Source organism: Archocentrus centrarchus, chromosome 9 (assembly GCF_007364275.1).
Source record: "Archocentrus centrarchus isolate MPI-CPG fArcCen1 chromosome 9, fArcCen1, whole genome shotgun sequence".
NCBI lineage: Eukaryota > Metazoa > Chordata > Actinopteri > Cichliformes > Cichlidae > Archocentrus > Archocentrus centrarchus.
The window spans coordinates 2323677-2467855 of NC_044354.1; the positions used below are offsets into that span (position 1 = coordinate 2323677).

The window sequence follows — 144179 nt, forward strand, 5'->3', positions numbered from 1 at the left end:
TGCCAGGAGATTTCCAGATCTGGTACTTCAGTCTTCTGTTCCCAAAGCATCCGCTCTGTGGCCTCTGCTCATTCCCTTCTGTCACAGCAGTTTAGTGCATCTCACTTCTATGCACATACAGGCAAGACATTCAATTTCATCTTCAGAATTTAAACTCAATGATGGCTTTTAAATATTTGAATTGATCAACACCAATTTTCTGCAGGTAAACATTTGGCCCGACAACCGATTCAGAGCAGATTTGGGTCTAACTTAAGAAAATGTCTTTTTTTTTTATATCCATCATGCAGGTGTTTACTGAGCATGTGATCTCACTGATGTGAGCCCGGCTGCACCTCCAGCTGGGAAGAGCTTTTAAGAGCCTTTTGGGTGGCGGTTTTTAAATTCCTCCCTGAAAACCAAAAGAATGACCCTTTTTATATCTCAAATGCCTAATTTCCTTTAAAACCACAAATAACTGTCATCCAAATTACTCAATATCAGCTCAGCTGAATCATGTAGTGCCAATGATTCAACCAGTCATCAATGCGTGACAATACAGATGTGCTCACACCAAAGTCAACACGAATCTTATTTTGAAGAACTTTTATTAACTGAAGCAGCACAAAAAGAATTTTACTTCAAATTTTAGAAAATGTGTTTTTGTGTACCAAAGAAAATCCACCTAAGTGATATTAGCTAAATATAAAGTTTATTGTGCAAATAACAAAAAAAAAATAAAAAAAAGACATAGTGTTATTGACCTCAGGTTAAGAAATGCTGACCTATTATTTAAAAAAAAAAAACAAAAAAAAAACGAATGGCCACGCGTTCAGCATCTGCAGTGCTTTTGATAGTTTTGACACAAGAATCTGCAAATTTCTCCTCAAACCAAAACAAAAAATTTTGCATGAAAATTATTGTAACGATTGTTCTCAACACCGCCTTGCATTTCAAACTACACCCTTCCAGCTGAACAAAAATGAAATCAAAACAACTTCTGCTCAGACATGGTATTCAAATATAACACACTGGAAGACCAAGTTGTGTTTACAGCAATGCTAAAATGTTTGTGTTCTTCTGTATGCTGCACAACATTTTACTACACAATTCAACTTCAGACTATACATGCCTGTTACACACGCTCGTATCTGACGCTCTGCTTGTGAAACTAAAGTGTGGCTGTGTCTGTTCAGAGGTGTTTGTGCATTTGCAAGCCCCCTCCTAAGAATCTTGTGCACCCTGTCTTTATGCTGCAGGTAAGACAGGAGGCCTCACAGACACACTGAGAGCACACACCACAGAAAAGCGCTTGTGGTGTTTATGGCAAACTTGTAGTAGTTAATACTGCTGGAAACGCAGTTCTAATCTAGGCACAGAGTTAGTCTCCGTCTCTGCCGGCCCGCCACCCCCTCGCTGCTGGAACTGGAGCGAGGGGGGAACGCACTGATCCGGGATCATCCAGCACTGTCGGTGCTTCGGGAATCAGCTGGTGGCCGGTTCTTTCCTCTGGTGCTGGAGCATGTCTTTCACACTCACAATGTCCTCTTCAGGGACCTAGGAAAGAAAAGTTGAAATTAGTATTATTACGCTTCATCGCTCAGCAGCTTTAAAACCGCTTTATCGTATTATCGCCTCATAAAGGTGACATGGTCAAGCCTGTTCTTACGCACACTGACTGTGTGTAGTGTTTGCTGCTGAGCAGGTGGTGTGCAGTGGTTTTATCGCAGTTTATTCATGGAAAACAAGCCGACTACAGCTAGAAATTAATAATACCGAAGCACTGAGTTTACACAGTGAGTAACGTCCATGAATTCCTTTGATGCTTACTGGAATTCCCCCCATCAGTTTTAGTGGAAGATAAAATGATTAATTCACTGAAAGTTGGTGACCTCCCATCATCTCATATGCACATGCTCTTTCACACGCTCCAGTGACGTGCAGGGCTGTGAAAAAGTATTTGCCCCCTTCCTGATTTATTTATTTATTCAGGCATATTTATCACACTTGAATGTTTCAGATCAAACTTATTTTAATATCTGACAAAAATAACCCAAGTAAAAAGTAACTCCACCCCCTTTTTAAAAAAAATCTTAACTAACCATGATTAACCACATATTTTTAGAAAGCTGAGTTTAGTTTCACAGTCACACCCTGATTACTGCCAGAAAGTGCTGCATTATGATATCACTTAAGTAGAACCTGTCTGACAAAGTGAAGCAGGCTATAAATAAATACATAAATACATAAAACCCAAAAAAACGAAACAAAGCAACACATCATGACACGATCTATAGAAACTGAAGAGAAACAGAGTCACTGATGTCCATCAGCCTGGAAAGGGTTACGAGGCATTCCGACGAACCACAGTGGGAGCCGATATCCACGCATGGAGATAGCAGCCGTGAACCTTCCCGGCCAAAATGACTCCAAGAGCACATTCCCGACTCATCCAAGAGGTCGAGAAAAAAGCTCAAATGCATTTGGATCCTGCAGCAGGGCAATGATCTGAGAAGCACCAGCAGGTCCACCTCTGAATGGCTCCAAAAAATAAAAAATAAAATCAAGGTTTTGGAGTGACCCAGTCAAAGTCCAGACTTAAATCAAATGGAGATGGTTTGGCGTGACCTTGCAAAGTGGAGTGGGTCATATTCCTCCACAGCGATGGGAAAGACGCACTGCCAGCTATAGAAAAATGCTTGATTGCAGTTCTTAGTTTATGGGGCAATTACATTTTCACATGGGGCCGGGCTGGATTGGATAGCTTTCTTAGGTTAACAAAATTATTTAAAAACTGAATTTTGTATTTGTGCAGGTTATTTTTGTTTAATGTCAGAATTTGTTTGATGATTTGAAAAATATTCAAAAAAAAGAAAGAAAGAAGAAGAAATCAGGAAGGGGGCAAATACTTTTCCACGGCTCTGCAGCGTTCCTGCTTCCTTCGAGGAAAATGCCGCAGCCATTTGTGTTCCTGGGGCTGCTCTGTTCATCAAGATGCCTTCCAACCTTTTCACGCTGGTCTTTATAAAAATGAAGCTCTGACTAGTTTTCCCATTGAAAGAGCAGATTTCGCTCCAAATGAAGGGAACAAACAGATATTTACTACAACTGAGTGACACAGCTGAGAAAAACTTCGAGGATTGCATTTATTTATCAATGCAAAGGATTTCTCAGAAGTGTGCATGTCATCGTGATGACACAGCTACTTTATATTTTTCCTTAAGTTGGAGGAATGTGCTATTAACAGAACAGTGCGGTGGTGGTTTAGGGGTAAATATAGAATAGGATTACAATGACAGAATGGGAAGCAATAGTTTCTGTGAGTAATACTTATATACTCCCGTCCACGTTACACTGGAACATTGCACAAATACTTTACAACCCTGTTTCATAAAGAGATGGGACACTGTGTAAAATGTACAAACAGGCCCGCACCTGTTAGTAAAAGGACCCATGCAGTCCTTTTACTAACAGGTGCCATTATAATAAAGCGTGTGAAGTTTGATGGGTGTAGCTTGAACAGCATGCATCCACGGTGTGAAAGCGAACATCCTGGGTCACATCGTTCTCGATTTATAGCTTTCACAAGATTTTCAGAAAACCTGACCTCTGACCTTTATTCTCAGGTCAAGGTCAGCGAGATTCAAAGTCATCCGAGATTTTTAGCAGATGCATCTATGGTGCGAATTTGAACATCCTAGATCACATCGTTCTCAAATTTTGGCCAACATCAAAGTTTCGTGGAACAGATGCCACCGACATCAAGGCGGTGACGATATCTCGACTTTTCTTTGAAATAGCCGAGCTAAAAATAAGCAGGAAACGTTTTAGGTTGACCCTGTGCTGCTGTCAAATAAAAAGCTTTATCATTTTTTTTTTTTTTTTTTTTAATTCTACTTTACACAGGATCGCTACTTTTCCCTTCAAGATAGATCTGCAGATAAGAAGAACAGAAGTTTACCTCAGAGGATGTGACGGTTTACACAAACGCACAAGAATGCCTATAAACGATGTATTTGTTACTTGAATGTAATGGGGAAACTTGCCTTTGCTGATTCATTCTGATAAGTTTCTAAGAAATCAAGCTTTTCTTGGTAATTTTCAAGATAATACCGACGGCAGCATTTGCTCACCACATTGGCATACACACAATTTCAAGACAACTCAACCTCTCTTTCCTAAGTGCGATAACGCACATCAAAATGCGCATTTGATGTACCCTCGAACCACATGGCAACCACACAGTTCCAACAACACATACGTGGTCCACATGTGGTGGTGGGGGACCTGGGGCTGACAGCCAGGTGACAGACGGGGGAGGGATACTGGGGGGGGTTTAAGCACGCTGAGTAACGATCGCAGGAGTTGATGCGCCGAACGCTTGGTTTTTGTCTGTGCATCCACCCCATTAAGATGCAGATTCAAATCTGAAGTCTGTATTCGGGTCCTCATCCACACAACTTACCACAGAAGTGTTTTTAACTCAGGAGTGATGGGCATCTCCACTGATTTGCTGATTTGATATTTCTTCTAATAACATAAGTTAAAACCTCCAGGCTCAGTGAGCGCCGTCATAACACGTCACACTTTTCCTGAGTTTGTGTGGAGCATTTATTTATTTAAAGATGGGATCTGCACAAATTTTTCTGCATAACACACAACAGGCAAAATTAAGACGGTCTGTAGTTTAAGGCGATCAAAATGTTGAACTTACCAGAGCATGGTCAAAGCTGAAGGTGCTTATGTAATAGGCAGAGATGTCACTGTCAGCGAGCGGCTGCGATATCTGAGCAACTATCCCGCATTCATCTATAAAACATAAAGAGTGGAGGAGAATTAGTAACACAATCATAAACAGGTGAGATGAATCAAATAAAGATGGTTTCATTGTTTGGAAATTAAAATACCGTTTGTTGCCTCTCTGGGTTTAAATCAATAAGCATGTTATTGTAACTTTAACGGTTTCCTGTTTCCACATCAACTGACAAGATATCATTTACTATTTTATTATTTTCATCATTATTTATTATGAAGCAGGAAAATTAAATAAATTTAAAAAAAAAAACACATTTCAGATCACATTTGTGTCAACATTAAGATTAATGCTAATGTTAATAGATTTAGGGAAATCAAAGATAATAAATGCACATAAATGTGTGTTATTCTGCACGTTACAGTGTTTCCAAAGCTCGCCTGCTCGTTTCAGCCTCCAATCAGTAACAAATCAGGCCGAGGAATAAACTGGCTCCATCCATCAGATATGCTGACTGTGTTTAGATTTTGAGAATATTTGGGCTGAGCCGATCAGTTCTAATAATTAGGATGAACAAGTGCAGCACCTGTTTGGGGGAGACTGGAAGCTGTGTTATTTTTCCATAGGTACAATTTATAGATATGTAGCCATGCAGGCTGTAAGTAGCTGTGAAAGTGTAACAGAAAATAACTTTCAGCTTCCAAACATTCAAACTCGACACTGCACTTCGAGACACCACCGAGTCCCCAGTGATCCACCTGCCAGTATGAAGTGGATCAGCTCTGCAGCAGCTGTTGAGGAAGACAGATACATTTGAGGCATAAGTGAGATGCATTACCGAAACCCAGCGGCTGTCCTCCTATACGAACCATTCTCCACAGCTCTCCGGAGGAACTGGTGAAGAGAAGATCGGCCGGAAACCTGGAGCGCACAAATCAGGCACTGATTTATAACAGGTCACGTCAGAAATGGAGAAGGAAATAACAACTTTTGGCAATCAGCAGATAAAATACTGCAAAAGCAGTGAAGAACTGCAAAAGCAGTGAGTCAAGAAAACATCAAACAGCATCTGCTGCTTTACAATCAGTTCAGCCTGATATTTATTTGATATCTATTATTTCTCTGACTCAGTAAGGTTAGACTGTGCACATTCTGCAAAAAAAAAAAAAAAAAAGGGGCCTGCATTAAAACTGTTAACTGCAGCAGCTGTGCTGTACCTGAGAGCTAAAGCTAAGAAGACCAAAAACCTGCCATGAAATCTGCACTTATTCAGTCAAACTTCATATGCGACACCTTTTAATGTGCAGCTCAAAGTGCTTCAGAGCAACTTATAAGAGCTGCACTTTAAGAAAAGCAGGAAATATCAGATAAGCATGACAGATGTTTGATTACACAAACATTATGTAGCAGCAGCTGATGGATAATCGCTACTGATTTGTTGCTTCCTCTTTTATTTTGTTTGTTCACAAAAAATTTTTTCCTAATTTTATTTTTATTCCAGCTAGCTAAAATATTTCCCCACGCCTAGTTTTAGTTCTCGTTAATCATCTCGGCTCTCAGGCTGCTCCGGGCCAAAAGCACTGATAAGACTCCATCCTGAGGTCTGAGGGGTCTTTAATTACAACCAATTACACAGTTTATTTGTTTTTGTGCTCAACAGTATGGAGTCAAATGTGGGAGGAGTCAGTGTGAGAAACTTACTGTCTCTGAGCCTCAGTGTCCATCACCAGTGAGATGTATCCATCGATGAGGGAGAAGGAAAAGAATTTAATACAGTCCAGGTCCCGGCTTGGAGATGACTGGGGCTCCTCCTTCGGGCTAAAGAGAAAGAAACACATTCAACAAGGTGGCAAAATCTGTTTATTAATTATTGACACTATAATAACAAATGGTGTCAGTCGCACAATTATTACAATTGTCAAGCACAGGGCAAGAGGTCAGAGGTAACTGAAAGTGCTGGTTTTACTATAAATTAAACATGAAAACATGAAAATAAATAAAGAAATGACTTTTATTCCACATACATATTTTATTAATAGAAACAGTTTTGATTAAAACATCAGCAAAGAAAAAAAAGGAGTCTGACTGAGCCTCACTGTGAATCATGTCCTGCCCTCTTGTGCTCTAAACGGGTATTACAGTGTAGTAATAATTAAAGAGTCACCTGCTGGAATAAAAGAGGACGTCGATAAGCGTAGTGGCGATGGACGGCAGAGTATCAGGATCCAGAGACATGACACAAAACTGGTTCTTTGGGATCAGAACCGGGTGAACTGTAGGCTGGATCGCTGGAAGAACAAGCGCAGAATAAGCACTATAAACTGTGGAGGAACTATGGTTTATGGTCTATGCTTTGCAAAGAGGTTTTCCTAATTTTTCTAGTCAAATTATCTTTGAAGGAAATTCTAAAAATCACTTTACTCTTTACTAATCAGGCTGACACAAATGTCGAATTATGAGCTGATATAACGCTGACATCTTAGAAATGCAAAAATGAAAGATTTTCAAAAAATTAGTGAACGCACTTTACAGCATGCTCTGTAGTCTGTAATGATGTAAACGTCCTCTAAAGGACGCAGCAGTTTTAAACTCAGTGTGAACCCATCCTGTTGGTACTTTTGCATTACATAAAATATGTGTTAGTTCAAGTTTGTCAGCAGGTCTTCACTGCTAAAAATTCATTTTCAATGTACTTTATGTCTGTGTTATCTGTGTTAGTGTGCACACTAAGACAGATCAACCCAGTGGTTATCAGACTGTGGGGGGTGGGCCCCACTGGTGGGGCATGGAGCCCCTGGAGTGTGGTAATGGTTTTAAGTGCTCATATTCAGTCCAGTTAACACTTAACACTGGCCAATGAATCGTTCAAGCATTAAAAAAGGGCACCTAATATAAGGGATGAACCAGTGTTCTGTCTCCACATGACAGACAACTTAAAGAACCAGTTTTAAATAGTATCTTTAGGCACTTTGTTATTAGCAGGCTATCACAAAAACACATCACTTTGTTTATATTTCAGTATCTGAAAGTCATGTCCTCAAGAAACAGAAAAAAATCCAGTAAAACTGACTCAGGACCTGGGAGACCTGGGTTGGGGCTGCATTTCAGCCAGCGGTGTTGGAGATCTTGTCAGATTGATGAAATTGTGAATGCAGAAAAGTAGCGTCAGATTTTGATCAGTCATGCAATACCATCTGGAAAGCGTCTGATTGGCGATGGCTTTATTTTTTCAGCATGACAGTGATCCCAAACACACTGCCAACGTAGTAAAAACATACCTGGAAAAACACAGCGGAATAGTTTCAGTCGTGGATTGGCCTCCCAGAGCCTGGACCTCAACATTATTAAAGCAGTGAAAGAAAGACAGCCAAACCCCAAAGAAGAGCATTGAATGTTCTCTAAAACTATTCCTGAGGACTACGTAAATGACCAGAAGGCTGCCTTAGAGAGTTCAGGCTGTGCTGACGAATAAAGGTAGCCATGCCAAATATTGACTCTCAAGCTCATTAGAATGGTACAAACTCTTTTTTCCTTAGATGCTGTATTTCCATGTATGTTTGCACACAATCCAATAAAATCGCGGCAGCCATTTCTCATTTTCCTAGCAAACCATAAAGAAACGACAGGTGGCTCAGGACTTTTGCACAGTACTACATGTCCCACTTCAAAGATGACATCACTACTCTGCAGGATTTTCTCCCTCTTCAGAACAGCGCCACGGCAGCACTGCTGAGCTGTGAACCGCAGTGACGTCAGCGCCGACTCAGAGCCGTCAATAATTACTTTGCGTGGGCTAACGTGGCTGCCTTACATTCAAATCTGAGTTGTGTAATGTGTAATGTGCAAGAGCGCTGGTAACAGTCGCTTGCAGTGACACGTTTTAAAGAACTGCTTTTAAGTAGTTTTCAGTATCAGGATCGATGAATAAACCCATATTAAACCAGACCTGTACCTTCTCTGCCGTTCTTCTGGAGGCCGTTGGGAACATCCTGACAATGCACGGGGACAGACTCTCCTCCCACCTCCTTATAGATACTGAACTCCTCCTCAAGAGTGCTAATGACTACAGACAGGTCTTTCTCTTTCACCTACACAAGAAAAATGTTTAAAATAAATACCACTACTAAGACATTTTAGTGCAATGATAAATATATATACACACACACACACACACACACACACACACACACACACACACACACACACACACACACACACACACACACACACACACACACACACAACACCTCCTCCATCAATATTTTGTTTATCTCTATGATCAGATGTTGTCTGAGGACACAGCACTGCTCACTATAAGGCTCTAACAGCCTGTAAGTCATTAACAAACCTGCTGACACAAACATCTCTCAAGGTGTTGTGTATTTTTGCCCACTTAACATTTTTCACATGTAATACATCAACAATTTTTAGTGTCCTCAGCACTGTTGGGGATTAATTCCTTAACTGCTGAATTGGTAAGTGAATAAAATGCAAATTAGTCTTCTTTTATCTGGCAAAACTCCGCAGGTAAAAGGTTTCACTGCATGATTACAGGGTGGAGGTTTTTTTTTTATGCATTTCAAGAGCAATTTGAAAAATTGATCCAAATTATACAACAGTGAAAAGCTTCGAGTGGCTCACTTAACAAGATGTGTACGGGAGCTAATAGGAGCGGAGTGTAATCAAGTGGAGTATAAAAAAGGTAAGATGTACTTACCAGGATGAAGTCAGTCTGATAAGTGGAGAGCATGAAAACAGAGACATGCTGCTGGGCGAGGGGGGCGATGACCGACTTGGCAATCTTGGTCACGCCGACAGCCTGAGAGCTGCTGGAAGCATTGCCATTAGAGACCACGTTGAGCGGCAGCCAGATGGAGCTCTCTACTTGGAGGTGCTCGGAGGGCTGCAGCTCTGAGAGGCGCCGACGAGAGAAAAGATGATCAGTAACACATTCACGGAAAAAAGAAAAGGATGCATAGATACAAACCAGGTAATATTAACTGAAAAATTCAAGTTTTTCTTTACCCCAGGCCAGCACGACCCAACTACACATTATTACACAGCCATTTAGATGCTGCTGATGTGCTGCTGAGCCCCTGAAAATGCTAGTGTATAAGGGGCAGTCATGCAGCCAGCATTTCCATGGTAATTCCAATTCTGATTTAGTGACCTTCATATAAAAGCCCGCCTTCAATGAAGGGGTAATCTTAGCGCCTCATAAAAACATTGCTGCTGTTGATGTATCTCTATCTCTGTGAGGGTGCAAACATGAGGCAGTGTTAAAAACTACTTCCTGTTATTGCTGCTGCTCTGTATGCTGAACCCACACTTCCTCTCTCCCACCTGCTGTCTCTTCCTTTGCTACAGAGACCTAACAGCCCCCCCCCCACACACACACTAGTTACACTGCAAACGCCAGCAGTGAAAGAGGCAAACAGCTCCTACACAGCAGCAAATGCATGGTTGTAGAGTCGGACTTGGCATCGATGCATTTATGGGTCAAAGCAAACTTAGGTCTCTGGGTCAAAATGGAAGGGTGGCAGTCCTGAAATAAGACCTGAGTGAATGCCGACTGGGGAACGCGGGTGTCCATCCAAGATGGAAACTAGAGCAGCGCATCCATCTTTTATACGCAGTCTGGCTTTTTTCCAAATTCACTGTACCCCTGAAATTATCAGCCAGAGATAATGTCTTTACTACCAGTCCATACGATGACTGATTGTGCCTGTGTAATAACAACCTTAGTAACTGTCCAAAGACGTTGCAGCGAGCCAGCGGGCGCGCCTTACCCAGGCGGCACCCTCACATGAACTTACTTTGTGAGAAAGCAGCTGAACAGACGTCCCGACCCGACTGCCCGGAGTTCAAGTGCAAAAACGGCTCAGGGAGAGATACTGATGATACAATTTGGGAATTGTAACATTGTAACTTTTCATCTTTTATGCTAAGCCCTTCATAAACTATTCATGAATATTGTTTGAGATCTTGATTTGAAGTTATGGAATCTCTCTTTGGCTAGTGTTTGTTAAACCTAGCTAAAAACATTACTAAATGGGGTCTACCTCCTGCTTCTGTTTCTTTATACCCTTCAAAGAACCAGTGTTCTGGTTGCCATCATTTGTCACAGTCAGCCCCTTGCTGCTTCACTGCACCAGCTTTTACCTCTTAAAATAGGTTCTCGGTCAAGAGGAGAGCGAGGGAGGAGAGTGATGGAGCGCCCTGAGGCGGTATCTGCCTTTAACATCTACATTTGTGTTGAAGGACGAGACAGAAACGGCAGCAGAAGGACTGGATGGGACTGTAAAGCTGTTTTCACACACAAACTTCAACAATGTTGGGACAGTCAGATCCCAGCATTGTCTGAAGTCAGATTTTCTCACAACTAGAACACAATGGGAGATTGTGTTTTCACTACTTGAAATACTTCACTTGGTTCATCTGGGAGGTGGTGCCTAGGTAGTGCATGGAAGAGGCAGGACACATGACATCCGCTTACTTATGCTGAATTCTCTGGAAAACTGAGCTATTCACACGGCTCCTTCTGATATTACAGAGACTTTATATTAGGAAGACGGCCGGGGAAAGTCCGGACTGTTTTATTTGGGCAGGTGCTGTCACACACAGCACCTCAAGGTGATGTCTGGATGCGTTCAGTGCTGCGAATGTGTGAAAACAGCTCAACATGTAACCAGAAGTGTTATCAAATATTGAAGGGTGCATTCAAGAAGTATAAGAGCGTAACCAACAAATATTTTAAGAACAGTTGAATCCACCCATTTCTTTTCTTTTAATTGCTCTAATAATTTCTTCTACTTTTTACACAACAAATAAGTTGAACTGTTTTCCCCATAAAGTTGCATTAGATCCCTGCAGGTTAAGTGGTGTCTTAGTTGCCGTGTGTTTCGTCATCAGACGGTGAGTGTGGGGCTCTGTGCAGACTACTTGTCTGCAGCTGTCCGTGCATGCAACAGATATACTCCTCACCTCAGAGGAACTAAACAGCACAAAGACAATAGCCTTACATGGTGGTGTGGTTAGTACTGTCACCTTTCTGGTTTGAACCCTGGCCGAGGCTTTTCTCTGTGTGGAGTTCGTATGTTCTCCATTGTGGGTTTCCTCCAGGTCCTCCTGTTTCCTTCCACACTCCAAATGTAAGGTTAACTGGTAAACCTACACTGGCTGTGGTCGTCAGGTACATAAAGTGTGTAGAATAAAGTGCTATATGAATGATTGTTCAAACGTGGCGTGAAGCACTTTCATGACACTTTGTACTTTCATTCACTGCTATCAGAGCGAAACAATATCATCTCCCTCCAAACTGGATGAAGGGCAAAGAGCTGCATGAGCTCCGTTTATGGAAGGACACTTTTCTGCTCTAGTGTTACATCATTCGAGTTTACGAGACTTGTTTTAGTCTTATTCTGTGAAGGTGAACACAAAACACAAAACACACAAAATACACAAAATTTTGTGTATTTTGTGTGAATACACAAAATGTTATATTATTGGTAGCTTATTATTCTTCTTGCATCCTGGCTGATAATCACATAAGCTACAAAGGTTAGACACAGCGTACACTTATTGATGTCCGTGCGGGAATATAACCCCCAGGGTGAAGTGTAACTGAACAAACGCGTTATACCTTTGAATCCTTCCTCGTCAAGGACAACTGTGTAGTTCTCTGGAGTCTCAGTCAGACTGAAGAACTTACATCTGAAACGGGACAGGAGGTATAAAAGGGGGCGAGGATAGAAAATTAGAAAACACGAGGAGCAGGAGAAGAGGAGAGGGGAAAGAGAAATAGAACAAGGCCCGTGTTATTCATTTGTAACAAGCAAGAGGAGGGTCAGCATCTTCTTTTTAACAACAGATACCAGGATATAAGTAAACGGTGTTCTCCAATATGTACGCAGGGTTCAGGACTGGTTGTCCTTTAATTACCACGAGCCTAAAGCTCTGTATTATGCCTGCATCACTCCTTTGTCTACAGCAAATGGTGGTGAACATACAAACTGGGGCACTGCTTTCATTAACAACTGCTCCATTCAAAGAATGTCTGGGAAACACTGGAAGTTTATCACTGGATTGGTTCTATACAGGGCAGCACGGTGGCGCAGGGCAGCACGGTGGCGCAGTGGTTAGCGCTGTTGCCTCACAGATAGAATGCCATCTGGAAGGCCTGGGTTCGATTCCACCTTGGCCCAGGCCTCTCCCTCTCTCTGTGTGGAGTTTGCATGTTCTCCCCGTGCTTGCGTGGGTTTCCTCCGGGTACTCCGGTTTCCTCCCACATTCCAAAGACATGCACTTACTGGGGTTAGGTTCATTGGCTATTCTAAATTGCCCATAGGTGTGAATGTGAGTGTGAAAGGTTGTTCGTCTCTCTGTGTTGGCCCTGTGACAGGCTGGCGACCTGTTCAGGGTGTACCCTGCCTCTCGCCCTATGACAGCTGGGATAGGCTCCAGCCCCCCCGCGACCCTGACCAGGATAAGCGGAAGCGAATGGATGGATGGATGGTTCTATACATCTACAATGAAATCATTTTCATAACTTGATGAACCATTTGTAGCAACAATGTATATCTTTTATAGTCCTCTTTTAAGAAAAGTGTCAGTTTCAGTTTGAAAACAGTGCAGTTTTGCCTCCTGACAGCCTGACAGGGTGTTAGACAGAACACTGATTACAATTCATTGTAATGTCTTCACCAAGCTTTGGGCCATTTGTTGTAAAAAGGCATAATTTGGTCCAGCCAATATTCAGTCCTACTGAATGGAGCCTCTGTGAAACGTAGAAGGGGAGCAAGAGAGAAAAAAAGTATTTTAGAAATGCCACTGGCGTTTTTATGCTTAAGAGAAAAACAGCAACAACTCAGCAGTGAACACAGATTGGTTTTTTATTACCTGAGTTTGAGGGAAATATACTTAAAATGGAGCTTCTGATTAGGAGGAATTCCTCTTGTTCTATATCCAAAAGAAATCTTGAAAACATACCATAACAGGGAAATTAATTGTGAGGGACGTTGTAGGCAGAAAGAACTGATCTGTGTGTAACTCATGGACTTCCCCTTAAGTCTACAGTCTACCTATTAATACGAACATTAATATGAACAGGAAAAAGCAGGGTTTAATTTTATACCGGCCAGTCTAGACTTAAGATTTTCACTTAAAAACAAGCCACAGTTTGTGAGAGTTAACAAAAGTTGTCTTATATACTGTTATTTTGGAATTTCAATAACATAGAAATACTTGAAATCAAGCTGTAAAAAACAGCTTTGATGGGCTTCATGTATACAGCAAAATTTCCTTAAATGCATGTTTTTGCCTTCTTGTATGAGTTCGCTAAGGCGAGTATACCACCTTCATGCCTGCCCATCAAACAGGCACCTGGAGCTGGAAATGCAGGTAGCCTGGTTCAGTCCTTCAAAGATCACTAGCTGATGATGTGTATCTCACAGGATGTAATGTGTTAGTAAACATAACGCGTGTAGGGTTAATTTTTTAGGGCCTATAAAAATGCAAAAACGGGGTGCCTGGGTGGCTTAGTGGTGAAGCCGGAGACCACATACATATGCCATGTTGCGGTGTGGGGGGCACGGGTTCAAGTCCCGGCCTGTCGCCAATTTGCCCGCATGTCTTCCCCTGTATCTTTCCCCCATTTCCTGCCTCCCTCCACTGCCGATAAAAGCCGCTATGGCCAAAAATGCAAAAACAATGTCAATCAATTTATTTAGATTCTGTTCTGCATAAAATGAAAAACCCTCAAGACTGAAATCTTCATACTGAAGAGCCAAATTAGGTACACCCATGCTCATTAAAACAAATATCTAATTAGCCAATCACATGGCAGCAACTCAATGCATTTAGATATGCTGAAGTTCAAAGCAAGCATCAGAATGGGGAATTATGATGATATAACACGCAGCCATCTCCAAACAAAAGAGAGAGAAAATATCCAGTGAGTGGCACTTCTTTGGATAAAAACATTAGTCATGCCAGAGGCCAGAGAACAGCCAGACTGCTTCAAGCTGATAGGAAGGCAACAGTAACTCAAACATCCACTCATTACAACCAAGGTATGCAGAGAGCATCTCCGAATGCACAGCACATCGAACCGTCTATAGCAGCATAACTAAGGGATGGCTCAGGGTCACCTGATCCAGCCCTAACTATAAGCTTTGTCATAAAGTTTTAAGCCTAATCTTAAAAATAGAGAGGGTGTCTGTCTCCTGAATCCAAACTGGGAGCTGGTTCCACAGAAGAGGGGCCTGAAAGCTGAAGGCTCTGCCTCCCATTCTACTCTTAAGTATCCTAGGAACCACAAGTAAGCCAGCAGTCTGAGAGCGAAGTGCTCTGTTGGGGTGATATGGTACTATGAGGTCTTTGAGATAAGATGGGGCCTGATTATTCAAGACCTTGTATGTGAGAAAATCCAATTCTAGATTTAACAGGGAGCCAATGAAGAGAAGCCAATATGGGAGAAATCTGAATCTAGAAATAGTGCACAAATGCAAGAAAGCAGTCCATCATATTTGTTCAACACACCATAATGTGTAGTCACATTATGTCATTGTGATTCAAATTTTTTGTTATTGTATACATTTTGTTTGTAATTTTGTTAAATTATGGTTTACATTTTCTGATCTTTGAAAGATAAGCATAGTGCTATCTTATATTACACTACAAGGGGGCACCTTCTCCCTAGTTCGATGGCTTAGTGTGGGATCTGCTCCGTCTTCAGACTTGGCAGAGGCAAGAGAGGGAAACACACTGCTGTCATCCATCCATCATCATTTTCCTGTTTTTTTCAGGACCAAAATATAATCTGTTGGCAGCCCACTCACTAGGGACCTGCTACACATCGAAGGACATATCCTGGTCAAAAATGACTAAGATTCTTCACTGTTACTGGAGGCCAAAGTAATGCCATCCAGAATAAGTATATGGTTAGACACCCTGTTTCTAAGATTTTTAGGGACAAGTACAATAGCCTTATCGGAATTCAGAAGCAGGGAATTAGAGGTCATCCAGGTCTTTGTGTCTTTACATTCCTGCAGTTTAACTAATTGATTTGTGGAATCTGGATTCATGCATAGATAAAGCTGAGTATCATCTGCATAACAATTTAAATGCTTGCAATGATTTCTAATAATACTGCCTAATGGAAGCATGCATAATGTAAACAGAACTGGTCCTAGCACAGAGCCCTGTGGAACTCCATAATTAACCTCTGTGTGTGAAGAAGACTCCCCATTTACATGAACAAACTGGAGTCTATATGATTCAAACCACTGCAGCACAGTACTTTTAATACCTATGGCATGCTCTAATCTCTGTAATAAAATGTTATGATCAACAGTATCAAAGCTGCACTGAGGTCCAACAGGACAAGAACAGAGATGAGTCCACTGTCAGAGGCTCTAAGAAGATCATTTGTAACCTTCACTAATGCTGTTTCTGTACTGTGATGAATTCTGAAACCTGACTGAAAATCTTCAAATAAACCGTTCCTCTGCAGATGATCAGTTAGCTGTTTTACAACTACTCTTTCTCATGGTAGATGTGCAGCCAACAAATCTGCAACAACTGTGTGATGATATCATGTTAATATATGGACAGAAATCTCTGAGTAATGTTTCCAGCAGCTCTGAAGGCAAAAGGGATCCAACCCAGTGCTAGCAAGGTATACTTAATAAAGTGCCCGGTGAGTATACGAAGCAACAAAGGGGTTGATATTCCTGGAATTATATTGACACCAATGCTATTATTGATTCTGCTTCATAGGTCAGATATTTTGCATGCAATTTTTGATTCCTGTTCAATTTCCTGTGTTGAAAAAACAGCAGACCAACACAGCTGTTCTATTACCTCCGTACCCGAGCACAGAAGAAATCAGTAAAAATCAGAGTAGAAAAAAAAAAAAAAAAGGCTCACATGCAACACACGCGTGCAAAACTGATGAGTCAGATGTCATTATTTTGTGTCAAAAAAAGCACAGCAGCGCTGATGAAAGGAATTCATAAGCTTCAAAGCATATGATTCCAATGGATTGGACATTATGCAACCTGTTTTTAACTAGAACTGGAGGATTAAATAAAAATGACTACCTGTGTTATGGCACGAAGAAGCCAAAGAAATATAGAGGCCTCGTTACTGAGTTTGAGGGGTTTTATTTTTGGTGACGGAGAACCTAGATGCAATTTCTAAATTTATGACCTGTCCTTGTTTCATTAGTATCCCTAAAAAGAAAGTGCCATCTATTCCTGTTTTCTTAAAATATCTTGCTGAAGATATGCTCCTCTTCCTCTGCTTATCAGTCAGCTTAGGCCACTACAGCAGAAACCTGAGAGAGACAGTCTAACTCCTGAGTCAGCAAAAAGTAATCCCTGCCGTGACACGGGACAATCACACCACCGAGACAAAGAGAGAGACAGAGAGAATGCTGTTAACAGTAACTACCAGCTGTGCTAGCAAGCTCAGCTGCTCCATTGTGTTATAATACATCTCTCACTTCCTGTTGACCCTTCACCTTCCCCAGCATGCAGTTTCCTGCAGGTAGTGTATGACAAACAGCCTTCCTGCAAGTAAAAATGATCATGTTTGGAGCACAGCTGCCTGAGCTGTGTCTTTTGGAGCAGACAGTAAAGGCTCTGATATTGTACATGCAAGTAAGCACATCTCAACATTATTCTGACAGTTTGAGGGAACTCAGTGAGACAAGTGCACATATTTGGTTTCCTGTTTGCAAAATTCACGTAAGACAGCTGAGATGCTTCACCTATGGATCTAAGCATTAAAGTACTAACAAGAAAGCAGGAAAACCATTTGCACAGCATTGTTTTGACTGTCACTATTTATTTTGCGTCTCACTAAGACTGCATATTTACAGTCAGTACGCCCAAGGGCTTGTTATGAAGTCAAAAGGAAGGCACAATTTGATGTCTGCTGTTCCAGAAAAGTACATTTTCTTCTCGTTTCCTTCAAAGAATGAATCTGCTCAATAAAAGTGAGGTATTACCCTGCATCATTTAGTGGACTTCAGGAGCACAGGTGCATCTGCAGGCTTGCCACTGTTGGTTCAGCAACCTACCAAATATCTCTCAATAGCAAAGCCTCGAAGGTCAGATTATGCTAAAGCAAAACTACATGCTGTGTGATGCTGGAAACTCAGTGATCCACCTGATATTTAACTAGAAGACTTGGTTGCCATTTGGTTGGGTTTAGGCACAAACACCACCTGGTCAGGTTTAAATGAATAAAAACATCAGAAAGCTCCATTTTCTAGGTTAACGAAGTGCTGCCTTCTGCCCCAGTGACAACCCCAGAGCACATTTCACGTGCACTCACTCTCACGGGTCTCGAGAGGTCGCTTAACTTTAAAACATCTACAGGCTGCCAAAGCAGCCGGAGCAAACAACCTGTGCTGTATTTTGTGGGGAAGGAGAGTGCATTAAAATAAGTGTACAATATTGTGATAACTGGACATATTTTTAATATATATTTTGCAGACCCCGTGGCTCAAACAGGGTCTGCACAGCACTCTGTAACCGTGATAAGGGCAGGAAAAATGACTTCTTCTGCTGAAGTAGAAGGAACATGGAGAGAAGGAGATGAAAATAACCCAGAAGAGACGAGGAAGCAGTAGCGAGGGAGCGGCCGAGTGGGGAAGATGAAAACCGAGCACACGAGAGGCCGGACTTTGATCCAGAAGCACAAAACAACGGGTGGTAGCAGCAGTTAGGGAGCCAGGGCTGGTGGCGGCAGTGGGCCCGCAACTGATGCTGCAGCTGAGGAAACACGATAAGCACGCAGAAAAGTGATTTTGCAGGGTAAGGAATGAGCCTCGAGCGACTCAAGTCTTATCATCAGAGCACAACAAGTTGTCGACTACCTTTCCAACTTATGGAAAAACCGATTTATAGAATTCTCTCAGGCTCCTGTTTTTCTCAGAACAAAGGGAAATGTTTTTTTTCACGATGGGGTGTGGGAAGTCCTCTGTAAACAGGAGGAGCGGGGAGCCCCAACCTTGACGGATCAGTGAAGCAGACAAGTGGAAAACTCCCAGCCAGGTTTCTGGCTCAGCTGTGGCATTGTTCCAGCCCATGCTCTTGTTAGTTAGCCGCCAAAGAGAAGAAAGGAGGACTGTGTGGAGCCTGCGGGGCTCCATCCACAAAACACCAAGAACAATATATTGGGCTGATGTTGAGCTTCGAGCATTACTCCACCTACAGAGTGTAAACAACAGCTGAAGACAGCACCAGACTACTAATAAAACCGGAATGGCCTGGAAGCCCAAAGTGCATATTTTTACAGCCATTCTGCTTCTGCTTCTAACAACTGTCAAATAACTTTACTTAGATTTTTTTTTATTTATCAAAGTCTTTTTATTGTTTTGTTTTTTATAAGTAAACATAAAACAACAACAAAAATGCACATACACTACAAAAATACCTCCTACCCCACCCCTTCTATGTCGGATCTATTACATCAACGTGTTCATCTTGTGTTTGTAAAGTAACTAATATTAATCTCAGATTTGTGCATATATAATACAACCAGCAATTGATCACTACACAAGTTTGTCTGCCGAAATACCTTCAAAATAAGATAAAAATGGCTGCCAGATATCATAGAATTTTTTTAACAGAACCCTTTACTTAGATTTAATGACATTTTGTCTCAATTGCCCATAACTTACATCTACATATTAATACTGTAGCTAATAATAAACACGCTGTAATCCATCTGGACCACAGATGTATTAAGCTCCAGTGCTAACGGACGCTGCAGAAAAAGCCCAAACCCACTGTGCCATAAGTGAGTGAGTACCTCCTTATGATTCTGCTCATATCTGCTTTCAAATCCCTTTGCACAGGGAGTTGTTCTCAAATGAATAGCAGAGGCCTGAAAAAGGGAGATGGCTAAAAACCGTCCCGGGGCAATCAGGCTTTGTTTTTAGTTGCTTGATTTCAAACTTCTCCACCACTCCACCCATTCTGCATCACCTACAGTTCAGGCAAAAGGGGAAAAACAAACTCTTGCTTATTAGAAAAAGAAACAGGACAAACCAGGCAAAACACATGCATGCCCCACACTGTGGTGACATAACGCCACACAAAAACAAACTGCCAGTCTGAGGAAGGGAGGCCTGCTTGCCGTTTCTGGGTGATTCAGTGCTTCGCCTGCTTTTTGTTTAATCTACTGAATGCTTCACTGACTCTATTCAAAAAAGAAATAAATAAAAATAAAAGTGATTTTTTTTTTTTTTAAAGATAACTGTAAATCTAGTTACACGTTCTTATTAATCTGTTGCCCCGTGCCTTCTTTACACAAGTACCACACATCTATGATTATTCAGACTTGTTACTTCGTACAGTCCTGTAGTCTGTGAAGTTGGGAAAGTCATCATGACACACTGTGTCTAGTATGGACATGTCAAAACTTATTCTATAAAGTCAACTGAGTGCTAACAACCTAGCTCCTACAGAGATGAATTTGACACATGGATTTATGTTAGCTGTAACTTCTCTACAGGATCCATGAATGGACTCCTGCTGCCCATTAACCCAGATTATTAAGGAGCTCTTCTCTTTAATAGGAACCCACAAGAAGCATAAGATAAGCAAATTCTGGTGTGAAATACAGAGTTCAGAAACCACAACGGTGATGCGAGAAAAAAGCTTTTTCTACACAGTTGTTTACCAGCTCCTTGTATTCAGCATGAGAGCTGCAGCTGACCCGCTGCGTGGCCTGTATCACGGTGGTCTGGAGACAGATGTCGGGTTCTTCTTCTGGCCACGCATATGTGGGCCAACCAGAGGAATAAACAATTGCATAACAATGAAAGGATATCCAGGGATTAGCTGAAAACTGGTACTAATGCCCGCATGAGATCAGAGCAACTTGCACAGTGGATGTTAGTTTCGAGTGGAGGAAGTCGTGTATTGTTTGTGCCGGAGAGACGGGGCCCAACCGAAACACAAGGACGCTGAAGGCTTCTGAAGTAGTTTGATTAAAGCTGATCTTGTGCCCACAGGAAGAATCGAGCATTAAAATGTATGCAGGGCGCATAAAAAGTCAGTGTTTGCTTAAACGCTGCAGGTTTGTGCAAATCTAACAAGGAAATAGAATGACACTGAAAGAAAAGGAAAAAAAACTATTGCATTTCTGCTATATTCAGCTATATGCACTACAGTAAATCATTCATGGAGACAAAGCAAAGCATATACAGGAAAACAGCCCAGCAACAGCTCAGCAGCTCAGTGAATGAAGAGGCGCTGTAGGTTATCACATACATCCGTACTGGATTACCAAAGCGAGCAGTGAGCCTCCTTACCGTGTCCTGTTCCGGAGAAATATCAGCTTTATCAGGGGGTGCGTGAAATTCACCAGCCCATTCTTGGATATATTGGTGACCCGCAGCCTGTGGTCCAATATGTGCAAGTCCATATTCCTGGTTGCGAGCAGTGCCTCTTTACTGCTCGGTTTCTGCGTGCGGCGGAGAAAACGCCTTCCTGTCCTAGCTGAGTGCTATCATTCAAACGTTAAGGTCATGAGTATTTCTGACGCCTGAGAAGCCCACGTCCCACTGGTGCTCCTCTCACAAACACGAAAAACATACGACGTAATCGATCCCAGCCCCGATTAACTACTGTATATTCAAATAAAAGGGACAGCCCCACAGATGACACGCCCCCTCCTCTTAAAGAGACAGCTTTATGCGGTTCCATGTCTCGTTGCGTGGCACATGCATGCAGGGGAGTGTGTGAAATGAGATGTGACAACTTCCGATTCTGCTTTCAAAATAAAAGCATGTGTCGTGCCAAAAAGTAATTTCCGATGTTAATATGTGTTTTTATGTGCAGTATCTTTGCATTATATTGGTAGACAGTAGTAAACAGGATTTATTAAGGCGTTCTATATAAAATCAAGAAATGACCTGTTTGCAAGAATCTGTATGACGTTGTCATAAAGATCAATTTTCAATTTCCGCTGCCCTCTTTGCCAGGTATCTCTTGAAAAAAACATTTTTAATGTCAATGAGACTTTTTACCTGGACAAATAAAGAATATATAAACGTCAGTTTGCCCCAAACTGATTGCAGGAATGTTCTTTCTGGCTCAAAATGACTTGATATTGATTAGAGAGATGTTTGACAGATTGTAGGCCAACAAGTAATTTACAACAGTTTCAACATGGGCACATCACTTTTGGGCACATCACAGAGAAATATTTTCATAAGCCCGTTTATATTTAACCAACCTGAGTGCAGGACTGTCACAATTAATGTGGCAAAAAAAAAAGCTAAAAACGATAACGCTAGCAGTCAAATTAATCTATAACTTTGTGTCAGTGTCTTTGTGGCTTATTTAAATTCTATAGCAGGACAAAAATATTACAGTAATTATATTATTTCAACTATCTACATCATCATCATAAGGGGATTATTAAAACAAAACCCGATTAATTGTTTTGACATAGCTATTGAGACAGCCAATGCTTCAAAAAAAACAAAAAAAACAACAAAACACTGCAGTCAGACAATTATGATTAAAGACATTTTTATTCTACCCTACACCTAGTATTCCCTCACCCCAGATTGGGAAAAAGAACTCCTGGTTTAGACTAGTGTGGGTTTTACGTCATCATGGGCATGAATGGCATTGGTAATTTGGGCTTTTAATGATTTCTTTGAACTGTTCCTTTCCCAGGGGGGAATGATTGTACAGCATACGTGTTTAATGGCAAAACTGGGCGCACAAGGTTGAACTGGAAGATCCTTTGATAAATCAGTGAGGTAGGCTTTTATTTTCTTAATCAAACAGTTGTTTTACAGTCATTGTTGAAAAGCTTAGCATGAGCTCATTCACTAAGTCATCAACGTACATTCAAAAGTAGATTCATAAAGATCTAGGTGGAGCTCCCCCCAAAAAAACCCAAACATTACATCACATTAATTAAGAAAACAAACAGAGCAAACATACCTCCTTTCACTCCACTAAATCATAATGTAAATATTCCTCAATAGTACAGTACCACACACACATGTTTTTCTCCTGACATATTTGAACTAAACTCTCATAAATCTGAGTTTTTCCAGGCTCTGCATAATGAACATACACACAAACACACTGCACTTTCCTTCCGACTTTGGCAGCAGCGCAAACACAGAATCAGAAGTTTTGTACTAATACCTGAAGTAACACAGATCATACAGGTGCTAAGTACAGTTAGACCAAAGAGCATCAGATTTTAGCCACTGAATCATCATCTTCTCATTGTAATGGTGAACTCTTGGTTGGAATCATAATTCTTGATTCCATACTTCGCACCAAAGGCACTGAGGACAGAAAGGAAAACATGTTAATAACCCTTTGTTTAAAAAAAACAAACAACTAAATAAAAAATAAATAAAAATAAAATCCTTGCAGCTGGATATCAGTATTACTTCATAAATTTGACATAGGTCAGTACTTTTAGGCTATAATTCAGTCCATCTATTTAGATATTTTTGAAGTAAAAACAAAAGAGAAATTAAGTAACATTTTGACATGTGGAAATATAGATTTCAGACCCACTACATTAAACATTAAGACTACAAACACTTCAGCAGAAGCTTGTTGAATAACTGTATGATTAAATGAGTTTAGTGACATCAGTCTCAACTTCACAAACAGATTTATTGAATAAAAGGTTAAAGTAAAAATAATCAAGTATAAAGCAGCCATGACAAAGTTATTAATTATTAATTTTTGGTTTTTAGGCATTTGTATGGAGCATTTCTTGCTTACCTGTATAATACACATTTACATCCCATCCTTCTTTTCGCCAGGCAGCGTTTCTTGTCTCCTCTCTGGACTGGAGGCTTTCATAAGCTACGAAGAGAGAAAAAAAAAAAAAGACAAACAAAAAACCCCACACATTATATCACATTGTGTATGATTACATTTACAGTCACTGGCCACTTCATTAGGTACACCCTGCTAGTACCAGGCTGAACCCACTTTTAATTCTTCATGGCACTGATTCAACCAGGTGCTGGAAACATTCCTCAGATATTCATGTTGACATGATCGTATCACTCAGTTGCTGCAGATCCATGATGTGAATCTCCTGTTCCACCACATTCCAAAGGTGTGCGACTGGATTGAGATCCAGTGACTGTGGAGGCCATTTGAGTTGAGTACATGTCACTGTCATGGTCAAGAAACCAGTTTGAGATGATTCCAGCTTTGTGACACGATGTGTTATCCTGCTGGAAGCAGCCATCAGAATATGGGGACACGGGTCATAAAGGGACGGGCATGGTCAGCTTCTATACTCAGGTAGGTCGTGGCATTTAAAGGATGCTCAGGTGGTAGTATGGGGCCCAAAGTTATCTCCCACACATCACACCACTGCCACCACCTGAACTGTTGATGTAAGGCAGGATGGGTCCATGCTCTCATGGTGTTTACACCAAGATTTTCTCTCTTTCAGACCATTCCCAGTAAACTCGAGATGCTTATGTGTGAAAATCTCTGCAGAGCAGCAGTTTATGAAATACCAAGTTCAAAATCACAAATCATCTTGTCTACATACCGAAATGCACTGATTCACTGCCATGTGATTAGTAGATTATATTAAAACATATTAACATATTAAGACATATTAAAAACTGATGAGCTAACTCCCTCCTTTCCTACTTGTTACAATTATGTTAAATATGAAATATTTGCTTAAAATTGTAATCTCATTCATGCAGGTAAGACACAAAGCTCATGAGAGGATTCTCCTTCATATATGTTTGGGGGTTCCTCTTAAAACTAATTCTGACTGTCTTTCATGTACCATACACAGAGCAGACTGTTAATATTTAGACAGCTATTTGGGGTCTTTGGGATATGTACTTCAATGCACAATATTTGACATAATAGATACTACACTTTAGCTTTACAGCAGAAGCCAAAAACAATTGTTACAAGTCGTTTTAACACAATAACGAAAGAATTTTTCTTTATGGACTTAAAGTTTGGTGTCAAACTTTCATCAGGTAAGAACATGTAGTTTATGGGCCACATACAGCTCAGTGTGATCATAAGTGGGTCAGACCAGTAAACTCCTGAATAATAACTTAAAAACAAAAAAAAACATGTTTCAGTTAAAGGAAAGTATTTGTACATTCTGTCTATCAGCTAATAAAACAGCCTGAGAGCTCTTAAAACATGAGCGATTACAAAAATTTGTCTCCATTTTTCCACATCCATATCTCAAAGAACGAAGCTCTTTGGCTGAATGACTTCACTGAGAAAAGCCAGGCTGCAAATAATGTAAAACATAATAATTCAAGCCTCTGGGTCAGATGATATTAAAAATATGGACAGCCACCCTTAAACTGACCACGTTTGTGAGGACTTGCAGACATGTTTTTTTTTTTTTTTATGCAGAGTACATATTTACTCACCCCACAGGTGATGAACAACGTACAGTTGACCAATCTGCGTGAAGAACCCGCCCACTGCCTCACTGTTTTCTTGTCTGTGCTTGACTGCCCTCGCCCTGTTGCAAGACATCATCTTACTTAGTATAATGATCACTGAAACACTTCTAATATTTTACATTTATATTGGAAAAAGTTTAGATTAAACAATGTAATTTGAATTCTGTTACAATATAAAGCGCATTGAGGAGACTGATGATGTGATTTGGAGCTAAAATAAACAAGAGCACCGCTGAGCTCAGCTGTTTTGGATTGGGGGGGGGGGGGTGTCTAGCTTGAATAGCATGCATCTATGGCAGGGGTAGGGAACTCCAGGCCTCGAGAGCCGGTGTCCTGCAGGTTTTAGATGTGTCCCTGATCCAGCACACCTGACTCAAATGACTGAATTACCTCCTCAGTCTACAGTCAAGTTCTCCAGAGTCCTGCTAATGACTCCTATATGTGACTCAGGTGTGCTGGATCAGGGACACATCTAAAACCTGCAGGACACCGGCTCTCGAGGCCTGGAGTTCCCTACCCCTGATCTATGGTGTGAATTCGAACATCCAAGGTGAGATTGTTCGAGTTATTGCGATCACAAGATTTTCAGAAAACTTGATCTCTGACCTTTACCCTTAGGCCAAGGTCGCCAAGATTCAAACTTATTGGAGAGTTTTGGCAGATGCATCTATGTGTGATTTTGAATATTCTTGGTCACGTCGTTTGAGTTTTGGCCAATGTTAAAATTTATGTGGAACAGACGCTGATGCATCCCCGTGACGACGCCAAGGCTACATCAACAGCTCGTCTTTTTATTTGAAACAGCTGAGTTAATAAGTTAATTAATAATATTGAACTTTGAAGTAAATTCAGCACGTCTTACCAGCGATTACCCCATTCAATCATGGTTCCAGGCTGAAACAACAAGTAAAACATTAACATGGTTTAAAACAAGATTATGACACTACTAGTTACTATTTATGTATCCTTCATAGCTGGATTTTTTAAAAACTGACTCCGGGTGTCTCTAGTCGGCATGCAGGAAGAACCGGAGCACTGAGTAAACAGATTTTATCATAACTGTGTTTGAACTTATTTCCACTTGTGGCACTCTTCTATTCAGGAAGTCGAGCTTCGAGTACGCTGGAAATACACAGGAAGTTTTGGTGGGGCAAAAATTGTAGGACAAACAGAGGAAAATTACATACATTGTACAAGACTGAAAAATATGAAAACAAGAATATTTTGAGAAGAACTGTGGTAGTAATAATTATGTAGCAGTTCTATTATTAAAATTATATTTTTTACAGATTTCTCTGTAAGTGGAAACTCTCATGCACTTAAAAATGATGGATTATTTTTGTCATTTTGTCTCTAAACCACCACAGTGGAATTTAAATCAAATAATGCAGCTATATTTGAAGAGCAGACTTCAGATGGTCCGCCCAGCCTTTCCTGAAGCCGGGCTTCAGTTGGAGCTTGTTTCTGGGCTTCCCTGCCTTCAGTAACTAAAAAGCTCCATAGACTTTCATTGGCAGCCATGCACGCCCATGTGTAACATTGCCTCCACCATGTTTAACAGCGTGTGGAATGATTCGGATAGTGAGCTGCTCCTTTCCTTCTCTATGATTTTATCTTCCCATAACTCTGGAATAATGAGGGAACAGGCCTCATCTGGCCATGAAACTGCTTGTCAGTCAACTGTCCTATTACTTTTGAGCCTCTGAAAATGGAGGACTATGTATAAAAAAAAATGGGCGCAATTCCTAAATAATTAGTGTGATGGGTCACTAGTGTTTATTGATGATGTGACTGCTGATAGAAGCAGCATGATGGATTCTGAAGTGTACAGAGCTATACTCAGACAAATGCTACAAAAGTGACCCAGTGGTTCTTCACTGTGCAGATGGATAATGATCTAAAGCGTACTGCAGGATTCAACCAAAGACTTCCTGAAGTCAAAGAAATGAGATATTGTTAAACAGTCGAGTTAGTCGCCTGATCTCAGACCAGCAGCGCACAGATTTTAGTTACTGAAGAGAAAACTGAAGGCTGGTACACCCAGAAACAAGCAGGACCTGAACTGCCACACTGGTGTGTTTTAAGTTGTGCAGTATAAACGGATACCTTGAGGTAATAGGTGCGCATTTCATAGATGTTTGGTCCTTGTCTGGGTAGTGGTTCATTCCAGAAACTGAACTCCAGAAGCAGCTCATTTCGCCTTGAAAGCAACATTTTGGCCCTCTCATTCCGAAACTCTAAGTACTCCTAAAAAAGATAGACACAATCAAAAAAAAAAAAAAAAAAGTCTTCCCCCAACCCCTATAAAAAGTGAATATGCAAAGTCATACAATACCACTAAACTAATATTCAAAATTTCTCTTTTCTGTATTCTATGTAACAAAGACTGAAGTAAAAGATTATTAGAAAGGTTGCAGCACACCTTGTTAGCTCTCAGCTTCTGTAGACAGTCAGTCAGAGCTGGGTAGCCTCCTCTGTATCGCCACAGATGCACTGCAGAAAAGCAACAGCAGGTGTCACTGTAGCACTGCATAAGGTCTGATGCCACCCACACAACTAAGCTGCAGAACCCCCATCACCATGCAATCACTTTTTGCTGTTACTGACTGCTCTTAAGGTACACCATACACTTAAATGATTACATTATTATCATAAATGTAGAAGGTGAAGTGTTGGTTGTGAATCATCAGGTAGTGTTTGTGTGTGTCTGTGTTTCTGTGAAGCGCTGCTAAATAACAGCAACTCAAATGATGTGTTTTATGGGGATTGAGACAGAAAAAAAAAAAAAATATGTACAACCATCTGCACACAGCAGCAGTGATCAGGCACAGGTGACATTCTTCATCTCTTCTTGTATTTACTGCTGCTTACCAGCCTGATCCTGTTCTCCATACCAGGTATTCCAGCTTCCAACCACCTCACATGGGTAGTCCTGGTCCTCATGGAGCTTCTTCTGCACTTCGGCCCTAAAGTCAGCAGAAAGGAAACACAAACACAGAGAGTAAAGTGTAAGTGTGCTCCATTTGGACATACTGTCACTTCACCTTGATGACCAACTAGAGGGCACTCAGGGAGCATTAATGTTCAGTTAATGTTATGATTTTGAGAAAATGTAGCCACAGTGAAATAAAGTCATATCATGAAGGTTATCTGATTAGTTGGTACTTTGGTCAAACTGTATCTTCAACACATTATCTAGCACCACGCTGAAAGCAAAGGAAATGTTTCAAAAGCAGTAAAAACACTCACTCTAGACTGTTGTATGCTTCTAGGCATTCAGGTTTGATGTTATGAACTGAAAAAGAAAAAAAAAACATGCAGAGAGAAACTTATCAGAAATAGATGCTTTTTTTAATAAAAGCAACAGTCAAATTCTTCAACAAAGTAATTTCACACTCCGATTCAGCAAAGACTTGATATACAAAACTGATTCACTTGCAATAGGTTATAGGCAACGGCTGATAGAGTGTTCAAATTGAAATCCCTGCGCGGTGTGATGTACGCCACACAAAAGATCAAAGCCTGGGGAGAATGATGGATTTCTGTTCGTGAGACAGAAACGGTTACCTCAGGAGACGAAAAGAAAACCAGACAAATTGTTCTGATGTCACTAAAGTTTACAGTCGTATGGTTATAGAAAAACGTGTTGCTGTCAGTGTGATGTGCCTGTGTGAGCTGTTACGGTGGAGTCCGACTTTCATCTCTCACATTACTTTCAGTTTTCTCCGAGGTCATAAAAGGCCTTTAATTATATTTATTTTGCTTTTGAGACACATATGCAGAATCCATTTCATAACAATGTGATGTAAGTGCATCGCAGGCACTTGTCTTTGGCCTCCTGCAACCCAACACTTAAAGATAAACCTTTGCTTTTATGTAAGGGAAAAGGTGCAGGCCTACACTGGATCTTATACAAGTTGCTGGTCTCCTTCTTTGAAAGCAGGTTGGAGTGAGCATCTTTCCTGGCATCGACTTTGTGCACAAATAAGGATCGGAACCAGCCTTTGTCGCTGCTCTCTGAAAACCTCCTACACAGAAACAAGATGAAAGAAAGTTTCACAAAAGCTCGAAGCAAAAACATAAAAACCCAGAAGTTGTCAATATAAAAAAAAAAAAAAAAACTTAAAAAGGAACATGGAGATGTGCGTGACATATGGGCTAAAAGATAGTCATGCTAATATTCTTTGATATGAAAAATATGCATAGTGTATGAGTGAGTGGGCTGAATGCCACAGCTTGTGTCTTCAACCGTAAAACTTTATTTCACCCACTCTGGAGTGGATAAAGGGGGAATATTATTCACTTTAAGAAACACTGTAACGATCTAAGAGGCTCCAAATAGTATTTGAACATTAACCTACCAGTCAGAGTCACACAGAGAAGTAAGACTTTAACACAGGAGAGATTCAAGTGTTCCAAAGATGAGAAAAATAGAAAATAAGTATAATGGTGGCACAGGTAACATGAATTATTATATGAACAGAATGTAAAGGGCTCCCATACTCAGCTGTATTTCAAATTCAAGGACTTTTGTAATTATTTATAAACTCAATTTTAATATATTTCTGAAGCTGCTACAATGTCACATTGACCTCAAACCCTCACACTGTGATGCTGGTCTATCCCAACTAATGGATTAGGGAGCTATATCACACCAACAGTTAGTATTTTAAAGTCATCTGCTCAGTCTCTTGCTTTATTTTGTCATTCTAAAGTTTTAAAACTTTCAAGGTCAGTGGGATGTTTCTTTTAATAACCCCATGGGCCAATGGCTTTAATTGGGAGCTATAATTAAAAATGAATTTCCCATGGCACCCTATCAACAATAACAAAGCATATAATAAGCCAAAGACTTGTTTTTGAATAACATTTCAGTCAGACAGAACAAACACACACTGGATGGAAGCACAAACAATATGTTAACCAGTTGTCCCTCTTTTTTTTTTTTTTTAATTATCCCTTCTCCTCCTATCCCACATAGTGAGACACTATAACATTTTCATTGGCTCCAGTATTCTAAAAATTAATACTCTAAGAGATTTTTTTCTAGTCTGGCTTTTCCTGACAGGCTGTCATCATGGGTCATCTGCAGGGCTGCTGCCTAAGGTGGGAAAAGATTGTAACCACAAAGTCACGAGATGTCCAGATTTTTGTGAAATAGGTTTAAAATGACCACAAATAAAAGAAAATGCAGTTACAATAAAGAAATTTGTGGAATGTTGTGCAAACATTGTGGGACATGTCAGCAATGCTGGGAGATGGTCTGATAGGTTCATATCCAGCTTAAAAATAAAACGCAATCACCTGTGCAGGTTATTAGATTTGCATTTAGCATGCAGAAGCCAAATGCATGATATCTGAGTACAACCGTTCTGACTTCCTTCTAAGTAAATACAATAAGCGATGGAAGCTGAAACTTGTCCTTGTGGTTTCTTATGCTGCTGTAGGCTTTATGTACGCCTGTATTCTCATATTTCATTGTTACTTCAGCTGCTGTTCTGTCAGGTAATCGTCACTGAATTTCAGTAGTGATGTATCCATAGATTGTCTTATGTTTTTTTTTTGTAGCTTTATCTGACAATTTCAGGAATTTTATTTGAGCCATTTTTGACACACAAATACTGTCACTTCACACAATAGTTTCTCTTGTGCGAAACTGAAAAATTATTGTATCGAAAGAGACAAAACCTACTTCCCAGTATCAACTCCCACTTCGTTTTCTTTGTGGTGGTTTCCCTTGTATTCACCAAAATCTGCAAAGCTTGTGACTTACCGGTGCCTTTTCCCCCTGATGCATGCGGCATTAGACAAGTATTATAAAAAGTCGGCCTTGCTTTCCTCGCATGCGGGTAAGAACCAGGCTTTAGAAAAATGCAGCTGCTGCAGAGCCACTCTGAATGTGGGACGTTGTCCCAGTATGTGGGTCAGGGGGCCAAGAGATAATAGATAAATAAAAGCTGTGCAATCCAACATAAACAGGTACATCAGGTGACCCTGCTCTCAGATGAGTACGTGTCACACACGAACACGCTCTCTGTCCCACGTTCAGTTTGTTGGGACCCAGTCACCCTCGTGGTGGTTACATAACACTACAGAAACAAAAAGTTCACACGGGACAAAGTTCAGAGGTCCTGCAAGTGATCAGTGCATGTTTGGAAAACATGTTTTCTTAGACAAAAGGTATTATCGGACCATACTGTAACAATATATCCATCTGTAATATGCCTGAAAATATTTACATTTTAACAAAGCAAATTAAATATAGTGAATGGCAAAAAAAAAAAAAATGTAAACCCGTTAACGGTTCCTTCACTTAATGTTTCCTTTACCTGCACAAACAGGTTTACCTGGAGGTTCGGTGCAGATGGAGAGAAAAAGCCTACCTGTACAGCATACGTCCTTCAGCCTGCACGGACCTGACTATCGCCATGTTCCTCTTTCCAGCAAAAAGTTTCTTTGACGCCCAAACAGCCTCTGCTGGTTAATGTTTACCTCGCTATGGGTGCAGTGATGTGACCGCGGAACACCTGCTCGGTCAGCCCGCCGGAGATTTAAAAACGCACGTGAAAGAGCGAGGCATTCTTATCGATGTGCACAATCGATCAGACCTAATTAGTTAATCTTTCTCATACTTTTTAATGCAAAAGGTCAGCATTTTATCTAATGTCCAGCAGATCAGCAAATGTTATGCTTTATACCTCCCACAGAACAAGTCCGCCAGACCTTATCTTTACATTTTTACATGCTGTAGTGAAATATTTTTAAAAAATGACTACGCCCACAGGGGTTTAAATACCTGGGTCTCTCCACCATTTGGTTGAGAACTGAAGAAGCCTTTCGGATGAGAGGTGAAACGTCTTCAAGAAACAAAAAGAAGTCCAGTCGCCTTTTTCAAGCTCCAGAGACTACTATGACCTGGATGACTGAGAATCTACACAGACATTTTAAAAAAATATTTCAACTTGCTATACATCAATACAATCTCTATACCCCATATTATAATATGTATGAAAGAGGTCCATAGGAACTAAAGAAAGTATCTAAAAAGTGCAGTAACCCGCAAATAAATTGAAAATTGCTTTTTATTTTTGACATATTTTTCATATACAGAAATGCCATAGGTGTATCCCTCAACATTGTAAATGAGAAAAAGTTGCACGGAGGTCTTTCAAACCACAGAAAATTAATTTTGAGTGTGCTCATAACTTCCCTTTTAAGATACACTAATTTTTATAAACTGTAGGAAAAACAAAAAAATAAATAAAAATGCCTGTTGTGCAAAATTTGCAAAAATACGGCATGTTCATCAAAATAACCAGTTTCCAGTAGTGCAATCAAAACTCTAAGGGTCCCAGGAAGTTACACAGTCAAACATGCTGTGTTTTCTGCTGTGCCAGGCCTTGGAGAGAAGAACTATATACCATATACCAAGGGTTAAAGAAGAACTAAACTCCAGAGTCACCAGAACAGTAATGGAGCATAAAGTGTAACATTTTGTCTTCACGGCATCTATATCAAGTACCTTAATAATGGCATTTAAAAATGACTGAAACAATTATTTAGATACTGATTAATCTTTATATTTGATGATTATTAAAAATGAAACAGAAGTTCACTACACTGGCCACTTTGTTAAGTACACCATGCTATTGAGTTGGGCCCCAGAACTGCCTTTAATTCTTAATAGCATAGATTCAATAAGGTGCTGAAAACATTCCTCTGAGATTTCGGTCCACGTTGAGATGACATCATCACAAAGATGCCACAGATTTGTCAGCGACGTGACCCTCCTGTTCCAACACATCCCAAAGGTGCTTTATTGGATTGATGACTGGCAACTGGGGAGGTCTTTTGAGGACAGTGAACTCTTTGCTGACAAAGCTTATAGTTAGTGCTGGATCAGGTGAGACTGCTGGGGGCTTCCCATGATGCCTTGAGCACTTCTTTTTCACGCTCCACGTGTTTCTACACCACTCCTGCAATTAATCTAATCTAATTTAATTTAGTAATTAGTTTTGTCCTGCCTCCCTCTCCTCACCCACAACCACTCACAGCAGATGACTGCCCCTCCCTGAGCCTGGTTCTGCTGGAGGTTTCTTCCTGATAAAGAAGTTTTTCCTTCCCACTGTTGTCAAGTGCTTGCTCATAATGGGTCATCTGAATGTTGGAGTTTCTCTGTAATATTTGAGGGTCTTTACCCTACAATATAAAGCACCTTGATAGTACTTACTCACAACAGTTTGCATGTTCTTCCTGTATCTGCATGGGTTCTCTCCGGGTACTGAGTTGGCCCAAAGAGATCTCCCACATCATTACACCACTGCCACTAGGCCTGAAACACTGATGCAAGGCAGGATCAATCCATGCTTTCATGTTCCACATGCTAAATTCTGGCCCTACTATGTGAAGGTTTCTTCAATCTTCTATTGTTAAATTTTTAGCTGGCAGGAGAGGCACCCGGTGTGGTCATCTGCTGCTGTTGCCTATCTCTATCAAGGTTTGATGTGTTGTGCATTCAGAGATGCTCTTCTGCATACCTTGGTTTTAATGAGTTGTCATCTGAGTTGCTTTTGCTACCCTAGCAGCTCGAAGCAGTCTAGCTGTTCTCCTTGGACCTCTGGCATTAACTAGGCTTTTTTCCCCCAGAGAACTGCCACTCATTGTCTCTTTTTCTGACCATTCTCTAAAATCTCTAGAGATGGTTATGTGGAAAAATCCCAGTATATCAGCAGCTTGTGAAATATTCAGACCAGCCAGTCTGGCACCAACAACTATGCCGCATTCAAAGTAACTTAAATCACCTCTTTTCCTACCATTCTGCTTGGTTTGAACTTCACCAGATCATCCCAACCATGTCTACATACCTAACTACTGCCATGTAACTGGCAGATTAGATATGTGCACTGGGAGCAGTTGAAGAAGAAGAAGAAGAAGAAACAGCCTTTATTGTCCCACAGAGGGGAAATTTGGGTGTAACAGCAGCCGCAGTTATTATAAATATAAATAAAGATATAATAATTCACACTATTAAGAAAAGAATATATATAAAATCAACAAACAATATTAACCTTAATACTACTAATAATAACACTATATACAATGTACATGATGTGCCTGTGTGTTGAACCTTAACAGGCCGGACTATTTACAGTATATTATATATTATCCTACATTGTGTAGGTTATTGTGGTTTTTGTTGGGAGCAGTGATGGTTATAAAGTCTTACAGCTGCTGGGAGGAAGGATCTGCGGTAACGCTCCTTTGTGCATTTAGGATGCAGCAGTCTGTCACTGAAGGAGCTCTCCAGCTCAGCAACAGTTTCATGCATGGGGTGGGAGACTTTGTCCATCAGTGATGTTATTTTGGTCAGAGTCCTTCTGTCTCCCACCACCTGCACTGAGTCGAGAGGACATCCTAGGACAGAGCTGGCTTTCCTGATGAGCTTGTCTATCCTCTTCCTCTCAGCTGTAGACAAGCTGCTGCTCCAACATACTGCTGCATAGAAGATGGCTGATGCCACCACAGAGTCATAGAAGGTCTTCAGGAGTGTCCCCTGCACTCCAAAAGACCTCAGCCTTCTCAGCAGGTAGAGTCTGCTCTGACCCTTCCTGTAGAGCGCATCAGTGTTATGAGTCCAGTCCAGTTTATTGTTTAGGTGAACACCCAGGTACTTATAAGAGTCCACTATCTCAATGTCCACTCCCTGGATGTTCACCGGTGTCCGTGTGGTGGGTCTGCGCCTGCGGAAATCCACCACCAGCTCCTTGGTTTTAGCGGCGTTGATCAGGAGGTGGTTCCGCTGGCACCAGTCCACAAAGAATCAGAATCAGAATCAGAATCAGAAGGTTTTATTGCCATATGGGTGAACAGGTTCACAGCATTAGGAAATTGCTGCGGTACTTCGTGCTTACAGAAAAAAACAAATAAGTATAAAAACTATAAGACAATATACAAGTATACAAATTGCAAATATACAGAGATATTAGAGCTATAACTATAGCACAATATTACAAAATTACAAAATATACAGTGCAGAGACTAATTAAAAGATAAAAGAATGTAGACTATATTCCACTAATATGTACATCAGTGCAGTCAGACAGGTGCATAAACATAGGGTCATCAGCGTTTGTGGAGGGTGGTGGTAACAGTCTTAGGGTAATTGTTCATGAGTCCAACAGCAGAGGGGAAGAAACTGTTCTTATGGCGGGAGGTTCTGGTCCGTATGGACCGTAGCCTCCTGCCTGAGGGGAGAGGGTCAAAAAGTCTGTGCCCAGGGTGAGAGTGGTCGGCTGTGATCCGACCTGCACGCCCCAGTGTCCTGGAGGTGTACAGGTCCTGGAGAGATGGGAGGTTACAGCCAATCACCTTCTCAGCAGAGTGCACAACGCGCTATAGTCTCTGTTTGTCCCTAGTGGTGGCTCCAGCGTACCACACAGTGATGGAGGAGGTGAGGATGGACTCAATGATGGCAGTATAGAACTGCACCATGGTCCTTGCTGGCAAGTTGAATTTCTTCAACTGCCGCAGGAAGTACATCCTCTGCTGGGCCTTTTTGACAACAGAGGTGATGGTGGGCTCCCACTTGAGGTCCTGGGTGATGGTAGTTCCCAGGAAGCGAAAAGAGTCCACTGTGGTGATGGGGGTGTCAGTCAGGATGATGGAGGGTAGAGGGGCTGTGTGCTTCCTAAAGTCCACTATAATCTCCACTGTCTTCTGGGCGTTCAGTACCAGGTTATTGTGGCTGCACCAGGACACCAGACGTTTGACCTCCATCCTGTAGGCCGACTCGTCCCCATCTGAGATGAGTCCGATGAGAGTCATGTCGTCTGCAAACTTAATAAGCTTGACAGACTGGTGGTCAGAGGTGCAGCAGTTGGTATACAGGGAGAAGAGCAGAGGAGAGAGGACACAGCCCTGAGGAGTGCCGGTGCTGATGGTCCGGGAGTCCGAGACATTCTTCCCCAGCCTCACGTGCTGCTTCCTGTTCATCAGGAAGTCAATGATCCACCTGCAGATGGGATCTGGCACGTTCATCTGGGACAGCTTGTCTTGGAGGAGATCAGGGATGATGGTGTTGAAGGCAGAGCTGAAGTCCACAAACAGGATCCTGGCGTAGGTTCCCTGGGAGTCCAGATGCTGTAGGATGAAGTGCAGAGTCAGGTTGATGGCGTCGTCCACAGACCTGTTGGCTCTGTAGGCAAACTGCAGGGGGTCCAGAAGGGGGGCTGTGAGGGACTTGAGGTGGGACAGCACCAGACGCTCAAATGACTTCATGACCACAGAAGTCAGTCCTGAGTCCACTGTCTGTACTCTGAGTCATCCTCACCTGTGATGAGGCCAACTATGGCAGAGTCGTCAGAGAACTTCTGCAGATGGCAGCGTGGGGAGTTGATGGAGAAGTCTGCAGTGTAGAGGGTGAAGAGGAACGGTGCCAGCACAGTTCCCTGTGGGGCCCCCGTACTGCAGACCAGCCTGTCAGAGACACAGCCCTGTGTCCTCACGTACTGTGGGCGGTCAGTGAGGTAGTCCAGTATCCACTCGGAGATGTGGTGGTCCACTCCTGACAGTTCCAGCTTGTCTCTCAGAAGTCCTGGCTGGATGGTGTTAAAAGCACTGGAGAAATCAAAGAACATGATCCTCACAGTGCTTCCAGGCTTCTCCAGGTGGGTCAGAGCTCGGTGCAGGAGGTAGATGATGGCGTCATCCACCCCGATGCCAGGCCGGTAGGCGAACTGCAGCGGGTCCAACGAAGACGACACCATGAGGCGTAGATGGTTGAGGACCAGCCTCTCAAGGGTCTTCATTAGATGCGATGTCAGGGCTACCGGCCTGTAGCTGCTAAGATCCTTTGGATGTTTGGTCTTTGGTACCGGTACCACACAGGAGGTCAGGTGTACCTAACAAAGCGTAAAGAGGCTGAAAGTCCAGCAGCATTTGTGGTATGAAGAACGACGTTATTACTTGACCTGCGAACCACAGGTCAAAAATAAAGTCATTTTTCATACCACAAGCTTCAGCCTACACTGTGCAACCCCCCCCCCCCCCCCCCCCCCCCTATAATTTAATAGAATTTCTTCCATGAATTTTCCTGTTATTTTGAAATATGTGAAATATCAGTAAAATCACAAAAATAGACAGTGGATTAGCATGTCTAATGTAAAATAATGTGAAAAAAGACCTGTGAATAAACATGAATTTTTTACAGGAAATCCATTAGTTTTCCACACAAAAGGACCAAAAAAGTCCAAAACTTTAGTAATAAAATTAAAGGTTATCTTTTTAATGAAAAAATTCTGCAACTGTAGTCACAGGATAGCCTAAACACACACACACACACACACACACACACACACACACACACACACACACACACACACACACACACACACACACACACACACACACACACACAAATAAATATGTATAAATCCGTGCATTTTAAGATAATTAAAAAGCCTAAGTAAGCATATTTGATGTATAAAATGTATTCAAATGTATACATTACGTATTACATTCAGTGTTGTGGAATAAAATAAGCTGATTTTGTGGTGTGTGGGAGGGATATATGCATCCAAATGACAGCTCACTGTACGTATCTAACACAGTTTGAGTTGTGCTGCCTCAGTAAACAGGTCTCTTATCTAATAGTGGACTGTTCTTTCAAAGCTGCTTTTTCTATTAGACTAGTCATGCAGTACTTAAATCCTTTTTGTGCAACCCACTTTCACTTCTTTTCATACACAATGCAGTACTCTCTGATCCTCTCCATCATTCTACCCACTGACATTATATAACATCAAATCAGATCATATCTAAAAAGAATCGTACTCAATACCTGCATTTTATGCCCATTTTCAGTGACTTCATCAAAAATTCATCAAAAACACACACATGCTGTTTCTACTGGAAAACGAGCATTTGAATTGCCTTTATTTTCAATTGATTGGGTATTTAAGAAGTTTTATTTATTCAAAGTACATTTTATTCAGGAGGATATGCTCTCACGGCTCTTTAAAAAAAAAAGACATCTTTTTAAAAGTTATATTTTTGCAGGCATCCATCCTTTGGTTCATCTGTTGATGAACACGTCCATAGGGCTTTGACAAGATTTCTTCCATCTTTGCTGGCATAAAAGTACAGCAATTACAGTAACACTTTGCAAGCTTTTGCTTTGCTGAATGTGCCAATGCGGCCCCCATGATTTACTCTAAGCGCAGGGAATATTTCTTTCACTGCTGTATACAAGTCTTCAAAATCCTGGCTTACTGTGATGTCCTAGAGAGAGGGATACACAGAGGAGCTAGTGAATAAGAGAACACTTGCAAAAATTCTCAAGGACCTAAGACGTGCAACTTACTGAAAAGTCTACAGCCTCCAGGGCTGAATCCGGGTTGTCCCGTATAGATTTAAGGATCCCATAACATCCAGCATTCAGGATGGGGTTCCTACCAATCTGGCCACACACACAGTACACGTGAAAAAATAGCAATAAAATTATATATTCTGGTTAGGCAAGTGATGAAGTACTTTCCTATTATTGCTTTTTAAAAAAAGATTGATTTCCATCACCATCATATTTCCTCAGTGAAGCTCTGTTCAAAAGAATAGTTCATCATGTTGGGAGACAAATTTTCCCTTTTTGGTGGCTTTAAAACCACAAAATCAATACAATTCTCACATCTTTGAGCTCCTGTGAAGTTAGTCAATTAACGTAGCATGGTTCTATTCAGGAGCATTAAAATCCAACCAAGAGCCCTCATGAAATTCAATAATTTACTAGTTAAATGCATTTGGGGCTTTTTTTTTTGTAAAAATGATCATTTGCTGTTTATGTGGGGTTCTTGGCAGAAACCAGGAACTTCCTGGGCTCAGTAGCCTGCTGGTAGGCAGACTGTGTAACCACAGAGCCACAGTGTTCTGCTGTTCGTGCTCAGCTAACCTAACCAGCTAGCAGAGGAAGACATTTCTACATTTATGTCCCCAATGTCAACATATTCCTGGGATGCTGTTGGTTTATTATTATTATTGCAATTCAGAAATCGCACTCTATTTACAGGAGGAAAAATACAGTTGAAATAATAAAAGCAGATAGAAGTTAGATGCTGCACAAACATCAGAAAATTTTCACTTTACTGATATTCAAGGAGTGTTTGTTTGTGTGTGTGTGTTTTCAAACTTGCATATGCTATAAAAAAAAATTCCAACACAGGAGTGCACACGCAATCAATATCCAGCCTTCAGACTTTAACTCAGTTTAACTTTTCCAGTCAGCTGAGCTGAGCACCTGACAGTTTAGTTTGGGCATTAACATTAAAATGAAGTACGCTGATCCATTTATTTATCTTATTTTATCCACTGATGCCCCCCATTGCTCGTGAAGCTATATCCAATCTCTTTTCAGCAGCTTACATTCAGGGATTTGATTGTCTTGTTTACTCTGAGGCCCATGGCGAGGTGGATGGCTCCTTCAGGGGGTATTCGGTTGTTACTGTGGCGAGAAACAGAAGCAGAAAACAAAGGAGTGTGTGTTGGAGTGTGAGGGAAGCAATCATAAAGTGTTATTTTTTAAATGGCATCATTCATCCAAGTGAATTTGTGAAGCAAGCTTTGATTTACTAAAAACAAACAAAAGGCAGAAGAAAGCATATTACTTGAATTGTGTCTTTAAGAGAAAATGGTCACTTTTTAAGATTTATAAGAAATAATCTGGAAGAGCAGTTTGAACTCACCAGGAGGCTCATAAACAATGTAAGAAATAAAACATTTTAAATCTCCATCTGATTTATGAAAATGATCTAAAGGTTGGCGCTGTTAACCAAACTCCTGCTACCTAATCTGATCATCAGATACGGAGAAAGACACATACCTTATATTCAGCTCCTCCAAAACATTGTTCTCTTTAAGAGCCTGTCCTAAAGCACCGGCTCCGTCTTTCCCAAAGCCGTTATATGACAGATCCACCGCTCTAAGAAAAACATTTTCCTAAAACACAGAAAAGAAAGTGTGTAGAAAGTTCTCCAACAAGATTAACTGTGAGCCAAAGAAACATCTTAATTGAAGATTCTGAATTAATAAGCCTCCCAGGATGTGAATCAATCACACCTGCCAGTGATCAGGATCCGCTTGACCATGTTGGTCATTAAGACAGTGGAAGGAAAACTTCTTCTGTACTGCCTCTCTTGCTGTGAGATGCTTGATGAATACCTGCCCTGGGGGGGCCAGTTTCACAAAGCAGGATAAGGGAGTCGGCCAAGATATGAGCTGTCCTCTGCAATTACCAATTACCATATTATTCATCTTAATAAGGTTCGAGCTCACATTCAGCATGGCATCTTTATGATGTTTTAATAATTTGGGAGTTTCCACGAGGCCAAAATTTCAATAACTGTCGATTCAGACAGAAAACGTTGCTTTATGTACGATATATTCTCAGAGGTGCACGGTCAAAGGTGCAGTCCACAAACCCTTATTTTACAGGTCATCTCAAAGGGGGGCTTACATTAGAGTTTGTTCACTGGTCTTTTTGGGCACCTCTGCAGAAAGTTGTCTAAAAGTTTTTACAGCTTCAGGGAAGGTTGTGCAAGATCAGAAAAAAATGACTTGCAAATTATTGATGTATGTGGGGATGTGGAGCTAGAAAAGAGAGAGGTACGAGAAATATGAAGGTTTGGTTATCACACGAATAGTGACTGATTTATGCACGACATCAGTTTGTGATATTTTTAAGAGCTTCAATCTGATAGAGTAAATTATATAAAATTTACGTAATTATTTATTTGATGGCTTCATATGATATCAAGAGCTAATTAATGTGCTCTAGGCTTATTCTTCACCGTGACATAAGGCCTTATTTGTCTTGCATGAGTTCAGAAAGCAAACATTCATGTCCACGTGTATTACCCCAAGACCGTTGGCCAGCATCGCTGCTCCTCTTCCTCGGATGCAGTTCCAGGCCAGATTTATTGATCTCAGCCCTGTGTTCTCTGACAGAGCAACTCCCAGGTGTTCCCCTGGTGGAAACAGAAAAATGTGATAAAATAGTTTTATTATTGCAAAAGCAAGAACATGTCCTCATTCTGTTCTGAAATATTTACTTTCTTTATTGATTAATTATTAATAATTAATGAACAATATGTAGAAAAAAGTTTCAGAAATGTTTTTTCTCATAATCAGAAATACTTTTTAAAATCACTCTGTGGAAGAAAACTGTAGATTACCCTGAGACGCTACGGAGGAAGGACTATAGGGGCACCTATCCTGGACAAAAATATGTACCCCGCTTCACGTCACTGAGTTTTTCCACAAATACGCTCAGTCGTTCATAATCACTCAAGACAATGCGATCAGCTGAAAAAGCAATAATGCCATAGCATGAATGTCAGTGTGTTTGATTGGTATACTTTTGCTCAGGCACTTACTACGTGGAAGAGTGCTCACAAAACACAAAGATGCACTTTGATGTATGAGCAGCAGAGAAGAATACAGAGTAGAATCTGTGGGGATGAATCATAGTGCCACACACAGCAATAAGATATGTTGGTGTCCCCGTTCCCTCGTACAGATTCATTTTCCATAACCTGTGCTCAGTGTTCTGGTCTCCCATTCTTCCACAAAGTGCTTGTCACACAGCTCATCCACATGATAATTGAAAGAGGTTTTAATGAAGGCGAAACGTGTTTGACCTTTGAATGCCACAGTCTGCTGCTGCATGTTGTCTTATGACTGCTTGGAGATAAGACTGCACCATTATGACAAAATCTTTTTTGTCATAAAACAAAACAAAACTAAATATATACAGTATATAGCACAGCTCATCCATCCATTTTCTTCTGCTTATCCGCAGCTTTGTCACAAGGGCAGCATCCTAAACAGAAAAACCCAGACATCTGCCTCCTCAGCCACCTCCTCCAGCTTATCCGGGGGAACACCGGGGTGTTCCCAGGCCAGCCGAGAGATATAATCTCTCCAGTGTGGTCTTCCCCGGGGCCTCCTCCCGGTAGGACATGCCCAGAAAACCTCACCCAGGAGACGCCCAGGAGGCAATCTAGTCAGATGCTCCTTTTGATGTGGAGGAGTAGCAGCTCTACTCTGAGCCCCTCTCAAATGACTGCACCCTCCACGCTGTGTGTAAGGGAGAGGCAGCCATCCTTTGAGGGAAGATCATTTTCACTGCTTGTATCCGTTTTCTCGTTTTTTTAGTCACTACCCAATGCTCACGACCATAGGCGAGGGGAGGGACATAGATCAACCAGTAAATTCAATTCAATTTTATTTATATAGCGCCAAATCACAACAGTCACCTCAAGGTGCTTTATATTGTAGGTAAAGACCCTACAATAATACAGAGAAAACCCAACAGTCAAAACGACCCCCTATGAGAAAACCCCCTTTTAACAGGAAGAAACCTCCAGCAGAACCAGGCTCAGGGAGGGGGGGTCATCTGCTGAGGGGAGAGACACACTGTGGAAGAGAGCCAGAGATTAATAATAACTAATGATTAAATGCAGAGTGGGGTATAAACTGAGTGCATCATGGGAACCCCCCCCAGCAGCCTAGGCCTATAGCAGCATAACTAAGGGAGGGTTCAGGGTCACCTGATCCAGCCCTAACTATAAGCTTGATCATAAAGGAAAGTTTTAAGCCTAATCTTAAAAATAGAGAGGGTGTCTGTCTCCTGAATCCAAGCTGGGAGCTGGTTCCACAGAAGAGGGGCCTGATTATTCACGGACTTCTATGTAAAAAGGAGGATTTTGAATTCTACTTTAAGATCTATTCTGGACAGCCTGATAATAATGATTTACAATAGTCCAGCCTAGAAGTAATAAATGCATGAATTAGCTTTTCAGCATCACTCTGAGAAAGAATGTTTAAAATTTTAGATATATTGTGCAAATGCAAAAAAAGCGTATTATATAAATATATGATATATCTTTTGTGGGTCTAGTCTGTGCCCCTTAATCTCTGCTGCTGATTTCAAAATCTGATGGAACTCAGGAAACACTCTTTAAGTAGGAACATAATTACAGTGTTTTGTAATTAGATGTTTAACAGCCACATATTTGAATGTCCACAAACTTGTGGCTATATTGTGCAAAAATCATGTCAGATTTTTTTAAAGGCCCAAATAAATATGAAAAGCAAACTGATAAAAAGCAAAGAAAAAAAGAGTATCAGAACTAATTTGCCTTTAATGTCTTTTGCAACATATAATTTCTGGGTCCTGAAGTTCAGTGATGGGGTGCTGTTAATGGAAAATATGTGAAAAACTGTATCTCTGGCACAAATCTTTAATATCATCTTAATAAAAACTGGACTCATGGGTACAGTTTCGCTCTTTGAAAGGCTACAGTCTCACAGAAACTACGAGACCTTTACGAAACTAATTACTTTGCTACCTGCACGCTCCCCCAGAGCGTTGTAGCTGAGGTTGAGGTGCTGTAGCTTGGTGTTGGTGATCAGCGCTGGGCCGAGGTGTTCAGCGGACCGGTCTGTGAAGTGGTTTCCTGACAGACTGAGGCTCACCAGGGTGCTGTTCTCTTTAAGCATACCAGCTATGGCTGTGGCTCCATAATCCTCTAGATTGTTGTTGGACAGGTCCACCTCTGGGATTGACACACAAATTAAAACATCCTGCATGGTGAGAAAGTAAAAAATGGCAAGTAAGCCAAACACAAGAAAGTTCCAAATAACAGCATTTTCAAAATGCTGCTGTTGTTATTTGGTACCACCCATTGTTATTATGGTACAGTATTCCCCCCAAAAAAGTTAAGAGAACATCTGAAATTATTCCTTTTTTTTAGTTTTTCTGAATCTCACATAATTCTCACGTACTGTCTTCCTTTTCGGAGCAAATTTCCTTTGGGAGGAGATGGAGAGAAATTCACTTTGAAAGTGACAGCTTTAGCTGGGGAGCACATCTGATGAGTTTTTTTTTTTTAATCTTAAAGGTAGATCGCAGTTTTTAGACACTACAATGGCTGTATGAAATTAGTCTCCTAGAATTTTATATAAACGAATTAATCAATTTGTATTCAAACTGATTAATGTTCATCTCAAACAAAGTTGGGTTACTATGGTAGCTGATCTCCATCTGGCACTGCATCTGAAAAGACACATGCTACTTACTGTTTACACAAAGGTAACTGTATAGTGATAAGCATGCATATCAGTCAGACCAGCTATTTGGTTCAAACTGAAATGTCCTGCAGCTTCCACTGAGATTACAGGCACTCATACCCCTACGAGAACGAATTATAACTACTTCTCTTGATCCCGAATATTTTATCTAGCACCAGCAGCACCAGCAGCACCAGCAGCAGCAGCATTTTTGGCTTTTACTGAAACAGACTGGCTGGACTGCTGTAATGATGAATCCTAATAAGCTGATTTCCAGAGCTTTCTTCAGGGACCACCCTGAGGTCAACATCTGGGTCTTTGAGAGAAACGTTTTGTAAGCACGAACTGCAGAAACATCAGCAAACTTGCTGTCGTGTATTTATGACCATCATCAGACCACGTGATCTGTTTGATTAGCACTTTGGATTATACCTTTGTTTTATACGTTTCTGTGAGCCTCAACAGAACAAGGTTAATATTACCATTCAACCATATTAGAGTGGTCAATGGAGCTTGTTAGCATGCTGCTGAATATACTGGCTTCAATATGACTCATTTATTGTGTGTATATTCATCTAAAGATAAATATATCTATAAAAGGTTCAGTATTATGGAACCCCTGATGTGCCACAAGGTCTTTTTTTTTAAATCTTGTGCACACAAGATTATTAAATTGTAGAAACAGGTCATTAGTTTTTGCATACAGATATTCACGTGCATCTCTAGTGACTCCAGATGCATGCAACTACCATATATATGAGAACTCCGCTAATCAACTTTTAGCTTCTTCTCAAAAGGTCATGCAATGACATTCTTGCTGCTAGATGCAGGATTATTATCCAGATCCACATCTCACAGTGAAAGCTGTGCACTATACAGCCCTTCATACAGTACTTGAGCGTGAATTAAGATGGAGCAAATGAGAGCAGAAATAATTTTATGAATTTCCCAAGTGAAAAACTTGATTAGTTGAGTTCTCTCTAATTTATGACTGTGAGCATCTGAGATTGTTGGCATATGTTTTTATCATAAAATGTCAAGACAAAGACTCAGTAACTTGTTCCCAGAAGAAAATGAACTTTTATGCACAGGATAATAAACTCGGCACAAAAAGGAATGAAATTTGTTTTTGGTCGATTATTTCTTTGCTGTAACGATGATTCTTGGCAGTAAACCGTTGGAAGGCCTGTTTATTTCCTCTTAAATGGTGACACATTTGTAAGGAAGATGCATTCGTGGGTTGCACCCATCAAAAGCTTGCCAAATCTTCTCTGCCAGTGCCAAACAGTTTATTCTGCTATTATGTTGCTAAGTGCTTTTCTATATTTACTGGTGTGCAAATGTTTATGTCGGAGGGGGGGGGGGGGGGGGGGGGGGGGGGGGGGGGGGTTATCATTAAGAAGTGTAAGAAGAAAAAGAAGACAATATGTTGAGTCCATAGTAAAGCTACCTGTAATGTAGCAATTTTCCTTTAACATCTCGGCTATAGCAGCTCCACCCATTCCTTCCATCCAATTATCTCGTAGGTTCAGCTGCAGTATTGAAGTGTTGGTTACCAGGGGAACCGCCAGTGCTTTGGTGCCCTGCAAATACACAACCATACCCCCCCCAACCCAGCCTCAAAGTGAATTTCTTCTGTTTGTTCACTGCAGCATATATTCTTATCTGTATTCCTGTTAAAAGATGTACTCGCGCAGGTGGGCAGAGAGAGAGAGACAGGAATATTAAACCTGTACAAGACAAATGAAGCAGAAGGGAACCATGTGGAGGCGTAGGTCAGAAATGAAACTCACAGCACATGAAAATTATTGTTTCTAGCATGGCTAATGAGAAAGTTGAGTGCATGGAGCCTTAGCTGTGTCAACTTCATCTTAAAAAAGGAGAGTAGAACCAGCCCCATCAGGGGATCGTATGTTTAAATGCAAGCAGAGTAAATTTCTTTGAGATTATAAAAACTTACCAATTTGCAAGACATTAAACAGATAACCTTTGGAAGTCACACTTTGTGACTTTACCCATTGTGATTGGCAGGTAAAGACTTATTTAAAATCCAATTTAATCTGTCTGAATGATATTCCTGGTGCCAAAACCTCAGGAATGGGCTTGTTAGGGAATGAATTCATCTTTTATAACTTTCATTTACACCATTATAGAGCAGAGCAAGCCTGTAAAAATGTCAAACTGTGCAGCTGCTGAAAGCTCCTGCCTGTCCAATTTCACTTTTGGAGAGAATGCATTCTCCCCTCAGTCAGAGACGTGCAACCATACATGCATGTTACATTGATGAGGATATCCACTTTATATATATATATATATATATATATACACACACACAGACACACGCACACTTATTATTGATAATTAAATGAAAATGAAATGAAAAAATGATGAGGCAGGCTAGTCCATTTTGCTCAAATTTCATTGCAGCAATTCAAAATGGTACTCAGTAGTTTGTATGGTCCCCACATGCTTGTATGCATGCCTGACAATGTCAGAGCTCCTAATGGGACAACGGATGGTGTCCTGGGGGGCAGTTAATGGTACCAATGCCTTCATCCTCCTGGAACTGCCTGCATACTCTCAACACATGAGGCTGTCATGCACCAGGAGGAACCCAGGACCCACTGCATCAGCGTAGGGTCTGACAATAGGTCCAAGGATCTCATGTGTCATTCCATGGATATTGTTGTGGCAATATTGTTGCCTGCTGCTAGTACTGTACCACTCACAGGTACTAGCAGCAGGCAAGAATGATGGGCTTGACTCGTATGCACCATTCTCACTTCTTACTCCAGTCAAATAAGAACCAGGTCGTAGTTTTGAGCGTTTATTTCCACCATCATGTTCATCCAGGTTACATTTCCATCCACATATATCCGAGCTTCTCTCAGATCAGACACACATTAAAATATCCCTCTGTAATCTTGAATTACAGTTGCAATACAGTCAAAAAACCTTTTTACACCGCACTTGGCTCTGCCGCTAATCCACACTTCAATCCTTACTTTATGTTTTAGTGAGCATGTGCAGTGCCTAGTTCAATAACTACCTAGAGCAATATAACAAAGGGATTTTTAACAGCAAATCTAATGCCATTCAAGGCCTTACACAAGCAGCAGTAACAACAACCAAAAACAACAAACACATTATACACCTACAAACGGAAGTCGCACCATCTTAAGTTCACACTGGCTCCTACAGATATGTCTCCCCAGAAAATCACTGACCCACCACCAAATGAATGATGTTACAGGCAGCATAACGTTCTCCAGACCCTTTAACATCTGTTACATGTGCTCAGGGTGAACCTGCTCTCATCTGTGGAAAGCACAGGACTCTAGTGGTGGACCTGCCAGGTCTGGTATTCTATGAAAAATGCCAATTGGGCTCCACAGTGCCGGGCAGTGAGCACATGGCCCACTAGATGACATAAGGGCTCAGGCCACCTTCATGAAGTCTGTTTCTGATTGTGTGCTCAGAGACATCCACACCAGTGGCTGCTGGGGGTCATTTTGTAGCTCTGGCAGTGCTCATCCTGTTCCTCCTTGCACAAAGGAGCAGATCCTGGTCCTGCTGATGGGTTAAGGACCTTCTACGGCCCTGTCCAGCTCTCCTAGAGTAACTGCCTGTCGCCTGGGATCTCCTTTATGATCTTGAGACTGTGCTGGGAGAACTGGGAGCAAACTTTCTGGCCATGGCATGTATTGATGTGCCATCCTGGAGGAGTTGGACTACCTGTGCGACTTCTGTAGGGTTAGGGTTAGGATATGTGACAGTTAGAGATCCCATCACATTTGCTGCATCAAGCAAATTTTGTGTTCTTTTAACAGTTTTTGCTTTAATGAACTGGTGGACAATACAAATGAAGCAGGGTCTGAAACCCAAATAGAGGAAAAGCTGGTATTTTGTCTCCAATTTCCTGGATCAAATGTGGATGAAAGGCAATAGCAACGTTAATGTGCTTTGATTGGGTTTGTTGTGTGTTCTGCACAATCTAAAGACCTAAAAAATAATGAAGTAAAATGATATATTTTTTTTGTAGAATATATCATTAACTCAGCTAGAACTATTGATAGCTCTGCCTATTTTACTCTGGCCCTGCGACCACCTTGAATCTTGCTAATACCTCAAGCAGTTACTTTAGGCTAACAAGAAAAATGCCATAACTGCAATGTTAATGGTCAGTATGACCTGCAAAGACAAGAAAAACATCACAGTGCAAATTGTACGTGTTAGCTGCAAAGAGCTGCTCGCCAAATCTGATCAAGGACACCTGCAAACATTTCACATTCGCCACATAAAATCAGTGGGTAGCTTTTAGGTTGGCTAAAGCTCTCTCTCTCCAAGAGAAATTATAATAAGCTTGTTGCTAGTATGTGGTGGAAGAGATGCTACCAATATGATCTTAATCTGCTTTTAAATGAAATTATCAGACTATCAAAACATTCAATGTTGGGGTCAGTGCAAGGTAATGAAAATGATGCAAACATTTCAATGGTGTTCATTGGTACTAACTCACTAACTTTACAATGTAGCATCTCTACTGCTACAACAACAGGACAACTTCAGTGATCTGATGAAGCCTCAATTGGTCCAAAGTGTTTTGTTGGCATGAGGAGGACCAACATAATATTATGCAGATGGTTAAATGTTGTGGATGATCCGTTTATGCTCTGTGTCCTCGGAAAGGACTGAAAACTTTGATCAGCCACCCTGAAGGAATCATGTGACTTTGAATTAATGTGTCCTTCAGTGAGCAAAAGCCAGGATTAATCTAAAGTACTGTTACAGTCTAATCTTTTTGAACGCGCCTCTCTGTTACTCAGACTCACATGGATGTTTTAATCGTGTATGGCATGTGAGCACATTTCCACAGTTGGGTCAGTTCAGGTACCTGCCCCCAGATAAAACTGATCTGACGACTGAACCTGAAGTCCTTCTTACATTTGGTGTTATTGTTTTCTTTGGCACTTACCGCTCAAAAGCTTAAAAACCGTCTCTTTAAAGTCAGTTTAAGCCAAAAAAAAAAGAACATTTCGAATGAGATTTAAACCACAATGAAAAAAATGAGCTGTATTGTCCACTCTGAAATGCTGCAGGCATTTCCAGTTAGGTGCAGATTAACAGGTCTAATATACTAAAATGCACTGTTTGAATCACAGTGTGGCTGTTTCTCTGGTGTGGTTTAAATGTTACACAGAGGACCCCCCCTCAGAGTAGAGTTACAGTCTCCTAGCTGGGGTCATAACACCGAAGAGCTGTAGTGACAACTATTAATATAGTTTGGCTGCTATTCATAAATGGCACAAAATCCTGATCATGAAGCTAATGGAGGGCATTTAAAGGCCTATCTTCAATATCTGATTTTCTTTGATGCAGACTTAAATACCTTAAAAGTGCAATTTCTAATTTTACTGCTCGGGTAAAACCAAATTGCAACACAAACACTTGTTCAGTAGAGTGAAACTTTGCATTTCTGGTCATTTAGCAAATATAAATTGAACTTATTCCTCTTTTGGTGCTGTTTTTTTGGTGTGAGGAAAATACTGGGCTGCACCGGTTGGTTGGCTGCCCTCTGCCACTGTGTATCACTGTGGTTTGTAACTGCAAATAACAGCCAGCTGCAGCCAAACTACCACTTTAGTTGTGTACTCTTGTGTAAACAACTCAGCAAAATTGAGGTGAAAATTCCCTTTCATATTCATGCTGTATTTAATATTTAACATATTTAATCTCCTTTCCATGTTGTCATTAGATGCATTAATGTTAACAAAATACTATTTAGTGATTATATCATTTGTAGAACAAATAAATAGCATGAATGAATGTAAAATGATAGTGCTGTGAAAAAGTAATTTCCACCTTTCTGATTTATTTCTTTTCTTTTCTTTGCATATTTGGGACATTAGACAAAGATAACCCAAGTAGATACAAAACACAGGTTTTAATTTATGATTTTACGTATTAAGGGGAAAGAGCAATCCTAACCTAGCTGGCCCTATGTGAAAAAGTAATTTCCTCCTGTTAAATAATGAATTAAATGTGATTAATTAACCACATTTTTTGGAAAGCTGAATTCAGCGTCACTGCCACACCCAGGCCTGATCACAGTCACACCTGTTGAATCAGGAAATCACTTAAATAGAACCTGTCTGACAAAGTGACGTACTGTAGGCTAAAAGACCCCAAAAAGCAACACATCAATTAAGAAGAGGGCAAATATTTTTTTCACAACACTGTATACCAAATCTAAACCTACAGTAGTGTGGAAAAGTCTTGAGCCACCCCTCATTTCTTTATATTTTGTTAGGAAAATAGGAAATATGCAAACATATGTGGAAACACAGTATATAAGGCCAAAAGAGAGATTGTACAATTCTAACACGCTTGAACTCAATATTTGGCATGACCGCCTCTAATGTTCTACACAGCCTGAACTCTCTTAGGGAAGCTTTCTGTAATTTCTTCAGGAATAGATCTCGAAGCTTCTTGAAGGACATTCAAAGCTCTTCTTTGGATGTTGGCTGCACTTTGTTCTGTTCTCTGTCAAGACGATCCCACACTGCTTCAATGATGTTGAGGTCCAGGCTGTGAAGAGGCCGATCCATGACTGATAGTCATCCACTGTGAGGCTTTCAGTCCAGAGGGGTGTATTAGATTAATGGGTTAGCAAGCTATGTTAAAGTGACAATTTTCTGTGTCACAACAGTGGATCTCTTTGTACCTGCCTGAAACATCTGTGGTAATTTATGCTGAGCACATAACCTGGTCAGGAGCAGGGAGCAGGTTATGTTCCAAGTTTCATTTTAAAAATTGTCTGGAAGTGCCACATTTACACAGGTTGATCAAAGTGTTTCTACCTGTTCAATCAGTAAACATTAATCAGCAAAATTAGTTTCACGTTGATCTCTGGACAAAAGTGACTTGCACGTCTCCTTTATTAGGCAGTGGGGCAGTAACCTTTAATGTTTAAATGTATCCAATTGCTGTCACAGAAAACGCACTCAGTGTTAAAGTAATGAACTTTATTAACATGTTTATTCAACAGCTTTGTGTGTCAAACCACACTCACCAGCTCTTGGTGATCGCTAAATCTATATATTATTATATATTATTCCAACCATATTCCAACCTCTCCCAACCTCCTCCGTACATATCGATGACTATTTCAACCATAATTTCAAATAAGACCTGTTGGCACTATTTTTTGTCCAGTTCTTGTGTAATTTGGCACACCTCAGCTTTTTCTCCCTGATTCCCTTCTTTAAAAATGGCTTCCTGATTGCCGCTCTTCCATTGAGACCATTTCTGATGTGATTCTGTCTTCTTTTGATTGCTTTCTTTAGCAATCACCACGGGAGATCCTGCCTCCATCTCACCATGTCCCTAGCATCCTCAGCTGTCACACCAGCCCTCTGCATGTCCTCCTTCCTTCACTATATCCATGAAACTTCTCTGTGATCTACCTGGTAGCTGTAGATATTCAACATCCTTTGTCCAGGATATCCACTACTCATATTCTCCACATGTCAAGATCATCTCAGCCTCGCCTCTCTAACTTTGTCTCCAAACTGCTCAAGCCGAGCCGTCCCTCTGAGACATTCATTTCCTTTCCTGGTCTCTTAAAAAAAAAAACTCCAGAGAAGGTCCGGCTCCTTGGAAAGAAAATATGAAGAAATGAGGGTGTCTCAAGATTTTTGCACAGTATTGGAGCTGTTATTAATAGTGTTTATTATTGTTGTTGTTGGTATTGGCATATTAACAGTAATAATAATAATAATAATAACACATTATAACATAAAACCAACATAAAATATATACATTTGGGTAGCAAAGAACTACATGAAAAATGAATCATCTTCCTCTGCTCTCCTCAAAAACCTCCCTTCAGTAACCAGAAAGACAAACACCACTAATGCATATCCCCTTTCCTCCTTTCTGATAATTTTACTGTCCTCAGTTAATGATTACTGTACCTGAGGCCCCAGACCACGATGCATCAGAGCCAGCTCGCTATTTTGCATATGCTTCAGGAAATAAGAGACAGGCACCACCTGGAACATTTTACACGCCTTCACGTAGCATGTCTGCCCCGTCGGATCGTACGCCTCCTTCTTACCTGCAACATAAAGACAGTAGTCTGTCTGAATTGTTCCCTATCCATACCTTTTTCTAAAAAAGAAGCGATATGGCCGTTTTCCCCAGAGAAGGACCTTTGGAGCGGGACATTGAAATATCCCTTGTTGCTGATTTTGCCCTGTCAGGAAAGCTCATTCATACCAGATGGTTTTCATTTCTGGTGAAAAGGAAGCCTGACACAAAGACTGAGATGAAGTCATTAACATGCAGAATAGGACTCCACACGTGTGGGCGTGCGCATGTAGGAGTGTTTTTTTTTTTTTTTTCCAAAGTCATTTGGTGTTTGAGAAAGGAAAAAAAAAAACAGATGGGTGACAGGAGGGCTTTGCTTTATCGATACATGATGGTTTGAACAAGAGCAAATTAAGACTGACCATCAAAACATCATAAAATATTGTAACTTTCCCTCCCAGTTTATCTCCTTTTGGGTGCAAAAATGAATTATACCTTGGAGCTCCAAGTCTGTATCATAATCATCCTCAGAGCTCAGACTGTCCTCTACTTCAAGCTCCTCTTCCTCCCCTCCTTCTTCACCCTGTCTTGTGCCTTCGTCTAGCACGTTCCTGTCAGGGCTTGAGTGTTGGTCTTTTGGCCCACGCATATCAACCTCTGTCTGGCTCATTCTTTGCTGGATGGAAAATGAGAAAGTAAGACATCGTGACTTGTCAGAGCTGGCTGTTGTTAGCAGCTTGTGTGAGCAGAGTTGATTGATTTGCTGCCAGGAGAATAAAACAGATACCTATACTGTGCAGTCCATCAATGTGGGTTTGTCTCTTTAAGATTGCATCCTTCTGTCTTTCTGATCTTTGTAACTACTTCCCTATCCTCCCACGCCTTTCTTCCCACCTCTCTTTAACCTCTTGAACCACACGCTATTTTTGCTGTCTTTCACTCCTTTTATTTCTAAGCTTATGGCACATTCACATATGTCTCAGGCAGTAATGCTGTATGCTGTTATTTCCAGGATTAAATATAATATACAAGTAGCATTAGTTGGCATATGAATGATGCTGCACATGCTCGGTCACACATTTGGGAGTGATTGTTTTCATAAATCCCTGTGACTAATGTAATTAAAACACACTTTATGGACATGACTCTGAGACCCGCCTCTTGAATACATTTATGTGAGTACACGGGTCAAAAGAGCAATCTGTAAAAGGAAGTAGCAGGTCTTTAGTCATGTGTTTGAGGCTGTATTTCTTTGCCCAGGGCACGGAAAGTGCTAAGATGTGCCTAGAGATTTGGTTAAGATCTCAATTTCTAAAACCCATTATGCTCTTTTATGCTCTTGCAGGTCTATAACATGCTTTGAATTCTCACCCAAAGTCCCTCTCCCATATCCCATTTAATCTCAGGCTTTATAAAATTCTGCCTTTGAACAGTCCCATGAGTCTAAACCTGCCTACCTGGTTGTTCACACTTCTCCTGTTCAAGAGTTTGCAAACTTGGCTGGATAGCCGGCTTCCTACCTCCCCCAGCTGCGGCTTCCCACTTTCTGTTTCTGCGTCATCGTCTTCCAGCACAGAAGGCAGCAGCACCTGCTTGGCCAACTTCTTCCCATGAAGCATGACACTGATAATTGCTGTAATATTGATACTGAGACAGCTATTTTGCTACCTTTATGAAGAAATCCCTTTACAATTTCTTTTGTATTCTTGTATGCTTTAAAATCCAACCTGCTTCTAAAATATTTGTGCTGTTAGCTGCATCACTGCACTGGATTTCATCAGGACGTGGAGCACCGTGTGTTCCTGCAGCCAGTCTGACTTTAAGGTGCTGCCAAACTCTGCTGGGCTTATTAAAAAGGCTATAGCTTCACTACTTGACAGTAAGTCACCAATCAGAGTCCTTGCATTATGTTTGGATAGCTTGATTTGTTGACAGGTTGTCATGGTACTCTCAGTACTCTGAGTGCCAACTCTTTGAGCCATGACAACCAGCACTTACAGGAGGAGGAGAAGGAGGAGGGGAAGTAAATGGCTTGTTTGCTTCAGCCCTGTTTTCTTCATAAACTCTGCACCTCACCCCCCAAACTAAAATGACTCAACCTTAAACACTTTGTGCCGCCTGAATAAACTTTCCACTCTGGTTTCTTTCTTAGATAAACAAGAAAAACAAACCAAGCAAACGTGTTTACATATTCTGTAAATGTTTCTCTTTATTTGTAAGTAAATGCAAACTCCTCGCAGCTGATGCATTTAATGGAATACCCTCAATTAAGTACACAACAAAGGTCATTATAGCAGAGGCTGATTGGATCAGAGCTGTTCATAGCAGCAGCGATACGCAAACACAGAAGAAGAAACCCCTCGACAAAGTTGTTACAGTCCAGGGACCCGTGAGACAGGCCAGGCAAGCTCGGAGTAGTCTCACTAACTGACACAGTGCTGGTAAAGAGACAGAGCTTTTTAAATATGAACAGGAGACAAAGTATCATGCATTTGTTTAATGCTGCCATTTTATTCTCATACCTAAAGGATATGAGACACAACATAAAGAATAGGCCTTTTTTTTTTGTTTGTTTCTTTTAAATCAAGCAGAATCAAAGTGCTCATTTACATAATCAAAATACATTCTTAGAAAAGATTGTAGTGGTAGTTTTTATAGTTTATACTTTGTCTTTTAATATTTATATATATATGTATAGAAGCTATATATAGAAGCTATATCTGATATCAATTCTTTTCTGTTTGCACATTTTACATAACAGACATTTTCTTGACAGCTTTCATTCCAATTAAACTAAATCAGTTTAAATAAATCAGACATTCATCCAAAATGAACAACAGTGGGGAAAATAGAAATCAGCTGTTATCTCCTAACTCTACAACAGCTAAATCAGAAAAAAAACAAAAAAAAACTACTCTCAGCAACTGGAGGGGACATTTAAGAATCACAATGAAATCAGTTAGTCATGCTGACAGCTATCTTTAATTTGGATTAAAGACAAAGAAAGGGAATAAACAAGACTCAGAAGCTGACAAGAAAAAGCCACGGGTTAATGCAAAGAGGGTGATCATAAAACGATGCGGCCCCTGCACAGATATTTTCAAATTACAACCCTGACTCATCGGAAAGCAGCAAATGACCACAGCGGCAGCGTGATTGCCTCTTGTCTCTGGATGAAACTTAACTGGAACTTAAAACAATAGAACCGAACGGCTGCGATCGAAACTAAAAGCCATGTGGGCAGTTTTCTGTTACCAAAACACCATCTGCAACATTAAATCTGTAGGCTCGCGTGACTCAGAGCAGGGTACTCATGCTTATTTTAAAAATCAGACCAGTTTGACAAGGTAACAGACAAGTAGAATAATCATGTAAAAACATACACCTGAGATCATGCATGTTTTACACCCACTCGTAAATAGAGATGTGCACACTTATAATTTCAAGGGCACACATATGCATGCATGCATACACACATGCATGCTGATGCCTTTGAGCGGGTGTCAGGTCACAGTGAGGGGGGGGGGGGGGGGGGGGGGGGGGCACGTGAGCCACAAGGTAGCACAAACATGCAGAGAAAAAACTGAAAGGATGAATGCATAAATGTAGGTAAAGTGTTAATGTAAGGCAAGAGGCAGAGGAGATATGATGCTGTTGAATAGAAATTTTAAAGGCTCAATAGGTGATAACTGGAGCAAGTTGACAGCTGTCAGATATGAACTGGGCAGCATCTTTTTGCTTTCAGTAACAATGTTTCCTTCCGGACACACTTCAGTTTTAAGGAAAAGGCTTTCTATTTTACTGAGAATAAAACGAAAAGATCAAAACCACTGTTGTGTTTTTACAGCGAACATAAAGCTACGGCCGGGAACCGTTTAGCTTAGCTGTAGCTTAGCATACTGACTGGAAACAGGCTCTTTCACGAAGGTCGCAAATACAGCACAATTAAAGCTCACAGATTAACATGTTATATTTAATTTGTTTATTCTGTACAAAAACCAAAGTGTAAAAATAGTAAACTTGATTTACGGGCAGTCGGGGAAATGGGGAAAACAGCCTCGCTCGACCAATCTGTGTCCGATACCATCAGGTAACCTCCTCTCCTATAAAACCACAAACAAGTCTCACATAAGTTTCTTCTTCAGGCAGGATTTTTAAGGGACGACGTTTGCTGCGATGCAACACAACAAAAACAAGGACGCATCTTGACAAAGTTTTAAACAGCTGCCACTCTGATAGCCTACCAGAATCGTGAATAATTGGATTTTCCATAATATCAAAGAATTCCTCAATCACCGATTAGTAATTTACTCTATAGCTCATTCCAAACAGTAGATCCTCCATAACAGTTATAATTTGACGCCACATTATACCACACTGAACATAGTATCATTTAGATATTAAATTAAAAAGCCCCCCAAGACCTGTATTTTTTAAATAGTTAATCAATAAGTTTATTTTTATTGATTCAGGTTTGGTCTTTAGTGGCCGCGCTGCACGTTGCTGCTGCAGTTTCAGCAAACACCAGCGGGGACCTAGAAGATGACGATGTTATGGCAGAACGGGCAGGCTGAGAAAAATGGCGCTCGCACAGAGCCGAATATGTTTATGAATTTTTGCTTTCATTAATCGGGGATACCTGTCGATACGCCAAATCTGTTTGCAACCCGTGTCTTTCAGTTTCTCTGTCTGCATGCCTTTACATCTTTCTTTTTTCTTAGTCAAGGACCAAAGCTATTGATGTTAATGAAAAACAGCTGATATATATATATATATTTAACTAGTCCTTATACTTTCCCGTTTGTACTTTTTTCATTCTACAGAAATGAAACTTCTATCTATGCCACACATTTCCTTGCAAATATAAAACCTCAGTAAAAGCCTTTTAACAGTAACAATAACACAGAGTATATTATAGTTCTTGAATATATTCTTGTCTCAGTCATGCATTCACAATGAGGCAGGTCATTACACTAGATCATTTTTGGAAGTATCATCAACAAGCAAAACAGATTCTCAAAGAACAGAACATTTCCAACTTGCTACAGACAAGATCGCAGAGCCCAACAGAAACATTAAAATATATATATATATATATATATATATATATATATATATATATATATATATATATATATATATATATATATATATATATATATATATATATATATATATATATATATAAATGAAAGAAAGAAAAACAAACCCAATTTTACAGTACAAAAATCGGCACAGTATTAGTTAACCAGCGTTGCTGTGTCTTCTGGACTGGTTGTTTTCATAAAGTCTTCCCGATTCATCGACCTATGAGCAGAAAACCCTGAAGAGAAGAAGAAAAGTCAGACAGACAGACAGACAGACAGGGACATAGAAATAGAGATGCTACAGTCATTACTCGTGCAGTGAGCCGGCGCTTTGATGGCCGAATGTGAAATTCAAGTGACAATCCACACAGGAACCGTCGTCTGTGATGCATTTTGTTGGTGGTTAATGAGCCATAGTGGCTCTGTAGGGTCCTTGTTTTGCTCTTATGGCAAGAGTATATGAAGTGTCTAATCTTGAATATGCACAAATAACGCTGCAAACAAAAACAGAAATGGAGCAGAGCCACTCGCTTTCACTCTAATCCTGTTAGTTTAAAGGCTCTTCTCCACAGGTTTCTATGGTTACCTGCTCTGTTTTCATTTGAAGCTAGTGGCGATGGCACGTCGCCGCCGCCAGCAACTACAGGCTGCAGACTGAAGTTGACTTACGAATGTCTGTGAAATAAAACTCAGTGGGCTTTTCCATGAAATATGAACTAACGAGCTGGCAGATCAGAGTGGCTCAGGAGAACCTCTGCTACAAAGGTGAATAAACGGGAAAACACGACTTCAGCACCCTATGCATTTCAACAGAGGTGCAGCTCAGTGAATGAGCCTGATTTTATGTGATGACAGGTACAGATGTGAATAAGTTATCAATAAAATTATCAATAGAGAAATAACTGAACATGATTTCATTTCTGTTTCATTTTTTGTCTTTTTAGTCGATTTATTTTATTTAAAAAAATTCTTATTGATTCTTCTAACTTTTGTTTTGCCTCAAAATTTCCTTTTTTAATGTACAGTTTTGTAATATACTAAATATTAAAAAATGCTGGAAATGGAGGACACAAAACACTCACTCATCTGAGTCCTTTTTGCTCTCCTCAATGTAGGCTATGGACTCTGAACGAATTCGGTTGGTGACCTCATAGGTGCGCAGGGTGACACCAAAGATGTCCTCGTGGTAGCGGTTCTCATCCTAATGGGTAGGAGAAGAGCTGAAGTTGTTTACCAGATGTTATTCTGCATGTGCATGGTGACAATACATTACTCAGTGTTTGTACTCTTAAACTTATCTTTTTGGCTGCAGGCTGTAAACATACTTTTTAACATGGGATTCTTTGGTGATGCTAGCCACCATGATGTCATCCATTGGTTTCTGAAGTCTCATTTTGAAAAGTTGAGACTTTTATACCGTTGCCACCTTTTGAAACCAGATGTGATGAGTGAAAGGTTAGAATGTGAAACTGCATTCTCAGTGGCTCATGACTTATGACATCACAGCTCAATAGCCTATGAACAAACACCAAATAATCCTTCTTTCTGAAACATAGCATGACCAAGATTTACAAAATGGATTTATTTTTTAAATCAATCTGACTTGAAATGAATAACTGAGGCCATAAAGTCAGCAGGAAACTGTGTACAGAGGTCAAGTCAGCCTGTAGACTTCTACAGGACCAGAAGTCTCTTGGCAAACACGGGTATTGGCCCCTGGTGGCCATGAAAAAGAATGCAGGATTAAATTTTTCAAGCCCAGAAGCCATGTCTTATTTTCTACACTCTATTGGACTGACTCGCTTTTGAAGCCCACCTCAAGTGGCCATTAAAGGAACTGCAGTATTTGGTACTTCTGCATTTGCTTCCTTTTTATGTGAAAATGGCCAACTTCATAACAGAAATGCTGTTCTGCACCATGGTTGTTAAAAAGGAATGCAAACAAACATAACTTAGATAGTTAATTATGTAAATTATCTAAAAGTATAGCTCTCTATAGCTATTTTTACCTTTAATAACAGCTGGACAGGGTGATACTTTGTACTGACCCAGTGAAACTGCAATGAGGCCCAAATTTTACATCATTAGAGGCATGACTCCTTACAATGACTGCTAGGTGTCAGCTAATCTCAGAGTGTTGCCGGTGTTTAGGGTATTGGTACTTCTTGGAACATTTTTAATTGAATCGATAAATATCCTGCATTGCTGTGCAGATTATCATACTAACAGACCATCTGTGATCATAGTTTGGTCAGTGAAATCCTAGTATTTTATTTGTATGCTATTTAGCACTAATTAGCAGGTATAGTATGTGTCTATGTGCTGCACCAACAAATTCTACTGATGCAGCTTGCTAGCATTAGCTGATAACGTGCGGCCCATTTATGCTCGCCACATCTGTCACTACTCGTGCAAACAGAGATGCCACCACAGCTCCGTACCAGCGTCGAGGGCGTGAGTCGTCACTGCAGGATTCTCCTGAACGATAGGTGCCACCAACTGGACAAAACCTTCACATCCAAATCAGTGTTTTCTAGAAAATGTGTGAATCTCTGAGCTTCTATACCGATGTATTTATATTAGAACGAAAAAACGGACATGATTGCCATCTCGTGTCTTCAACCTGGCTGCAGCAGCAGCAGCAGCACAGGTACCACTGCTGCTGCTGCTTCAACCTGGCTGCAGCAGCAGCAGCAGCACAGGTACCACTGCTGCTGCTGCTTCAACCTGGCTGCAGCAGCAGTGGTACCTCTGCGAGGTTAGTAAAACTGAGAGGTGCACAACCGGCCAAAATGACACCAAAACACAGCTCGTGTCAGCTGGTGGATGGACCCTTTTAGTTAAAAAAAAAAAAAGATTATGAGAGCAAAAATACTAAAATCATAGGCTCAAAACAAGATTTCACACATATCCATCTTTTAAATACATTCCATGCAATGATGGACAGCATCTTTCATTTACTGTTTTTGCAACTAATCAAGGATTTTAATGAATATTAGTATTCCCCTGACACTAAGTTTACCTGAGGCTGTTCAGTGGGCTATACTGGGGTATAAAGGTGCACAGAGAGACCTTCCTCGCTCTTACCCGAAGCTTACTGATGAAGAAGCCAGCATCCTCCAGGCTCATGCTGCCCTGCTGCTTGATGACTTGCTGGACAGTCTTGAGAACATCTCCTGCCATTGTCACATCCCCACACACATAGATGTGTCCACCCTCCTCCCTCAGGCACTGGTACACCGTCTCTGACAGATGCTCACGCAGTACATCCTGTACATATTTCTGACAGAGAGGGAGAGAAGAAATGATGAGTGTGCACGAAGAAGTGAAGTGTAAGAAAAGCAGAAAAGGAAACTATGTGAAAAACTCACAGAATAAAGTAAAATTTGCAAACTGTAACCCAAAAGACTGATATATGCCTGGGAACAAAATGACTTCAAAGTAAGAAAAATTATGCTGTGTGGATGTTCTTCTTTTCAAATGCATTTATTGACTGTCACGGCTAAAAGTAACAGAGCAGTAAACAAAACAAGAAACAATCATAACAGCAAAGGCAGGAGAGAGCACAAAGAGAACAAAGACAAAAATAATAATAATAAAAATGCAACTGCAGACCTGCAGCGGAAAGTGAAAACAGGCTATATCTACAGCAGCTTTTGTTTATGACCTCAAACAGGCCAGAGAGAGACGTTACAAGCTCATCTGTTCACATTTACTGCCTGTACCTTTGGTTTGCCTGGCTCTCTGGAATAGGCTGTGTAGAGCTCCTTGAACACCCCTTTGTTCTTGGCCTGGATGGTCTCCTCCTTGTAGATGTGGTCCATCTCAGACTGTCGACAACCGAACACCAAGATCATAGGGCAGGACTTCATCCCTTGAAGATGACAGGAAAGAGTTACTTTGTTGCTCTGCAGCACTGAAAATCAATTGCAAAATCTCTCTGTAAGGTAGTGATGAGTAAATCTCTAAGCAGTGAGGGAGGAGAAAAGTCCAACCGTTGTGTTCAAGGTCATATAGTCTTTGCTGCCAGAAGCTTCTGAATGGGGCGATCCCTGTTCCTGGACCCACGAGGATACACGGTGCTTGGCTGTCCTTGGGAAGCTGGAATGATGGTGCACTAAAATAATGGAGCACACACACACAAAGTATCACAGAAGTTACCACAAAGCCTGTAACAGTGACATAAAGGAATAATACAATATTTTGGGAAGCATACTTTCTTGCCAAGAGTTAGATGTGTGATTCCACTCACATGCCTGAAGCTAGAGCCAGATACTTGGGACAAACACAAAATCTGGAAACCGCTTCCCTGTCTCCACCTAATTCTAATTATTAAAAAAAAAAGCCTACCAGCACCTCTAAAACTCATTAATTACCACATTTATTTTGTGTATTTACTGTAAGCCTATAAATTGTACAAAGAAAATCCCTGGTAACATGGCAATAAACAATTTTACACAAAAAGATAAACACTACTAATTAGTGAGCTTCAACAGTAAAGATTTTCCATCTTTAGGCAAAGAAGAGAGGGCTACACTCTTCTCATCCACCTCTTGGCAAATTAACTTTTTTCCCCTCAAACTCTGTCAAACTTCTCCTTTAACATGTGATGATAGAGTACTGTGCAACAGTCTGAGGCTGACCCCCATTTCTTTATATTTTACTTCCAAGAAACCGGACTTTCTTCTAATTTTTAATGCAGTCTCGAGCAAAGGTTCTCCAGCCTTTCTGAATGTCTTTTTCTTTGGACATGGGCTGCTTTTTCACTCATTTTCAGTGCAGTCCGTGTGTATGACCATTTTCAGAGGATTTCTTTTTTGGTGTTAAGCCATTTGAGCACTAACCCATGAATCACTCATCACACATAAATAAAGGCACCGAACTCCAGGGATGAACCAGTGTTGTGTTTACACATAACAGAAAATGAAGCAAACCAATTTTAAATGGTATCTTTGGGAACTTTGTTACTAGCAGCCTGTTGCAAACCCACAAAATTTGTTCCCATTTCTTTTGTGAATGTGTAAAAAATACCAAGGATGACACAGTCTGACAGGCATAAAATTGTACTTTTGCACCAACAAGGAGATTTCCAAACAGCTATTAGACAAAAACAGCGCGACGTGCAGTGTCTCCTTAGAAGAATTGAGGAAACAGACAAGCAGAGGACAAAATAAGTTGTAGGCCCAAAAAATGATCTAAATCAGATGAATGGTTTCTGAAAGTCAAATATTTAGCACAGACCTGTCACAGGACCCCAGCCTGCATCTGACCCTTCAGTTCATTCATCTACTGTTTGCTGAAGCATCACCAGAAATATTCTCAGTGTCACCCTGTTTCCCTTCTTAAGGAAGGCTGGGGTATGCAAAATTACACTAAACTGAAAATCAGTTGAAACAGGGAAGAGTTTTACAGAGCGACAAAATGAGAAATTTTCAGTTTAAAATGGCGCCAGGACGTGTGGAGGAGGCTATTTATAAAACACGGTGGAAGCTCTGTTATGCTTCGGGGCCGCACGTCATCCAGTGGTGTCGGGGATCTTCTTGAAACTGATGAAATTATTAATGTACTGTCAGATTTTGATCCACTGTGCAATATCATCTGCCTGATTGGTATCAGTTTCATTTTTCAGTAATGACCCCAAGCACACTGCCAATACACACACACACATACACACACAAACGCACGCACACACACACACACACACACACACACACACACACACACACACACACACACACACACACACACACACACACAGGAACACTATTAGTCATGGACATTTTTAGCTAAATGTGAAGAAATGAGGGGTGGCTCAAGACATTTGCATAGTACTGTAGAATGATGTGCAATCCCTTAAAATTCCCTGGAAAAACATTGTGATATTTACCCTCGGACAAAGCACGGCACCATCTCCCCCTTCTCTATCCTGTTGAGCCACGACGAACACACTCCATGGTGGATAGGTCCCACTCCATCTGAAAGGGATGATTACCGAGCAAGCACTTTACCTTTTCTCTCCCCTCTGCCTCCCACTCTTTTTAAGTGTACAAACTAACAGGAAAAAAAGTGGCCCTAACGTGTGTTCAAGGCTAGAGCCATCTCCCTCTCTCTCACGCTCTTCCTCTAAAGGGAAATTACAGTAATTTAGCAGTTGCTTATACAATCATAGTAATATGTTCACACATGTGCACATCATTTGTGGGAAAAGATAGCAGTTAACAGGTAAAGTGATGTTTGCTGGCTACTTGGCAGGCTGAGATTATATACTGCCAAGGCGGTGCTATAATATCTGAAAATAACAATTAAATCAGGCTCTAAATAATGCAGTGAGGCAGTCTAAAGTGTACAGTTAGCGTCCGTATCTCTAAACAGAATATGCAGAATATTTCTCCCAGTGCATGTTTCTGGTTTTACAGAATAACGTCCAATCAGTTTTCCTGTAGCTTCGAAGGGTTTTTGGAGAGTCTGAGTCATTTAACTTCTTTAATCTTTGTAGTAGCCTCGAACACTGCCACAGAACAGTGTCTTTTACCCACAGCACAGGCTTAACTGAAATATATGCAGAGTGTGTAGTAGTGCACTTTCTTGGCTAGAGCATCTTTAAAAAAGACATTTAAATCTCAAGATATGTTTTAGTTAAATAAATGTTAAATGAAGAAAAAAATAAATAAAATAAAATGACAACTGCTTGGTACTAATTACTTAAAACCAAGATGTCTGAATATATTTAAAATGTTTGAACTGTTCATAAAACAGACACGCATACTGTAATGCCAGTTTCACACTATCAAAAGCCTTCTGAGTAGACTAAAATTAACCCCTCCAGGCAGCTGGGAAGACCTGAGCATTTGAAGCTACACCTACGCAGCTTTTAAATCCTTGGACAGGCATTAGAGCAGTTCTTCAACTGGAAAAAAAGGCTCCAAATTAGTACAGGGTCCTTACCTCTGGCACGATAGGAGACCACAGCCACTGTGAGGTGGATCTCCCCTGGGTGCAGGTCTGGAGAGGAGCTGATCGAATAGTAGCGAGGCTGCAGGAGAGGCAGCTGGGTTAGCAGCAAAGTGGAGGGCATCTGGATGGAAGGGAACTCTTCCAGCACCTCCACAAGTGTGGGATTGTTGTACCACTTCCACTCCTCATACTCCTGCAGGCCCTGCAGTGTCAAGAACAAAGAGGATGTGGGACAAGTGTATAGGCTGATATATCTTAGACATAGTTTCAGTCTTGGTAAGTTATTGAATTATTGCCTTTCAGACTAAGAAGTCAATGTAACTCCCACACCAACGGGAAAAAAAAGAGGATGGTTTCCTCTTTTAGATCTGTAAACATTTCTGACTCAAGAGCAGGAGGCAGCCACAAGCAGAGCTATTCGCCATTCACTGCCCAACTGTTTCTGTGTGTCATCGCTGACATTTGGATGTGAGGAAAGTAGAGCACTGCCACCAGGCTGAAAAACCTTTGATATGTTACCAACTTTTGCTTTGTTCTTAAACTGCTAATGAGTGATAAAATGCCCATTGAGAAGTCTGCTGCGGTCCCCAATATGAGCTTAAAACACAGTTAGAAGCACCTAATGTATAATTAGCACTATTCTAACACCGTAAGCATTTTGGAGCCTGGGCTTTTCAACCTTGATAAACAGAAGGGGGTGTGGGACTGCACAGATATGAGAAGCTGATGGATTTTGCTTTTTAAGAAGAGAACAAGCCAGACGTGGCAACTTGTCTGTTTTCTAATGCTCAGTGCGAGAATCTATGGACATAAATAAACAAGAAACGAGAAGCTAAAATAAATAAATAAATAAAATAACTCATTAAAAAAAAAGATCAGCAGTGATGATTCTACTGTACAATTTCTTCTTTCTGCAGTCAGAAGCCTACCATCTTTCCCTCTCGCTTTGGTGACAATAATTCTGTGTATGAGCATATGAGTCACTGCTTGGCCTCATCCAGCCTTTTCCACACATTGACAAAATTGGAGAGTGAGTAGTGGGAGGCACTGCAAGGGGGGTGGGGGGGGGGGGGTGGCTCTGGGTTAGAACGATCAGCGGCTTTAATTTGGCGCCAGATAACTCCTACTGTACGTATTCCTGGTGCAAAATGCATCAAATCAGCAATGAGACACAGAAAACTATCTGCCATATTCTCATATTTTGAAACACAGGGAAAGTGTTGGTTACTGTCGAAGCTTAAACACATGGTGATTTTTTTTTTTATAGAACAGTGTTTGGAAAAGTGTTCTAATAATAAGTGCACCCAAAAAAAAAATCTGCATACATTTTGCTCTCAAATGGAAAATGATAGAACATATCTTTGGATACAGCCTACACGCATGCATTGCAAATCCCTCACGTGTTTGGTTACAAACATGTCTAAAGCACTCAGTGGTGCTGCAGCTCAGTCATCTAACAGGTCAGTGTAAACGGTAACAGTGAAAACTCAGTGAATTTACCTTACTGAGGATCTCTAGTTTCTTTTTTTGTTTGTCATTGGTTGCTAGAGCAGCAAACTGCTGTAGCAGCACTGGGCTCGGTGGAGTGGTGATGTCCAGGAAGTACTGGAAAGCCTGGTAGATGGTGCAGGGAGGGATACGAGTCTCATTTGTCCAGTTACTGATTACACCTGCAGAAAATTAAAAGGTTAAAGCTGCATTAATTCTTATGATATACTAGTTCTGTATGTGTAACATGAAAGGAAAAACTTGAGGCAAAAAAGACCAATACCCTATCTCACAATTTTAAAGAACATTTTAGGTTAAATGGGTTTTTTTCATTTGTCCATTTTTCAACAAGTTTGATGAAAATTTTGCCTGGAAGGTTTTTGCGTATTCTTCCTGACAGACAAACAAATGGTACTGAAAGCATGCCTCCACATCAGCGCCATATAGGCTGAGAAATTATCACTCAAAATCTGCAGCTTCTTTCAGCCGTATCGCATGTTTTTAGGTAAACCTAACACTAAGGATAATTTTTTTGGAATTTTTTGAGACTGAAAATGAGCTAAGATGAGATTCAGCATCAAACCGGTCAGAAGGACAGAAGCATTTCTCTGCGTGAAAAGCATTTGCTAACATGTTCTGCACGACACCCTCGGATATTTTGTCTAGTTGGCTGCAATCCCCAAAGTTATAAACCTACAACCGAAATGCAAGTACCAGTATGGAACATGAACGCCTCCTATTATTAAAGAAAATCAGATGCAGTGACAGCGAGGGCTTTAATTGTCTAGATGAATTTTGAATAAGCACTAATCTCATGTTTAAGAAACGTCTTCCTTCACAGTCACAGAGAAAATCACAGTTAAGTCACCCGGTGTCACCACAACTGTTTGCCAATATGCAGTTCACTGAAAAATTTCTGGGCATGGATATCCTGCTGAAGTGTGACTTCATAATGTCTGCTGTAGCAAGAGACACTGCTTCTTATTTACATTTGGACTCTGACATCCTGCCCAGATTTTAAAATGCTGTTCTCGTGATTGCTGCATTCGCAAAGTAGCGCGACTTTGCTAATAACATCACCCACCTAGGGCAGTGTTTCTCTCCTCCAAGAACTCCACTTTGACGATTTGATTGACAGGTGGAGCATCCTCCAGTTTATCTATGAGAGCCGTTACCAGGTCCTCGTGGTTGCCAGGGAAGATGCCCAGATGGTCGCCAGGCTTGTAGCGCAGGCTGTCGTGGTTGTTTGTGTGTAACCGCACAAATATGGTGGAGCGACTATGAAAGAGATCAGAGATTTAGGAAATAACATTGCACCATTTTCAGTCTGTTCCATTTAGTTAAAATGTCACTGTAAACAATGAATGAGTTGGACACCAGAAGAATCCATTAGATGAACCGAACATTACTTTAAGATTTTAATAAAATGCACACTTACTTGGATTTTGGACTTTGTAAATTTTGAGATTCAAGCATCTTTGCTCCATAAACTTTCTTCTTGTGAATGCTGTATAATGCTGTCGGCAGACATAGATAATACTTACATTATTTATGGGTTTATCAGTAGACCTGATCTTCTTGGAAAACATATTTATTTGATTTCTTTCTGGGAGAGTTAGATGAGAAGATCAATATCACTCCTGTGTCTGCACATAAAGTGCTGAGGGTCAGGATCCAAACTTAACTTAGCATAACTGGAACATGAGATAGTTTAGATATGTGGTAGAACTAACTGTATATTTTGGCAACATGCAGACACTGAGTTTCTGAGAAAGTTGCTAGATAGACATACACCGATCAGGCATAACATTCTGACCACTTGCAGGTGAAGTGAATAACAATGATTATCTCTTCTCTTTTGGTGAGGGTAGGACCTATGGTCACGAGCTTTGGGTAGTGACCGAAAGAATAAGATTGCGAATACAAGCGGCAGAAATGAGTTTCCTTTGAAGGGTGGCTGGCCTCTCCCTTAGAGATAAGGTGAGGAGTGCGGCCATCCAGGAGGGGCTCAGAGTAGAGCCGCTGCTCCTCCACATCGAAAGGAGCCAGTTGAGGTGGCTCGGGCATCTGATTAGGATGCCTCCTGGCCGCCTCCTGGGTGAGGTGTTCCGGGCATGTCCCACCGGGAAGAGGCCCCGTGGTAGACCCAGGACACGCTGGAGAGATTATGTATCTCGGCTGGCCTGGGAACGCCTTGGGGTCCCTCCGGATGAGCTGGAGGAGGTGGCTGGGGAGAGGGAAGCCTGGGCTTCTCTGCTTAGGCTTCTGCCCCCGCGACCCGGCCCCGGATAAGCGGAAGAAAATGGATGGATGGATGGATGGATCTCTTCTCTTTTGTTAGCAGGTGGGCTATATTACAGTAGGGAGCAAAGTTTTGTCCTCAAAGTTAATGTGTTGTTCTGATGGCTAGGCGACTGGGTCAGAGCATCTCCAACGCTGCAGCTCTTGTGGGGTGTTCCTGGTTTGCAGTGGTCCGTATCCAGCAGACAAGCTACTCATACCTGAGGAACACCTGGCACCAGGATGCACTATGGGAAGAAGGCAAGCTGGCAGATGCAGTGTGATGCTTTGGGCAATGTTCTACAGGGAAACCTTGGGTCCTGCCATCCACATGGACACGTACCACCTACCTAAGCACTGCTGCAGACCATGTACACGCTTTCATGGAAACGGTATTCCCTGATGGCTGTGGCCTCTTTCAGCAGGATAATGCTCCCTGCCACAAAGCAAACATGGTTCAGGACAACAACGAGTTTGAGGTGTTGACTTGGCCTCCAATCGAGCATCTGTGGGTTTGTGCTGGACAAACAAGTTTGATCCATGGAGCCCCCACATCATGACTTACACGACATAAGGGATCAGTTGCTAACATCTTGGTGCTGATACCACAGCACACCTTCAGGGGTCTAGTGGAGTCCATGCTTCGATGGGTCTGGGCTGCTTTGGCAGCAAAAGGGGGGCCATTAGGCACATATTAGAGAGGTGGTCATAATATGCCTGATTGGTGTATAATATACAGTGCCATGTATTCATGGATAAATTACATACCACAGCACTAAAAATGTAAATCAAACTATATAAAAATCTTATTGACAATAACAAACACACAATTTGTCACTTGTGAAATATTTAAAATAGTTTACTATAAAAAAAAAAAAGAATCACATCAAATGTATGTAAATTTGTGTTTTCTGTTTTTTCTCAACAAGGAAGGGACAGGATCAGTGAGACGAAGAGAGAACATGCAGTCTCAGACATCCTGTGACTGTAACGCTTCCCTTTGGCCCCCGGGTAAGTCAGCAGACTCTCCGATGGGTTACCATCAAGCTTAAGTCATCATTTTTGTCAGTTTGAAAGTGCCGAAGTACAAAACAAATTTATGGAAATTAAGTAAGAGAAATACTTCAGATCGAATAATTTGAACTAAAGACCTCTAGGCAAAAGTTCTTGAAATCTTGTTATAATCTCACTATGATTTTTTTTGTTTTTTTTAAACACCAGAGCCACAGATCTCAGCTTCAGGTCCTGAGTGACTCCCCTTTATCAATAATCATACTACCCCACTGCTGATCAGTTACTGGTATTTCGCACAGATCAACTTGCCCCATTAATATTAAGTAACCATAAACAGTTTATAACTAAGTACCAAGAGGAACTATCACCTTCTGTGAGGGCTGGGGCCTCAGCTGTGTACGTCAGGCGGAACTTGCTCTTCTTCCAGCTGCGATCGTTGCTGATTAAGGAGTCATTGGCCTTCTCAATGTTCACGTCGTCACCAACGCAGAATACATCGCAGGCAGCCTTCACATGCAACAACACAGTCACAAATGCTTCACCAATTATAAAGACTATAAAAGTTATATATTAACACAATATTTAAAATGCCAGCTTGACTGTTGCAGTGGTTTTAAAGGATTGTGAGGAAATTTTGATCTAATTTGTTGCTGTTCGTGTTGAAAAAAAAGCTAGAAAATTATGTCCATGATGCATATTTTCTAAGCGAATCACCTTTAACCATCCCTAGAGGGTCTCAGCCCAGGAAACCAACCTTAAAAACCTTCTTGGCCCACGTTCTAAACGACTCCTCCTGGCCACACAGCTCATCACCCTCTCCCATGCGTAGGATGCGCTCACCCCCCAGCTCTTCAAACAGCGTGTCCACAGCGTGGGCAAAGGCGCAGAAGTGTGGGTAGGCCCTGGAGCCAAGGCCAAACACTGAGAACCTAAACAGAGACACACATATATGAAGAAAACACAGAGACTGACAGACAGGTAGTGCTTAAAAAAACAAAACACAAACATACACAACTGCAAACCACTTCTGTGTTAGAAACTTGTCCTTTCCTTCTTCTCAAAATATGCCATGCATTTGTGAGCACGCATCCTGTCTGGGCTCAGATGGATGTAAACATGAAATAGATCACTGTCTTTGAAGGCAGACGACACTCTGGCCACTGCTTTACTGTGAGGAAGTCAGCTCACATCTGATCCAAGTTTGAGCAAAATCTCTGTTGTCTCTTCCTCTTTGGCACATCAGCAAACTGTCAGCTGCAATAAGATTTGTTATCCCAGAGGGCTTTTATAGCCATTCTCATGTGGAGTATGCACTGAGGAAAGACTACAATGAAAATGCTCCATTTAGACATATTGGTGCTGAAATGTTTTTTTCTTTGCTCCATTCTGAAAATCAGCTGGACTACAAATTGGACCAGACCTGATTTTTTTGCTGCGTGCCTTATTCTCTTATATGAGCTGACAGGGTTGCACATCCTGCAGCGCTCGTCCAGGACATCTTCGCCTTTCTGCGCTCCTTCCAGGCTGAAGAATTTTTAAATATTACTACTTTCATGATTATCAAAATATTTACCATTAGATGACAATGATGAGTGGTGGAGGAGCTGTTCTTTTAGTAAAAGTAGCAATACCACACAATGAAAATGCCTCACTACAACCTCACTGTCTACAGTGGGAATATTAGCAAAAAAAATTGAGGTGGCATATTATAAAAACAGCTCATTAAACTAAATGTGAATTTGTTCAGCCAGGTGATTTTTTATACCTGTTAATTCGAAAATGCTGGTGGAGCCTGCACCCATTTAACGTGCCTATTTTATTAAATCAGATGTGGTGGCAGATGGCATCGTCCAACTCCATTGAAGGCTTTCCTCGCTAATGTGCAAGTGTGCGACGGTAAAATGCAAACTGCATCCAGGACATAAATAATTGTATTATATCCAACTTTGGCTCTTTGTAAGCGGTTCACAGGAAGTCAAGAAGCCAGAGCTGCTGACTGGGATCTTAATGAGGTAACAAACGCAGTGATGAACAGCACTGTGGCCTGTGCATCATTATTCTGTAGAATCACAATAGCAATCACTTTGAAGTGTTTTTGGACCAAGGTGATCAGTGAGAGAAAACTCATATAAAGATGACAGATCACAGTATAATTTGCTAGTTTACTTGCTAATACTACATATCTGCACATGTGCAAAGTGACAAACTGGTCTCCCGTCAGTCTCCGGTCAAAGACCAGAGGGTGATCCGTGATGTTCATGTGTGAACAGTCAAAAAAGGCTGCTGACTGCTCAGCCTCCCCAGCTGCACACAGAAACTATAGATTCCAGTGGCTCCAGGTCAGGCAGAGTCAAGCTAGCTTCCAGAGACATTACCCAGTGAGATGTCAGTAATTTATTGGATACACGCAAACAGACAATGTGAGATCCTTACCTATAGCTCAGTAGGTAGAGCAAGTCACCTACTGATCGGAAGGTCAGTGGTTCGATTCCTGGCTACTCCAGGCTATGTGCCAATGTATCCTTGGGCAAGATACTTAACCCCAAGTTGCTCTCCGACGCAACCGTTGGAGTGTGAATGTTAGATAATTAGTTAATCATGGAAGTGCTTGTATGAATGGGAAATTTAAACGTGTTGTATCAGCGCTTTGAGTGCTCAGACTGAGTAGAAAAGCGCTATATAAGAACTAGTCCATTTACTTCATAGGACATGCTGTTTGAGATCTAAGGTGAGAGACTGCTTTTACTTTGATAGGTTTCAATAATGTCTATTTTTAGATTGAATGCCATTGTCAAAATTACAACATAGGCAAGAAACATAGAAATAATCACATTGAATACAATGTGATTATTTCTATGTTGTGAGATTGGAGTCATTATCAGTGACTCCAATCTCATTGTATATTCTGTATAATGACAATAAAGGTATTCTATTCTACAAGCCATGTTTCAGTGTGAGGCATGTCCCAAGTATGTGCTCGTCCTGTAATGCGATCTGACACAAGTATTTTATTCCAGCTCTCTAGATTTCCTCCTGTAGAAACAGAAACCTCGTTGCCTGCGTGAGTATTTATCATAGCCTTATTTAGATACGCATATAAGCATCTCGTGTTTGTTTAGTTTGCTTTGTTTACCTGACATTAGAGAGCGGTCCGGTGCTCTCAAAGTTAATTTTGGTTTCTGGAACATCGCTGGATGGCTTCACAGTGTCAAAGTACGACGGGACGCTATTAAAACGAACTTTGTAGCTCCTAGAAAATAAGAACCATGCTGAGAATTATATGCATGCTATATGGTCTTGCATGCCTGTTCCAGTGACGTGCGGTCAGGGGAGGCAGGTGAGACAGTGCCCTGTCATTTTGACAAGTAAAACTAACAATGATAAGAGAAAATACATTTGACCTTGAATGTTCTATAAAACTGTTTAATAAAACTGTTTTATAAAACTGTTTTCTGAATTATTTCAACACTTTAATGGTCTAAATCGCGGAATTTACGTGTTACCTGTTCAAACACATGGAAGAAATGCGGGGCGAGCCAGTGCAGTGCTGTGGCTCACCTCTGGTGGCGCTGTGTCACAAATGAAGCAGGCGGTTGGCGCATGCCCATTGATGTCTCTCTTTATATCGCCAATATACATGTTTGATTACACATGTGCTACACATGCTGATGTTCCACAGTCTGCCTAATATACTGAATGACTGTGTGTGACATGTTTATTCTTTGTGATCGGTCATAAATGCACGGTGAAAATACACAGGAGGAGGCAGGAAGGGCCGCACCGATAGGGGGCAGTGCTGCAACAGTGCTGCCCCGTAGGGAGAAGGATAGGCACATGGACTTCATCTTCAAATAAAGGTAAAATAATACATGTTTTATGTTATTTATTTAAGAAGAGAGACCCCCCCCCAAAAAAAATAAAAAATAGTTTGACCTCACATTAAATATTTTGTTTTTCTTGCCATCATTGTTGAACAGTATATAGTTGATTAAAGCATAATTAATCATTAGCATAGTTAAAATTGAAATATAAGCTTCTATTTATGGTTCTTATATGTGACCATCGAACTCCAGAGGAGTCAGTGCCTCACCCATCACAAACCTCACCGCACGTCACTGGCCTTATCAGAGGTTCCTGGCAGAAGATAAGTGAAGACTTACCCACATGGTTTAATTTCGGTATCCCAGCCTCACCCAAACTGTGCATCTTAGGTGATGTAAGTTAATTAGATATGGAAGCAAATATGTCACATTTAGTTCTTACTGTCTAATACATCGCTAAGAAAACTATCCTTATGAACTGGAAATCAAAGACTGATTTATGCGTTAGTCACTATAGGAATTTACTTTTAGATCACGTTAGTCTAGTGAGAACGTCTGCCACCTAACAAAAAAACAATTGGACAAATTTGATTATATCTGGTCCCCACTGATCAATTCCATCATTTAGTGGGGGTGATCTGCTGTAGTCTGGTCTCATCATGGGCCTGGCGGGTGGCTGGGGGGTGGACCGGGGGGATTCGGCAGGGTTATTATAGTTAACGAAAACGAACGAAATAACGAAAGCTGAAATTGAAAACCCATTGTCGTTAACCGAAATAAATAAAAACTACAATTCAAAGGAAAAAACTATAACTAACTAAGACTGAAATGTGAGTTTAAAAAACTAACTGAAATTATAGATAAAATGACCTTCCTTTTCTTGTTTGTCATTTTATTTAAAAGCCTTGTGGATTGATCATTTTCCGCTCTCCGAGTTTAAGCTGGGAGCGCCGTCGGGCAGCTGTGTGCGTGCGTGCGTGCGCGTGCTCACCGAGCTGGTCCGTAAAGTAATGGCAGCGGTCCGCAGAGGAAGCGGCAGAGTCCCATATGGAGTTTCTTTGAATCGGACAATACAGATAAAAGCGAGTCTTGTTGTGACTGATGAAAAATGTATGGAACACGTCTCAGTGAGGAAAAAACACCAACATCAAAGTCCACCTGAGGAGCGCACACAAGGCAGCTACGGAAACCGCTCTGAACCGACGCAACCTGACGTTCACCTCTTGAGAAATGTGACTACTTCTCGGGTCCCCTCAGCTTGCAACGTTGTGATTAAGCTGTTCAGTCCTTGTGCGTTTTCGGCTACTTTATCAGTTACAGAATAACAATCAAGAATAATAATCAAAGCATCAATATAAGGACTCACAAATGTCAGCAAATTCCTAGAGGGAGACTGCTGAAACTATCGGGATGGACGTGAGGGAATGAAGAAAGTGAAAAAACAGGAACAAATATGTTTGCAGCCAAAAAAAATGAGCACAAAGAGCGAGGACCAAAAAAAGTCCCAGCCTGCACCGAAACACCAGGTAATAACACACACAATCCAGCTACACAAGCATAAATGCAACATGAGGTCGGTCACTTCTGTAGGTTGTGTACAGAGGCTGCAAAGACCCTGCATGTCTAATTAGAGCATCTAACCAAGCTAGCTCCAAAACAGAAGCAGCATCAGGTGGTGAGAACATCAGGATGCAGCTGGATTTGACCTTTGACTCCTTCAAAGTGTCTGTTTTTGTCAAACACCACATGTAGGTGTTGTTAATCTGCTGCACTGACGCTGAACTTCATTGGGAGTTTATCAAAGAGTTTATTGAGTTTGGGAGTTAATATTTTTCTTTGGCGTGGGGGTCTCCCTCCTTCCTCCTCTAGGGTTTGCGCATGGTTGCCTCAGGTCTTCTGAGCTCCTGGTGGGCCGTGGAGAACCCAGGTCTTTCCCTGTTTGCCTCTGGATCCGGATGGGGGTGGTTGTGGTTTCTTGCCTCCTGGCTGTAGCTTAGGAGGTAGAGCAGGTCACCTATTGATCGGAAGGCCGGTGGTTTGATTCCTGGCTGCTCTGGGTTGCATGCCAAAGTATTTTTGGGCAAGATACTGAACCACCAGTTGCTCTCCGATGCAAGCGTTGGAGTACGAATGTGTGTGAATGTTAGACAATAAAAGCACTTAGTTTCTCATGGAAGTGCTTGTATGAATGGATAAATGTAAACATGCTGTATAAGAGCTTTGAGCGCTCAGACAGAGTAGAAAAGCGCTATATAAGAACTAGTCCATTTAGCATTTGCCCTCATTACTGAGTACGTTCCATGACAGAGGAACACACACACATTACTACAAACTACAGTAAGATTGTATGTATGTGTGTATATGTATTTGCATTTATATATTATTTTTCTTTCTGTTCTCTCCCCTTTTTTTTGCTTCTCTTTTTATCTCTCTTCTCTTCCTTCCTGCCTGTCAGATCTGGCAAGAATAAATAAAAAAAAAACACAAACATTAACAAGAATAGCCTATAGAAAACTTAGAGAGCTTTTCTTGTAAAAGCAAATATGTTTGGTACAACAATGCATGCGGACCATCATTCTGATGGCAAAAACTGCCACACATGACAGGCCAAAAAAAAAAAAAAGGGAGGGGGGGGGAATAAAAGACATATTGGTCCTGAAATGTTTTTTTCTTTGCCCCATTCTGAAACTCAGCTGGACTACAAATTGGACCAGACCTGATTTTTTTGCTGCGTGCCTTATTCTCTTATATGAGCTGACAGGGTTGCACATCCTGCAGCGCTCCTTCTGGACATCGTCGCCTTTCTGCGCTCCTTCCAGGCTGAAGAACTTTTAAATATTACTACTTTCATGATTATCAAAATATTTACCATTAGATGACAATGATGAGTGGTGGAGGAGCTGTTCTTTTAGTAAAAGTAGCAATACCACACAATGAAAATGCCTCACTACAACCTCACTGTCTACAGTGGGAATCAAAATATTAGCAAAAAAATTGAGGTGGCGTATTATAAAAACAGCTCATTAAACTAAATGTGAATTTGTTCAGCCAAGTGATTTTTTTATACCTGTTCATTCAAAAATGCTGGTGGAGCCTGCACCCATTCTGTATATTCTGTTCTATTCTATTCTACAAGCCATGTTTCAGTGTGAGGCATGTCCCAAGTATGTGCTTGTCCTGTAATGTGATCTGACACAAATATTTTAATACAGCTCTCTAGATTTCCTCCTGTAGAAACAGAAACCTCATTGCCAGCTTGAGTATTTATCATAGCCTTATTTAGATACGCATATAAGCATCTCATGTTTGTTTGGTTTGCTTTGTTTACCTGACATTAGCGAGCGGTCCGGTGCTCTCAAAGTTAATTTTGGTTTCTGGATCATCGCTGGATGACTTCCGAGTGTCAGAGTACGAGGAGACGCTATTAAAACGGACTTTGTAGCTCCTAGAAAATAAGAAAAAATTAGAGATGGACAAATTTTTACCTCGAGGGACAGAAGAATGGAAACTGACTTCAGAAAAATATTTTTTTTAAAAAGGTGGATTGAGGGCTCAAACTCACTTTCTATCTTCTGTGTTGGATGTTGGGTGGCACATTTCCATTAAGGCAGCTCCAAATTTCTACAGCAAAAAAATGCAAATTACAAACAGTGGTCTGTGCTGAGCTCAGTCACTGACAAGTATTAAGTATGCATACATACCTCTCCATTCTCAGGTGGATCCCCATTCCCAAATGTGCTGGTCACCACTAAAACCAGGGTTTCATGCTCCAGGTCCACAACATCATATTCATCCATGGACATAACCTGCAGAAAAAAAGAGCATTGTGCTGATGGAAGGTTAGCAACTTACATGGTGTGGTGTTTATCTCGCTCTCATTTCCTAGACACACATTCCAAATGACAGATGACTCAAGCGTGTAAATTAAGGCTGAACACATAGCCGCTGGCAGAGGAGGAGGGTGTAATGACCACTCTGTCCTCGCCTCTAACGAGATGATAATATGCTGCCGCCACACATAGAGCATCCATGATGCATACCACTCAGCATGATGGTGTTTGTCTGCCACGGGCCGCACTTGCGTTTCACATACATACACGCTCAAAGACACACAACCAAAGGCATGAAGAGAGAACAGGCTTTAGCCCCACGACAACTAAGATTTGCCCTAAGCGTTTGCATCTGCCCTGCGATCCATCAGCGCACACCCACTCTCAGTGACACACACAGGCACACATATTCATGCATGAATCTCCTTGTGCGATTGATCACACTCTGAAAACAGGAAGCGAAAATAAAGAGGAGAAGCACATAGTGAGGGGCATCTTTTTGCTTGTTTCTCTCTCTTTTTTGTATACAGATTTGCACAGCCGGGGGCACTGAAGGATTTTGTCTTAAAACTACTACCCCGATCTATGCTTCAGTGGTTTAATCTTCCTCCAACCTGCGGCACTTTACTGCATGAGACAAAAGGAAAATGTGACAAAAGACAGACTTTTTTTCTTCAAACCTTTTGTCATCTACACTCAGCTGGCGTCTGCTCGCCTTCATCAGCCAGAGAGTGGGGTTTGGGGCTGGCATGTCTTTTGGTTCCTTCTTTTTCAATTAGATATCAGTACGGCGATACATAAGCTAGTTCTCAACCTTTGGAAATGATGATGCAAGGTGGGAGCAAGGGTACCTTTGCGTCAAAGGCATGCTTGAAGATTTCACATAGAGTTTTGGCATAATCCTGTGACTTGCCCGTCTCTGTGGCAAACAGTATAGTGGCTTTAACCCTCTTGGCCATAGCTTGGCCCATCAGCTTGGCTGAAAACTTCACAGCCCTGCAGAGGTGAAGGGAAAGACGATAACAATGAGATGCATCAAAGACAAAGGCCAACTGAATTACACAAAGGAAAAAAGTTTCTTATTGAGCCTCTGAAACTAGTAATAGGTTGGTTCGCTGTAGCAGGCAGCCACGGATGGATGACAGTTGTGATTACCTAGCTTGTCATATCCTCCAGGCAATTATAATAATAGCAGAACACACGCACGAGTGCATGTATACACAGACAAAACACTGACAAAAGTCTGATTACTCCCTAAGGGGTTGATTGGATGGATTTCACTGCTGAGTACACCAGCATCTTTGTCACGTGTCTAACTTTTGTTTGCAAAGTGAATACTTGCTTAGCCTTAAATTAACAAATTATAAATCATTTGTGATCTTTGACATTTAGGGGTGCAATATAGCTTTGATCTCACAATGCAAAGATGAAAAAAAAAAAAAGGAAAACTAATCAGTGATTAAGTGAAACCAAACACACTTACTTGGCAAGCTTCTTGAATCCGATGGCTCTTTTCTTTGTGGGAGTCCCATTGACTCCCTTCCACACATGGGTATTCCATGGATCGGGCTTTTTTCATAGGAGAAAAGGATTGAGGTGATCATCAATTAAAGATATCTCATACAATGAGGTATAATCTGTGGTCATAATAAGTGATACTGTACACACTTTCGTTTAGCAAGCTTTTACAATGGCTACTCTTGATTGCCAACTTTAATTTTCTTTAATCACTTCCTTAATACAGTTTGGGCCCAACAAGTTTGTTAAACTAAATGCACATTTTTCATTATTGCCTTAATAAAACATGAAAATGGGGTAAAATGTGATGCTAAAAATCCCTACGAGTTAATGTTTTTGAATGCAAAAGCAGGAATGAATGCTATCTCCCTCACCTGGTACTCAAAGGAAGGGCTGAGGCGGTAGTTCAGCATTTCTTGGTGGAAAACCGGTGTGATACTTCCTGACATTGGAGGCACAATCCATACCCAGTCCCCAGGACAGCCGCCTCGCACCCGAAACTCGTTCTCCATGTGCTTCATGAAGGACTCTGTGGCTGAATGATGGTCTACTATGGTTACTTTGCATGTCTAAAAATAGAAAGCACAGATAATGGGTATGAATTATGTTACAACCAAATAAGTGTTTTATTATTATTCACGACTACGTTAAAGTGGACACAGTGCATGCTTACACTGGTCAAGAGCTACTATCAAACAAACAGCTACACAGGTTGTAGTAAACCAGAGTTTGAACATATATTAAGCTGGATTTTGATCACGTGTCTGCCGACTAATAAGCAAATACATTTTTTTATAAATTACAACTTAAGACACTTCAGAAGTCGCTGCTTTGAATCTGAGATGACTTTAGCTACTGTTGTTCCAAGGAGCTGCCTGCAAACTTTTAGAAGTATTCAAATCAGTGATTTTGATACCTGGTAGCTGTGAAGGACAGCAATATTGATCTCCACAAGTGCCTGATCTTTCCAAAGGGAGGATGTCTTCCTGGTGTCTAAGGCCATCTTGGTTGCCACCTCCTGTATAATACAGAAAAAAATTAGTCTGCATAGCTGAGACTGAAAATTTGAACATAAACTTCAGAATTTAATTTCTGCACACAATCGTTGTACAGAAGCAAATAGCCTTTGTCATCACTGCAAGCACAGACCAATCCAAAGCTGTGTCCTGATGAGCTCTTCATAACTGGACGACTCTGAATGCAATTTTCTTCACTTGTCAGAATAATATGATACATGCAAAAAGAGCAAAAAACTCTGGTCTCCCTGATTATATGTCATGTCACATATATATTTATACTGCATGCCCTAAAATAAAGTGAAGATCAGATTGTTAAATGTTACAGAACAGGTCACAATTCAATTTGCCCATTTAAATATGTATTTCATACTCATACATGCATTGTGCTTGGTGATGTAAGGCTTGGATGCAGCTGCTCATCCATGGAAACCCATTCCATGAAGCTCTCTACACACTGTTCCTGAGCTGATCTGAAGGCCACATGATATTTGGAGGTCTGTAGTGAATGACTCTGCAGAAAGTTGGTGACCTCTGTGCACTATGACCCTCAGCACCCACTGACCCCACTCTGTGAATTTACGAGGTCTTCCACTTTGTGGCTGAGTTGCTCTTGTTTCCAATCCCTTCCACTTTGTTATAATCCCACTAACAGCTAACTGTGAAATATTTAGCAGTGAGGAAATTTCATGACTGGACTTGTTGTACAGGTATCATCCTATCACGGTACCACGCTGGAATTCACTGAGCTGCTGAGAGCGACCCATTCTTTGACTGATGTTTGTAGAAGCAGTCTGCATGCCTGGGTGCTCAGTTTATACACCTGTGGCCGTGGAAGAGACTGGAACACCTGAACTCAATGATTTGGATGGTGAGTGGATACTTTTGGCAAATATGCAAAATATCAAAAGTAACACTGTTTGTTTGTTTTTTTGTATAAAAAGAATTTGCAACAAAAAATATAAGAAGAAGAACCACATTCTGATTGCATTATTTAGTACCACAATACTTCTCATGGCTTCAGTCAATCTGTGCCTCAAATTCTTTTCCCTCTTTCCAATGGAACATGACTCTAACTTGGCACAACATCGTACCTCCAGAATGTTGTAGCGTGAGCTGTCACAGAAGTCTCTCACACCAATCTCTGTGCCCATGTACCAGCCACTGAAGGGGCAGCCAGTGAACTCTAGACCGCCAATCTCCAGCAGCATGTTGGAAACCGCCGGGAGGCCATACCACTTCAGACCCAGGTCTTTAAACCACTCATACCTGAGTAGAGCAAACAGGGACATGATAGCTAAGGGCTGCTATTTCACATAATTCTGTTCATTATAATCCCTACTGAGGTCAGGATATTGTCCATTGCTTCATTTGTGATGTGTATAGTCTCTAAAATCCTCAAGGGCGTGGGTAATTACTCCTGAGACACATCATTTAAAAAGGGACTACAGCCAAAACAAGCATTAACACAAAGAAACCCACTTCTGTCAGATTTTTAGTGCTGGACAGAGCAAGCTGGACCTCAATCTACCTCCCACCACTCACTCCCTGCAATCTCTAGAGGGATTGATAACACTGCTCTCAGTGCATTATTTCCAGAGCTGGGTCTAATCTTGTGTAATGATGAGACACTGTTGGTGGTCCTGGCCTGTGCCAAGCTGCTGCCAGGGCTCAAGGCCAGCTGATGCAGGGTATGGAGCAAGAAATGCCAATTTTAGGGGAGTCTAACAGCGAGAACTGTGCAGCAAGGGATTCTGATATAATCTCTGAGAGCCTATTGCATATCTTTTTGAAGGTGTGAAAACTTGTGTAGCTGTAATATCCAATTTGTTGCTGTGACTGTACACATTACAGCACTGCAGCAGTCTAACACTTTAAATATCAGTGGCTTTTATGGCACGCGTACAGCGGCTATTGTTGAAAAAGTTTTCTTAAAAGTAAAAGAACACATAAGAATTAAAAAACAGGAGGAAAGTTGAAATTTCACTAACAAGCCCCATGGTTACCACAAAAGCTGGCATAGCAACAGATAAAGCATGGGTAGCAGTGTTTTCTTGGAATAATCAGCACAGTTGGATACTGACGATAACCCAATCATAGTTCTTGGCTTAAAAGCACCCTATTGTTTTAGAAGTATTGTTAAAAGATGTGTGAGTGGGTGGATGTCTCTTAATGCAGCCCCTTCTGTTCTTGTTTGTGCTAGATTCTGTATGTTTTTTTTGCATGTACAAGAGGAAAGACATAACTCACTTTGGGTGTGTGATTGGCACCTCAAGAATGAGGTCTTCAGGGATCTCAAACAGCTCAGGGTCATTTCCATTGGCTTGCAGCAGAAGGGGCAGAACATCAAAACGACCCTTTGGAGCTTTCCATCCAAGCTGCATGCAAATCTAATGACCAACAGCTACATGTCAGTTTAGAACAAATAGGATAATGAGAGAAAAACATTGCAGAGCTGCTTTACTGATTTAACAGCACAGCTCCTCATGTGTACCTCTGTGAATTCAACATTAGCAGGATCTCCCAGGATCCGTCCATCAGGCTGTTTGTAGCCTGCATAGCGGATCAGCTGACTGTTCCACACTCGAAAATCATGTTTGCCATCTGTCCTCTGAGGAAATATGGTGATAGCTGACCTGCAAATAACAAACAGAGAAGGATAATAAAAATATCAAATTAATGTGTAATGTAGATACAGTTTTTAAATTATTTTTATGCTTCTGTCCATACCGAGGCCAAGAAAAAAATGCAATAGATGGTGAAATATATGTATATTTGGAAATTTCTCAAGATTCCTAAAAGATATATATTAATCTACATGACAACATTTTTATTTCAATATGTCAAAGGGCTCACAGAAGTGCCAAAGCTTAGCTACCTTTGGTCCGTTCCACATCATAGAGTTATTTTAATACTGTGACCTGGTGCAAGTGTTAATACTGCTAAGCTGGTTGTAAGTCGCCTGGGAGGGAGAGTATTAAGCAGCTTGTGTCAGTCTGTGCCAGTTGTGTTAATAATCATCATCTGTAGGACATTAAGCCTTGTATTACAACCTGGTAAAACATCATAGTGAAGTCATATTCACTACTATCAGACTTTCAGATCTTTAGGAAATTGATTTCTCTTGTGCAACATATTTAATAACTGGTTTTACATGAAGTTTACATAACCAGGTAAAAAGAGAAATTAAAATGGTATACTCAAAATGCATAAATTATTGATAAGTAATTATTAATGTTATTAATGTCAAGTTGCCAGAGTTTCAAGATTGGAAATCTACAGCCTTTAGACTGTCAACTGTATTACTAACATAACTTATGGAGACAAAATATTATTATCAGACATATTACTGTCTCCCACTGACTGAAGTTTAGTGGCTCATTTGACTTCTTTTATTGGAATTTGTCTCACTGTTGCAAGAAGACAAGATAAATTTAAACATCACGAGTAAATTCATCAGCCCTAATTCTGTATTTCTGAGATTTTGCTTCCTCTGTCTTCCACCTGGTTTGTTCTGTTTTGTTTTGTTGGTTTGGATAATCATTTTAGCTCCAAAAAGATTTAAAACAAACGAACAAATGTATTTTCATTTGCAACTCATGACCCCCCTCTTTCTTCCGGCTTGTGCCAGGTGATAATTGGGGGCTTGTCCAGGATAGGAACCTGAGACCTCTTGAAGTATTGACTTTAACACTGGTACCCTTTGGTTGCCCTCTTTGTCTCATCAAAAGGCACAACTGTTAAATTCCCTCAAAAAAAGTCCATGTTTTAAGTTCAGTTCAGTTCAATTCAGTTTTATTTATATAGCGTCACAACAAACAGTCGTCTCAAGGTGCTTTTTATTGTAAGGTAGAAACCCTACAATAATTACAGAGAAAATTTCTATTGACTTTAATTCTATGCAGTATAGCACAACAAGGCTCAGGCTGGCATGTGTGCAAAGTTAACATAGTGAGGCTACATTTTAGATGGTAATGTTTTTCTCGGCTTTGACACAGATCAATTTGGCACTTGCACACCATGGGAAAATGATACATTTTAAAATGGTCACATGCTTTATAAAGTAATATTCACATTCTGTTTCAATAACAGCACATTTGTCAACATTCTACAACGGCACATTGTATAGAGGAGCTAACAGTTATAACTACTGACTTATAAGAAGCTAATAAATTCCTTACTAATGGGTAATAGACAGGTTTAGGCAAATAATAAAAAAAAATGGGTAGTAAAAACTAATTTTCTCTACTCATACTGAAAACATAAGCAAATGGTTTCCGACTGTGTACAATTTATACACCTTTTTCAGAGGTGCCTTAAGAGAAAGTAGTAGTGTGATATTCAACAACATGAAATGTCTTTTTGTTTGTTTGTAACCTATTTAAAAAAGGAAAATCTAATAACACTGACATATTTTTACATAATAATCTGTCAGGCAAGACAAATATTTACTGCACTGTGGAAACAACATAATTTTCCCATGAAATCCACCACTTGAAAACTCACTCTTAAGCTGGTGTTTGACAGCATGCTGTGACCTTTGCTTGTAATATATTTAAATTATAAGAAGCATCAAAATCAAATCTGTTTTGAAGCTGTTACTGATTTCCACCTGCCTTGCGAAAAACACGCACACTGTAATGTTTGTGTTGTTTTTTTATTCAGTAAAATGGGCTATTTTTATGTCTTGTGCAGTACCACTTTCAATTTAATACCATCTGTGTTAGGACACAGGGCGCTGCACAAGAGCATCGTGCCCAGTATTTTATAAACCCATTTTCAATTCTGTGTTTATTTAGAACTAAATTATCTAATTTATCATGTGCATTCCTCCAACTGATTTTAGGTCCCTCCTATGCTACTCTATCAAAAAATAACACTTTACTTATATTTCTGAATCTGTGGTTATTTACACTGAAGCCATCCAGCCAGAGAGTTTGGATGTTATATGGCTGGCTCTTTTCAACATGTATAATCGGAGCTCACTTCCATAGGCCAGGCTAAGTGTAGTAATGAGTCAGAAGTTATCCATCATCCAAGAAATAAATATGAGATGTCACATGTGATTAGGACTTGGCAGAAAGTAAGTGAGTGCTTTGCAGGTCTGACAAATGACTGCTTGTTAGTAAGGTCTGGCACCTTACCAACAGGGCAATGATTGGTGCTGAGATGCTGACAAATAGACAGACAGGCTGCAGATAGTGTCAGATACAGTGTTAAGAGAGCGAGAGAGCACATGCTGACAGATGGGACAGTGGGTCAAGTCAGGGTAGCCAGAGAAAGAGTGGGGTGATGGGAACGACACATGAGAGAGAGGGACAAGTGTAGTGGAAAGAATGCATGCTGAGTTGAACCAAATGAAAGAAAAGACAAAGGAAGATAAGACTTGGGAAAAGGAGCTGTGCACTGTGCACTGTGTGTGTGTTTCACCTCAGATTGCCTTTGTTGGTGGCATACTTGATGTGGTTACAAATGTAGTTGTACATTCCATGGGCTGTTGTGCAGTCTCTGGCATCAAAAACCTGAAAGGCAAAAATAAAAACAAGAAGTCCGAAGTGTTATGAGTGCCTGATAATATGCAAAAATCCAAACGTTTGCAGAGATGTATCCATTGAGATAAATGTCCATATTAATTGGTAAACTGAAACAAGAATCACATCAGCAGCACAAAGCTTAGACAACAGCATTGATGGATTTCGGGCATATTGAGTTCTACCTGTAATTTGGACCACTGAATCCTTCCCACACATCTGGCAGCATTTCTCCAGGCATGCTTGGCTCCATAAATCAGTTCAGTATCTTTCAGTTGATAAGTTCCTGAAGCTTCAATCTCCTTGGTCACCTCCTCCAGCCTGTCCACATGAGCCTTAGACCCATACCTGTTGGCAGGACAGGACACAATAAATAAAAAGCCACGTACATATCTGTTTCTTTTTCTTTTGGCCTCTAAACTCAGGGGTCACCACAGCAGATCATCTGTGTCTCACTCAGTCCTGTGTAGAATTATTCTAAATAGCACAACATCCTGCATCATAATTGCTATTAAATCTCTTATTTTATTGTGTTTAAAATAAAGTTCTTGTTGTTTCACCCTCTGAGACTTACTTTCCTCTCCAGCTTCCACATGGTTTACTTGCCTTTTGATAGAGGTGTAGTACTGGTCTATGAAGTCGGTGGCTAACGGAAGAAGCTCTTCTTTGCTTCTGACCTCATCGGGTTTGCGGATGTGCTGGTTGGGCACCATCACAGAGCCGATGCACACATTTTCAGTACAGATTGGCATCTGAAAAGAAAAATAACATGAACCGATTAGGAGGGATGAATCCTACTTTAAATTACTTGCCAACATACGAAGCATTGAGTGAGGTGAGAATAACAACCGGTACAATTTTCTAGTTTTATATATCAAGATAATTTACTTTACAGAAATGATTAACAAGAATCTAACAAGAGCTAATCTATTAAATCATTTTATTTGTGCGCTTAATGAGGTGATCATTTTGTTTTACTAAGAAAAATATTTCAGTAAGTTTCGAAATTACATCCACTGGCCCTAAAAGACTTTCAGATTTATTAACCAGGTTCATATTATCATTATCATTATCATGATCAAGTTCTACTTGATTTCTTCACCATTCCTGGACTCTTAATGCATAGAAAGATTGTAACTGTTACATTTCTTTCACAATATCACTCACACATGGCTGGCACGCATGTTAATGAATGAGTAAGTCGGTGAGTCATAGATTGGTATCGTTCCACTGAGACAGAATAAGGAATGAGGACAAAAAAAAAAGAAAACAAAAAACATGGAAACAGGCAGATGCAAGGAGAAAATTGCTCATAGCAACCTTGTTTGGTAACTTTAATGTGATTAAAGTTGAAGTCGGCTGTCACTTTGGTTTGCTGTCACCAGCTCAGAGAGAAAACGAATGAGTGAGCAAAAGCTCACAACAGAAATGATAGCACAGGCGTGCAGTTCAAGAGGAAATTTGACAGTGACCCTTGCAGTGCTAAAATTGGCTTGTTACACTGAACCACCCACTTACACTGTCCAAATACTCAGACATGCACTGAAAGTGTGCACCCCCCCTACACACACACACACACATATGTTGACCCTTCCAACTAACCTAAAATGCCACTCAACAAAAACAGGGGGAAAAAAATCTGTTTAATAAAACAAACAACATCACAGTAAATCAAGAAAAAGGAAAAATGTGAAAGGAAATGAAGTGAGAAACTCAGAGAGCTAAAAAAAAAAAAAAAAAGGAGGGGGCAGTTAAAAATGGAAGAATAATTAAAAAGAAGGATGAAGAAAACATAATTAACAACATGAAACCGACATGAGACTAAAAAACAAAAACGATGGTGATTAAAGTGAGGTGATGGATGCAGAAGGTAAGAGTGGAAGGAGAGCGTGGATCAGTAAAGCACCGAGTGTTAAAAATAAAACAAAGGAATCACTTGTGCTCCAGCACGTCCGCTTCTCATACTGCTTTGGGCATTCATGCCAGCCAGCTGTCCTTTTCGAGAAAGACGGATCATCCACGAATACGGCAGAGTCTGTGATATACAATAAATCTGAAAGTGCTATTACAGGCCATTCATTGGGATGCTTGTGACAGCCTGTCCGATAAGTCACCAAAGTAATTAGGCTGCTGTTTGCTGTTTACAAATGGCTGCAGTGTTTTGAAAGGTGAATGCTTAAACAGCACGGCTCACCTTGTGTTTGGTAGACTGGCTTACTAACTAGAGGAAGAAACTTTGGCTGCATGATAAAATGGGCAGCTGAGGAAAATGCATAACAAAAATACTTTATCATAGTCTTTGTGTGTAGCTGAGGCTTTTTTTGGTGTTTAATCAATCTTATCTTATTCACCCATTAGAGCCATCCTACTGCCTTGCTTTAGTTTCAGGCCCAATAGTCTAACAACACAAGTGAAGATAGTATGTTGCATTAGGTCTGCAACATAGTTTTTCTTTAGCAGTGATATTAGCTTCATGCAAAATTGAATCTCTGAAAGATATACATATGGTATGTCTCCATTTTGCCTCCATATTTTTATTCTTGGACTCTAGCACAGCTGCTTTGCATGCTTCACAGTTCAAAATAGTCTTTATTTCTCTTAGGCAGGACCTTGGTGCACCCTTCAGTAGGACTGTTTGATTATGGCAAAAACCACAGTAAAGATTACTTTGATAATTATTGAAATTTCATTTTTTTCTAAACAAACATGCATTTTTAAATTTAAAGTCATTCTTGGAAGGGCAACAAGTGGTCCGTGCCGACTCCCAGTCTCCACTGATGGATGCATGTGGTGGCAGATGGACAACAAGAGGCCCAGGAACAGATGGATTTGGCAATTTGGGACACCTAGATGGTATCCAGGCAGACAGAGATGGAGAACCAACATCTCAGCTGATTGTTATATAAAGCAGACAGTGTTGGAGACCCTTGGTGCTCTGGAAACAAAGGCAGCTTCAATTAATGAGCCTTGTGCTGGGTCATCTATTAAAATGGGTTTCCACTTTTGCTCCTTCAAGACAGATTTTGTTGACCAAAAACTCTCTTTACATCACTTGGATTGAGCTGAGCTTAATGAGTTAGTCTGTTTTTTTGAAAACATGCGAATGTGCAAAGTTGTAAAGGAAAGGGTGTGCTTCGCTTATAGTGCAAAATAAAACTTGAGAATTTTGTAGGACAAATGAATACAAAAAGTAAAGATTTTATCCATATTATCTTGTTTCAAAATCACTGGAAGCCAAAACTTTAACTGAAATTAAAATTGTATTAATTTGCCAGCCCTGCCATCATGCAGATGTCACACAGAGGGGATACGCAGAGAACGCTTTCTAAAGCCTAATATAATATAATATGAGCATCCAACATTGTAACCGTAAGCATATGACAGAAAATAAGGAAAAGAATAATAGGACATTAAAGACAACATGCACTGAATCTGGCTCCGGCTTTCTCAGTCTTCAAATGCCATTCTAAACAGTAAAGTACAGGATAGTCAGCACTTCTTGGTCTTCTTTGTTCTTCAAATACAAATAGTTTGAACAAAGAATTCTATCAAAGCTTTTTCTGTGTGTTTGTGCTTGTTATCCTGCTGTTATATGAATCATTCTCTATAAAGATGCAAAAATGGAGGGAGCACGGCTCTAAAGAATGGAGCGCTTCTTCTTGGCCAGGGTGCATTCATTTTGGTGCTGGTATCCAGCTGGGTTTGATACACTCTGAGCATTTCAAATTCTGTGTTTGTAATGAAGCAGATTTTCTGTCTCTCGAAGCACGTATTGAAATTCTGACACTGTGGTCAGTTTGGTCTGCCTGGTCATGCTTTAGAGACATCTGCTGCAGCTTCCACGGTGTTTTACAGTTCACTGCCCACTAGAAACACGTCAGCCACGATTAGGAAAGCATTAGGCATTAGGAAAGCCCACTTAGACACTTAATTCTGATGCAATATTCAGCATGATGCTACTACTTAGTAAAAAAATGTTCTGCTAGAAATGGAAGGCAAAGCCAAATTTATAAAATGTGCACAATGGCTTCAAACTGAATGGAACCTCTCTGGAGGCTCAAATCCACTGTATTATCAGCTGAAAGCATGGCTCAGTGTATATTTCACACAAGTGTAACGTCTGACGGTCTAATCATGTTTTCCTTCAAAAACAAAAAACATGTTATTACAGTTTTATAATTGTACTTTTTAGCTAAATTAGCGTTTCTAATGATTGTAATGTGGTCAAACATGTCCAGCTGGTAAGAAATGACTTCATCTGAGAAAAAACCATAACACTGATGTACACCTTTGAGCCCTCTGTAGATATATTTTTCATAAAATGTTCAAAATTGACTCTATTCGCATCTTTCTTTAATTTTTTTTTACTTGTGCTTTAATTGTAAGCAATGAATCTATTATTCTTATATTTATCAATAACTGATAGTCTTCTCCTCCCTACTGTTACATCTGGATATGACTTTGATAAAAAAAAACAAACAAAAAACACATACATGTGGTTGCATTTATATTCTGCAGCTGGCTTCTTGGTTTTAGCACGTAGGTATATTCGGTGCCATGAAAAAGCATTTCCACTCTTCCTGATTCCTTAGTTTTCTGAATATTTGTTCCGCTTAAATGTTTCAGATCTCCAGACTAATTTTAATATTAGACAAAGAGAATCCGAGTTAATATAAAGTGCAGTTTTTACATTATGATTTCATTTGTTAAGGAAAAAAGCTATTCAAACCTGCCTGCCCCTTTGTGAAAAAGTAATCGCCCCTAAAACTAATAGCTGGCAATATTCTATCATATCACTGTGGAGGAATTTTCGTTTTTGGATTTGAGTCCAGATTTGACTAATCCAGAACCCAATCCAGAATCTAAATTACTTCTTTCTTTGTTTTTGGAGCTATTCAGAAGCAGATTTGCTGGTGTGTTTCTGATCATTGTCCTGCTGCATGACTCAAGTGAGCTTGAGCTTCAGGGCACAAACTGATTCACTGAGTCATTCTCCTTCAGGATTTTCTGATAGAGAGCAAAATTCATAGTTCTATCAGTTATGGCTAGTTGTCCAGGTTCTGAAGCAGCAACGCAGCCTCAGACCATCACACTACCACCGCCATGTTTGACTGTTGCTATGATGTTCTTTGCATGAAACACTGTGCTAGTTTTATTCCAGATGTAACGAGATGCAAACCTTCCAAAAAGTTCAACATTCGCCTCGTCCAAGTCTCGGAAATCATCAGAATGTTTTCTGGCTAATGTGAGCTGAGCCTTTGTGTTCTTTTTGGTCAGCAGTGGTTTTTGTCTTGGAGCTCTCCCATGGATCCCATTTTTAACCAGGTCTCTTTCTTATTGTTGAAGTGAGGCCTGCGGTTCTTTAGATGTTGCTCGGGATTCTTTTGTGACCTCCTGCCAGACTCATCAATGCACTCTTGAAGTAATTTTGGCAGGCCAGCCACTCCTGGGATGGTTCACCACTATTTCAAGTGTTCTCCACTGGTGGATAATGGCTTTCACTGTGGTCCCAAATCTTTAGAAATGGCTTTATAATCCTTTCGAGTGATGTCAAAGACTTTGCTTCTCGTCTGTTTATCTAGATTGGGGCAAGATGTGTTGCTTTTTGAGATTTCTTTTAGCCTGCTTCACTTTGTCAGACAGGTTCTATTTAAGTGACTTCTTTATTCAGCAGGTCTGGCAGTTCAGGCCTCCGTGTGGCAGGGAAATTAAAAATGTGGTTAATCAGTTAAATTCCAGATTTAATGAGGAGGAGCAATTACTTTTTCACACAGGGCCAGGTAGATAAGCTGAGCAACAGAGGACCCAAAATTGAACCTTGAGGAACTCCAAAATTATTAATAACGATATGTGAAGTTTTATTATCCACTGATTAACTGTATCAAAAGCTTTCTCTAAATCAAGGTCCCGAACACGCCTCCTTCATCCTATTTAGTGTCAATAAGAAAATCAAAGCCAAATCACAATGGATGCAATGAGAAAGGTTCATCTCATCAGAGATCCATTTCTGTGTTAATTTTGATACTAATGGAAAGATAATTGCCAGTAATTACTAGCAGTCATGTGATCACCCAAATGAAACACAGGTGTAATTACTGCAGTTTCCCAAGCACTTGGAAACTCTCCATTATTGATAAAATAAATAAATAAAAATAATAATAAAAATGGAAACACTCCATTATTGATGGACCCAATTAACATGTTTTACAATGGGGGAATTAGTGCCTCATTATGAGTTTTGATAAATTCTATATCCAATCCATTTACAGCATTTGCCCTTGAACAATTAAGAGAATTTTGGAATTAATCACTTCTCTAAAAGTGATTAATTTTTTCTTATTTGCAAGAAGAGAAGAAGAAATAATTGTGATATTATTACAGAGCCACAAAGTCCACCTAGAGAGGCAGTCAGAGCAGATGGATGGAGCAACAAAACATAAGCAGCATTAACAGCACAGACCGTTGTGTTTCTTGTTTCCACCCAACAATCAGCATTGTTTCTTTTTTTTGATAATAAATTTCCTTCAGCAAATCCAAACCACAGGGACTTTCTAGCATTTACAGAGTAGCTGCTTTAATACATTTAATACACTATTACATGGCCTTCCTACAGTATTATTTGGCCCGTTCATGGTGTTGGCAAATTGATATAACTAATCACAATGAGAAAAGTAAAGAAATAATGGCGGTAGTATAAACTGAAGAAATAAAAATTTTGAGTGGGAAAAATTTGTCAATTTTTGCAGGTTCCCTGCAACGCTCTGGTCCTGCTCCACTACACAAATGTTATTTAGTCCAGTGTTGGATTTTTGCCAGGCAAAGAGATGGTGTCATAATATTTCTTGCATAATTCAAGTTTTGTGGCCATAAAGGCGATGCTATTGTTGTGAAATTCAAACGATATGATGCTTTTCCAAGATATTACACATGCATCAATGCTAGAAATGGTTCATATTAGCCCATTGCCAGGGGGTTGCTAAGCAACATGACAACATGACAATGTGGGCTATAAGCCCACATTGTCATGTTGTCCCTTCAGGGGCCTAAGATGTCCCTATGTGCCAAGTTTAGTTGCTCAGCTCCTGCTCATGTAGGAGGCGTTTGCAGACAGACAGGTATTTTGTGGCTCAGAGTGAAATTTCTGTAAAACTTCAGGACAGCTCAGTAATCATCTTTCTGACCTCACCATCACACCTGTGAAAATGTAATGTGAAATTACCTTTTTCCAGCGCCACACCTGGAAAACTACAGCCACGCTCGGTTGTACGTTGGATGCTAACTCCAATACATTGCATTGCGCTCGCTTCAACTATGGCTTTGTGAGTCAGTTATCATGCTGACGTTAGGCAGTAGCTCAAAGCAGAAAGCCCAAAAATAATTTTTGGTTCACTGTGCACAGCTTATGATGAGTATTAAAAGGCATGATTCGGGGTACAGCTTTTGATTTTATGAATCAAAATGCACGATATGATGTCATTCATCAGTAATATTCATTAAAGCAGCTGCAGATGGTTGATGAAGGGATGAATGGCTTGGTTTTCTTGACCTAGTCATGTTACTGATTAATGAATTTTGGACAAAAATACCCAGTAACATTACATATTTGATTTCCCCGCACTGCCTTCTGAAAATGCTGAGTCATCGAGTCATGACTATGTGAGTCACTATTTGACCATGTGAGCTGTCCCAATACGGTAGGCTGTGCCAGTGATATGTTGTTTTTCACTCTGAAGAATTAATTGTTTCATTACCTAACCCCCCCCCCCCCCCCCCCTTTCTGGCTAAATAGTAATAAGCTGAATCACCAACAGTTCTGACAGGATCCTACTAATGTATGAATAGTTATTGAGAAGTGGAGAAAAGGCACGCCACGCCGTGCTATTCTTCTCCTATCTACTTGACTTGCAGATTATGTGTTGGTAAGTCTGCAGGCTAAATGCACGTTCAGTCAACCAAGACACTGTATTTGATATTCATCTGTGCCTTCAAGATGACCGTTTAAGTCACAGGCATCAGTCAACTTTGTCAGCTTACAGTATGAAAGCTGTGCCCGGACCCTAATACAAAGACTGACAGAGAGGACTGATTTATGCTGCACCTGTAAATCCAATTTGTGATATGTCAACAAATGCTAAATCACAACTATTGCCCAAAATGACACAAAAGCATTAGCCTATATATTTAAAGAATGTTGACATACACTCTTTGGAAACTTGTTAACATTTTGCCGTATTTTTTGTTGTTGTTATTATTATTAATGAACACGACAACAAAAACTGCAGTTCACTGAGAAGCAATTCAATATGACAGCAATTCCCTCTTTGTTGAACTGAGGTCCTTTCTGAGGTTGAAGCATTTGGCTTTATGAGACAAAACTGCATCAAGAAATCCCTTAAATAGATTTCCAGTTTTTCCAGCATAAACACTTTTATGTTTTAGCTGCTTTTTCTTCTCTTTTGCTTATGTGATGTTTTAGGCTGTTGGTCCAAAAGGACAAACAAGCTGAATTTTTGAGAAGATGTGATTTAGAGAAATTGTACTGCATGCATTATTACTTGCAGGTCTCAACGCTCAAAAACCATAATTCTGTTATTTATTTATGGGGTTTTTCCTTCATTGCAGGGCTGGATTAAGCAGAATTGCCTCGCATTACAGTTGCATCATACAGCTGTTTCTTTAATTCTGATCCTTTTTCTTTCAGTAAAGGGTTTTAGTACCTGAAGAAACAATAGCACCGCACAGCCGATTATACAGCATCTTGAATCGTGACATCCAAATCTTTGTCATCGTTGCCAGGATGGTTCTCGGTGACAAATACAGATGCTACACCAGACGAGACACCAGAAGTTTCAAATTCTTACCTTGCTGGAGCTGTGGTGGAGTGTGTCACTGTAGACAGTGCCAGTCTCCCAGTTCTTAATCTTTATAAAGCGGGGGCATTTGGAAGGGCTGCCGTTCTGTAGTGACTTAATGGGGGAGGTCCTGCCCTCAGTTGGAGACTGTAAAGAGCACACAGACATTCACACATGAATCATCACTTTAGGCCCTTCTACTTTAACTGGCTAATGTGTTCTGGCCTCTGTGATACTTTTGGTGAAAACTGGATAGGTTGTTTTTAACTGGGAGTCACACTGAAGCGAGCTGAAAAGCGACGCAGACCTCCCACTGGCAGGAAATGGATTTGAGTGCACAAATCTGGACATTGACAGGAGAGCTCTTGGTAAGAATAGCATGAGAAATATCTGAAAGCATTTGAACTGGCCTTCTCTGTCAACCCCAGCCCTTTGTTCTCAGGGGAAATTGATTTGTGATTGTGCTTTTGCCTCACTCACACGGGCTTATGCACAGAAACCATCTGCATTCTTTCTTCCCTCCATTTTTCTCCGGGATAAAGGCATTCAGCATTTAACAGCAGGTTGATGGCAAGCTAACTCTGGGTGCACAGGGTTTTCCAGTACTGTAGCTATTGACAGATGAATGGTTGCAATTTAACCCCAAAGCCAACTGCAAGAGCTCTTAGAGAAGGCAGCAAATGATTGCCAAAGATCAGAGTAATCAATTGCACACCTTGGAAGCTCTTTCATCATCTTCTACAGCATTGTTAGTCAAACAGTGGTGCAGCTTTTGAAATACTCGCTTGCATGCTTGCTGGGGCGATGAATACCGACAGTGTTGCACTAGCGGCGTCTTACTGTCATTTGATGTCCTCTCAAACTGTAGAAAAGAACAAGGAATTTGAATGAATTGAATCTGATTTTACACACACAGAGTGTGTTTAATGCTTCAACAGCAATAACCCCTGCTGAGCAGCTCAGATATGACGTGATTATCACAGAGTTTGTGGACAAGATGAAAGATCATTGTACCATAAAGAGAATGTACATCAAACGGGCAAAGGAAATCAGATGTGAAGAACTGTGCTTTTGTTAACTTGGGAAAAAGAAATAGGAGTTGCGCATCGCTTGAAAGGCTCGTTGCTCACTGACTGAAAGATAGCTGTGGCATTTTATTTATTTTATTTTTTTATTGCCACCTGCAGATTTCAGAGAATCACATCTATGGGAACAATCTCAAAATATCTATGTTGCAGACTGTAAATGTTCAACTAGCTTAAAAAAATCTGCTTTCTCTTTCCAAAAATTTTTACTTGAGAATAAGCCAATTGAACTGTATGATGAGTCAGTGGTCGCCTCACTGCAGACAGGTCCTGGGCTCAAACCCAGAGTTCTCCCCATGCTTGTGAAGGTTTTCCTCTGAGAGGTTTCTTTTCCCATCAACAACATGCTAGGTTAACTCTTCCTACATCAGGCACACTCACAAAGGAGATTCCTAATCTCAAAAGTTTCACTTCCTCGTTCAATTCAAGTTTTATTTATTTGTTTAAGAGAGTGAAAGCTCTAGATGGATAAAGGGATAAAAGTTATGATTTATTACGACTGGTCCAGCCTTGCTAATCTTTGAACCAATGGGGTGTAATGTAAGGACTTCGCCTTTGAGTCAGACATTTAGGCTCATGGTGCGTCTGTACCAAGACTTTCTGTTATATGAGGTAGTCACTGTTTACAAACGCAAAAAAAATTTCCAAAGATAATAAAACCAAAATCATAATCACACCATGAAAAATGTTTTTAAGACTGAATTTTGGGAAATGTGTTTCCTTTTGCACTCCCAGGCACCTGCATGCAACCAAAGCCTAATAAAATGTGAAGCTGGTCAACACTACCAGGACTACAAAGTAACTACAAACACAAACCTGTCTAGAAATCTAATTTCCTGCATACAGATGCTGCATAATTATATGTAGATATCTAATTATAGAAACTATCTGTTAATTTAAACATAAGAAGTGGACAGAGTTATAACAGCAGGTGGTAAAACAGCTTTGGTTGTAATGAACTACACAAGCAGGTCCTATTATTATTTTTTTTTTTAAATGCAACTACGATCGCTCGCTGATTTTAATCACGGACGTGCATTTTTGGCCACTTTTATGAATAAATCATCACTAAGTCTGATAAGACATAAACATTTAAGATTAAGATTAAGATAGTGTTTATTTGTCACATGCACAGTTATACACAGTACAATGCACAGTGAAATGTATTTATGGAGAGAATAGAAAAAAGTTTTATTTTTGTTAGAAATCCAGTGAAACTCTGACTCTTTGTTTGGAAAAAAAAATCAGCTGAAAACAGGATTTTTAACTAATCCATAAATTAGTCATTTACTGCTAGAATCTGCTGGCAACAGATGATATTCCAGTCTTCAAAATTAATAATATTGTCAGTACTGCAGTATTTTGAATGGTAAAACTGCAGTGCATAAATATATGTTGCTGTGCCTGATACAGAAATGTCAGAGAGCATTTGCTGCATCTGTTTAAATGGCCCAGTCATTCCCATGTTATTCATATTACACACTACTACATATTAAAACTACACACAGACTCACACCATCTTAAATCCCATTATGCACCATGAGACATCAATATAAAGAATAAGGTGTGGATGTATCAGAAGGGAGGATCCATGGTGCAAGTAACGAACATAACTGAAGCTAATCCGATGAAGATGATTTCATAATGGGGGCGTAATTACTTTTTGGTAAATGCAGCTATGCAGTAAAGTTCCTCACCCACCCGTTATTTAAAACTTATGATGGGAAATTCAAAATGATGCGCACAGGACCGACGCAGATGAGAAAAGAGAAATGGAAGAAAATGACAGCTTGAGAAATGAAAAGAGATGTTATTCATTAAATATTTATACAGTTTAGTCATGATTTTGAAGACAAGTACATTTCTGATTTGACAACTGACACCTTCTTCGGTGATGAATAAGCCATACTGTGCAAAAAAAAAGAAGAAGAAGCAGAGAGGCATATTTCTGCTTTCAGGGATTATCAAAGTTGGTCTCTCCAAAAATCATTAGTTGGTGGAATTTGAGAGAACGTTTCTTTGCCATAATCTTAATACACATTAAATTATGCAGAGGCTCAAGTGAGAGGCACACGGACACTCCTTCACCAAAGTGAGAAAACTCATTTGCAGGGCATCAATGTGTCACTTGAAATCCTCAAAAAGAAAAGAAAAAAAAAAAATCTCTCCCATTTTCTGAAACTATGTAGCTTGTGTTTTTTAATGAGCTTAGTATTGGACTTGAGTCTGCCAAATTAAACACTTAGCAGTGAGCCATCAAAGTTAGTATGAATTTCTAGCAAAACGCCTGCAGGGGAAATTCTTGCTGCATGAGTCAGTACACATGCACAAACCAGACGCACATTCTTGCAAGCCGATAGACTTCCTCAGCCTTAGCAACTACACACCACAATGAAAGACATATGGCTTCTTACTACATTATACATTTCCACTCTGACTGTTATCAAACATCATCCATATCTCAACTCCCTCCCCCTTCCTAAAGCTCTCACACATATTTTATCTCAAGCATGCACATTAACACTCTCCTCTGGGGGTCTGAGTGGCTGGATCAATTTAAGAGGGGTCACATTTGATGGCGAGACACAGATCAGCAGCTGCACGCATTCATTAGGCCATCCGGTCCCATTGATGGGGCCTAGAACGACGTCAGCAGTGGGATAACCATGTGGACCATGTGCAGATTACTATCCCTACCGCTGACATTTAGACCTGTGACCAGGCCCTTCTGTGTGGAAGGCATAAGCTGGATTTAATGCTGCACAATCTTGCTGGTGGACAGATCTAATGCCTAGGTGATAGGATCTTAAGCAAAGGCTTTATACACTGTGCAAAAGCAACATGGATGTGCGTGCTCAGTTTGTGAATGCATGGAGGCATGGAATAGTGTGGATTATTGTTTAAGGCTATAGAACCATAAAGGCAGCCACAGATTCACATGCATTATAGAGCTGAACTAACCGAGCCTGCACAGGAAGACTCACACATGCACACACACACACACACACACACACACACACATGGAAGAAAAGTGTTTTGTTTTTTTTCCAAGTTATTGATCTTGCAGAGTATAGATGAAAAACTTATGCTTACACCTGCTTTCTTTCACTCTAAATCATTGCAAGGGCTGGGAATTTGTTTCACTTTACCTTGTCAGTGTCAGCGTTGTTAAGCACCACCGGCATGTTTTCCAGCATTCTGTCATTATCTGGCACCAGCTGTGGGGATGTGCCATTTCCCACGCCAAGGTCCCTAGAAGTCAGATACAATTTTCTGTCAGGTGTGTAAGCTCGCATCTGGTGCCAACTAATCTTTCATTTCAATTTAAAACCCCAACCAAGACATGCATACACGTACTCAGTAAACAAGCATTCAGTTTTTGCTGGGGGAAAAAAAAAAAAATCATAGATTTGCAGACTTTCCAAAATGCTGTTAAATAAGGAAAGCCTTTAAAATTTCTAAAAGCTCTGCACACCCACAAAGGAACTTCTCCACTCAGAACATAGTGGGTGCACAGATACAGGCAAAGCTCAGTGCTGCAGTGAGACTTTTACACTGAAAACACAAATTGCAGAATAAATTGAAAAGGTGTATTGATCTTGAGTTCCTACTATGATTTCGACTATTTTACTTTATGTTTTCTATCTTTATTAGTTAAAGTAAGAAAGTTAATTTGATACAAAAACACTTTGAGGGTTTATGATCTCGTTTATGGGACACGACTGATAAAAAAAAAAATTACAGATTTAAGTGTGTCTTGATTTAAAAAAAATAAAATCAGACATAAAGAAGCGTAAACAAAGATGACTGACTGCAGATTTGTCTTTCTTTGAATAAACAGCCCTACAGTATAAACAGCTGTTATTCACCAGAGGTTAAAAAGAAAAAGACATGAACAGCGAGAGCTCTCACTTTGAGCTGGAACTATCTAATCCTAAGCGACTGAATGAGAAGGGGGGAGGGGATATCCCTGAGCTGCTGCTGCTGCTGTTGCAAACCATATGAGACATTCATAAATACATAAACTCGTCTTTGTGTGACTTCAAGTTTGCATTCCTCCAATCGAAAACGCCCACGCACATTTTGCCTCCTACTTTCTTTCACACTCCCCCTCCCCACCCCCGTAAGCGCGCGTCCATGCTAATTGTAAATCCCCACAGGCATCCTTTCTCCCTTCACACTCCCTGTCACACGGTATATCTTTATTGCTGCAATTTGCGAGATCATATTCATCCCCACAAATTGGAGGTGGAGTTCAAACATGCAGAAACAATGAGAGAAGTTGCATGTGTCATTTGTCATTAGCTCTGACTCAGCCTCATGCTTAATTGTGAAACTGTAATTGCTTCTCCTCTGAAAACAAGCAACACTGGTTGTAATTTGCTTTATTTTCATTGCAAATAGGCATATTTTAGGATCTCAAATATTATTGGAGTATCCTCATCACTGTACCCTCTCTCTCATCAGCTTCTCTTTAGACAGACTTCTTCTAACAGAAAATAAAATGAAGTTAGTTGACTCTTACCAGTGCTGAACAAATCTCAGCATGTGCAATCAAATGGATTTAAATCCCTATTTCTGGGAGCACAGGTGGCTGCATGTGGTAAGGCTGTTTTATCAAAGACTTCGCTGTTCATGCTTTGAGATTTTTCTTTTTGTTTTGTCGGGGATTTTTTCAGAGTGCATGTCTCACAAGAGGCCAATGAATCACTCAAAGGGTATTTATGAAAGAGAGGAGGATGCACATGGGTTGGTCAAGAATGAGATATTGATTCGAGGAGACTGTAGCCTCAATTTGATTTCAATTGGTCTTGGGAGTACAATGGCAGATAACTGAGACGCCAATAACGGTACATTGTGCAGACCCTTCAGACAGAATCGAGGATGGAATATTACCCCTGACACAGAACCTTTGTGGAAAACTCCTCCAGAGTGAAAACTTAACCAAACTACAAGCAATTCAAGTCTTCCACAATAAATCATAAAATAAAAGGGAAACATGTTAAACAAACAGTATTTCTACCAGATTGGCACATTTTAAGCTGCTTTTATGCATAAATACTGCTGTGCCCGACCGCTATACCCAAGAGGACTGTTACAAACTGATGAACAATGACAATTTTTTTTTTCCTTTTTGTTACAGAACACCAATTAATTATCTGTGATTAACATATGAAGTAGTATCCATTACTGATGAGGCACTTGCCTACTGGAAAATGCTTACATACTGTGTATTTGAATCCTGGTAAAACAGCCCCAGTGCAAAGAGAATATGCAAAAAGGAAACCATTTCAGCATTTTAAAGGCTCTAACAAGACCTAAGTTTTCTAGAAAGTTTGACAAGCTGCCAAACTGTTTAAGGTGTGTTTGTGAGCCTACATAAAGCAGCTGGTTCAGCAGTTGAGGAATACCAACTGAAATGGTCCTGACGAATATTGTGAGCAATTTTATTTTAAGTGAGGCTTGCTAGAGACCAGCAGGCAGACAGTAATTACTTGGCACTGTAAGCTGAGTCATATTAGCTGAATGAGAGACTGTCTATTACAGCTAATTAACACAGATGCGTCAGGTAGTTCAGAAACTGCAGGGTGGCAGAGGGAACGGGGATACTTTCAATCAGAAGACCAGGTGCAAGTTCTTGTGTCAACCAATAACTGCCATTTTTAAGAGTCCTTGAACTACATCCTGATTCTAATTCTATCTGGGCTCTGACTGCAACCCTCACTGTGAGGAGGACAGTGGACAAAGACACTTTAACTAAGGGATCTATAAGGTAGGATCACATCACAAATTACCAGGCCACTTGAATCTCGGCATCTCGCCTCCCAGCATTCCTCTGGCCTTCTCCATTGATTTCCTTTTTGCTGTTTTTGATGAGACGCAGCACTGGTTCAATCTCCTTCAGCAGTTCATTGTTTTCCTCCAGCCCATTGCACAGGAGAGCTCCACGGCCTCCATCCCTCATCAGCAGGGAGTCCTGGCCCTGCATGCCTCCCCTCTGTAGGAGGGACTGGGTGATGGATGGAGAGGAGAGGTTCTCAATGGCCCTTAGCTGGTTATCCTTGTTGACCTGCTGCTGTTGCCCAGGGCTCAGTGCGTTGAGAGGGGACCACTGCTCGTAGGACTTTGATGGTGGGAATACAGGGCGTGTGACCCTCACTGTGCGCTGGCGGCCATCTCCAGACAGCGTAGTTTCCAGGTGTGTGGTGAAGCCCTCGGGCCCACGGAGGATCAGTACGGCATGACTCTCAGGCATCACATTCTTCAGTGTCTCCAGGGCCCGTTCATAGGACAGGTCCACCAGGGGCTTATTGTTGACAGCCAGCACAATGTCACCCACCTGCACCAGGCCACACTCCTCTGCTGCTCCGCCACGGATGAGGTCTGACACAATGACAGGTGGCTTGGACACTCTCTGCTTCACCAGGAAGCCCAGACCGCCAACCTTCCTCTTAAAAAGGCGCACTGAAATGATGTTGGGCTGGAGCTGGCACACTGTAGGCTCTGACTCCTGCATGGTGCCTGTTTATGATTGTGTGTGACTGCGTGTGCTTGTCTGCGTTTGTCTACGTGTGTCCTCAGGAAGATTTCTGGAAAGCAACAGAGGAAGAAGAAGGAGGGGAGAAATAAAAGTTCTATTAGTTTTGGGCAAATTTACATTGACAGCATGATTTGTTTGCAGTGTGTTAATTTAACATCAGTCAGGGAGGGTATATGAGTCATTAAAGCAGAGTGTTTTCAGAAGGTAATGTTACACAGATCATTAAGTCATGTTGAGCTACAAATGCAAAATGTTGTCATGAACATGAAAAGCCTATTATCCAGCTGATCACACAGCCATGCTCGTACCTCTGTGAACTGCATCTCAGTGAATAAGCACGGTAATGTTTAAAAGGCAAATGTTAAGTATATGAAACTGGAAGACTAATTTCACTTTGAAAAGCCTTCTTTATCAAGCAAGTATTTGATTTCTCTAGTTGCAAAATGTCCTGGTGCATTTAACCAAGGATTGAGTACAATTTAGTGGTATTTTCTTTTTTAATACTTCATGATCTTATTCAGCTCAACTTCAGAGGGTGATACTGGATCATTTTAAACAGAAAAAAGAAACAGTTTGCAAAATGTGATACATTCATAGATTAAACAGTTAACCAGATAACATGTTGATGCATCAGTGACAACCATCTAATAATATTTTCTATGATCTCTATGATTACCAGGGGGCACTCAGCATAATGAATAATTTACATATGCCTTGCTGGTTTGAGCACAGGATTGGAATACTTGCATGGTACACGGAAGGATTGCTGCTCCTGCCCTTAGAAACACAGCTGAGGCAAGAGCTAAGCTTTTGATTTTGTTTACCACTCTTTCACTCAGTTGAGGTTTCAATAAACTGTCTGGTTAAGAGGTAGCGCCCTGAAAATCAGTCATTTCTTCATCAATCAATAAAATGTTCTATTTACTCTCCCCAACACAGCAACATGCACACGCATACGCGCGCGCGCGCACACACAAGCATTTATTTTGCATCTCGACTGCACCCCCCACCCCTCACGCTCAGTTGCTTCTGCACTTTAAATGAACTTTACTGGGGGGGAAAGTGCCAGTCTTTCCGACGCTACAACAATGCGTTTACCTCGTTGATGCAAAGCCACTACGGTTGTTCTTTTGAAATCGTTACATCTGGTCGCGTGGGTGATTGCGCCTGGAAATGTACAGTACACACTCAAGTAAACCTGTTCTGCGCGCAGACAGCGGAGAAGGGCAGGCATGCTGCTGCATAGCAGAAATAATTCAGCACCAAGGTCAGCGGTCCATCTGAACGTTGCCGGTCTTCACATTCCAGTTTCGGCTATTTCAACAATCTACAGAGGGTTTCTGGGGTGTTTTTCTACTTATCAGAAATGCGCTTGACTAAAAAAATAACTTCTCCAAAGCTCCATATGTGAGGCTTCGTGACATCGCTTTCTAGTATTTGCCCCAAGTATGAAAGTCTTTTAGTCCATCCAGTTCATCAAAACAACCACTGCGTATCAGTGAAATCACGCATTCCAAAGGTCATGCTTCAGTTCATGCCTTTAGGAAAAAGTGACTCTAATCTATAAATATTAGCTCAGCTCTCCTGAGGTGCTGGAGTATATGAGCTTGGCGGCCCTTTAATCTTGACCCTTTGTAGCTGCACCCCACTAAGATAAGAAATTGCCAATACCGGATGTGGAAATTGATGGAAATGTGCCCCGAATACGAGGATTAAAATCTTTTTTGAGATTGCCGCGGTGTCTGGCTTGGGTAGGATGATTATCTATTAGGCAACACAGTGAGTCGTCTAAACGTTAACTAGGTTACAGTGCTGTTATCCAGAGTGAGCAAATAACTATTTACAAAGCTACATGCAATGATTTTCATTGAGAAATGTGTACATACATACATTCGATTTCAGTTCCTATCCACAGTCATAATCCAGAGTCATTATAACTGTTTGTTAGATATTCATTAATAAGCATTAATTCTTGATGTCTATGGTAAAACAAGGATTTCTTCTTTTGTAAAGTTTAACTGCTTGTTGGTTTTAATTGAGATTGGCCTCATTGCTAATAATTTGCAGTTTAAAGGAATAACTGCCCATTTATTTCTGATGTATTCACCAAAGTTTTCAATATGGCATGAACTTATGCACTGCGAGAAAATGCTAATCGGAGGTTGTCCCCTCTTAAGGAGCCAGTGACGGTATTAAAAGCTTTATTAACATTGTTTATGTTCTGCTCACATGTTGCACATGAAGTTGCCAAGAAAGAAAGAAAGAAATTAACTGGGTGCCGGGTGGTATTATTTTAACAGGTCGACCCCTTATGTCTCAAATCCAGGCTGCACATAATAAATCATATTCGGATGATAATATGGACCGAGCAGCATTGTTTTAGCTGATTAAGAGATTATCCGACAAAACGTCAACCAAACACACAGGTGATATTTATTTCGGGAACTGTCTCCACTCTGCAAGCAACAAAGCGAACAAATTACACACACACACACACACACACACACACACACACACACACACACACACACACACACACACACACACACACACACACACACACACACACACTAAGGATACAAAAAATAAAATAAGAAAAAAAAATCCACATTTCTCCCTTCCTGGCTGTGAAAACAAGAACGTCTGATTTCTGTTGTCAAGATAAGTCCAAAAGCGAACTGCGTGTTGCTAAGAAAAACACTTGCCAATCTCCAAGAAGGACTGATTAACTGAGGCAGAAGACCAAATGGCATCAATGAAATGTATTTAGAACAACATTTAGTTATAAATAATCTTCATTGTTATTTATAAATATCTAAGGGCAAATAAAAACTGCAGATTGATTTCATTTTGCACTGCTTCCTTCACTGAATACATTCGAGAAAAATGCGTAAACTGTTCACACAGACTGCGGGTTTGGTGTTTATTTTTCACAGCAACAAGTTCTGGTGACACCTTCGCTCTCAGAAATTAGAAACACACACACACACACACACACACACACACACACACACACACACACACACAAAGGTTGCCAACTTTACTATTTAATAATTTTCAGAGTGCTCTATTCATTCTCAGGCTCGTCGTCACCGTCCACCAGCGGAATGCAAAGCCTCATTTTCCACGCAGACAGAAGCAAAAATAAAGGGAGTACAGTGAAGTAAAGCAACTCACCCCTGAGACAAGGTCGCTGTCACAACGACCTGCTGCGGTGAACTTGGGATAAAACTCCTGCGCTCCTGCTTCTCTGCCTTAGCAGCTGCTACACAGCTCTCTCATCCAAAGACGTCTCCAAGTCGCAGCAACGCGCTCTGCCTCTCTAGAGACGAGGCACGCTTGTGCCTTTCTGCGCACCGGGGCGCTTTATAAATACAGAGCAACGGGAGACAGTGTGACGAGCTCGGAGAGAACCGTGCGCGGGCATTTAAATGAACTGTAGGTGGGTTTAGTTATCTCGGCTATCGTCATCACACAGCATGCAAGTGATCATCTGCCAAAAAGCGATTCCCCGTGTTTTCGGTTTTTCTTTCTTTTTCTTTTTTAAATGTATAACATCCTTGTTTAGTTTGGTATTTACCAATGAGGTGGTAAACAGGACTTACGAGGGGGTTATATATAAAATAAATGTTTTGCAAGTATCCTTATGACTCTGCATTACTGTGCCCGCTGTGTGTTCTACATTATAATCAACTCATTCCTGACACTTCAAATATCTTTACAGATACTGTTATGTTATATTTGTTGCCATTTCTGCTGCCCTCTTGGCCAGGTATCTCCTGAAAAGTGATTTTTAATCTCACTGAGACTTTTTAAAGGATATATATTAATCAATTCGCCAAGAAGTGATTGCAGCTTCTACCTTGAGACTGAAACGTTCTTTCTGGCTCAAAATGGATTCATATCATTTATGTTTGACAGATTATAGGTCAGAAGTCCTTTTAAACCGTTTAAATACCAGCAACCATTTTTTTTTTTTTTAGCAGATGATCACTTTTTGGCACAACACCGGCAGACACTGCTCACCACATTCCTTCAAGAGCAACAGTGGCCACTGAAACAGAAAAGGTGAGCAGGCTTGAAACTGAGATCTTAGATTTCCGATGTGTGACTTCATAAAAAGGACAGCAGTCATGATTGAGGGTGCTAATAGGGGTTTTTGTTTTAGAACTTAATGCGCATGTGAAACAAGTCATGGTCGACATGTGATGTCACACATTGTTTTTATGGGAAGAATCACTTTGTTTAAAGCACTGTGGTTCCACATTCACCAAGAGAGAGCCTTTTAAAATATTATATTGTTTTTGTATTCCTGTATTTATGGTGTTGTGAGTTCTTCTGAGTTTTGTATTATAAGTCATTTCCTGGTTTCCTTTATGGTTGTGTTTTGTCTTTGCCTGTTTGTAGTTTTAGTTTATGGTTAAAGTTATTACTCATACTTGAGTTCCTAAGCTTTAGTTTTTCCTTCTCCCCTGTCTATTTCTCTGTCTTACTGTTTAGCCTCCATTTCAGTGTCATGCTACTTCCTGTTTTATGTTAACAGTCTGTGGTCCCCGGTGTTTGTGTTTAATTTTGCATCCTTTGTCTCATTATTCCTTGATTTCTCTCACCTGTTGCACCCTGGTGTTCCCTGTTCCCCTGATTAGCATTTGTGTATTTATAGCCTCAGTTCTTCTGTTGTCCTTTATCATAATGTCTGCTGTCCTGCCTCGTGTTCTCCCGACCAGCTGTTTAGTTTGTGTTAACGTCCCCTGCTTGTCACCAGCCTGTGTTGGCTCTTGTTATTTCCTTTGTGGACTTTGTTTTTGCTGCAATAAAAGGTTAGTTTCAGCCTTTGAATGTGCATTTGAGTCCTCTTTCACCTTCACGTGGCAGAAACCTAGTCTTTAAAAATTCTGTTTAGTAAAGGTTTAACTGCATTAACCACATTAAGGCTTAAATGCAAAGAAAATAAGGAAAGTAATAAATATCTATATCTCAGTCTATTCTACTATGTGTATACAATATCAAAAGAACATGTAGAGCAGTTCCAGCAGACATTTTAGAAGAAAAAGTACAATAGGAGACAAAAACATGGCTTCAAGTATTAAGACTGCAGTTTACAAAAGTAATGAAGTAAGATTCTTACAGTTACCAAGAGGTTTTATAAATGCAACCAACCTGTTTTTACAATCTGGGTTTATTTAATGTGGGGTTGGTTACATTTAAAATGATAGTTACTCTTACAAAATTGCCCACAATTCTCCCCTGAAGGTCACAATCAACCTGGTCAACAAAAGCTCATTCAGTGATTGAAGATGTTTGTATTGAATCAGCCACCTAACATTCATCTCGCTTGAAAAGTATACAAAATATGTGAGGGGCATTAAAAACAGATGGTATATATATGGTTATTGTCACCAGTCATCATGTACTGGCAGACACCCCTCGCTTTACTGTCTTCCAACAGCCAAGAGCAGCAATGAAACCGAAAAGTAAACAGGTTTGTCCGTGATATCTCTTTGAACTTCCAATTAAGATTTGTGATGGGCGCCCGGGTGGCTCAGTGGTGGAGCAGGCGACCACACGCATATGCCACTTTGCGGTTTGGGCAGCGCGGGTTTAAGTCCTGGCCTGTTGCCGATTTGTGTCATTCCCCCATTTCCTGTCTCTACACTGTCAACAAAAGCTGCTGTGGCCAAAAAAAAAAAAAGATGTGTGACTTGGTTAAAATAATCAGAGATTGCAAATCTGTAACAACAACTATAATTAAATGTGCAAATATCTGGGATCAAGGTTCATTTATTGTGGGATTTGTTACATTTAGAGGATAGAGTTACTCTTACTCCACAGTTCTCTTTCTAACATTCACATTTCACACATGATGAAACAGGAAATAAAGGTAAACAGGTTTGTCACAGATCTTCTTGGACTTAACAGCTTCTCGCATGTCAAAACATGGTTTGTATTTATGCAGCTACAAGGTTTGTTTGTGGTTTAGAAAAACAGAACATTTAAAATATGAGACAGAGACTGGTTACAATTTACAAAAATGTTTCATACTGAAATGAGCAACAATGAGCACTGAAGCAGAGAAAAAGAAAATTGTGACACCTACATGTATACATTGCAGGCTTATCACTGAAACGTTTTGCGATTGCACTTAAGATTTGCAGTCAGTTACCTTATAGAAAGGGCAGCAATTCTGACTGAGTGTGGAAGTCCAGTGAGTTAAACTTGGTTTGGTTTTTAGCACTTTGCTCTTCTTGTCCAGATTCACGTAGTCTTCTCTGAGCAGTTGATGTTGATACGTGTGTGCTACTTGAACTCTGTGAAGCATTTAGGTGGGCTCTTATCTGGGGTGCTGTTAACTTGTGGTTTCTGAGGCTGGTAACGCTGATGAACTTATCCTGAGCAACAGAGGGAACTCTTGGTCTTCCTTTCCTGGGGCGGTCCTGATGAGAGCCAGTTTTATCATACTGTTTACTGATCTTTGCGAGTGCACTTAAGGATACTTTTAAAGTTATAGAAATGTTTCACATTGACTGACCTTCATTTCTTAAAGTAACGATGGACTGTTGTTTTTCTTTTACTCAGTTGAGTATTTATTGCCATAATATGGATTAGAACATTACTCAAATAGAGCTATTCACTGTATACCAACTCCACCACTGCACAACACAACTGATGGACAACACATTAAGATGCACAACTGATGCACAACACATTAAGAGGTGAAGGAATTCAGGAAATGAACTCTTGACGAGGTGCAGCTGATACCTGAAAGCTGTTGCAGGTGACTGCCTCATAAAGCTGAGAAAATGCCAAGATATGTAAAGCTGTCATCTAAGTGAGAATCTAAAATATAAAACATATTCTGGTTTGTTTAACACTCTTTTGTTTACTAAATAATTCCATATGTATTTCTTCATAGTTTGGATGATTTAATATTACTCTACAATGCAGACAATTTTTAAATGATGAAAAACCACTAAATTAGAAGGTGTGTCCAAACTGGTACTGTATATATAATGCTATTATACACAATTAGTCAATTTCAAAAGTCACACACATTATTTGCAGGTGTTAAAGCAACCCTCTTGACCAAATATGAAGATTTTTCTCAACTGCCTACCACTGTGTCTACTCCACTTTAGTATCCAAGTGAAAAATGAAATCCCTCCAACCATTATAGCCTCGCTTCTCTGCGCGTGGCTGCAAAGCAAGCCTTATTCTTCCAGTAGTTCTTAAGGTTCTCCCCAGAAAAGAAGAAAATAATAACCTTCACATATCACAGAGTTAAAGAGAGACTACTGAAGTCAACCTTCTTGTGCTTTTGCTGTTGTCTTTAAACTGATACACAGATATTCAAGTTCTTACAATGGTAGAAAAAGTGTGTTAATCCTGTGAAATTATTTGTTTTTTAGCAATAATTGTTTTTTATTTATGATCCAAATCTTGTCTGAGATTAATATGTAAGACTGCTTGATGAAATTACAGATTTAATTGTGGAAAGTTTGGCTTCAGACTCAGAGGCTGGCTAAAATCAGGGTCCTGTGCACATCATGCATAAAGTGATACATTCAGAAGACAAAACATTATCCCCGCAGTGTTGTGGAGGATAAATTGGTATTAAGTGAACTTCAGTCAACTAATGATGCTTGCAGTAAAGACACCCAGTTGTGTCAGTCAGAGGTCACTAAAATTAATATTGAGTCGTGTGTAATTTTGCTAAAACAATGCTGGACTCTAGTTTTCTCTGGTACCATCCCCAATCGGACCTGTAGAAAGATGTTTAGCCTCACGCTGTCAACAAAAGCTGCTGTGGCCAAAAAAAAAAAAAGATGTGTGACTTGGTTAAAATAATCAGAGATTGCAAATCTGTAACAACAACTATAATTAAATGTGCAAATATCTGGGATCAAGGTTCATTTATTGTGGGATTTGTTACATTTAGAGGATAGAGTTACTCTTACTCCACAGTTCTCTTTCTAACATTCACATTTCACACATGATGAAACAGGAAATAAAGGTAAACAGGTTTGTCACAGATCTTCTTGGACTTAACAGCTTCTCGCATGTCAAAACATGGTTTGTATTTATGCAGCTACAAGGTTTGTTTGTGGTTTAGAAAAACAGAACATTTAAAATGGCATCATCGCACTTCAGATGAAGCAGCTCTTATTTCTAGGAATCTGGACAAATTTATTACACTATCCAGAGTTGGGACCAGGAAGCAGAGTAGTATTACACACCTCTCTGTAATTTCTCTCCTCCTGCCATCCTCCCAAAACCCCATCTCCATAGAGACTGTCTGCTTCCAGACCACGAAAAAACAAACAAAACCCAGCAAAAAATAAGTATAAAACATCTCAAAGAAAGAATAAAATCACATCTTCAGCTACACAAAAGTGTAAATCAATTAAAAGTGAACTATTAAAAGTCCCTGTTATTAAGAAATTTAATAATTGATCGACAAATTGATTGATTCTGCCTTACAGAAACATGGTTACAGCAGGATGAATGCGTTAGTTTAAATGAATCAACCCCCCTGAATAACACAAACTGTAAGAACTGAAGCACAGGCCAAGGAGGAGGAGTGGCAGCAATCATTCATTCTAGCTTCTCAGTCAACGAAAGATCTACACAGAGTTTTAATTCATTTGAAAGCCTGACTCTTTCCATCCTAATTGGAAAAATCAAGAACCATCCATCTGGCCCTTCCTCAGAGTTTCTGATTTCTCAGATTTTTCATCTTATTTATTGTTTAACTCTGATAAAATAATTATTCTTGGTGATTTTTTTTTTTTTTTTTTTTTTTTTTTTTTTTTTTTAGCCTGTCATGTCTGGTAGATCTTGCAAGCAGAACTGTGATCTGAATGCGTTGTTGTGCCAAACATATTTGCTATTTCAAGATGAGCTCTATAGGTTCTCAATAGGCTCTTCTTGTTGATGTTTTAACCCTTTATTTTATTTATCTGAGTTATTTTTCCACATACTATGTAACAGCCAGAGCTGACAGGCTGAAGAAGAGGAAAATAAAGAGAAGAAAAAGGGAGAGAGAAAGGGAGCAAAAAAAAAGGGGAAAGAGCACAAGTCTATTAATCAGATACTTCATCACTTTAACATATAAAAAAATACTATCAATACTTGCAAAAATAAATTTGTGTGTGAAAAACAAAACTAACAAAGCATGTTACGCACACCAACAATTTTGTTGAGTTGTGATTGAGTGGGCGTTTGTGTCTGTGTCATGTTTGTGTCTGTGTCATGGAACGTACTTACTAATGAGGGCAAAACGCTGCAGCTCCACCCATCAGAAGCCAGAGGCAGGTACGGAAAGCCCCCGGAACCCCAGGCCACCAGCAGCCCACCAAGAGCCAGGAAGACCCCCGGCCACTCAGTCCAAAGACAACCGCACACCTACCCCAGCAGACGGGAGAGGGTGGTCTCAGACGGAGCCCCCCCAGTCGAGGAGCGAGGGCTCCAGGGAACCCAAGGCGATGAGAAGCCAACCCCCCCCCAGCGGCCAGCCCCCTGCACTGGCCGGCGGCAGGGCTCCCGGGCCCACGGCACCCAAGGACCGCCCGACCCTCCACAGAGCGCCCCCCCACGCCGAAGAAGCCAACGCAGCCCCGCACCGCACCCCCAAGGGGGGCAGGCCAGCACCCACGCCAGAACACCCAGCCCCACCCAGGAACCCCGAGGCACCCCCATCCCAGGGGGGTAGGGGGGAGGAGGCAACCAGCAAGGAGCGGCCAGGAGGCAAGGCACAAGGCCCAGACCCAGGTCCAGCCATACATACAAACACACCCAGACACCCGTGTACATATTTATACACAGATACTCATACATGCCCATACATACTTACCCACACACAGATATGCCATACATACACATTCACTCACCCACCCATACTCACGGAGACGGTGACAAATACACAAAGACACACATTCATCCATAGCTACCCACCCTCTGAAGGCGGGGTAAGTGGAAACCACCCCAGGGCCAACAGCGACCCCAGGACGCCACCAGCCCGGTCCCCAAGGAACCACCCGACCCCTACCCCAGGCGAGACGCAAGAAATCGGGGTGTAAGATGACCCATCCACCCCTCCTCCTCCCCAACTTGTAGGTCTATGTGTTAATGTTTGTGAGTGAATGAGGTGTATAGGGTGCAGTTAAAATTGAGGGGACAGTTATGCCACAAGCGCCAACTGTTAGTCGTCAGTGCTTGCCCACACTGCCCCCCCAAAACCCTCCATGTCTAAAGTGCAAATAAAATTTGGAGACAGACAGTGACGAGGATCCGAGTGGGGCCACCTCAGCGGCCCATCTCATCAACCTCTGAGTAACATGCCTGCCCCAAAGGTCCTATGTGTATCAGGTTGTAAGTGTGTATGTGTTGTGAGTTATAATGACTAAAGTGCAATTAAAACGGAGAGGCAAGTGGTGGTGCAGCTCTCCACGTGGCCTCTCCATCCTACATCTGTGAGTGATGTGTATTCTGTGTGTGTGTGTGTGTGTGTGTGTTTGTGTATGGGGAGGGGGAGGGGGGTGATTTTAACATCCATGTAGATGTTGAAAATGGAAGACTCAAAACTACCTTTAATTTTTTATTAGACTCAATTTTATGGAGGTTAGTTTCTTTACCTCCCTCATGTCCACTTATGCCTTGTCCGAGTATCTTTGTGTACCTGCGTCCCCGTATTGTGTAAAGTCTGTTTTATTTTCCTGTTTTATTTTGACAGTTTCTTGCGTGTTGTGTTCAGTTTTGCTTCCCCTGTCTCCCTCAAGCTGTGCATCTCATCCTTCTGAGTTTTCCCTTTTGGTTTGTACTGTGGATGTGACTCCAGCCTTGATTTTGGGGATTTTGTATTTTTCTTGTTTTTGAAACCTTGCATTTAGTCTCAGCATTAAAGTTGTTTAAGCTCAGCTAAGTCTCCCGCATCCTGCGTTTGGGTCCAACCCTGCCTGTACACATATGTGACTCCTAACACTCGTCCACTGTTGTTTTTGGACACTTTGGAACATAAAATGAATAAAATAACCCCTGAATACTGTAAATACTTTAAACATTGTATTGGGTCTTTAAACCAAATTAAATAAACAAGAAAAATGTTTAACAACATGGTTTAGAGGGGGGTCCTACCCCTAGTGCAGTTTCACAACAAGTACAAACAGAATACAGCAGTAACATATCTGTACTAATAATAGTAACAGCTTGCTAACGATGTGGGCACACCCCTTTGTGCAACGTCCAGCGTCCGCCAAGGTCCATCAGTGATTAAAGTAATAAAGGTGGTGGGCGTGACCAAAAATAGATGGGACGCAGCAGCGTTACTGATAGGTTTTAGCTTACAAGCACAATAGGCAGACATGTCATGCATTTTGGATGACTGGTGGAACATCCATTAACCTTTTCTTGTAGTTTCGTCTTGTCAACGAAAAACTCACAGACGTCTCGTCATGTTTTAGTCATCAAAGAGCCATGTTTATCTCGTCATCGTCTCCTTATCGTCAGAAAAAAAGGGTGGTCAACAAAATAATTTCATCATCGTTAATGAAAACACTTCACTCGTCACATAAAAAATCTTGAACAATCAGGCCCCATCATATTTTAAGGACCTCATAGTACCTAATTATCCTAACAGAGCACTTTGCTCTCAGACTGTAGGCTTACTCGTGGTTCCTAGAATTTTCAAAATTAAAATGGGAAACAGAGTCTTCAGCTATCAATACTACTACTGTGGAACCAACTCCCAGTTTGGATTTGGGAGACACACACGCTACTTTTTATGATTAGTCTTAAAACTTTCTGTCACTATTACTGCAAAAAGATTCAGTAGCTGATGGAAAAAGTTCAGGGACTTTTAATGAACACTTGATTGTAAGTTGACAGGTTGGAATGTCTTGTTTTTACTGGTTATTTGTCTAAGTAAACAGGATTTGTCTTAACAGGATGCTGGCGGGCCATTTCTCTGTGGGCTAGAGTGCTGGCAGATTCACAGGGTTGCACTCAGATGAGTCAGGTGAGCTGGTGGAGACTGGGGCAGTCATGCTTACTTCTGGGAGGATACAGAATTAGTGCACACACACTAATTGAATGAGGTGACCCTGAACCATCCCTTAGTTATGCTGCAAGTTTAAGCTGCAGGAGGGCTTGAGGTGACTGTTGAATTGAATTAAATTTATTGGATAGCATCGTGGTGCGGTGGTTAGTACTGTTGCCTCACAGCAAAAGGGTCCTGGGTTCTAATCCACTGGCCGGGGCCTTTCTGTGTGGAGTTTGTATGCTCTCCTGTGTTTGTGTGGGTTTTCTCTGGGTACTCTGGTTTCCTCCCACAGTCTAAAGCCATGCATTTAGAGGAGTTAGGTTACCTGGCGATTCTAAATTGCCCACGGGTGTGAATGGTTGTCTCTCCATTAGACCTGTCCGGGATGTACCCTGCCTCTCATCCTATGACAGCTGAGATATCCTTTCAAGGAGCCTAAGTGGAAGAAAATGGATGGCTGAATTAATGAGTTCTAATGATTCCTTCAGGCCATTATCTTGACCAGAGTCATTATCTTTGACTCTGGTCACTCTGCGTTATTCCTTTGGAATTATTATGGCTGACCAAATTTGAATCATGCATTTGTGCTCTATAAGTTGAAAAGATTGCAAGTGTAGCTTGTAATCTTTTTCTAAGATTTTTTTTTTAATTTATCAATAAGTGTCTTAAAATGCGCTTACTATTTATTTTCACAAATCAAGTCTGCAAGCATAACTGAGATACACAGATTAAATTCTTCAGCCGTGTGTGTGTGTGTGTGTGTGTGTGTGTGTGTGTGTGTGCGTGCGTGTCTGTGTCGGGGGGGTGGTGGTGGTAAATTCATGCATGATCACTGACATTACACAAGCCTTTGCCTTGCATCACCTATCAGTAGATAAGGCATGACATGTAAACCAAACAATTCCTAGATATTGCACACACATGCGCAAGTACACACAAGAACAGCAGGGTTTGAATCCACCTCAAGGGTGTATCTTTAGAAACACACAGGCACACATACACTTGTTTAGTGCACACATACACCCACATTCCATGCTCGGCCATGTCATTATGTCAATCACTTCCTGCTTGAGTGGTACCATCTGCCCTCTTATAAAGCCACACACCATGCGGATCACTGTACAAAGCCCCTGCTTAGCCCAGTTGCATAGCACATTGCCCAGAGTTAAGACTCCCTGGGTAAAATTACATTTGTTGCTTATATCTCCCTCTGCTTATCCTTAGATGCTTAGCATTTTACTTCACAAAGAAAGAATTATATTCTTTGCATGTGTAAGAGACATTTTCACGTCTTCATAAACACGTGTAACGATTTCCTCAGTATATGTAATCCTAAATGACTGTCATTCACATCTCGTAGATTTTAATTCAGGCTTTTCCATGAGATGTTCTCCTTTCTTTAGGACTGTTGAACCAACAACCAGCTTTTTACCAGATTGAGAAATTATACAGTGGTGCATTCATCCCCTGAGCTGAGGATTTGAATGTATTTACCATCTATTTAGAGGAAGTTGGAGCATTATCATAGAAGAGTGCAGGCACGTTTGTCAGTGTATAGTGAGGATACAGTATGATGACTCAGTTAGATACAAACACAAAAAAGCTTGCGGCAGCTCATGAGATAGTCATAATTGAATTCATTTGTTTATGGACACAAATTTTCCACAATTTGAACCCTAAAGATTGAGGTTGGAATCATTTAATTTTTACACTTAAGTTTTGTTTTACACATGCTCTTTTATTACATTTAGACAATCAAAATATTTAATTAGGTTTAGGCATCAATACTACTTGGTGAAATTTAGGCAATACATGGTGTATTAGGGGTTGTAATCTTAAGCACACTAAGTGGTCAGTAAGTCTAGAAAAGCACTATATGAATGCCAGCCAATAAATTATCAGAGAAATTTGGGCAAAGATCTACAGAAAACATTAGAATGGCCACGTGACATTGCGCTGCGTCTCATGAAAAGAAAGAAATAGTCATGAGACTGAGATGAATTAAAATGAGGGCTCTGTCTTTAGCTTTTACAGAAAATTTGAATTAAATATTTTCTGCAGTGTCTCCTTGCTGAGACAAGAATTTCTAGAAGATGTTTGATTGATAAACCTCCACTTAGTAACAGTAAAGAATCCCTCTTAAACAGTGGCCAGTATATACTGATCAGCCACAGCATAACAGGTAATGTAAATAATATTGATCATCTTATAACAAAGCGCTGTTTGCCTGGGGGACATTGGGTCCTGGCAGGGATGTAACTTTGACACTTTCCCTCCACCTGAACGCTGTTGTAGCTGCAGGAGGCCATGTCGAAGCAAGTGGAAACAATCCCGGAGTTGTTTTTAAAATATGTTCATTTTAATATGTGCATATTTCAGTCAAATGTAACCAAAGAACTTTGTACTTTTTCCCCCTCTTTTTACTACAATAGGCTGTTTCTGTTTCTGTGATGCATTCATGGGATCTCCACATGAACCAGTTGTTGTTGTGTGCCTTCTCGGCGTGCCTCATGCTTTCTTATAGCATCTTGTTTCTTTTCATTTTCCTTTTTGTCAAAACTACCAAAAAACACCTGACAGAACTTTAAATAATGATACTTCTGAAGGCAGTTTTGCATATATACATATTGAGATACGCATGTGAGACAACATCTCAGCTTGTAAATGCAATGGAAATCATGAATTTGTGACACCCCCCCCCCCCCCCCCCCCCCCCCCCCCCCAGCTTACTGCTTTCTGCTTGAGGCTGATGTACCTCACTCTCTCTACACTTTGCTCGTCAGTGTTAAATTTCATTACAATCTGAAGAGACTGAAACGGCAGATGGCATGCTTAACGTATACATTTTTTCTAACTGATCCATTATTTAGCCTCAAGCTACTTCCCCAGTAACACACTGCAGGTGTACAGATGTGATCAACGAAGTGGACACGATTCCTGATGCTGTCCACAAATCTGGCATAAAAGAAGATTGCTTCCCAAAATGAGAATCAATAAGAGGAAATTTGCCTGTTCTGAATCCAGGCTTATGAACTCATAGGGAAAAGAATGAATGAAAGAATGATCTTGTGTTATAAGAAGTGACAGATCTAACTGTAGAGTTGGTTTAAAAGCTGGTATTTAATGGCATTTTAACTCTACATGTCATACTTTAACATTAAGACATTTTTTTCTGCATGCTTTGTTACTTTGAAACTTAAAATGTGTGTAAGTTACTTTATGACAGAGATGACTAAACTAAACTAAAACCATGTAACACAAAGTGATGTCCACTGAGAAGCCAAAATATTCTTTAAACTTTGTTGATTTAAACTTCAAATTTTAAACTACTGAAACATAAAGTCCAGAATCTGTGGATTTTGCTCCATTGGGTATGTTCTCGCACTGGTACAGCTGTGATACATAATGTACAAGATTTTTTAAAAAAGAGGGAGAGAGAGAGAAAAACACTGTGGAGGTACATAACCCTTCTCATCATTACAGGCTGAATGATTTATCTCTCAAAACTAATTAATCAACGCTGACATTTGTTCCTTGAAGCTCTACTTGTACCAGAATACAAGCGTACAACTTTCTCTTGCTTAACTTGCTTGACTGAATTTTGTGTGGTTCTCTGAGGTGTGTTGGATATTTAACCTAATGAATAATGACAACTGCTGTGAAAAAAAAAAAAAAAAAAAGATAATTATAATTAGATTCCCACATATTTACTGGTCTGAGATAGTAATCTATAACTTCTTCTGGCCTAAAGCTTTAGGAAATTACTACTTTAAATGCATAATCGCTGGTTTATGTATTTATCAAAATTCTCCTCCCAAAAGACCTAAAAATTATTTAGTCAAACAGGTGAGAAATAGTTTTTTGGCACTGAGTATGACAGATGGAAAACAACAAAATAAGCATGATACACACTATACTGCCAAGTGTTCAGTCTCTGCCTTCACACTTGTATGAACTTGAGTAACATCCCATTCTTAATCAATAGGGTTTAATGATGTCGGCTCACCCTTTGCAGCTGTAACAGCTTCAGGTCTTCTGGGAAGTTTATTTAGCAGTGACTGGACTTGTTGCACAGGTATCATCCTATCACAGTACCACGCTGGGATTCACTGAGCTCCTGAGAGCGACCCATTCTTTCACTAATGTTTGCAGAAGCAGTCTGCATGCCCAGGTGCGTGGTTTGTACACCTGTGGAAGTGACTGGAACACCTGAATTCATGAATTTGGATGGTGAGTGGATACTTTTGGCAATATAGCGTATTTCATATGCGACCATAAAAAAGGTGCTTCATTACTGGACCTCGCTTGTATCGAAGTGATATTTTTATTCATGTTTTCTTTGTTAGTTTTCTTTGTTTTTGCAATTTTCTATATGTTACTAAAACCTAAATGGGAGAAAATAAAACTGAGGGGCAAAACAAAGCCTGCCTTAAGATGAATATTAGTAGCTCAGACACTGCCAGTTTTGCGGCTTGTGTAGTAAAGCTGAAGAATTTAAAATGAAGTGGACAGGGCAGGCAAAATGGTGATAAAAAAAAGAAGGTCTGAATATATGTAAGGTAAGGCCAGGGTGCTCCTGCTGGCTCTGATGTGGAGAGTGCCTTCCTTTTGATGTGATCTACAACATAAAATTAAAGCTGATTCCTCATAGCTCCTGGGTGAAAGTGAAAATCTGTGAAGAGCAGCAGGCCAGTGTGAGGCAGAACCTCAGCTGGGACATTTCATGCAAAATATCTCACTTGAAAAGAAAACACCCACTCGTTTTAGGCGCCTTGTAACCAACAAATTGAGCACAGCTAAAAGGGTCAACACTATAGAGCCAAAGACAGAGGACTGCAAAGAACCCAGGGCAATGCTGCACATGCAAATGTGCTGGTTGCGGTTTGTCAGGGTCACTGGGCAAAATCATTATCAACACAGATGAGCTCCACTTTGTTTCTTGTTTTTCAGCTTCATAACACATCGTTGAGGATGTTAACAGTAGCCTCACTTCTGAAAATGCTTGTAGGTGTTATGCAAAAGCTTACAGTGTTTTATATGTGGGAAGTCTTTTATCCGAGCTATATCATATTTTACTGCACTCCTCTTGACATTTCAAAATATTTTATTATATGGAGCATGGGTTTAAATCTGTAGCACTATTTCATGACTTTGATTTTTTTCCCTGTCTTTTACACCTATTTCACACAGATTTAATGGAGGCCCTGAAGCACTGCGCTCCAAAAACTTTGCTAGAAATTTATTTCTTGTAACTTTCTCATGTATTTTTTAGTCTCTTCCATAGCCAAAAGTCAGGAATAAAGCTATTAAATATGACAGCACATGATAAGTTTAATTTTTTTACGCTGAAAATTGAAGCATTTTTACACAATCTTTCAAAGAAATATGTTAAACGAGTGAAGGACCCTTCATTAAATACACTGGCCTCTTGAACCCTTCAGAGTGCTTCTTTACGAATTAAAAAGTAACACTTTAAGCAAAGACTGTAAAATATTCTTAGATTTGAATTGGCTGGACATGATGAAAAGGTAGAAAGAAAGCATTTAGCTGTGGAAGTTTTTGCTCTGGTTTTAAACTTTCATCCTGTTGAGACTGCCACAATGAAAACAATAAGTCCAGATACATTGCTGTCCACAGGAGGGTGTTTTGACCCATTTGACCCATTGAATTTAACTCAGTTATGGGTTGAAATTGTGTCCCCAAATTCCAGTGAAGCACACCAATAGGCTCAAAGGGAATGGTAACAATTTCAAATTCATAATCCATATGTCAGAGGATGAGCCCACTGGTGCTATTGATCTTTAAATTAGTTTTAGAGAAACGTCCTCCAAATGAGCATGGCTGTAACTTCTGTTGTGTTGGTCTCAAACAACTGATGCTGCTGTGGCAAACAACTATAATGGGCCCTGAACCTGTGGGAAAATGACAGTACACATTAGATGAGCTCCAAGGTAATGCCATTAACTAGTCAATTCTTAACATTGCAGCCATGTTTTAAAACCTCTTTAATTTTCATGTCAAGCATCACTGTCCTAAGAAAGAAGGTATACAACCCAGGCTTAGTGGGCTATCAAACAAAAAGTTTGGAAACTTTGAATTTGTCATTTTTGCCATCACTTTCTTGTTTGTTTGCTTATTTTTAGACCAGACATTTAGACCACATTCAGAAAAGACATTAACACCCAAGGCTAGCAATGGCTTGCTAGCATATGAGTAATTAATTGTGATTTGCTTTTTTTTTTGTTTGTTTGTTTTAAGAGAACAGTAGACTCTATAGAGTGTAGTTTTTAACATCCCATCCTTGATCCAGAGGGTTTAATATGATGTGCCCCCCCTTTGTAGCTACAATAGCTTCAGCTCTTCAGGGAAGTCTTTCCACAGGTTTAGTCAAGTCAAGTCAAGTTTATTTATAAAGCACATTTAAAGCAACGACGTTGACCAAAGTGCTGTACAAGATCTGTAACCCCAAGGACTATACTAAATAAAAATAAAAATATATAAATAAATAAATAAAATAATAAATAAAATAATAAAATAAAAATAAATAAATAAAAACAGAAAATTAAAAATTAAAACGTTTAAAACAAGTACCATAAAATACCATAAAACAATCATCTAAAAGGAGGTAGCACTGCAGCCAAATGCCAAGGAAAAGAAATGTGTTTTTAATAGAGATTTAAAAACACATTTCTTTCTCTCCACAGGTTTAGGAGTGTTTGTGGGAATTTCTGACCATTCGTCCAGAAGCACATCTGTGAGGTCAGACACTGATGTTGGAGAGAAGGCCTGGCTCACAGTCTCCGCTCTAATCCATCCCAAAGGTGTTCTATCAGGCTGAGGTCAGGACTCTGTGCAGGCCAGTCAAGTTCTTCCACACCAAACTGGCTCATCCATGTCTTTATGGAGCTGCTTTGTGCACTGGTGTACAGTCATGTTGGAGCAGGAAGGGGCCATCCCCAAACTGTTCCCACAGAGTTGGAGCATCAAACTGTCCCAAATGTCTTGGTCTGCTGAAGCATTAAGAGTTCCTTTCACTGGAACTGAGGGGCCGAGCCCAACTCCTGAAACTCCCCCTCCACCAAACTTTACACTTCGCACAATGCAGTCAGACAGGTGCCTTTCTCCTGGCAACCACCAAACCCAGACTCCTCCATCAGATTGGCAGATGGAGAACTGTAATTCGTTGCACCAGAGAACACGTTTCCACTGCTGCTTTACACCACTGCATCCGATGCTTTGCATTGTGCTTGGTGATGTAAGGCTTGGAAGCAACTGCTCAGCCATGGAAACCCATTCCATGAAGCTCTCTAAGCACTGTTCTTGAGCTGATCTGAAGGCCACATGAAATTTGGAGGTCTGCAGCAATCAGAGGTGGCACAAGTACAGACAAGTACAAATACTTGTGTTAAAAAATACTCTGGTAAAAGTCGAAGTACTGATTCAACTTCTTTACTCAAGTAAAAGTAAAAAGGTACAGGCTCTGAAATGCACTCAAAGTAAGAAAGTAAAGTGGCTCACTGCAGGACTGCCAGCTATTTCTGTGCAAAGCTAACTGAACCTGCTATATTAGTAGAATAATAAAATGGTATACACTGAGAATACAAACATTATTCCAACTTTCTAATGAATGTACTCAGCCTGAATCTGTTACCTACATAGTAGAGGGTGACTCTGCCTCCACACATAAACACAAATATCAGTACAGTCAGGTCTTACTGTGGGATTCAGCAGGTGGGGGAACTCTAAGATCAGTTGTAGTGGCTCAACGTGGGAAAAAGAATCACAATTTCTATTGTGAGCTCCAATTAGATTATCTTTGGGTGATCAGCAGACCTGCTGCTGTTCTGAGGTTCACTGCTCTTGGTGGATGAAGTGAATTCAACAAGATGTAACTCAGTATTTCACAAGATATCTGGGCTGATTTCCATCGCCTACGCTGGCAGCATACTGTTTGTATAAAGGTTGAATTGAATGAATGAATCTAAGTACCACCAGCTTAAATTCAAACTCATCTTTGTTACACTTGATGTAACCTGTAACTGTGACCATGAGCACAGCCACTGTGCACCAGTCCAACACAGAACGTTACTGTAAATACAGTACAGCAAACTAACCTGTTTATCCTGCACTAAACTGCAGTATTTTCATGCAACCTTTGAATAAAGAAAAATGACTGAACCTCAGTTTGTTTACAAGACGTTTCACAATATGAAAAGAAACATAACTTAAATAACTTATACAAATCAATATCTGATTTTTTAAAAATGAGGACATTACATGTAAGCTTCAAATTCCTAGTTTATCAGATGTCACTGAGCAGTCCTTACCTTTAAATGCAACCTCTCTGCTTCCTCTTTCTCCATCTCTGAGTGAACTTCTCTCTCATTCTGGGAAACAGCACCTGGACCTTTAGCTAGCAGACACACTGTGTGACAAACTGCATGCAAACAGTGTGTTTGCGGATATTTGTTGAGCTGATAGAAATGTTGCATTTGTAATTAGCTGCAACACGTTGTTACTCCATTCCGGCTCCGCTTCGGTAGCGTTAACTAAAATGCTGAATTACCGCGACCACAGTTTAAAAGGACATCTGCGCTCGGTGCGGCCCACTGAGAACAGCACTATAAATGCTGCGCTCAGCATAAATGATCTGGTTTTACCTCTTTCAGCTCTTTTTATGCGATAAACCCAATTCGACTGTCCCTTAATGTGTTGTTGTTCCTCCATTTAGGCTCAGATGCAGTGACCGGATGTTAAACCAAAAGTAACGAGCCTGCTTTGAAAATGTAATGAGTAGAAAGTACAGATATCTGTGTAAAAATATAAGGAATAAAAGTAAAAAGTAGTCAGAAAAATACTCAAGTAAAGTACAGATACCTGAAAAATCTACCTAAGTATTTGTACTTCATTACTTCCCACCTCTGGCAGCGATTGACTCTGCAGATATTTGGTGACCTCTGTGCACTGCACCTCAGCATCCACTGACCCTGCTCTGTCTGCATGCCCACAGTAGGGGCGTGGTTTACACACCATGGAAGTGATCGGAACACCTGAATTCAGTGATTTGGATGTGAGTGAATACTTTTGGCAACACGTTTCCCAATAGTGTACCTATATCTCATTCCTTATCCAACCAAAAACAGTGCTGTGTTCACAGACGGTAAAATTTGATATAAATAAATAATCTTATCTATGAATTTTACATTTCTGTTTTTTTTCTACAATGTTATCATAAATTACCAACAGAAATGTCAACAAAAACATTTATTAATAGCAAATGCTAAAGAATAGCTGACACATGTCACTTCTGCAACTTTTAAATTCAGCTTGATAAGAATCTGATCTCATGACCTCGTGTTGCTTCAGTCATTCGTACCTGATGCAAAATAAGAAATATTACCATGCTGGTCTTTGTCCTGATTCCTGGTTTCTATCACAATCTTTAGGTCATACTTATGTTCCCAGGTATTTCTCTTTGCCATGCCTGTTTCTTCTGTTACTGTCTCTCCTTGTTTCCTTATGAAGGTTAGTTCCTTCTGTGTTTTTACTTTCTTCCTTTGGTCCTTTGTCCACCCTTCACTTTCCCATGTTTTCCCCCTGTGCTCTTTCCCTGTGCATAGTTGTTTTAGTTCTGGATTTCTCTGCCTTCTCTGTGCAGCAGCTTTTGTTTAAGTGTAAGTCTGTAAAGTTTATTTTTACCATCTGGCAATCAGCTTTGTGTCAGCCTATGGGTCAGCACTAAGAACTTTGCCCTTAATGTGACATAATAAGGTTATTCAGATGGCAATTAAAATTTTAAGGGATGGTGAGCACCAGTGTTGATACTCATACAGCTTTTCTTTGACGTCTGTTACTCTTAGTTTAATCAAAATATCCAGTTTCATAAAGCAATGATTGGCATGGGAAAGTGCGCTCGGACTTGAACACGAGCATACACCTTTTTCACACAAAACCAACTGAACCATCAGTTTGTGCTGGTCTGAGGGAGAATGGAGAATGTTTAAAAGAAGTCCAGTCGGGCACAAACTGATTATCTCTCAGTGGAAGGCCACCTCTGTCCCATCCATTACTCTATGGTATAATCAACTAGGCAGATTAGCTGCATTGGAGCGCCTTTCATACAGATTACTAAATAGAATGGAGCTTTTCCACCTTAAATGGGACCCATACCTACTTAGACTGCAGGGGCCAAATTAAGGATCGCGATGGTGGAGGCACGAAGCCCCAGTGGGGTTCGACTTGATGGCGATGAGTGGGATACGTAGTATGCCCCACATAAATAAAGGCTGGCCAAACTGTGCTACAAAATATCTTAATGTCAACAGCCCCCCCCCCCCCCCCCCCCCTCTCTCTCCCTTTTTTTGTTTGTTTTTTTTGTTTTGTTTTGTTTTGTTTGTTTTCTGTTTTCTGTCTACTGTTCAGTGTGTTCTCCATTACTCTCACTGTGCTGATGTAATTGCTGGTAGATGTTGCCTATACAGGGAATGGACTGTTGTAATGAAAATTCAATAAAATGTTAATCATAAAAAAAAGAAGTCCAGTCGCCTTTTTTCAAGCTCCAGAGACTACTATGACCTGCATGACTGAGAACCTACACAGACAGAGTGTTTATGGTAATATTAGGTTGGGAGTGTATAAAGGCATTGAGGCAGTTTCAGCTTTTTCTGTTATGTCCTGTGTTTTTCTTTTCTCCTCTGAAGTCTGAAATTACTGATTACATCCAACGTGGCGCCTCGTGAGCGAAAGCTCAACTCACGCTGACAAACTGTTTGTGCCATTAAGTGTGATCGCTGCGTGCATTTCAGGGTCCAGTTTTTTAAACTGAGGGGAGACGTGTACCAGAGTTATGATCTGACCTGAAATTTGCAAACAGAGCTGGAATCTAAACACTGAAGGTAGGGGTAAAGGATGTGACTTATGTATCAAAGATTAACACCTGTAACAAAGCCAGAATAACTCTGTTTATATATTGCGTACATTTTAATTATAGCTCAGTTGTGAGGAGCAGAAGTGCCAGTTCTGGATGCCTCAGTCCAGTACATATATTTTTATGGCCATTTCACAAATTGCTGAATTTTTGTTTATATTTTGCTCACTTTCAGTCATTCACTCTCTGAATAGTAGTGTCTGTGTGTTTATGCAGTATGTTGATGTCAGCTTGCTAACACTGTCATAATAAATATTTAGCATACTCACCATCTAAAACTACTTTTTATTCAAATTAAAAAATATATCATTACTGCCCTCAAACAATTGATAGATTTGTTTTGAGTCTTATTTAATAAGCAAACAAAAGGACACGGCGTAATCTAACATCTCACAAAGTTGTTGCCTTTTCCCTTCTTTTGGCAATGTCAAAAAATAAATAAATGAAAAGGTCCAATACATCATTTGGGTCAAACACAAACATCTAATAACAATGAGTCAATATGATTTTTTGTAGACATTTATTGTCCCATTGGTACTCAAACAACTTTATGCAATCACTGACAGCACAGGTGAAATCAACCAACCTGTCCCTAAAGAATAAAACCAAGTTCAACTGGGATGTAACTAATTAATTTAATTGATGTATTGAGTGCTGGTGTTAGAACAAGCTAGTGTGTTGTAGTCATTACGGCTGCCTCATGGCAACAAACTTGTGAAAAAAAATACTGCCGTACTTTGTAGACAGAGCGTTTTCATCCCTATAAAAAAATAAGATGGTTTCCTATAGGTGTGCGCGCGCACACGTGCGTGTGTGTGTGTGTGTGTGTGTGTGTGAGTGAGTGTGTGATTGAGTGTGTGTGTGTGTGTGTGTGTGTGTGTGTGTGTGTGTGTGTGTGTGAGTGAGTGTGTGATTGAGTGTGTGTGTGTGTGTGTGTGTGTGTGTGTGTGTGTGTGTGTGTGTGTGTGAGTGAGTGTGTGATTGAGTGTGTGTGTGTGTGTGTGTGTGTGTGTGTGTGTGTGTGTGTGTGAGTGAGTGTGTGTGAGTGTGTGTGTGTGTGTGTGTGTGTGTGATCCTCCAAATTACTGCCATGAGCTATAATAAAATAACATCAAATAAGTTCAGTCGGTCAGTATCAAGAGAATAATAAATGAGCTTTCTAACTCCAGTGTTAATGCAACATAAGCTGCAATAATAGCATCATTAATGATGTCTTGGGGCGTAATGTGAGTCATACTGTTTGCTTTTTTTTCTTTTACATCAACATCAATCTGGCAGCACGGTGGTATGGTATGGTATAGTGTGGTGTGGTGTGGTGTGGTGGTTAGCACTGCTGCCTCACAGCTAGAAGCCCCCCCCACCCAAACAGGATAATGGATGGATGGACATCAATCTAGTCTCCCAGAACTTGTACACCATGAGTGGGTCGACCTCAGTGGTATCCCAAAGGGCACGTGCTCTCTTATATTTCTCATATCACATGCAAACTTCACACAAACCACATGAACTTATCACTTAAATTTTTTTATTGACTTTGTTTTTTCTCTTATGAACAGTAGAACAAACGCAAATGTTGCACAAAAAACACAAACTTTATAACAAGGCCTGCAAATTCTTTTTCTTTGACATTCAGTTGAACAGCAGAAACTAAATCATTTCCGAAAGGGTAGAAAACTTTTATAAACTTTACTGTACAAATTATACAAATGAAGTTCCATTACAAGCTCGAATGATCGACAGGCTCTTTTGAATAAGGACAGCATTATGTGTTTTTGCTGATGTTGAGGATGACGATGCTGATGATCACGAACAACGTGACAGTAACTTTGATGATGTTGACGAGGTAAAAGATCTGGAGGGGGGAAAGCATCAGGGCATTGCATTATGACTGTGTTGCAGCAAAGCATTTTTAGGTAATAATGGCAACAAAAGAGGCAAAACCCCCCCCAAAAAACAGATGTGGTTTACAATGAGAGGAGGTCAGGACAAAAATAATTCTCCCATAATTCAATTCAGTTTTATTCATATAGCGCCAAATCACAACAACAGTCACCTCAAGGCGCTTTATTGTAAGGTAAAGACCCCACAACGATACATGGATACAGCAAACAGTATCCATTCAAAGGCTAAAAACAGATTCAGAGTACGTGTGAATCAGCAGTGTGTGCAGTTGTAGTGTAAATTCAGGCTAATCCGTTCTCTGCTTTTGTATTTGACATCATCCTGTACGATCTCAAGTTTCACTGATTTGATGACAGAGTCGACTTTTAAATCTTTCCAAACAAAACTTGTGGAACAAACTGACAGAATTATTGTAAGAAGCCCTTTCAGTGCGCTCCCCAGTATAACAGTCAGACTCAGACACTTTCATTGTGTTTCTCAGCATTCATTATCACACCACAAGGCTGCATCACTCCGCATGTTTAGCCTATGCATTAAGCTCATATGCATCCACAGATTCACGTCTCTGAGCCCGCCTTGTTTGTCTGTCCTTGTTACTCTAAACAGTGAACAGTGAATAGTTCTCAGTAGGAAAATAATCATCTTTGCATTCTCTCAACTGCATGTATTCAGCTGTATTTGTCATGGAAAGTTGGTTTACAATGGATCGCTATGTTTTGGGTCACCTGAAAATATTTTGTTGATCAAGAGGGAATTAGGCATGCAGAGGAGCTGAGAACAGCTCATTTTGCAGTCTGGTGCTGCCTTTCTTCTTCTGTGAATCATTTTTTTGAAGCCCTGCCACAGTGTTTGATCTCCACAGGGCCCTATTAGCCAAGTGCATGTAGGAAGATTAAGAGGAACTGCTGAGAAATAGGTCTAATGGTGGTTGTCCTCTGACCACATTGTGTACACTCACGCAGGCTGCAGAGTGCTTCCCTGTCTGCAAAGAACGGTGCAAACCCTGCAGGACCCAGCTAGGACTTACAGACTTCTCACTAGTGTGGCTGATTATCACCAAAGAGACAGTGGGAATTTTCACATTAAAACTAAGCATATAAATTGGTCATTTAAAAAAAAAAAATGTGGAAGATGTGGAAGTGAAACATAGCAAGTTTTTCATTTCATGGCATCCACATCCTGTAATGCCATGTGGGCCAGAAAAGTTGTCATTTCTTTCAAATGCTGCTTCAGGTGTAAAAAATAAGGAACAAAATTCAGGATATACATAACATCCTCTGTCTGTTGGCTGACACTGCCTCAAACTTTCCCCTTTTATGTTCAGCTGTCATTTCACTCCGACACAAATGCACAAACAGAAATAAGACAACAATCATGGGTGGGGGGGCTGTCACAGTATGAAGCCACATCAAAGGCTTAATCAGGCTCATGCTTTGCTCACATTATCGGTAATACTGGCATTACTGTGTGCCTATAAAAGTAGCCATTCAAACAATCAAATGCAAAGCATTTCAGGCAGATTCTAATTCAGATTAATTCTGTAGGACCGACGTGTTTACATGTGAAATCTTTGCAAAGGGGACAGTAGAGCACTGCACCGTGTTTAGCTGTGTTGTGGCCATGAATTGAGTGCACCGATCTTTAAAAGTGTTTTTCAGGCAGCCTCTGCAGACAGTTGTCATATTTTTCTACTAGTGAAGCTTGGATGGTGGATGTGGCTTTAAGTGTTCTCGTTAAAGAGTGCGCAGGGAGGTCACTGAAAGATCCATCTTAATAAGCAAAGCAGAATCCTTTGAAGATATGTCTCCAGTTTTCTGCACCATTAAAAAAAACACACACACACTATGTAAAAGTTACAGGTGTACTCAAAGACAAAAGATGAGTGACTGCTAAATAAATACCAAATGCATACTCAAAACAGTCGAGCATGATTATTCATGTCTGTTGTTTTCATTGCATAGCTGTGAGGTCATTAGACACCTGCATGTGCGGGGAAAGAGTTTAAATATTTTGTTTGCTTGCTGTCTTTCATAAAGACAAATATAAATATTCTGTCCAAGTAATGCATCTTTTGTGTAATTTGCTCACATAGCATGTACACAGCTTCACAGGAAACATCTCTCATCGCTCAGAGGTTTCAATAGAGGCAAATCTGTCAGAGAAAAACAAAAACTCACATTCATTTCAGCGGATGTGAATATCAGCAGAAGTATTTTAACATTCGTCTCGTGGGCCTGAAGTTTTTTGGAATTCATTCCATTCTTCTTCACTCACTTGGAAGAGATTAATTTGTCACTCCAGACAAATGGGTGTGTCGATTTCTAAGTTAGCAGACCATGTAATGGAATCAATTAAACTGATATGTTCTCATTGGAAGGTTTGATTCCCTCCACCAGCGCTGCAGCTCTGCAGCTTTTTTTTTCAAAAGCAATGACTTGCTCAAGCTTTGCCGGGTGAAGTTTAGGATTTTGATTCAGATTTTGAAATGCAAAAGCTTTTTTTTTTTTTTTTTTTTTTCCAATCTGTAATTTCTCTGTGCAAGAAGAGAAAAAGTGTCTGATGTGATGGTATTGTGTTTGTATGGCCAGTAAAGTTCTCACATTCTTGGAATCAACTGGAAAAATATGGGTGACAAAAAAAACCGAGTCTCTTTCTTTTCCTTAATAACCCCTGCTGACATGTCCTTGAAAAAGGCACTTGCACTCCCACTTGCACAGATGCAGCTGCTTAGTGGCCGCCAGTTGTACTTTGTGGGTGAATGCAGTCGTGTATGATGTGGAGCATTCGCACAACCGCACAATTTTCAAACATTTCATATCAGGAATCACATCAATCCTGCCTCTGAGAAATGACTTTTATTTATGGGGTGCTATGAAACATAATCACCACCTTGCTTGAATTTTGCTCATAGGCGATGTCAAGGAAACGAAGCGCTGTATTTTGTAGCAACGCTGGCATAATCTGTAAATACTGTAGGTGGTTGGGGTGGGTTGAGTTGTATAATACTCATAGTTGTGATGCCAAGGACCAGTGTTTGCATCTGTATTTTATTAGCAACAGCACTTTTGGTTGAATTCAGTGAAAGATTGGGGTGTTGTGGTGCTGTTTCATCTGTAACCAGATGTAACCAAATGTTTCAAGTTTGCAAACCTGGTCTTTTTAAAGCTCCACGGTTCTTTATATAATCTGCAGCATCAAAATGCATCCAATAAAGATAAAAATGGGGTTTCAGCTATTTTTCTAATTCATCATTTTTGGTTGTTGCTTCAGAAATTTTTTTTGAACAAAAACAAAACTCAATGTTCAAATTTTGGCTGTACCAACATTATGTCAGACTCAATCCCACCATATTGTGTGTCATGCTACATCTGAGCTGCAGACAATTTTTCCCTCAGCATGTTTTACAGCTGACTGTTGTCATTTCTAGAGGCAGGTTTACTTGTTCAGGTGTGCGACTGTTCTCGGTTATAAGCACAATAAAAAAATTTAAAAAAATAAATGGTGCAGTAGAAATTATGTATAATTAGTGGATTACTGGGTAAAGCTAGAATCAAATAGATACTTTTAAGCACAGTGAAAAAGCCTCACTGACAGCCATAAACTATAAAAGAAAATTGGTGGTTTTTATGTTAATGATTCCTTTGGAGCTGAACAGAACACTCATACAGCTTTGACCAGTTAAACCCCTAAAAAACATTAGATTTTGAATTAGGCAAATAGTAACAAAATTTAAAACATGAGCATCATCTGTAAATATGGAGATGTAGCGTGTTCACAGAATGGTTAACAAATCACTTTAAAGTATTTCCAAAAAAACTTGCAAAATGAGATGTTGCCATTAACAGTTTTGTAGCAAGCTGCTGTGAAAATGTCTCTCAGGAGCAAAGCTTAAAAAGCTAAGAAGGATGTGTTGCACAGTCGTGATACTGGAGAACGTACTTGCAGCTGAAGATGAGTTGCAACACGGCATGAATGGTGGTGTATGGATTGTTGAAACTGCTCAACAGAAAGACACGGGGTGTTTTAGGGAAGGGCTTCAGGCATAAAGCGGAGAAAGGCCTCTCTGTTTGAAAGTCTGCGGCGTGTTTTGTCACCCACTGTGGAAAAGTGGGCCAATACTGACCGCTAAAGGGTCCATTCGGGCATGAGGGGAAACGTGTCAGAGCTGGAGCAAGAAGAAGGAGCAGGAAAGGTGGGGGTTGTGGAAGCAAGGTGGGACAAGAGAGGGTGGGTGGGTGGTGGGGCAGGGTTAGGCAGGCAGGCGGTGGAGCAGATGTGAGCAGAGCTGAGGACGAGCTTCACACAAAGACACTGTCCCATCGATGCCTCCATTACAGCCTGGAGCGGGAAGGGGAAGGAAAATAAAAACAAGATTAAATTCTCCGTCTTAACACACGGCACCGCAGGAGTCCACACTGTTAGATGTCTGTCTAACTGCTGCCATCTAACAATGCAGAACACATGGAAATCAGATAAACATATCCTATCCAGCATTGCAAACTGTCACTTCTCGAGTTGTCCCATATTGATACTTCAGAATGGGTGCAAGTCTTCAGATCTTGATGCACTTTCAAGATCTGAAGACTTGCAGCAGTAGTTATCACTATATAAACATTTATGGTAGCTATTTCTACAAGAAATCCAAAATCTGCATCCAGGAAAGTGACAATGGATCTTAGCGAGTGTGAGTGGCACTGTTGTTACACATTATCTGCCAGATGGGCTAGCATAGGGCCTGCTGGAGGGGAAGACAGGGTCACATCCTCCATCCTCTTGCATTATGTAAGGTTTATTTTTGGGATCTACAGTTCAACCAGTGTGGGTTTGCCAAGTGGATGTCAGGCAGTGGAACCACTGTCAGGCTCTTGAGCACGATGTCAAATCACTGCAGTTTGACCACCAAAAACTTCTTCCCCAGACATGTCACCTTGTGGTTGTAGTTATTCAGTCAGATATTTTCACCTCATTTGAGAAGAATATTTATGATATGAGCTTTAAATTTATTTCCCTACTGAGTGAGTCCTACATTTGCATGGTTTTACTGCTTGCATACAGGTGTTGCCAGCATGTTTTTTTAGCTTCAAGGTTTAATGAGGATCTTCTGACTGGCACGACTTTTGGCTCAGGTAAAATAACCCTTTAGGCATCCCCATTACACGGCACACTTTGTAGCTCTCCTGCTCTCTTTCTGTTTGATTTCCAAATCCCTGATCTAATGAAATACATTGCCAGCATAATAAACCATGTGGGTGTCTTTAAATGCATAAAGAGAACCCCGCAGTCCTTGGAGGCTACGTGGCAGAGCTAATCTAAATTTGCTATTTTCAAATATTTATGCTGTGTTTTTGGAGACCTGCATTATATTTGCAAAGGTGAGCACAGAGTTGGCACAATTAGCCTTATTAAGCCAGTGAAGTGCCAATGAGAACATTACATATCCCATTTAAGACAAATTAAGCTGTGATGCAACTGTGTTTTCCCAGTTATGTTTAGGTGCAGCACAGCTGCTGCGGCAGCGTTTCCCTTTTTTCCTTTTGAGTGACTGAAGAGGAAGAGTTTGGTGTGCCGTCTGTGACTGTGCTTGGACAAGAATCGCGCTTTGGTTGAGATGGAGGAAAGATTATGCTTTGGGTTAAATATAAATAAACACATTTTATCTAAAGTCACTGTGGAGTTCTTGCAAGTTTTAACTCATGCAAATGAAATCGAGTTTTAACTCATGCGCCAAAGGAGCAGCTACCTGTGGAGTGATTTTTGTGTCATTTTGAAACACGTCCAATTCTCGTGATACATTTATGGTTACACCCTCTAAATCACACTCAGATCTTCTGCAATTAAATGTCATTAAAATTCTGCCGAGTATAATTTTCTTTCCCTTTATTGCTGTGTGCTGTTTTGTGCTGCCACAAGGACCATCGATACTCAGTTATTATACGAACAGCATTTAGAAGGTTTTTAGTTTTATTACCTGCAGTCTCGTTGCTCTTATAGTATATTTTCCTTATGCTCAGCTCTGAAAGTCATTTTAAAGTGGAATAAATAAAGAATGGAAAAAATATTACAAAGACATCAAAAAGATATCGTCAAACATCAGAACAAACATTTAAAAAAAAAATCGGAATGACTTCACAATTATCTCAGGAATGTAGCGATTTTTTCCCCCCTTAACGATTAACAACTTTCTAATATAATTTAATTCTATGATTAATTCTTCTTATTTTGTTTTCATGCAATCCTTCACCATTTAGTTCTTAAACCTGTTCTTTATCACAGGTTATTTTTTATTAGTTACAGTTGTGAAATGCTGAGAGCAGATTTCAGTTCAGAGTGTTTAAACCGGGGTATCAGTTTGGAACGCTGTTAAACCTGCAGATCTATTGTTCCTCCGGGTTTTGTTTGGGAGCTCTGCTTCCATTGTTTCTTGACTTGATTTTAATTAGGATTTTATCGTGACAGACATCAAGCGTATTATTCACAATAGGCACAGCAAAGGAATATATACCTAATTTAATTGCCTCTTGAATTGCCGGTGTTTTTATTTTTGCTCCTTATGTCAGCATTTGCTATAACAAGAAATGCACTGAACCTTATCAGGTTTTAACACTTTTAAGAATGTCGACAGAAACCAAACATTCATGCTCTGATGGGCTTCAGGCCTTCCTGAGATTGGGTGATGTGGATTTTTTACACTCGGGTGGCTGAGGCTGGACTTTAATGTTGGAGGTGGGAGGAGGAGGGTTGGTTGTGCACCTATCTATCATTTCATTTTTCTGCTCTGTGCCCTCACTAACTCACTCTGTCTATTCAACCAGTGAGTCACAGGTCTGACACTGTATGATACAGACACATGCAAGCACATGCACATGCTATCATCAGTATGCCAGTTTGTGCACCAAAGAGTGGAAATAAATGAAAGAATATTTGTACAACTGGAACAGCTTCACTGATGTGAATTTCATGCTACATTTTAAAAGTAATTCTGAAGCATTTAAAGTTGACATATTCAATATCCTGGGCTCCACTATGTTTGTCTAAAATGTGCATTGAATAAGCTTTCAAAATAAGAGTCACATATAGAGTTGTGAAAAGTTTAGATGGACTCCATTTTGCACACAGCAATGGCACGTGATCTTTATCGGAGTATCATCACCAAAAACGGTTAAAATGAGATACTAATGCACGTGGGGAGTTTCATCACTGCCTTCCCACGGCCTTTAAAATTTTAATTTTAATTTTGTTGGTAGAGAGAAGACTGGAAGACAAGGACAAATTGATCCACACCACCATCCTTTCCTAATGAAACCCACATTTCATTCACAATAGAGCATAGAAACATATCAATCAGTTAAACCGAGAAAATATTTATCTTTGATGGCAGCGCTGCAGCTCAAAAAGGTTGAGATGGGAGAAAAAAGTGCTGGAAAAGTAAATGGTTCTAAAAAGAAACATCTGTAGGAACATTTTGCAACTAATGAAGCTGAATGGCAACAGGTCAGTAACACGACCGCATGATTGCAGAATAAAAAAAACACATTTTATAGAGGCAGATAGTTTGAATAGTTCATCATCTACAATACATAATATCATCATAAGCTTCCGGGGAAATCTCTGTGTGTAAGGGACAATGGAGAAATGGATGCCTGTGATTTTCGGGGCCTCGAAACAGCCACGATGAAAGTCACTGCGTGGGCTGAGGAACATTCAGAAATCATTGTCTGTGAACACAGTTTAACATAGCGTCCGCAGAGGTCAGAGCTGTATCATGCACAGAAGTCACATGTGAACATGATCTGGAAATGCTGCTGTCTCCTCTGGACCAAAGTTCATTTAAAATGGAAGTAAAGCGGAAAATTTAAAAAGATTTTTGGTAAATGTGGACAGGAAGCAGCATGACTTCTTAGTAGACGCGTCCTGGGGGCTAAACTGGCCCGCCTACAGTCCAAAATTTTCACTAACTGAAAAATTTTGGTGAATCAAGAAACAAAAAGTATTGTCGACATTCCTCTCCCAAAATTCCAACAAATGCTCTCCTCAGTTTATGGACTGTTGTTAAAAGAGGAGGGGCTGCTACACATGGGTAAACATGACCTTTTTGACACGTGATGCTGCCATCAAATTTAAAATTAACCATTTTTCTTGCACTGGGATACTTTCTCAGTTCAAATATTTGTATTTGTTTATTTACTGTGGAAAAAAACATGGGTTTATGAGCTTTACAGATTTTTGCATTCTCTTTTTATTTACATTTTACATAGCAGACCTGGGGCTGTACATTAACATAAAGGGCTTTTTTACATGAATTACACTTTGAGTTTTCCTTTTCTTAATAAGGCAAAGGATGCTGTTGTTACATTACTGCATGCACACTGAAGCTTTTCGACATGATGAACCCACCTAAGCTCGGTTTATGGGTGTCATGGAAACAGGTTCAGTGCCGGGAAAAGTAGAAATAAACACGTCACCTTCAAATGTCTTTAACCTGAATCTTAAAGTAATTAATTTAGCAGATTTTGTTCAGTGTGTGAAGTTGTTGTTTTAGCCTATTTTTACACTTTTTTTTTTTTTAAAGAGTATCAATTTAAACCGATTTTCACTCTGATTGTTTACTGCTGATTGCTTCGGTCTCTCTTTTCATAGGATGGTTAGCTGGGAATATTCTTCAGCCAAGAGAGAACATTTAGCCTGTGAGTACCTGCAGAGTGGCCGCGAGCTTTGACATTAACCCCACTGCGTAACACCCTTAAAGCTACGATGACAAACAGGGTGTTAAGAGCTGTGATGCTTCATTGTTATTTTATCTTCATCTATTTATTATTTTTCCACCATAGAAACAGCACGTTGCTGCTGGTTGATGTAACTAACATCCATCTCACACACCTACAAATGATAACGACTGATAGATGCTTCAGTTTTATTATAGAACATCATCGAGAGCTACATTTTAAGACAAACATTTATCACATACGACTGAAGCCGATATTCAGGAAGTAAGTTTGTTTCTTAAGACGTTTAAAAATGTAACCAACATAAAATATGGATAAGGGTTGATTAAGATAAAAGATGTCATAAAAGAAAGAGAAAACGTCCAAAATGAAAACATCTTTTTATTGTCATACACTTTTTAAAGGATGAGTGCAAATAAAAAAAAAAAAAAAAAAGCTTGTGATCAAAATCTACTCATCACTAAGCCATGGACCATAAGGCATCATTAAATACAAGCTTTTTGGAGCTATCATCTACAATACAAGGACGGAATCAAGGAAAAGAAACAACACAGCATCAGTGCTTATGCAATTAGAAGGAAAATGAAGGAAATAAATTAAAATGAACAAATAAAGGCAACAAAAACACAGCACAATTTATACATTCAAAAGAAAAAAGATCCAAAACTTCACAAGGAATATTATTTTACGGCAAGTGACGATCAAACATTGTCTACAATCTGTTATGTACACTTGGCACTAATGTTATATCTTTGATTGTTGTCCAGTCGGGTTGCTGTCAACTTTAGCATGTGCACAGGTTGTAACTTTTTAAAATTTAAATCCTAGTATAATCATTTATATAATCTATAAATATACTGCAACAATCATTCTCTCAAACAAAGCTGTTGAAAAGGTTTGCAAAGCCTGATGTAAAATTTGCTCAATGGACAACAAGTCATCAGAAAAATGTTCACATACTTTTCTAGTGTTTAAGGATTTTTTTTCATAGCAAGAATCAATCTTTGATAGTCCACCTCATGCACTTGAAAGTTGTAAACAGTACAAATATAAATGATCCACTTACAATATCTGAATCCCAGCAATTCCAAAATAGACAGACAGACTCCCAAAAACAGCAGCAGATTGTTTGTATGCATTTTCAAACACTGGCAGATGTGTATATAATGAGCTGGAAATGGCTATTTAACATGATTGGGTTGTCTCCATCTATTCCATGTGGTTAGACAGAATCAAGCAGTGTACAGCTCAAATAACGCCACAGCTTCCAGTTTCATGGTGATATGACTCAGGTTAGCTAGCTCTCTATACACACGTTTAAAATATATTTTGATTTACAATATGAAGTAGAAAAATGGCCCGGGGTGGTCTTCAGCATCCTGATATGTTTTATTTTTTCCTGATATGTTAAAGGGAAAGTTCAGCCAAATTTAAGTTACTCGCTTGTTACTTTAACACCGATGTCGCCTGCAGTGCACGGACACAAATCCCAGGTTTGTGCAAATAAAATATTTCAGGATTAAACAAAACTGGATCGAAAGGTTCAGATTACTTTAACATGTGCTCCACAATCAGCTTTATAGCAGCAAAGTAACCAATCATAGATGCAGATAGAAAAAAAGCTGTGATGTCTAATTAAACAAAAACCTGAACGAGAAGTCAGCACTATCAAAATCTCACCAGTTATCACAGCAAATAATGAAAGACACATGCAGCAGGCAGCTAACAAGTCACACAGACTCTGTGTGCACTACATGGAACCTTTGAGCTGAGAATGAACTAAAATCCTTTACTTACAAATCAGAAATTTAATTCTTTAGCAATGCAAAAAAATGTGCAACCATAACTTATGGTGGCCAACATTAGCAAAAACCAGGTTTCCTAATTTCTGCACTGCTATAAAGAGCAGCAGTTTAACCTTTAGCATCATCTCATAACTGCTCAGCTACAGTTCCAAAGTCACCTAACAAGAATCTAGCGTCTGTACGCGTCCCTACACAGCTGCGAATGCAGTCGGCTGATTAGAAGTTTATTAATGTGGCTCAGAAGAACAAAACTTAATACCTGTCATTCAAGAAAAGTGGCAGGGGAGTGGTACGGATCAACGTTCGGGATGAGGAAGAATTCATTTGAAGTGTTTCAATTTCAAACCGACTGCAACACTTTAAGCACGTTTCTGACCTCTGAGACTTTTTATTTTTGCCATTTTAAGGCCACATTTTTCCTCTGTGCATGTCCATCGGTCACATTTGTGCAGAGACGGGGATCTTAAACCACATATTCAGAAAGCCGTCACTTTGTGATGAGGGTCTACAACATTCATGTACTGTTTAAATGAAATAACTTAAAATTACTGCACTGACTACACTGTAACAAGCTTTAGATTTGATCTATAACTATATTATATTTGTATCTGCCATTACCTATTTAAAGTAAAATGATACACAATAATTTATGGGGTGTGGGGAATGGGGGGGGCTCAGTGGTAGCACTACTCAAAGGTAATTAGTTCAGCTGACGAACACTACATTTCAAGTGTCAGCAATTTCACAGAACCTCACAAAGTCGGGGAGTCCTGGTCTAACTGGTGACTTCTTCTCTCTTTTTTTTAAAGGCTGTTATTGTTCAAACATCTAGCTTATGTTCACAGGCAATATTCAAAGCACAGGCTGATCAGAGAACAGTCTCCCATCAAAAAACTGGGCCAATACATCCCCAAACAAACAGGGACGCTGGCGTCTTCACATTCACGTGGTACGGTGTAAATAAAAGGGCATCTTCAGGTAGACAAAACATTTAAGACAAGGATGAAACCTGGACATCCACACATGAGACACATTTGACAGACAATGTTATGAAAATATACAGTATGTGATGTACAACAGTTACATTCATTCAAAACAAACAAGAATAAGACATGAGGAAAAAAAACTACATTTGTTCAAAACATGTGCTTTTTTTTTTTTTAAAGTCCAGGATGATGTGATCTGTTGGAAATTACAAGCAAAATACATCCAAGAAAGAAATCAAATATAATGACGGGAACAAGTCAATAGTAAAAGACAAAAAAGATAAAAGAAGGATATCCAGTATGGTTTAAATCAAACCAAAGAAAATATGAGTCCCGACTGCTTTGAGAAAGTCAACTTATCTGTACACACACATGCCAACATTCCATGAAAATACACACAGCATGGGCAGTTTTCATCACTGGGCTGGCTTTTGGATTCAGTGCATTCTTTAAGGAGGTGGGTTATTTATGTGGAGTTATGGCAGCTGCTTTTTTTTTTCTTTTTTTTAAACTTGCTGATTGTTTGCTGTTTTATATCCCTTAACTTATTTGACATACTCAGCTGACTTCCAGAAGTGCCCTGGGTGGGAAAGGCGGCGATTCCTTTTTGGCAACTTTTCCAGTAAATCTACCAGCTTGGAGAAGCTGGGCCGCTCCTCTGGCTTGTACGCCCAGCAGAGGAGCAGAATATCCTGGAAAAACAAAGACACACAGAAAAGCCAATTATTAGACCTTTTTTCAGATGCATGTGTGATGAAAGAAACAGGTGCATGCAGATGGTCTAAAAAACATTAGAAAGCCAGTTAGTGTAGTTTGGCTCAGTGATCGTGCCTTCGTAACACAGCTCATACATGCAGCCGTGCACAAGGAGCTGAACCAGGAAGATTGAAATTTGTTGTTAAGTTGGGCTTCATAACCTCGGTGTGCAGTCTGTAAAGAAATATTAGGTATCAACAGCGTGTGAAAAAAACTTTGCAACCACCTAAGAGACCAGCAGCTGAATGAAAAGGCAAAGCCAAACCGTTCCCAATGTGACTGTGAAGTCTGACCCCTCTGTAAATATTAGCATACGGTCATCTTTACAAAGATATTACAGTTTCACTTAAGAGCCTTCCTCAAATACCTTTTCCTGGTATTGTGAAAATCTACTCGAGGAGCACTTTGCTGACTCCAGCCCCGATTGCTCTAGCTATTTTTACACATAAGTCATTACAGTGTCTGCGCCGTCTGCAGCTGTCCTTTCTCACATCGCTGTAAACCCAAATAAGCTGATGAACTAACATAAATTACAGAAAACGATTGCCTTAATTTTTGTTTTTTTTGAGTTAATGAACATGAAAGTCAAGTGTTTATGCTACATGTAGTATTTAATTACAATTTAATTAAAGTACGTACAAAGTTGTAGCTTCTTCTCAAGCACAGCTTCTCACGTTCTGACACCCGCTCAGGACACACAGTGATTGTGTAATTTTGCAGATGGGAGAAATTTGCCTTTTAATATCTGCTTCCTGTTGTGAAAGAGTGTATTTTAACCCAAGCCATAATTTATTGACTAAATCCAAACAGCAGCAGAAAAGGTGGAGACAAAAGCAAAAGGAAAATGAAATGCAAAAAAAGGGGGGAAAAAAAAAATCCCCATCAGGACTTAAACTCCTGTCTCCTGATTTGAAGTCCGTGTGATTGCACCATCTGCCACCTCACCTGCCTCCTGAGGCAACACTGGAAAGGAATGCTAAAATCTGGGAGTCAGAATGTGATGGAAGACACCATGAATATGCTCACTTAAGATAACTTTGTTGACTTAATCTCAGGGGAGAAATAAATATGAACTCACATAAACAACGACACTAACACAGTCTGTTACTGAAACCCAGTATTCATATTTATTTTGTCTTTTCTTTCTTTCCTTTTTTATTACACTTCCAAATAAAATATTCAAAAAGACTTGTTAGTCCTTTGACTGGCATGATGACTCACGCTAGATGAGCATCAGCACAGCAGCTTAAGGTTCACTTCACAGGTCTTCATTTTAACACTGAGCAGAGGATCGCTGCACCTGGGTTAATTACGGGGACAGTAATTAACCCAGCAGCCCACCTCATTCACGGCCACAGCATCACTGCTCTAACAGGAAGGACTATAAAACCCAACTTATGCAAGTGAACTCTGAACTTTCTTTGCTCCGTTATGACAGGTCATACACTCGGGACAATCTATTATTAGGGGGCAAATGCCGACTAGTAGATGCACATAATAGCAATGGTACAGTAAAGTGAAAAACGACTTCATCTTTTCACTACTTTAAGTGTTTTTGGTTTACGGTAGCACACAGCAGGAGATATTCCATAACAGATACATCCTCTGAAAATAACCCACTTGGTTAAGGCAGGTGCTTCATGGGTCGAATATTAAGCAGCTACTTGCTCTGTTATGATATGGGATCAGTCACACATTACACAGACTTTTCAGCTGGGAGCCAGAGGGGTAAAGACACTTGCACTCTTACATAAAGCTCTGACAGATAATGTATAAAATAATTAGGGCTGCTCCACATGTGTGAAAATGGTTTAACTGTCTTTATCTGCAAGCTGATCTGTTAAGTATACAGAATGTTAGTCAATGATTCAGTGAGTGCTTAAACATGAAAATTATGATGAGTGAGTGACTCATAAATGGTGACAAATAAAAAAGAAAAAAATGTCCTTACTAATATCTCCTTCCCCATGCCAGTTTGGGCAAGATTGGGCTTCATCCCACTGCCGATCTGCCATATGATCACCTCTGCCGGCTGACTCTTGTAAGGCCATTCACGTGCGTGTAACTCGTACCAGATGGTGCTGGGAGGACAAAGCAGCAAAGAGTCTCAGGGCTTTGGACTGTGTGGTCATAAGAATAATATCATCATCTCCAAAAGCCACCTATCGAGTGTTTACATTCAGCCAAGAGCACACACAACTGCAAACCAACACACTTTATTCTTTCAGTTGAATAACCAGCTGCAGATGATGCATAATTGGAATGCGCAAAAGCACAATTTTGTGGATGACTTTTGTCATCAATTTAAATTTTTGAAAAACAATTAAGCTAAAAAAAACAGCACATTTTAATTACTACTCATGCAAAATCAGCATTCACCACCTTCCCTGTGCAAGTAAGGTGTTTTCGTTCTGCTCCTGCGTGTCAAGTTTGAGTAGAATTAAAATAGCTCTTTGCTAGGAGCAAGGGGAAAACACGATGGCTGATTGGTGATGAATATTCAAAAAAGCCACGAGGGTCACCTCTAGGTAACACAAAGGCTAGCAGAGCAGCTGGACATTGTGCACCTGTGCTGCACTCTTCTTCCATTTAGAATAATATAGTGATGAAATGTGCAAATGGGGAACCGTCGGAGGAGGAAGCAGTTCTGTTAGGAGTCAACAGAGCAGGGTCCACCCCCCTCACATGAAGCAGTAATGTCAGTGGAGGAGGAGCAGGAGCCAGGGGGACTTTTTTTAATCAAGTTAGGGTGAATTTAAAATTGGGCTTCAGAGGAGGAGCTGGAGGACACCTTGGGTTGAGAAATCCGAGCGACGCTCAGAAAAGCAATCTGAATCTTGGGTCAAAGACAGTCGAAGCACATCTTTAGTCACTTACACTTTATAACACTTTTAAGTAACAAAGTTACAAAGTGCTTTAGAAAGGGGAAAAAACATCTTTCTCCTCGACTCTTCTATTCAGTCCTCCTCCTTAGCTCCTTCAGCTTCTCCCCATTCATGCATTTAAACTGCAATTATTCAATCACTCTAAAATTTGCAATGGTGACCCCCTCCTGGTTTGCATTATTTGCTCAAATAAGAGTTTAACTCACATGGGTGTACCAATCACTAATCAGTGTGCTTTTTTTATACTCCAATTACTCTGCTTCTCTGGTGTCCTGCTGTCTTTCAGCTGCTATTGCTTATTTGTGCATCATCCTACCCCATCTCCGCTCATACAGTATTTGAGCCAAATCACATAGATTAAGTGTTTCTTAAACAGGTAAACAGGGCCAAGCGGAGTCGATGCCAAAATCATAATTTTAAATAATCAGGTTTTAACACTGTTAATCCCGTTCTCTGTAAATGCTTATGAATTGGATACATAAAGGCTGAAAATAACAGAAACAAAATTGCCATTTAAAATATCAGATCATTACATTATCCATGTCTTTGTACAGTAAGTAGTGAAAATCTGTATCTATAATGAGATCTGGAAAAATGTTAATGAGAGTTGCCTTCTTGCCATGTGATGCGGAGCATTTATTAAGTTCACACACATATTTTGAGCTTGTAAACCCTCTTTGTCAACAGTCTACGATAACCCTCCGGGCTCAGAGACCGTCTGGACAAACAAACTAGGAGGCATCTGGTAAGAGGACTCTCACCCAAAAGCAAAGACATCTGACTGTTTGCAGAAAGGAAGCTTGTCCTCTTCTGTTTCTGGAGAGAGCTGCTGGATTATTTCAGGGGCGAGGTGGCACAGCCAGCCATTGGGGATCCTCAGTTTATCTTCTCTGCGGCTGTAGAGAGAGAAAATGTGCAGATGGAGACTTGTCAGGGCTTATTGATCTGCTGTATCATGCTGCCAGCCGTTACACTGACTCATTTTCATTATAATACACTGTAGATACAGAAGCCCACAATAAGACGAATCTGTGATGCTTTTCAATTATCATTTCACATAACTATGAGTGTTATTATAGCTGTTGCATTAGTGGTATGTCGGTGTAATTTCCATTCAACTTTATAAACACCATCTTTTACTTTTCAGTCTAATGATTACAATGTTTTTTTATCTTTAAATTAAATATGTGATGTGATCGACAAGCTTACAAGTTATTTGCAAGTCACAGCGCAGGAAATTAAGTCTTGATCACAATCGGTGTTACACTGGGAAATAAAAGTTTTCAAGCATATCAGATTGTGTATTTAAAATCCACTGAATTGTAACACTGCGCTATAAAAGCAAGAAAAAAAGAGATGAACAAACACCCGTCATTATCTTACTCCAAATGCCCGGCGCCATGTTCTAACAATACAACAAAAATATGCATAGCTCTTAGATTACTGCTGACAGTACAACTTTGTTCTTATTAGTGTGTCCATCGCATGCTAAGATGGCACACTCATGTGGATTATTGCAATATATCCAAATGTCAGCAGATGTTATCGGGATGTCACTGGGGGAAATTTTATCATCATTCATAGGCATGGTGGTAAAAACTACAAAAAGTGTTCTGGGTTGTAGTCAAACTGTGCAAACAGATCTGTCAGCTGCGAGGGTCAAAATCTAATAAAAATCAATGATTCACAGCAAACTACAGAGAAATAAACACACTTTCTTTCCTCCAGTCTGCATTGTAGAAGAATCTCAACATATCTGAAGCTGACAAATTAACTGGATCTGGTCTCTTTATTCTGCACACAAACAATGTAAAATTACTTTGCTTTTACACAGGCTGTGATTGTAAGTGACTGGCTGCAGTGTCTGTGAAGATTTGTCATCACAAATAAGCTCTCTTCGCCTTCTATTCAACAAACTTCAGAGCTGTTTATTTTGCTACCTTTGGACAGGCCAGCTTTCTCCAGTCTTTAGGCTAAAATGTGCAGCTACAGATCACTGCATCATATTTATAATGTGGATGTCACAATGATGTCAGTCTTCTCATTTCCCTTCCAGTGAGATGGCGTACATGTATAAGTTTCTGAATCAGCTTTATTGACCAAGTATGTGCACACATACAAGAAACTGGGCTCGGGTTATTTCTTTGCTCTCGATGTACATAAGAGAATACACAACAAACAATAGCAACATGTATACCATATTTATGTGCAGTGGTGCACAGTTCTAACATTTTGGAATAAATTATGGAATAATTATGGATGTGGAAGGTGAAAACTACAGTGGCCCCCATGGTAAGTGGAATACTCAGGGCAGTGACCCCAAACTGGGGGAGTGGCTCCAGCAGATTCCAGGAACGTCATCTGAGATCTCTGTCCAGAAGAGCGCAGTCCTAGGAACAGCTAAGATACTGCGCAGGACCCTCAAGCTCCCAGGCCTCTGGTAGAAGACCTGAGCTTGAATGAAAAAGACCGCCTGCAGGACGAGAGATCTAAGTGTTCAGAGTGACGGCCTGTGGAAAGAAACTGTACAGATACCCGTCTGTTTTGGCATACAGTGCTCTGTAGCGCCTACCAGAGGGTAGAAGTTGGAGCAGGTTGTGTCCTGGGAGTGATGGGTCTGCAGTTATGTTGCCTGATCGTTTATTTCTCAAACTGAAAAATGTTGATGTTGTTGCTGATATTGTATTGGCATTTGGTCTGGTTTTAATGTGTGTGATCCTTAAGCTTGG

At 40.4% G+C, this 144179-nt stretch overlaps 5 protein-coding genes across 6 annotated transcripts in view; all 5 read right to left on the reverse strand.

Annotated features, from left to right (window-relative positions):
- Positions 1 to 644: 644 nt before the first annotated feature.
- On the reverse strand, positions 645 to 21439 carry castor1 (cytosolic arginine sensor for mTORC1 subunit 1). Of its 2 annotated transcripts, XM_030738064.1 has the most exons (10): positions 21063 to 21439; positions 12375 to 12445; positions 11780 to 11911; positions 9450 to 9643; positions 8685 to 8820; positions 6897 to 7020; positions 6434 to 6550; positions 5571 to 5653; positions 4694 to 4788; positions 645 to 1536 (listed from the first exon to the last, which is right to left on the reverse strand). In XM_030738064.1, exons 1-10 carry the CDS (start codon positions 21173 to 21175, stop codon positions 1465 to 1467), a joined length of 1137 nt encoding a protein of 378 aa, XP_030593924.1. In that variant the 5' UTR covers positions 21176 to 21439; the 3' UTR covers positions 645 to 1464. The 2 variants fall into 2 exon arrangements, with proteins under 2 accessions (XP_030593924.1, XP_030593925.1); XM_030738065.1 differs by lacking the exon at positions 11780 to 11911 and having other exon boundaries at positions 21063 to 21432.
- Positions 21440 to 22301: 862 nt separating this feature from the next.
- Positions 22302 to 31750, reverse strand: nipsnap1 (nipsnap homolog 1 (C. elegans)). Its single transcript, XM_030737550.1, has 10 exons — positions 31589 to 31750; positions 29106 to 29233; positions 28455 to 28500; positions 28077 to 28171; positions 27628 to 27698; positions 27312 to 27452; positions 26068 to 26099; positions 25170 to 25264; positions 23518 to 23601; positions 22302 to 23066 (listed from the first exon to the last, which is right to left on the reverse strand). Exons 1-10 carry the CDS (start codon positions 31633 to 31635, stop codon positions 23002 to 23004), a joined length of 804 nt encoding a protein of 267 aa, XP_030593410.1. The 5' UTR covers positions 31636 to 31750; the 3' UTR covers positions 22302 to 23001.
- A 6601-nt stretch (positions 31751 to 38351) lies between these two features.
- lrrc74b (leucine rich repeat containing 74B) lies at positions 38352 to 54034 on the reverse strand. Its single transcript, XM_030738161.1, has 10 exons — positions 53936 to 54034; positions 52911 to 53091; positions 52301 to 52443; positions 45775 to 45907; positions 43604 to 43810; positions 41109 to 41218; positions 40075 to 40190; positions 39618 to 39696; positions 38566 to 38661; positions 38352 to 38483 (listed from the first exon to the last, which is right to left on the reverse strand). The coding sequence occupies exons 1-10, from the start codon at positions 54032 to 54034 to the stop codon at positions 38352 to 38354; spliced, it is 1296 nt and encodes a 431-aa protein (XP_030594021.1).
- Positions 54035 to 57623: 3589 nt separating this feature from the next.
- On the reverse strand, positions 57624 to 104746 carry nos1 (nitric oxide synthase 1 (neuronal)). Its single transcript, XM_030737328.1, has 29 exons — positions 104610 to 104746; positions 100687 to 101481; positions 98041 to 98143; positions 93816 to 93953; positions 85561 to 85706; positions 85140 to 85302; positions 84854 to 84945; positions 81918 to 82059; positions 81674 to 81813; positions 80518 to 80692; positions 79324 to 79425; positions 78782 to 78976; positions 78373 to 78458; positions 77741 to 77885; positions 76761 to 76865; positions 76622 to 76680; positions 76388 to 76504; positions 69993 to 70167; positions 69607 to 69745; positions 67383 to 67461; positions 67029 to 67222; positions 65957 to 66126; positions 64448 to 64658; positions 63390 to 63477; positions 61498 to 61619; positions 61228 to 61376; positions 60590 to 60784; positions 58585 to 58703; positions 57624 to 57738 (listed from the first exon to the last, which is right to left on the reverse strand). The coding sequence occupies exons 2-29, from the start codon at positions 101406 to 101408 to the stop codon at positions 57723 to 57725; spliced, it is 4287 nt and encodes a 1428-aa protein (XP_030593188.1). The 5' UTR covers positions 101409 to 101481; positions 104610 to 104746; the 3' UTR covers positions 57624 to 57722.
- A 30714-nt stretch (positions 104747 to 135460) lies between these two features.
- ksr2 (kinase suppressor of ras 2) overlaps positions 135461 to 144179 on the reverse strand; it is a 116362-nt gene continuing 107643 nt past the window's right edge. The window contains exons 19-21 of the mRNA XM_030738162.1: positions 142212 to 142346; positions 140517 to 140646; positions 135461 to 138501 (exon numbers count right to left, since the gene is read on the reverse strand). Of these exons, the coding sequence (XP_030594022.1) occupies positions 138355 to 138501; positions 140517 to 140646; positions 142212 to 142346 (412 nt within the window). The 3' untranslated portion in view covers positions 135461 to 138354. The remainder of the gene's footprint in view (positions 138502 to 140516; positions 140647 to 142211; positions 142347 to 144179) is intronic.

What these genes read in the sequence shown, in the direction of transcription:
- nipsnap1 (XM_030737550.1), bottom strand. Translation starts at nt 31,635, where the DNA reads ATGGCGATAGTCAGGTCCGTGCAGGCTGAAGGACGTATGCTGTACAG. An exon ending in GAAGGACGTATGCTGTACAG is followed by an intron (nt 29,234 to 31,588) that starts GTAGGCTTTTTC and finishes GTTTCTGTGTAG; the next exon opens with GAGGTTTTCAGAGAGCAGCG. An exon ending in GAAGCATACAACAGTCTAGA is followed by an intron (nt 28,172 to 28,454) that starts GTGAGTGTTTTT and finishes TGCTGACTTTAG; the next exon opens with GGCCGAAGTGCAGAAGAAGC.
- nos1 (XM_030737328.1), bottom strand. Translation starts at nt 101,408, where the DNA reads ATGCAGGAGTCAGAGCCTACAGTGTGCCAGCTCCAGCCCAACATCATT. An exon ending in GCCCTTCCTTTGAGTACCAG is followed by an intron (nt 78,459 to 78,781) that starts GTGAGGGAGATA and finishes CTATGAAAAAAG; the next exon opens with CCCGATCCATGGAATACCCA. An exon ending in AGCATGCCTTTGACGCAAAG is followed by an intron (nt 76,866 to 77,740) that starts GTACCCTTGCTC and finishes TTTTTTCTGCAG; the next exon opens with GTTATGTCCATGGATGAATA.
- castor1 (XM_030738064.1), bottom strand. Translation starts at nt 21,175, where the DNA reads ATGGACTTGCACATATTGGACCACAGGCTGCGGGTCACCAATATATCC. An exon ending in GTCCTCTTTTATTCCAGCAG is followed by an intron (nt 6,551 to 6,896) that starts GTGACTCTTTAA and finishes CTTTCTCTTTAG; the next exon opens with CCCGAAGGAGGAGCCCCAGT. An exon ending in TCAGCTTTGACCATGCTCTG is followed by an intron (nt 1,537 to 4,693) that starts GTAAGTTCAACA and finishes TTTCTTTCCTAG; the next exon opens with GTCCCTGAAGAGGACATTGT.
- lrrc74b (XM_030738161.1), bottom strand. Translation starts at nt 54,034, where the DNA reads ATGCTTCATGGGAAGAAGTTGGCCAAGCAGGTGCTGCTGCCTTCTGTG. An exon ending in CGCTCTGGGGGAGCGTGCAG is followed by an intron (nt 41,219 to 43,603) that starts GTAGCAAAGTAA and finishes TGTTTCCACCAG; the next exon opens with GGGAACACCTGGGAGTTGCT. An exon ending in TGGAGGCTGTAGACTTTTCA is followed by an intron (nt 38,484 to 38,565) that starts GTAAGTTGCACG and finishes CCCTCTCTCTAG; the next exon opens with GACATCACAGTAAGCCAGGA.